Here is a 144,179-nt window from a genome sequence, read left to right as displayed (position 1 = left end):
ACTAAAATGAGAGAAATAACACTTAAGGTTTGTTAATATATTATAAGTTCTAATATATTAATAAGGTTATTTAATTAGTATTGATCAAGAATTAATTTGGGATTAATTAAGTGATCAAAAGGAGACTAATTAAATATATGGGTTGATTGTGTAAATCATTCATTCTTATATATGTGGGCTTGTGATCCAAGATTCCTTATGTTGGACTAAGTCCATGGGGTGACCCATGGATACTCCATGGAGGTTAAAATCCATGGAGCATAAGGAATGGGTAAAGTCATGAGTTACATGGTGCAACCCTAATAGCCACCATATAAAAGAAACCCATGGCTCAAGAAATCGTGACTATGTGTGTATGAGGGCTAGACGATTTCATGAAGTGTTCTAATTTCTCTCTAAGTTATTCCAAGTGCTTATGGTGTTGTGTGAACCATTTGAGGTGTCACACTTGGGGCACTAGGCACTCAAGCTTCATGAAGACAAGCACCATCAAGAGGTATGTATTCTATCTTGTTATATTGATACTATTGTATGCTAGATTAGGATAATACCTTGGATGTTCATATTTGCATGTATAATAGAGAAAACATAAATCCAAGGTATTTAGGGTTGCATGTACACTTAGGAGTGTTAGAATGCTTATAACCCAACAGTGGTATCAGAGCCTAGGCTTTTTTTCTTGTTATACTTGCAATAGAAGCTGAAAAATCGAAATTGATGCTGTCAGCCCAGCAGACTCGCCGAGTCCATGAAGGGACTCGACGAGTCCAAGGCAAAATGTATCCAACTCGCCGAGTTGTGTTCATGCACTCGACGAGTTGGACCCCAGACAGCATACTTTCGAGGTTTTTGGCTAGAAATGGAGTAGGAACATTACCCTAAGTTGTTTTTGAACTTATAAACTTGTTTTTTGATGTGGTAATGTTCATGCTAATCCATTTTCAAAGATAATTGTCAATAGATTCATGTTTTGTATTAGTTTAAAGGTTAGACTAATTACATGATAAAGTTTGATTTGAATTATCTTGTTCTTATGAGTTTCTTAGATTAATAGAAAAGTTAATTGAAATAGTTGTTTTCAATCCATTTTAATCTAAGAGTTGAGTACAAAATGTGTTTGTGTAACTTATCCTCAAGTTACATGAAGAGTCACATTAAAGACTCATAAAACTCATAAAGTTGGCAAAGGTTACAAAAATGAAGAGTCTAGTTCTTTTTAATTGGAGTTATGACTCCATAATTTGTCCTCAAGTTATGGAGGACCAAGAGTCTCTTCATTAAATAAATAAAAAAAAATAATGTAACCTTAATTAATTTCATAAGTTATAAAATAAAGAAAAAGTTAATTCTTTATTAGTTTAAAGTCTTCCATAATTTGTCCTCAAGTTATGGAACTTGAAGAGATTTTGGATTAAAACTACTTTAAACATATAAGTTATGGAATTAATTAGTTTTGAATAGTTTCAAAACTTGCCCTCAAGTTTTTGGAATTTGTAAAGTTTTCCCTTATGAATACTTTAATTCCAAGTTAGCCCTTAGAATTTTAAAAGTTAAAATTCAACCCTTATACTTTATAATATTATAAGTTAATAATATATATATATATATATATATATATATATATATATATATATATATATATATATATATATATGTATAAGAGTAAAGTCGGTCTTACCGCTAGTACGCCTCATTCACGAAGCCGGTCTATAAGGTGGGTATAAGGTTGTTGCCTATAAAATGGCAACTTAATGGGTGTCCACTCTCACCCACCGCTTGCTTGACTGGTGGAGGGTCGTTAGCCGAACGGGTTTGACATGACTATAATTCTCCCTTCATTAAAAGTATTAATGATAAATACTAAGTAACTAAACTCTTAATAATTCCCAATCTTAGTTACTTAGGAAAATGTGAATAAGGTGCTAATCCATGAAATTACACTTTGCACTTTGTTTAAGTCGCTTAGTGGAGCGTGTATGGTTAACCGGCACACTAACTCGTATTTAACAAGGTAGGCAAAGGGTAACTTAATGTTTATCATAGTATCGATGGAGCGTGTGTGGTTAACCAGCACATCGATTGAGGGATAAACACTTAAGGGTACCAAGTAATTTGCATGGTTACTTCACACCTTGTTTTGTGATCCTCGGCATCCCAGTCACAAAACTTGAAGGGCACACTCGAGATTAAAACATGCCATTGAACAGTTCAATGAATCTCAAAAGATCTAGGAGTTTCCAAAACCAATTAAAACCTAATAATACATTTCGTTTATCTTGGTGGAAATTGGTGAATCGTCATTCACCTACCTTCAAATTGTTTTATAGCTTGGATTACGGCATACCTCTTCTAAGTTATAAAATAGTTTGTTGGGTCCTAGCCTTAATATTTCATATTGGGTGTCATATTAAGGACTTTAAATCAACTATCTTGAATATCTCCCAAAAAGATGTCTGGTTTAGACATTTATGATCTTCCCAAATCTCTTGAAACAAGCTTTCCTAAATGAAGATGATGTCCCATGGATATCATACTTCTTTCTCCTCCTCCGATTATTCTCCCTAACCCACAAGTTCTTGAAAAGTTTAAGGTCACTCAAGCCCTAATGGCAAGGCAAGGTCTAGGTGTGATCACATCTTGGAGATGTAGTCACATATTGACAAGCCGGGAGAGAAGGGTGTCAAAGTCTTGAGAAAGTTGGTGGTTTAATCACTTTCTAAGTCACATAGTGAGTTCTTTTGGGACACCTATGAAATAGACTATGACAAGACCCTTAATGATCTTATCTATTGTTAAGATCAACTTCCTGAAACTTTATGGACATTGACAATGGTGACACTGGAAATACAGAAAAAGCATTCTCTTCCCAATGGAAAGGGATCGGCCATAGTCAACTCGGTCGAACAAATGGTAAAGAGAAAAGCTAAGTCTGTAATAGTCCTGTGTACCATTATCAAAGGTTCCATATGTTTATATTGCCAAAGAAAGGGTCATTAGTTGCGAAGCTGCCTAATTTACCTAAGGATGTTAAAGTCAATAAGATTGACTCTACTTCAGGTAAAAGTCCACTACTCTAACTCTGTTAAGTTTCTATTCTGAGATTCCTTATACATGATGTGACTGGGTCACATGGTGATGTTTTAAGAATCAAAGAAAAGTAAAGGAACTTAAAGAAAGAATATGCTGAATCTGATCGCATAGATGGATTTCTATCGCGTAGTTTGAAGATCGGATTCTTGAGCTACTTCTTAGGAGTTATGAGATATTGCTAAGGAATAGATAATAGCAAGTTTTCATATGAATTGTAAGGATAAGTTTTTCCGCATAGTTTTAAAATAAAAGAAAAAATTTGATTTTATTTATTTTAAAATATCCTTACAATGGCATTTGAGGAAAAATTGTTGTTTATATGATTCCATTAATAGCAAGAGTGGAAATATGAAATTGATTCCTTCATTTGTGGTAATGTTTAAATTTACCAAATAAGGAAAGACTCTCATCATCCAAAGTCTCAATTGGACCGGGACTTGGAATCATGCAAGTTGTATAGCATGATGAATGAGAACTTTCAAGTATTTGAAAAATTAAGACTGATTACTTGTTCACATGGATGTGTGAGTCAAGTAATGGACTAAGGGATCGAGTACATAGTCATGTGCACTGATTAAATCCACCACAAAAGATGTAAGGCTATTCGTCATAGTTTACTAAAGCTCAGTAAATATGATTATACTTACAAGCTTAAGTGTAACTCTGAGACATTGGAAAAGGCTCCAATGCATGGCAGAGCGGATAAGAAGAATCAAGTTAGGCAGAAGGATAAAAGTTTCTCAAATCTGAAAAGATGGGAGAGTACTTTAGTATCAGTTTTGTGATCATCTTAATGATTAAGAAACCATATCAAAATTAGTTCTCTAAGGAAGTCTTAGTGCATTCTCATGACTAAGAAGAAGGGATCTTGAATTGTTGAAATGGTTAAATCAAGAAGATGAGTCATACTTCGTTCCAATACAAGTCTTAGAGTCATACTCTAAGATTGTAATTTGAGTGACATGTCTTAAAGAAGGTTTAAAACACTTGACAAATGTAAGAGTAAAAGTTTTCTACTCTTGTACATTTGAAATTGGTAAGTTGTGATGTTTTGGATAAAACAAAGACCAACTTCGGCCAATTGTGTGAAGTGTTTGTCTTGATTAGAATCCACACTATCTCTTGGATGTTTGACAAGGGAGTCTTATAGGTCAAGAGGACAGTGGGAGTCTTAAAGGTCTTGAAATTCTCAAGAACTAATCAAGAATGAAACCTAAAGTTCTTCACTAGCACACGACTTAAGGTTTATAACCTATCGTGTTGACATATTCTGTGCCCATTCCAGTTAAAGTTGGCTTTGCATATGAGTTTTTAGAGTTCTCAATGTGTTGCACAACAACTTGGAAGCAATGGTAGGCCCTTGAGCTACCAGGTGGCAAGAAATTAAGATTGAGTTCAGTCCATATGAGTTTGGATTTGTCATTATCCTTGTCTTGTGACTATGGTTTTGACAATTCACATGGATAAGAACACATACACCATTAAATCTAAGTGTCATAAAGTTTCTCTCCGATTCATGAAAATGATGGTGAGGAAACACTTTCACTAAGTAGATTTTAGTTAGATAGCAATTGTGATATTTGCATTCTTAAAGTCGTTAGTGGAGCGTGTGTGGTTTACCGGCACACTAACCTGAACTTGTGAGAAGTGGCAAAAAGGTCTAACCATTATGATTACGGCATCCCTCTTCATAATTGTTTAGACACACAAGTGTGCTATCCAAGGGAAGGTGTATGTTTTTGATAAAGTTTTATCAAAACAATCTAGTATCAGAAATCTGAACTTTGGTAAGAAAGTCAATAAAGTATTGATTTCTAGAAGTCCAGTGATTTCTGAGTACATGTCAAAGCTAGTGGGAGCATAAGTGTTATGCTAATAATCATCATGTTAGTGGGAGCATGATAATTACGATAAGTATTGAAAGCTAGCAATGTTAATTATAGAAAACAAAATGTTTCAATTGGGAAAAGTTGTTTTGCTATAATTAAGGGAGAGGAAATTATACTTCATCTCAAATCTATAAGCTTAGATCGTGAGGTTTTAATCATTTAGTCAAGGATATATATGAATTTCATGTTGGAATAGCTCAACATAAGGAAATTCTGTATATGGGTCCATTATTTGCGTTCTTAAATTCGATTATGATTACGGCATCCCTTTTCATAATCTGAATTATGAGAACTTGGCAAATAGAAATGGAAATGTTATAGCAAAAGACTGGTTTAGTCTTTATGTGAGACATCATGAATCGTGTCCCATATGCTTCGGATATAGGATCGATTACATGTGCTATATTCATCCTTTCTAAAAATTTCCAAATGCCTGGGGCATTAAGAAGGGAAAAGGTTTAGAACTGGATATGACTAAAAGGATTAAACAATTGTCGAGGACAATCTAAGGTTTACCAAAGATTGGTTGCTCAAGGACAATTGGAAGTATACTGATAATTCTGGAAGGACCATATTGACATAATCTGTAAGGAGGCAACTCTTGTTCAGAAGTGATAGTCGAAATGGAATCTGGAAATGTTTCAAAGTTAGAATTTTCAATCTGTGTAAGATTAAGGAAACTTAATGCAAGAAGGATGGTTCCAAGGACTTGATCTCCTTTGGAATGCTCTGTAATGATTGTTGTTAAGTCTTTCTGACTTTGTGCATAATCATTACAAGAGGATCGATGCATATAAGTTTAGAATCTAACAGATTTCAGTAAATGACATGAATTTGGAATTCTTGCATTTGTAGTAAGGATTTGGGAGTGTGAAAAGAGAATCATTGAAGTTATGTTCAATTGATCTAGTTCACAAAATAAAGATCATAGACAAACATATTATGCATACTTGGTGTATGGCATGACTAGTGTTTAGAAAAACATAGTGTACATGCTTGGAGCATGGGACAACTATTGTTCTAAATTCAAGAATAATGCTGATAGCTGAAACAATATACAATAAATAATGTGTAATCATATGGTGATAAATAAAAAGTGTTTTATTTATATTCATAAGTTCTGAGACCATATTGGATTCAATTATTATTGTGTTTCACTTTGCATGTTTTGACTTCCTGAATAAACTAGGTTATTCTTCCGGAATGACTAAGTTATTCAAACCATCCACAGTCGGTCATATGTTGGAAGTAGATATGAATTAAGACTGTCATGGGTTGGCTTGTAGAGGTCTAAGATGTTGGACAAAGGGCTACAACACTCATGAGTGCTCATAAGTTCTGAGTATTGGATTCAACCCGCGCTCATTGGAATCACTTCATGGATTTTATCACGAGTGATCATGAGACGATAATATCTTATATTCTTCAAACCTAGAGATATGAGTTGTTACTATGAGTTGATAGTACATTGATTACACGAAACGCATTGGTAACTCGATGTTATAAAACGTGTCTTTGTGTATGATTCAACAACTAGTAGAACAAGCCATATGAGTCGAAGTTTATCCATTCCTTTTACCTTTGGGATAAAAGCGATATCTGTGGGCCCCTCGATGATTTGATGATGACAAATGGAAGTGCTCGGCCGGGCCAGGACTGATTTGATTTGTTCAATTAGTCAATCGTCATAAATCGGAAATCGGGAAACAACAAATGGACAAAGAGAATGATTATAATCCATGTCTCAGTCCATATGATATCTAGAATGGAGGAATATATGATCCCTTATCTAATGGACAAGTCATTGACAAAGATCAGAGTTCATCTACAAGGTCAGAGTTCGACAGAAGCTTTTGAGAGCTACGATTGCCAGTTGGTTCCTGAAGTCATACGCAAAAATAGTTTTAGACTTATCCAAGTGGGAGACTGTTGGATTAATGTCTAAGTCCATAACTATAATTGGTAAGACTTGACCCGACCCGGCATGGTCCATTTGGGTTGCATGGCATCATGCACTTGGATAGACTAAAATGAGAGAAATAACACTTAAGGTTTGTTAATATATTATAAGTTCTAATATATTAATAAGGTTATTTAATTAGTATTGATCAAGAATTAATTTGGGATTAATTAAGTGATCAAAAGGAGACTAATTAAATATATGGGTTGATTGTGTAAATCATTCATTCTTATATATGTGGGCTTGTGATCCAAGATTCCTTATGTTGGACTAAGTCCATGGGGTGACCCATGGATACTCCATGGAGGTTAAAATCCATGGAGCATAAGGAATGGGTAAAGTCATGAGTTACATGGTGCAACCCTAATAGCCACCATATAAAAGAAACCCATGGCTCAAGAAATCGTGACTATGTGTGTATGAGGGCTAGACGATTTCATGAAGTGTTCTAATTTCTCTCTAAGTTATTCCAAGTGCTTATGGTGTTGTGTGAACCATTTGAGGTGTCACACTTGGGGCACTAGGCACTCAAGCTTCATGAAGACAAGCACCATCAAGAGGTATGTATTCTATCTTGTTATATTGATACTATTGTATGCTAGATTAGGATAATACCTTGGATGTTCATATTTGCATGTATAATAGAGAAAACATAAATCCAAGGTATTTAGGGTTGCATGTACACTTAGGAGTGTTAGAATGCTCATAACCCAACAGAAAATGCATAAAGGATCTCGAAAATTTGAGAGGAAAGGAAGGAGTGTTCTTGTGAGTGTTTGAGAGTTTATTTGAGAGAAATTTGAAAGTGAAGTGTGTGTGTGTGTGTACTCTTCTCGGCCTACAGTAATAATGAGAGAGGGAGAGAAGTCTTGAGGTGATGGTTGCATGGAGATATGAGAAGTTAATAGATATATGTCATGTATATTGCATTGTTATCCTATATATAAAAATGAGGTGGCATTGTTAAGATTAATCATCCATTTTATTTCTTTCTTTTTTTTTTTGGCCGAGAATGGGCTAAAGAGAAAGGAGGCAGTTTAGCTTGGCCCATTTCTAGCCTTTGTTCGAAATTATGAGGCCCAACAATTATTTTTCAGCCCATTGGGCCTTTAGGGTAATTCACGGCCCAGATGACATATAAGAATGGGTTTTATGGTCCATTAGGGTTAGTTGGATCAATTATGGCCTAAAATCCAAAAACTATGCATTTTTAATCCCAATTTCGAAATAAATGTTATTTTCACCCCTAAATTTGCTTTATTTACATTTATGGCTCAAACTTTGATCAGATGACATTTTTAACCCCAAAACTTCTTATTTTTCGCAAATTTGGGCCCAAAACCGTGAGGCCCAAATATTAAGCCCATTAGGCTAAAATTTACACGTTTGGCCCTTTAAAAAGTATGGTTAGATAAAAACCCATTTTTATACAAGTATGACCTGTTTGATCCTTATAAAACTGTAAATGTCACTTTTTGCCTTTATCTTTTGTTTTCTTGACAAATATGACCCTTAACAAGATTTTTGCTTTGAATTTTTTATATCTTAAACATATAAACAATTTTAACTTGATAATATGATGTATAAGGTGACTTAATTCATGGGTTTTTACTGATTGTTACTTAAGATGTCGAGATGTGTTAAGATTTAACACATTTTTACAAAATAAACTAAGAAATCACACATATCAAGCATATAACACATAGATATACACATTTTTACTTGTATTCTCCCCCAAAAATCATGTAAAAACCGAAAACAAGGGGTATGAACTCACCTTGGGTGATGAATCGGTTTATATGAAGAAGTGGAAGAAACTTTTTTGATCCTATCAACCTTTCTTGAGTAGATCTTGAACTTAGGAGGGTTCTAAGAGTAGGATTTACAAACACTTGTTTAAAAGGAGTGTCTTGACATCAAATGAAGTTATAGCACTTGTATATGTAAGAACTTACAAGTAAATGATGATTTTTTGTGGCAAACCTTCTTGTTTAGAAGGAGTGTTCTTGTGAGTGTTTGAGAGTTTATTTGAGAGAAATTTGCAAGTGAAGTGTGTGTGTGTGTGTGTATGTGTGCTCTTCTCGGCCTAGAGTAATAATGAGAGAGGGAGAGAAGTCTTGAGGTGATGGTTTCATGGAGATATGAGAAGTTAATAGATATATGTTGTGTATAATGCATTGTTATCCTATATATAAAAATGAGGTGGCATTGTTAAGATTAATCATGCATTTTCTTTCTTTCTTTTTTTTTTGGCCAAGAATGGGCTAAAGAGAAAGGAGGCAGATTAGGTTGGCCTATTTTCTAGCCTTTGCTCGAAATTATGAGGCCCAACAATTATTTTTCGGCCCATTGGGCCTTTAGGGTAATTCACGGCCCAAATGACATATAAGAATGGGTTTTATGGTCCATTAGGGTTAGTTGGATCAATTATGGCCTAATAAGGCCCATTAGGGTTAGAATGAATCATTCTAGGCCCAAATGGCCCAAAATGTTCTAGGTTTATGTATTGGGTCCCTTTAGAATCCAAATAGGGTTTCTAAGCTCAATATAGTTGAGTTAATTTATTGGTCCATTAGGCCCAATAAAAAAATCCTAGTCCATAATGAACTTGAACCCGGATATCTAGGGTTTTCAACTCCCCAATTGACTATTTAGATGCTTTATGTAAAGTTTTGAACTTCGCATGTGAATCTTGATTAAGTTTGTGGTCATAGAGTGAAAATAGTGTATTTAGAGTTACAAGTATTATCATAGATGACATTTACACGATCACAGGATTTCCTGACAAACTGCTAGTTATGACACATCCTATCTTAATCATCCTACTATGTCATAAAATAGAATAACGATCTAAAGTGCCATTTATATGGATCTATTTCATCACATACATTGATGTTGAATGACATATTCAAACTTTTGATACCCGTTGGTCCAAAGCTTGTTTAATCATATACTGACTTTACTACTCATATATTTTATTACTTTCCATCGGGTAAGATAACAGCTTGATAGTTCCATGTAGATTTATACTTCTAAATATATTTCTAAAAGTTTTAGTTTCATGCCAGAATGATATGCTTCCAAATTTTGAGAAGTTAAGCCATGTATAATTATAAGAGCATACAAATGAAATTAATCAAGATATTTTTATGTTTGTAATCCAAACATGTATTTCAAATATTTCATCAGCTCTTACTTCTCATTTGGAAATCCACTAAACTGCGGTAATTTCTCAAGCTTAATGGTTCAACCGAGAGAACCATTATTGGGTTTTACAAATTAATCCAACATGATCTTGTAAGAAATTATTATATGATTCCAAATTTAGAATACTCATATTTCCATTCATAGTCCTTTAAACTTCATTTTAAGTATCTAAATATCCATCAAAATCTTTATCTTGTTTTGATGAATTCCAACCAATATTATTGGATTTAATGGAAATAGATTCTTGGAGTATAGAAGTATCATGTGATTCTAAATTTTCAAATAAGAAATCGGTGCACATTTCTATTGAAATCATAGACCATTATGTTCTAACTGATTCTCATATTCCTTGGATCTATTTGCTTTCATTTTCCTCTTGAAAGTCCATTTATAGCCAAGTGGTTTACATACTAGAGGTATATCCACTAGCTCTCATGTGTGATTTGGCAAGATAGAATCCATTTCACTTTTAATTGCCTCTTTTCATTAAGATCTGTCAGAGGAAGTGAATACATTTTTGAAAGTTTAAGGCTCTCTTTCAACCATATACATGCATAAATCATCTCCAAATGATTTCTCACTTGTGCCCTTTTACTCCATCAGGATCTATTTCTTCTTCATGAGAGGATTCTGTGTGTTCAATTGTTTTAGAGCACTTTTCTTTTATTTATCAAGTCATGGAAACACATTTTCAAAGTATGATGCATTTTTTGATTCCATTAGTGTACAAGAAAACAATAAACACTATTGGTTTGTGCATAACCAATAAAGACGCAACCAATAATCTAGTGTCAAATCCTTACAACCATTGGGTAAGGTATAACACCCTTTGCGATACACCCTCACATTGAGTGTGGCAACCCAAAACACAAGCAACAATGCAACATTCATCATTTCATTTAAGATATGATGTTTCCTTTCAGTGATGCAACTTGTTATGGTGAATAAGGTGCCTTAAGCTCATGTTTAATACCATGACTTGCAAAAAGTTCCTCAAATGGTAATGTATATTCACCTCCATATTCACTCTTTTTGTTGAGATGATTCTTAACCTCACTTTTGTACAATTTAAACTTTTACATCTTTACTTTTAAGTAAATTAACATAACAAAGTTTAATGCAATCGTCAATAAAAGTGATAAAGTACTTATATTAAAGTATATGGATTCAATTTCATATCACACACAACTATATGAACTAATCCAAGGGGTTCAGTTATCCTTTCAATGGACTTAAATGATTGTCATGTTAGCTTTTATTCAACACACGTGTTGCATCCATATTTTGACTTATATGAAAGTGAGGTATGTGTTTAAGTTTGACTAACCGTCTTAATGAGTCAAAATTAACATGACCAAGTATAAGATGCAACATATTAAAGGATTTAAGGAATTTAGCGGAAGAGTTATCCAATCCATTGAAATTAGGCTCATTAGCCATTACATGGAATTTAAACATTCCCTCTTTTGCATAACACTTGCCTAGAACCATACCATTTTAGGTTAGTACAAAATTATTGGACTCAAACACAAGAAAAATCCATGATTGTTCCACAACCATCCAAAGAAAAAGTTCTTCCTAATCTCTAGAACATACAACACATCATTAAGTGTTAACTCTTTTCTGTGTGATACCATTTCTGAAATGTTTTTAAACACCAAAATTAAGTGTTTAGAATCACAATTTCATGAATAAATTTCTACCTCAACTTGGACAACCTTACAATTCTTGAGACACTCCCTCTTTGAGCACACATGATGGGCATCACCTGTATCAATCCACCATTCATTAGAGTTAACATCCATATAATTCATCATGGAAATCATTCCGCTATGATGGTGACATTTCTCAAATCATGTAAACACCAAATTTGTGTTTAAACTTACAATTTGCAGAAAAAACATTTATGTCTCTTGCTTGGACATAATTCATAAAATTATAAAATAGCCAAAAACTATTATCAAAATCTATAAATTGTTTTATAAATATATTTCAACTATTCTAAAATTCTAAAATTTTTAAATCAGAGAATATATCTGAAATTTTGAATGTTTTTTCTTCATATCCAATATCTAATGCAAGTGTTGGAAGGATTCTTGTCCTCACATATATGACCGGTGGCACGAATGCCATACAATCATTCCTTAAGGTGTACAACCATCATAAATCATAGCCACTATAGTGGTGCCATTAAACTTTTTCTAGTGTTCGAGTTAATAATTTTCATCTGAAATATTTTATTCACCCTACCATAAGGTTTATAGTCTATTTAATCGAAATATAAAATCTCAATATATAAACTATCTATTTTTTTAATACACACTACCGAAAGAAAACTCTGAAACAAACAAATAAACTATTTTTATACAAACGAAAGAAAAAAAAAACACAAAAAAAAAAAAAAAAAAACAGATTTTTTCCAAATATATGTAAACCAAGTTTTCATTTCCTTCAACTTCACAAAGTTGGTTCAAATAATACAATTATTTTCTTTGCCTAACAATCGGAGAGAAAAACAAAGTCTCTATAAAACTCTCGATACAACTGCAGGGAAATTAATCCTTTTATTTCTTTTTGCTGATCTTTTATTAGCTTCCTGTTTCCCAACCAATTGAAGGGAAATTAATCCTTTTATTTCTTTTTGCTGATCTTTTATTAGCTTCCTGTTTCCCAACCAATTGAAGGGAAAGTAAGAGTGATAGGAAAATTAAAGCCATTAAATTTCCTTTTCCTTTCTAATTCTCAACGTAAGCAGGAACAAGAATTTAGTTAGAAACTTCAAAAACAAAACAGAAGGTTTATCTTTTAGAAAAATGGTAAAGCACCAAAACTATAGTTTTTTCTTTTACTTGATGGGAGGATTAGACCTGGACCCAAGAAAATATATTATTTTAATAGGGTTGCTTATTTGCTTTAACCGATCAGTAGCAAGCACACACACAAAAAAAAAAGTAAAAAAATAAAAACTGAAGTGTATACATATATTTTCTTTTTTTGCTAAAAACTAGAATAACATAAAACTATCCATTTTTTCCTTTTATTCGTTTCGTATAAACGAATTTGTTTTAAGATTGTTGGAAACTATAACAAGGATAAACGAAAACGAAACAAAAAATTAACAAAACCTAAGGCGTATGTTTAACACAGTTTCCTTAAAACAAATTTGACCCACTTTGGGTGTTTGTTTTCCAGGATACAACACTGAGAACGGTTCTTCAAGACCACTGAACTCAACAAGGTTATACATGCTATAAAACGCTGCGCTAGAAAGGTTGAAGGGTAGAGAGTTTTTTCTGTGTCATTTACCACGTACAAGATCACTATATTTATAGTGAAAATTGGTAACTCTCACCATAATTACAATTTATGGTGATTACAAAACAACACATTAATTGTTGAACTAAAATCAATATTAAACACAAAATTTGTAACAGAAATTTTGTTTAATTTTCTATTTTAATTCAATTTTAAACCAAAAATTAACAAAATAAGAATTTTATTTACTTTAATTGTTTAACCACTCGACCACTCTAAACACCATAGTTAGGTGTGTAATTTCTCATTCATTTTTTCCAACATATCATTCTAATATGCAACTAAAACTTTTAAACCTAGGTTTAGAAGTACAAATTTACATGAAACTGCCTAGAAATTATCTTACCCGATTGAAGGCAATGAAATGTGTAAAAATGTGAAGTCAGTATATGATCACTTAAAGTAAACTATGTAGCAATGGTATCGCAAGTTTGAATATGTCATTAAAAATCAATGAATGTGATGAAATAGACTTATAAATGACACTTTGAATTGATACTCCATTTTGTGACATTGAATGATCCTTGGGATATAATGCTTTAAATTTCACTTGTAGATCGTTAAACAAAAAATTACATGAAAAAATATAATATTAGCAAGGAGACTCAAGTAAAATATATTCAGAATTACATTTGGCCAATGTTATTGTGAATACACCAATATATATATATATATATATATATATATATATATATATATATATATATATATATATATATATATATGTGTGTGTGTGTGTGTGTGCTCATCATATTATGTTGACACTATATATATATATATATATATATATATATATATATATATATATATATAATAGTGGTGATTTTTGTATAGATGTAACCATATTGATACTAGTTAACATCTTTTGGTAAATATAGGAGAATAAATTTATAATTCTATACAAGTTTGGACAACAAGATAAGTAGGTCTTCAATTTCCTAAGATATGTCCTAATATCATCTAATATTGCCAATATTTGTAAATGGTGATTTAAATAATGGTGAGTCTAGATGTATTTGTCAAAGACACAATACCATTCAAAAATTACTCCCAAGATTATTTATATTTAATGAGTGCATGATTCAAAATAAGATTGTAGATGCGCTAATTAAATGCTTAAAGTGAGATGAATAGGATTAAAACCCAAGGATTAATAAGTTATTAAGAAGGAAAACCCAACCTAGTTGATTGAGATCCCAAGATCTAGGTTCAACATGACAACCTACTTGTATAGAACATTTGTGAATCATTGTGGGGGTCACCCAACCTATTCCTTAAATAGATAGTGATTCATGTTAAATTTACTAGCTAACATCCATGATAAATTGGGAATCGTTATGCATTAGCTTTTAATGATTACAATGTAGTCATTTATGTGAGAGATAAGTACGTTCGCTTTAAAGGAAATTGTGTGGGCACATTCCACAGAGGTCTTACAGAACCATGCCAATGTCTATTACCATAATATACACAACAATCAGAACCTAACTAGGTCATGGAGAACATGGGAGACACATATTGATTATATACACAAATGGCATAATAGTTAAAAGACATGTTATCTACTAGTATGCTAGTAAAATAAATATATATCTTAAGGGATGGTTATAAGGGTAACACCTACCTATCATAAGCATGGTTCAACTATTGGATTTTATTTGGGTGGATTGAAAATATGTGATGAATTTTCATTCATATGGGGGATTGTTGGAAAAATGGTTTTAAACGATTTATAAAATGGGGATTTCTCATTATTGAACTCGAAATTCAACTATAAAACATTATTGAAATGAATAAATGGTTATATGTTTATGTTCTCCTACGTGATACTTTCATTTTCGTACATCACACCAGCCAATCGGATTTAAGATGAATGCAAAGATAATCTTTATAGTAAGGGTGTTGGAAAAAGTAAAAAAGGAGTTTAATGGATTTTTAGTTCACCCCACATGGGTTGGGGAAGGTATATAAAGTTGTTTTAGAAGTAAGAATTTTTCTAAGCTTTGTAAGACTTAAACAACAAATGCTCTCTTTTGTACATGTACGAGGTGCAAATGCAAACCAAATTGGTTTGGGTTCACTAAACATTTGTGCGAGCTCACGTCTTGTAGGTATGAATGCACAATACCGATGACCGTAATTAACATTAACATTTAACTACATTTTAAACACCAATTTTGGTTTTATATTGTGTATTTAATCTTGGAAGAATTTTGCATACACTTTTCTTAAACATAAAAGTATCATATTTACCCAACCTAATTTATAAATACGATATTTACCCTTCATAACTTTCAAATTATCGTATTTGCCCAAATCTTCTTTAAACATTTTATAACCATTGTAAATCTTTATTATTATTATTATTATTATTATTATTATTATTATTATTATTATTATCAATTAACTATTATACCCCTCTCATAAATATAATTTTCAAATATGTTCAATCCCCTTCATAAAACACCCCAAAACCTTTACTCAACCAAAATGTTGTCGGCATTTACCTCCAATGTTTCATACTAGTATATAGTTTGAGACAAACCACATGGAAACAAGATGAACTATTAATTTCATAAAACATTTCATATGTGTAACAACCCGAAGTTTTCCATCGTCGAAAAACCCGTTCTACCCGTAAAAATTCGCCGTTAATCAATTCGTTTCGTTTCCATTTTGGGTTAAATTATTTAAATTTATATGTTTATTTTAATCCAATGAGTGTCCAAAACCCTTTGGAACTCATGAAATTAGCACAAAAATGTTTAATTCTAAAGTTTAGAAACGTCCCCGCCGGGTTACGGAAACTTAATCGGATGCGACCTAAAGCCCCGTTTAATGCCGGTATCGGGTAGAATTCCACAGTGTCCAAGTTTTAGAATCTATATAAAAATGTTTAAACATTAATTTGAAGCTTTTTCTTCCTCTCTCTACTCTCTGTCTAACCTCTCTCCTAAATCCAAGTTCAAGGGTCCAAAACTCAAATTTCAGGCCTCAAATCTCTAAGGTACCTTCCCTAGCTTGTTATGTAACCTCCCTAGCCTTCAAATTCGAGTTCAAAACATAGAATAGGACCACATTCATGAGTTTACGGCCCTGGAATAGTCCTAGTCCGTGAACTCATATGAAATGGGTTTTGGATCCCAAAAACCCTTCCAAAACACAATTGGACCTTAGATATGGCTAGATGACTTTATGGAATGGACCTAGAATGCCTTAAACTATAATTTAGAGACTTGTATATGAGTTTACGGCCAAGGATGGTGTCTAGGCCGTAAACTCATAATTATAGGGTTTTTAAGGCCTTAAACCCTTCCTAGACCCCAACAAGACATGGATATGACTTCTAGAATAATTGCTTTAGCCTTAGAACACTTTAAACATAAATTTTGAAGGGTTTGTCTGAGTTTACAGCCAAGGAATGTGCTTGGTCTGTAAACTCCTTAAACAAGGGTCTAAACTCACTTCTAAGGTGTTAGAAAGCCATCCAACACCACCAAAAGCCTTGGAATAAATCATAAAACCAACCAAAAATAGTTTAAGCACCTTAAACACAACAAAACCTCACATATGAGAGTTTACAGCCATAGAACATACTTCAAGGCCGTAAACTCCTAAAAGGATGTCAAATGATGCCTAAAATTCATTTCTAGGCTTGTAGGAATTTCTAGAATCACATGTGATTAATTTTGAGACTTTAAAAACAATTATTCAAGGAGATATGAGAGTTTACGGCCATAGGCCCCATGCCAAGGCCGTAAACTCCCTTAAAGGTTGTATTTGGTGATTTTAATTCAATCCAAGCCTTAAGTAAAATTATTCCAAGCATTTCCAAGTGTTAATATCCATTTGTGACACATTAAACACCATAAACCACCCCACCATGAGTTTACGGCCGTAAACTCATGGGGAATGGGTGTTATGACCAAAAACTCCATTAGGCAGTTTACACTTGGGGAGTAAACTCAAATTCCAAGTCCCTAGTGCCATTACACGTCCTTAAACGCCACCCGGGTCCTTCCAAACACTTGAAATGGGGTGTTTCTGCAACTAAAAGTGTTTGTCCCTAAAAATTAAGTAATCTAAGTCCTAATTAGACACAAATGTGTATCTTTTCATTTTACATAGGAATCTCGTACGTTTGCAAGCCCCGAACCAACGTTTAGCATCCGAAATCGTCACATTTCTCGTCCGGTGAGTTCATACCCCTACCCCTTTTCACTGTTTTCAGGGGGGGATACAAGCAAACTATAATTGTTTTCAAAACCTAACATTGATGTGTTTCAAATAGTATCTGGCAAAATTTATAAATACTTTTACCCCTTATGTATTATGCTGAGCATAAGGGATGATTTATCAACTACAACTAAATAGATTTTAGTTAAGAAAATAACCAAACTAATCAAATTATTATGGGAATAATTTGGGGTTCTTTAGTGTTTGTTTTATCATGTACTAATATGTATATAAAGTTATTAGATAAACTATGTCTGATTCAGTTTATCTCCGTATCATTTGAATGTATTGTCAGATAGTTTCATTGTATGTATCTATATTCGTTGTATTATGTTTCATAATCTTTTGTATCTTTGATATCGTATGAGAACCCTGTGAATAGTTTAGTACTAGTCTGTGAGTTAGTCACTACCCTTATTGGATGATTAGTAAATCCTCCCCGGAAGTGTAACCAGAGTCTCCTGGAGGGAGAGCGAGGAATTTGTGAATAGATCTATTCAGGACTGACAATCTCACACCTTAACTGCTAGCTACAGTTAGGCAGGCACGCCTGGGGTGACAAATTTCTGGATATCATCCGACGTATGACAAGCATCAAGGAGGACTCGTTGTCGTATCAGCATGGTTACCCGACTCACAATATGTATTAATATAAGTTTATTCACAGTATCGTTTTGGGTTCAGTTTGACTTTGTTTCGATTCCGTATCTACTTTTTTATAAGGTATCTATAACTTGTACGGGATGTTTGTCCCATGGTTTTTAACTATATCTTATACGGGATAGTAATCTCATGGTTTTGGATCTATATCTATTACGGGATAGTAATCCCATGGTTTACACTTATATCTTGTCCGGGATAGTGATCCCATGGTTTTCAATCTATATCTATTTCGGGATAGTAATCCCATGATTTCGATCTATATCAAGTACGAGATGATAATCCCATGGTTTAAATCTATATCTTGTCCAGGGTATTAATCCCATGGTTTCCAATCTATATTTTCATATATATCAAATTATCTTGTATCTGGTCCGGGATGGTAGTCCCATGGTCTTCAATCTGTATTTTTATATGTATCAACCTATCTTATATCTCGTTCGGGATAGTGATCCCATGATTTTCAATATATAGTTTTGTGTATTAAACTATACTTTGTGATATTCAACCGAACTTACATTTAGGAAAATATGGGATTTTCCTGGGATAACATAACAACTCGTAAACAAAATTTAGAGAAGAATGGGTAACTAAACTATTAGGAAAATACGGGATTTTCCTGGGGTAAAATACAACACGTAATCGAATTGGTAACAAATGATAACTAAACTAACTTTACATAAGAAAATATGGGATTTTCTTGGATAACAAACCTTTTCGGAAAACTAAAGGAAATTGGTACATTTTCAGAAAAACAAACATCTTATGAACTCACCAGCTTTATGTTGATTTTCAAACCGCTTGTATTCTCAGGTCAGCGATAGACAGGTACCCAACAATCCTTTTTGGAGAAGACGGAGCGTATTGAAGACCTTGTCTTTACTTTTGTTAATATGATGCATATGTATATCACTTGTATAACGTTACTTTTAAAACAAATGTAAATTTCTATATGTAATGTAATGGTTGTTTACTTTACTTTCTATGTGCATTGGATTTGATACTTAACGTGGAGTTCGCCCCGAAAATGTTTCCGCCTTCGGTTTTCGGGGTGTGACAATATGAAACGCGACCGCGAGTATGTGATTCTTGTTACATGGATGGGCACCTTATTTAAGTATCAAACAGAAAGCAACCATTCAGTTAACTAAGTAACTAATTTTTTTAATTTTCTCATCGCAATGTATCAATGATTAATAAGTTTAAATGTTATGTGAAAACATTGTGTATGGTATCAAGAGATTGAGGCACAAGTGCGAAAGGCGAAGGTATGTGTAACATACCAAAATCATCCATAAACTTTTTTGAAAACTAGAGTGTAGTTTACCAAAAGGTTTTATTAATAATCATTAACAAATCATAAAATTATATTTTTCATGTTACGTCAACATAATCACAGTACAGAGCGGAACCTAAGTCTTGTTTTGGAAACCATGTCACAAAATAGAGTAGATAAGCCAGATGTCATGCCCCTCTAAGAATGTCCGGATGTTCCGATCATGCCAGCTCCTTTCCCTTCGGACCTAAAAGACCAACAACTAAAAACGTAAAGTAATAATTTTAAGCCTAAGGCTTAGAAAACACTTAATCACTATATAAATTATATGCGTTCTGAAACTTACATAAAAACATATAAATAAGCACATAAGAATATAACAGAACACATAAGCATATACAATGAATTGTAAACCTACTAGCATGCTAACATAAATGACCACGATCACAAGATTCCCTGTGAGTGGTCTATTTCTACTTGACTTGTTATTGACCACTTCCCTCTGATCAGTCTATCATGGTCTTGACGAATTCCCTTAGAGAGGTATGTCATGGTTCTGATTCCACTAGATTCTCTCTAAGAGGTCTATTTGCGGTCTGGATAGCATATGACACATAATATATATAGTAATTAAGTTTGCGAGAACTCACCTGAGTGAATGATAAAGCAATCCACTCACATCCAGTTGAGCAGTACTGATACTGTCTCCAAATACTACACAATAATGACCCTAATTTATTATTTAAGGTATAAAATCTAATTAACTAGCTCTTCTAATAAAATTCTCTTTAAACCCCCTTCTTTATGGTAAAAGTCCATTTTGCCCAACTGGTCAAAGATACACTTTTACTAATAATTGAAAAACCTCAAACTTGGTCAAAAGTCAATGATAAACGACCACCCTGTCGTGGCAAGACCTTAACCGAACCGTGGTTCGGCTCAGACAACAATCACGATGAATCTGCTCACTGCATCGTGGTCAGTCCTTAGTTATGTCATGGTCTGCTTGATAGATTCCAAACCTTATTTAGTCCTTAATCTGTGAAGATAAATCCTAATACTTTCCAAAAAGCTTCATGTCACCGTAATGGTTAATAAAAATCATAACTTTATTGTCATACATGTCCTTCACCAAACTCGGTTAAAATAAAGGAAAATGTGGTGAAATCCCCATGCATGGCACCAAAACAACTTGTGAATCTAGATCTGAAACATATAATACTCTTGGGACTTAAAAGAGCAATAAACTTGCAAAATTAATGCAATAAATCACTCAAAACATCATAAACAAAGAGAAAGTAGCTCAAAACCTAGACCTACTAAGAATGAACTGTAAGGCAACAACCTTGATGTCTTACATAATCCCAAAAGATGACTAGCAAACCAGATTCTAACAAGCTTCTTGCGTCCTTGCTTCCAAATGAGCACTCAAAAACCTTCAACGAGCAAAACAAGCCCAAAAAGTACCAAAAATAGAGGAGAGAAGAGGCTCATACTTGTGAAAAGGAGGCTAGGGTTTGCTCCAAAAGAGCTTTTGATGTGATGGAGGCTAAAAATGACCTAAAACATAGAAAAATGCATTTAAATACAAAGCAACACGCTAATTTTATGGACTTGGGATACAGAACTCACCATGTCGTAATATTTATATGCACACAAAGGTATTAACAAGCCTCACAATTATATCTATTTACTTTTGACTTAAAACAGGCTAGACTTAATTCATTAATACATGAAAAGAGTTCGCAATATCACTTTTCCCGTTTTAGTCCTTTGGCTCCAAAACACAGTTCATGGGCTCAAATCACTTAGCCAACATTATCAACATCTAATAAGGTCCAAAATTTAACCCATGAAACCTGAGACCTTTACTTGATCAAATTACGGTCCGCTATCCAAAAATAAGAAACATCCCAAAATTAGATGTTACAGTATGCAATACTTACGTAATTGTTGATACACGCAATAGGTAAATAGTATAACCAGCATTCATAAGTGATAATATTTGGAGGAAACAGAGTTTCATTTTTAATTGGAATACAACAACACATAAGGATAATCGAGAAATAGATACACAAATTTGTGGGATGGAAGAAACTTTGGAGGTAAATTTCAGCAACATATGGTCGAGTCAGGGTTTTCGATGTTTATGAAGTGCATAAACATTTTTTTTAAAAAATAGATTTATAAAGGGGTATAGTAGTCAATTGATAAAAACATTAAAATTATTATTATGTTTAAGAAAAAAGATTAGGGTAAATACAATATTTTTAAACTTATTTAGGGTAAATGTGATATTTAGAAATTAGGTTTGATATATATATATATATATATATATATATATATATATATATATATATATATATATATATATATATAGGATATAAATGTATCATCGAGATGTTTTTTTGAGAATTTTTTCTTGTGAATCATCTTACAAATGAATCATCTAATGATTCATTTTGTTTGTTTGCGAAAAAAATATGTAGAAAAAAAACTTCTTACCTTCCTACCAAAAATTTCCTTCTTATTTGATCTTGACTATACATATATATACATATACATATATATATATATATATATATATATATATATATATATATATATATATATATATATTATGTTTAAGACGGGCATATGAAAGGCATCCTTTAATCTTTGGTCGGTTACACAGTACCACCACTAGAGTGTGTTGGTTTCTTTTGTTGTATAAATACAACTTCAAGACCACCATTTGGACACACTATAAAATCACAATACACTCCTGTAATATACTTCTCTGTTCCATTTTGCTACTTGATGGTAAAATCCAAGCCTTCTATAAGTTCGGTGGTCTAGTAGAACCACTTAAAATTGTTGTATGTATCTTGGCACCCCATAGTGGAAATTTTTTTAAGGTTACTATATTAAACACAACACTTTTTTTTTCTTGTTTGAAAAGGATACTTGAAAACCGCAAAATCATGCATGAAAACGATACTTGACCCTAAGTTCTTATAAAAAAGCCTTTATAGCATTAGTTATATTAAATGTGAGGCATTGAACACCTATGTAATGGAAACAAGGAGAACAACCTTGACGAAACTATTACATAAGCAAAACATCTAAGTGGGGGAACAAGTATTCAACGGTCATGGCAAAATTGATAAAATTTTCCGTTTATATTATGGATAGAGGGAGGGAGGGTGGGATGGAGATACTATCCTTTGCATATGGTAGTGTGTGTGTGTGTGTGTGTGTGTATATATATATATATATATATAAATGTCCTCATTTCTATTTCCTTGAATGGCGAGTTATTGATGCCTGGAATCAGGTTGTTTTTTTTACGTTTTCCGTGAACAAAGGTATTCTATACATATATAACAACAGAGGCAGTATAAACTATAGTCTCATTCTCATACACTACTAAGTTTACGATTTATTACTTTTTATGGTTTTTTGCACTGTATCACAACAAAGTTTGGTGAATTTGCACATTTAGTTACTCAAGTAATTTTTGTTCTCAATTGGTCTTTAACGTTAGGAAATACTATCAAATTAAGGGTTTGGGGGAAACTTATGTGGTTCACGGGTGACATGCTTACATGGTTGAATGTTTTGTGTAAAACCCATATGGGGTTTGTAGCATTGTGTAACAACAAAATTTAGCAAATTTACATATTTAGTCACTCAAGTAATCGGTTGTTCCTATATCAAGTTATAGAATGGTTTAATTGATAGATAAAATTCAACTTTAACGATCTGTTAGGCACAAAAAAACGTGAGCGACTACGTCTGTAAAATGACCAAAATTTGGAATGCTACAGTGCCAAAAACTGTACTTTTTATGCCTAGATTACTTGCTGGGAGTTGTTTCATTATTTGTGTATCTATATGGTATGCCCTTTGAATACAAAAAACATAAATTTATTACATACAGGAAGATGGATTGTGACAAAGCTCATGATTCGTTCTCATGTAGCCTTTTCATAATACATTTTATGATTTTATATATCAGTTTCTGAAGCTGACATATGAGGAGATTTTATCGGCGCAAGGACGCACTTCAAGGTATGAGAAATTTTTATAGCCAAAATAGTAGATTGTGCAATTTTCTGCATTTCATGTCTTATCTCATAACGCTAAACATAATACAATGAAGTCTAAATAATTCCTTGTTCAAGTTTCTTAAAATATGGGACAATTGTCTCAATACAAATGGTAAAACAAAATTCTACTCTTCAGTCACCTACTCATGATAACTAAGAATGTTGTATACAAGTCATAATGTGCCCAAACGAGAAGCTAGATCCGTGAACGTATAATCACTACATGGAATAGTCAGGCCTCCCATTGGATGGTTATACCCAAATTCTTCCTCATCCTTATCTAGCAGTTCATGAAAAGTAGGTTGCATTAAAAACCATAAAGGAACTACAAATCTCTTTTTCTCTTGCTCACCAACATAAACCGTTAAACAACCTTTTGGGATATCCATAGATTTTGTTGTGCTACTTCCATTTGAGAATGACCGTTTAAGAATTTTCTTTGCTTGAGAGACGTGGGGCATAAGGATGGCCATTTTATAAGTAGGGTGTTGTTTGTTAACGTCCAAAGGCTTACGGTGAATGAAAATTATCAAAGCACGACTTCTTGTGGAAAAGATGTGAATCTTTGGTTGTTTATTTATATTGAATGGTTTATATATCCATATGATGTATGGGAAATTAGATGACGAATGGTGAGATATGGTGGAAATGGGATCAATACCACATGCCTTTGTCTTTCCTGTTGTAAAAAAGAAGAAAAAACATAATTAATTTATGAATCTAAAGGCCAATATTGGATCACAAATATTTCAAGGATTGGTTGGTCCATTGAAATACAAAAACCATGTGATGATGCCTATACTAAGGTTTCCTATTCAATGTGATGAATTATATCCATATGCATAATACATCATAGGCCACATTTGTTGTAACAAAACATGTGATGATGCCTATACTAAGGTTTCCTATTCAATGTGATGAAATATATCCATATGCATATTACATGATAGGCCACATCTGTTGTAAGAAAACCCCCCAATGAGTTTTGATAGAACTATGGGTTTGTTAGGAAGCAGAGCCACACTCCCATTAATATCACATGGGTGCATGATGTTTGTAGTGTTCTTCATCATTTACCTTCTGTAGAGAATAATGGCCATACATGTTATCCTCTTTGTTTAATTCTTTTGGTATACAAGTACATTTTTAAGCCATTATACTATCTTTGAATATATGGTTGTGATATGTAAGATCATACTTTCCTCCATGTTCAAGAACAAAGCACATGATACTACCATTCTGTCATGATGTCACTATCTATAGTTTAATTGCCTTTTTATCATCTATTATACATTTGGAGCTTCAATCAACCATTATATAAAGCATTGGATAAGCAAAGCACCAGCACACTTTCCTCACACTTTCCTCTGTAATTCATCCACAACATGTTTTAACAAAGAAAATACTCTCACATTGTTTTACTTCCTTCAGCAACCTTCAGAAAAATGGGTATTCGTATCCCTCGGATCGTTCAAGCAAAACAAATTCTCTGAAGGCCTTTGTCAAGTGGCAGTCGCACATCAATAATGGATCTTCCAAAAGGCTATTTTGCAGTTTATGTTGGGCAGCACGAAAAGAAGCACTTTGTGGTTCCTGTATCGCTGTTAAGCCAAACTTCATTTCAAGACTTATTACATCAAGGAGAGGAAGAGTATGGATATAACCATCCAATGGGTGACCTAACAATCCCATGTAGTGAGCACATATTCTTTGATCTCTCTAGTGCGGGCGCATTATGAATTCAATTTATTGCATTGAATTTGTAAATAGTTTCTTTTGTAAAGTACTGATCACTAACCTTTTTGCAACATGTGACACCACATCAGTTGTCCGGGTTGTTTTGAAACTCAAATTCAGACTTCATTCGAATCCACTATGTATTGATTAATTACATAATCTAGAATTGACTGACAAACAAAATTCAATGTAAATAGTTTTCTCAAGAAAAGTTTGACTCAATTTGAAGATTGCTTGTAGACTGATATAAGCATCGTATACGTATTTCCTCCTTGGGTTCCTAAGCTAGAATAAGCTTATGCTTTGACCGATACGCACAATTCAAAGATCAAGCATTACTGTCATTATCTCTCTCCTGTTCCTAAAACTCCAAGAGCATAACCATGAATAAAACATAATATTTGTACCACTCTTGTTTCATGTTTGGTTGTAATATTATTATCAATGAATTACACAATTATGTTATGATAAGTAAAATGTACAAATTTCTTTATAGGACTCGATGTCTGTCCTTAACAAGATCATTGCGTACATATATGAAATATAAGAAATATATATACATGTTTAAACATTATTATAAGAATATATATATATATATATATATATATATATACCATCTTATAAAGAATACATAATAATGTCTTAAGTATAAATTTTAAAGCCTAAAGTACAAACAGTTAAGCATATTATCTTAAAAAACAAGGAAGACAAATCTGGACCTTTGAATCTAAAATGAAGGGTGTGGATTGTAATTTTGGCAATCCAAGTGAAATGGTTTCGACCAATGAGAATTGGTTTTCCCGGACACTCACACAGATCACCATCCTAGATACCTTTTCCTTCGTTCACCCTTTTCATTTCAAAATTTGAATACTCAATTTTTCTCTATAGAAACCTGGAAACCCTAGCTACCATCTCCACAACCAGAACTTCTCCTTTTTTCTTCACTTACCGGTGCCCCATTACCACAATCATCACATACACCTCCTTCACCATGACGACCACGCTCATCGATTTCTGGTAGCCACCCTCCAAACAAGATTTCACATAAGTTTTTGCTCACCTAGATATAAAAGGCTAAAATGATACCATTGCCTTCACTTCTAGCTTGAGACAGCCGTTCCGTCTCTTCCTGGAAACCCTATCCCCTCATTTTCTATCTTTCAAGATGCCTATCGGTCTCCTTCATTTCCCATGACATGCCACATAATGTCGCCATTTAGCACCTAACAACCCACAGCAGGATGGTGGTGTCACTTTGAAGCATTCGACTACTCTTAAAAGCGATCCTTCAAGCAGCCATGGTCCATCAACCTTCGTTGAAATCCAAGAAAACCTCATCCTCCATCGGCCACTGCCGAACTATGGTTACAACTCATCCACGATGCCTTTCTCAGATCTTATACTCGAGATTGGAGCCAGAAATCCCAAAGGTCAAAAAGTTTTCCATATCTTTCGTTTCTTTTTATAATTGAACCCTCAAATGTTTAAAAAAAAACTTATTTCGTTATGTTTGGAAGGTTTACCTATTCAAATAGAAGAAAGTTATGCTTCTGGTCAGATGGGAAAGAGGAAGAGTGTAAGAAACATGTTTTTATCTTTGATTTATTTTATTATATTTTTTTGAGCGACACATATTTCATGATTAGTGGAGCTTCATGTATATTTTATTTTTTGTGTGAAGGTTCAAAAACAAAGGAAAAAGGTTGGAAAATAGATGTATCTATCTTTCAAATTCCATTTTGGGTTTCTCCTACAAGAATAGGTTTGCTTCGATTTTGGTTCTTTCTGCTCTCTAACCATTAATATAATTTCAAAGACATCTTGTGACTTTGAATTGTTTTGGTGCTTCAAACTTTTATGATCAATTTATTTTTTACAATGACCTGTTTTTTCGTCTGTTAGATCTGGGATTGAAGTGATCATTCTGGCAGGCACCACTTGAAATGCCTTTTAGTGATTGTGTTTCATGGTAACTTTTTGAAGTTAATATATTTCATTGTGTAATCTAGATGAGCCTTGAAACTGATAATATAATTCTTTTACACAACAAACACTTAATTTCCTTTGTTTGAATCTATCGCTTTTAATTTTGGTTTTTTTGTTCTTATTTTTTAACATATTATCCTTTTAATATTTATATAGAAGAAATCGGCAAAGTAGGCGTAAGCTCAAAAGCAAAAAAGAGAGGGTTAAACAAAAGAAAAATGAAGCACTCTCTTAAACGAAGCAATGACAACATAGTGAGCTTGCTAAAGGTGATAAAGATACTGGTATGGTTTTGTTTTTATCCTATATTGAGAGAGAGAGAGAGAGAGAGAGAGAGAGAGAGAGAGAGAGAGAGAGAGAGAGAGAGAGAGAGAGAGAGAGAGAGAGAGAGAGAGATCATATTGTTGAATTTGCACGTTTCCATCAGAAAAGAGTTTGCAGCTTTTCCTTTGAGCTACAATAAGTTCCCTAATCAAATACTATTCACACATAATCAATAATTATTGTTTACTTTTATATTATATTTTAAAATAGACCGATAAAAGGGTTTGGTGTATGAAAGATTTTATTTTATAAAATCAATATATATCATCACAACGGTAAAGATTATTTAATTCCAAATTTGATTTATGAGTTGTTTTCATACAAAATCGATATCTACCATCATAAATGTATGATGGTAAGGATTATAAACGTCCAAAGAAATATTATATTTATTCAATTTTAGTCATTCAGTTTAATTTTGTTACTTTTAGTCCTTCAATTCAATTTAATTATATGTATTATATATTACATTTTAAGGAAAAAATGTTAAAAATTACCACCAAACTAAGGATTATAAACGTCCAAAGAAATATTATATTTATTCAATTTTAGTCATTCAGTTTAATTTTGTTACTTTTAGTCCTTCAATTCAATTTAATTATATGTATTATATATTACATTTTAAGGAAAAAATGTTAAAAATTACCACCAAACTATTTTATTTGCCACCTTTTTTACTTATTTTGTCCATTTTTAGATAATAATATTCCTAAAATTGTCTTAGTTTAGGTAAGGAAACTATTTATGGAAACAAAATTATTCTTTCTTAATGATAATTACAAACAATAATTTATTTTTAACCCCAAAACATTATCACACATCATTTTTAACTCAACAAAATCATATATTGTTTTCAACCCAAACGATTCACTAAAGTATAATTAATTATCGAAGCGAAGTTATATGACGATGAAAGTGAACACTATAGGGAAACAATTAATAACAAAAATTATTCGTTGTCCATCAAAAAGAAATAATCACCGATTAGAAACTACTACCATAAAAATACTTATCGTCTTCTAAATGTTACATAAATCAGTAATTTATCGGTTATAAATGGCTCTCCAAGTCCAACACAATACACCCAAAACCGAAAACCATAAATAATAAGCCTTAAGCACCCTACCTTAAACCCATAACACAAAACATGAAGTAATTCTATTCGTAAATAGAAATACAAAGTTTACATATTTGATAGATGTATTTGAAAGAGAAGTTATATTTGCTGATATGTTAGGTTATCTGAAATATAATCTATTTATGAACAAAAACTATTCTACATAAATACATGGTTAAAGTGTGACCGCTCAAAAACTTAGTAAGCCAACAAAATTATTTTACAATAAAAAATAAAGGACACTCGAAAGGAAACTATTCAGCTGACATAGCTACACACTTAGAAAGAAGCTATTCGCCGAAAACAACCATCCTACACATAACAATCTGCCAAAAAACGAACTATCCGATGCAAAAAGGAAATTAATCGCCGCTTAGAAACGATTTGTCGAATGAAATTATCTGATGTCGATGCATTGCGCGGGTACCCTACTAGTATATATATATATATATATATATATATATATATATATATATATATATATATATATATATATATATATATATATATATATATATATATTTCTCCTTTCAATGGGTACTATTTTTTCTAGAAGAAATTGCTTTCCAAAGGGAACAACTTTTTGTAGTTGCATGAATATATTGTTTAAGAACCCAATTTTTTTATTTATTTAGTCAAGGAACAAAACTATGTTCGACATATATATATATATATATATATATATATATATATATATATATATATATATATATATATATATATATATATATATATATATATATATATATATATATATATATATATATATATAGAGGTAAGTTCAATTGAGAAAATAAAAAATGTTGAGAATAGAAGAATCATTCCCAGTCAATCATTTACTTTTGTCGCAAAAGGCTCTAACGTACCGACTAAAATGGGAAAAGAATGCACATCTGTTTTCCAAAAAAATATGTTTCGTTAAACTATGTTAATTATTACCTTAATATATACAAAAACATAGTTTTTTTTTTTTGTTTTTTTTTTATTTTAAGTTACTATTTGTATCGAAAAATAATTTTAAATATATCAAAATTCATAATTTTTTATTCTCTATAATTAGAGATCCATATTGATATAGTTTTAAGATAAAATAATTTTTTTTATAGTTTCATCTTCAGATTTTTACTACAGTACATTCGTTTTTCACTTATGAATAAAAAATATGATTATGAATATAACATATAATAAACGTAGTATATATTCATATTTAAATATTTGATGATGAACTCACTTGTAAATATTACATAGTATATTCACTTGTGAATATTAGATGGTATATTCACTTATGAATATTAGATGATATTTTCATATGTGAATATAAGATCGTATATTCACTTGTGAATAATAGTTGATATATTCATATGTGAATATTGCACAATATATCCACATATGAATATTTATAAGGTGTTTTCACAAATATATATAATTTATATATGTTATTCACATATGAATAACATACAGACTTGCATATTTGTTTTATATTTTAATAATAATATACTGATTGAGGTGAGAAAACATATTCATATGTGAATATAACATGGTAATTTAGTTTGTGCATTTCATCAAATAGTTATAGTGTATACAAGTTAACTTTTTTAAAAATATTAAAAATATGATACTTTGACTATTTAAATCTTACAAAATAGCATATTGATAGAGAATTATATGAAAATTTTCAAACAAAAAATATGATACTTTGACTATTTAAATCTTACAAAATAGCATATTGATAGAGAATTATATGAAAATTTTCAAACAAAAAATATGATACTTTGACTATTTAAATCTTACAAAATAGCAGATTGATAGAGAATTATATGAAAATTTTCAAACAAAAAATGATTTGGTCTTTCTCTAACCTTTATTTCGATTTTTATTTGATGAACAATGTAGAATGAATGATATGAATTGAATTTTTTGTTGATTATCGATGATGTTGATCTAATGATGTTTGGAGTATAATTAATCGTTGATGTTAAAGATATGCTCGTATTCAAGTAGAATTGAAGGTTGGATTGAAAAAACAAAAAACGAATTTTTGTTGTCAACTGTTGAATGAATGGTGTTGATAAACGTGTTATTGACGAAGATCAATTATTGATTAACACAAGATGACGTTGACCGGTGATTTAGTTGAAGAAATCTGGATGATTGTTGAATGTTGAAGGAAAAATTTGGATGATGAATGATCTATTGGAATGAATTTCAACTGTTATCTAACTTTCTACACTTACGTATTTGTGATTGAAGGCTATTATATAACATTTTTCAAGTTTGTCATCGTGTCCTTTATGTTTAGAGGTTAATTAAATGATTGGCTGAGAATTATTACCTCGTTCTCAATATTTTTTCAATTGAACCATCCTATATAAATATACATATATATATATATATATATATATATATATATATATATATATATATATATATATATATATATATATATATATATATATATATATATATATCACAAGGCCATGTACCCAAGTATTGTTCAGCACTCCATTTGACTAACAAGTATGTGATCCGTAATAAAAAGTAGCACTAGTCATAGAGCTAAATTACTAGAATCTATAACTATGTGCAAAAGTTTGGATCTACAAGAAAAGTTTTAAGATAAGCATTCTCCAGAGCTAGTACTGGGAAAGGGGAGATACCGAAAATTCCACATTTATCATCAAAACAAATTTTACATATGTGGGTCCTTAATTATTTATGATTAAAACAAGCCAAAACTCTTCATCTGATTCATTAAATTTGTCCTATGTTGCTTTTTGCAAGAATAATCTTGCCCGATAAGAAACTCTTGTATATTTGTACTAAATCTGTTTGCATTCCTCCACTAATAATTGTTGCAGATATTATAGTTATCTTCCGATGAAATCAAGTTATAAACCTCCGAGCTCCATAGGCATCAGGTTGATTTTATGTTTTTCTTTAAACAAAAAAATGCATTATGAAAGATATATATATATATATAAACATTAGAGGGTACAAAACAGGAAAAAAAATAGAACATAAAATGAAACAGAACATGCAGTGTTTTACGTTGAAGTAAGCCTAGTGTTGTGTACTTCATATTTAAATAAATATTTCCTAAACTGAATACAAATATTTATCTCTTGTATAAACTACACTCTCATTCTCATGTATTACTATGTTTACTATTTATTACTTTTTATGATTAGTCTCATTCTCATGTACTACTATGTTTATTATTTATTAACTTTTATGGCCGGCATACTTTGTAGGTGATGTTTCTGTTAGAAATCAGATACGTATGGCTCAAAATACACCCAGATAGAAAAGAAAGAATGAAGATAGACACACTTAGTTTTGGTACTTTTTTCGTGTTGTGGTGAAGATCGAAACGGGTCAAGAAGCATCAAGATTACGGGGGGTAATGTTGGGTAATCTTGATGGATTAAGTTGTTCATGGGTACGGATTCGAATGGGTCGCTCTAGTTTCCTTATCCACAATGGTAGACTTGTATACACATCCTCCATTTACAAGCGAAAAGTCTTCCATTTACTATTTGATAATATAGGTCTCATCATGTGCAGTTTATACCTACGCTTGATGGAGGATGTGTATACAAGTCTACCATTGTGGATAAGGAAACTAGAGCGACCCATTCGAATCCGTACCCATGAACAACTTAACCCATCAAGATTACCCAACATTCCCCCCCCCCCCCCCCCCCCCCCCCCCCCGGTAATCTTGATACTTCTTGACCCATTTCGATCTTCACCACAACAAAGTCGGTTCTTGCTCTTGTTGCATGCTTCTTCTTTCTTTCTTGCTAACATACAACACACTTCTACTCCTGCTACTTTCTTCTGATCAAGAGAGTAACCAACCTGCTACTTGCTTAGTTGCTTCATTCTTTCTTTTGATCACCCTTACTGCTTGCTTTCTTTCTTGTCTGCTACGTGCTACAAGACTACATGCTTACTATCTTGCTTGCAACCGGCCTCTCCTGCTTGTTAATTACTTTCTTACCTGCTAACAAACAACAAAAATTGTTGCTGCATCTTTCTTCTGATTAACAAACATGATCGGACTTGTTGCTTGCTTTCATTCTTTCTTCTTTCTTCTTTATTTCTTTCTTTCTATCTTTCTTCTTTCTTTCTTTCTTTCTTTCTTTCTTTCTTTCTTTCTTCTCTTTTTCTTCTTTCTTTCTTTCTTTCTTTCTTTCTTTTTTTCTTTCATTCTAATTTGCTGTTGTGCAATCTTTCTTCATGCTTACTGCTTACTTTCTTGCTACAGATTTGATCCTCCTATCACCAAACTTCTTGCTTTCATTCTCTCTTTCTTGCTGAGAACCAGGTGTGAACCTGGGTGCTCTGATACCAATTGTCGGAACATTCTCTACACAAGATCAAACATGCACTAATACTCACAGTAAAATAAGGAACATGCAATCTGAAGATAGGACAATTTTCTGTGTATTACTCATTCATGAAAACCGAAAATACAAACCTACACGTCCTACACCCTAGAAGATAAACCCTACTCTATTTATAATAATAAACATGCTATGAAAAAGGAGAATTATCAGTTAAAATCACAAAGATAGGACTACTAAGTCCAAGTTTATTGAAGCTCCACCAAACCAGGTCTTTCATTAGACCAAGTCCTGATGGGTTAAATGTCATATCAGATTCCGATTTTGACCTCAACCAACTATCTGGTATGGGCAGTCAAAGTAAAGTCTATCATGGATGCACATGGAATATGGGAGACTGTTGAAGCAAAGACATCCGGTGGAGAATCGGATCCAAAGAAGAAGAAACAAGCTCTTGCTTTCTTGTTTCAAGCAATACCAGAAGAGATAGTGTTGCAAATGTCCGATTACACCGATCCAAAAAGGGTTTGGGAAGGATTAAAAACTCGGTATTTGGGTGTGGATCGGGTAAGAACGGCTCAATTAGCAACATTGAAGAGGGAACTAGAAAGCTTGCGTACGAAGGAGGGAGAAACCATTGATGATTTTGCAGCCAAGTTGAGTGGTTTAGCTTCGAAAGCACGGAGTCTCGGACATGAACTTGAAGAAGTTGACTTGGTGAAAAGGTTACTTGATTCTATGCCCAAGTCCTTTCAACAAATTGTGGCATCGATTGAACAATGCTTTGAGTTGGATACGATGTTTTTTGATGAAGCCATCGGTAGACTAAAGGCATATGAGGAGCGCATCAAAGGATCCGAGAAGGTGGAGGACGTTCATGGTGGGTTGTTGTTGTCAAGAGAAGAAAAGTCGGATGGTTGTATGCATTGTGGCAGTGGCGGTTCGCATCGGGACGGATTTGGACGTGGCCGGGGAAGAGGTCGTGGGTCCGGGAGGAGCCAAGATGGTAAGGAACGTGTTCGGGACAAGAGTCACGTAAAATGCTACAAATGTGGTGAATTCGATCATTACAACAACGAATGTCCAAAGTGGAAAAAAGAAGCAAACTTGATCATCGAGGAGGAGCCGACATTGCTGTGATCTAGTGGGATGAAAAAAACAAACTGATTAACGGGGTGATTGTTGGTTTGTTAATCAGTTTGGTAGTCACAATTTTACATGCATGGCTGAAACTTTGGTTATAATAAGTATTTATTATCTTATATTTTATTAGCTTAGTATATAGAATTGTTTTTCTTTGTTTGACCAATTCCATGGACTTTGGAGCACATGGGAAGAATGGTTCAGTAGGTGGTACGAGTCTTTAGGCTCTTTTCTTCATGGGGGGGGGGGGGGGGGGGGGGGGGGCGTTGATGGAGGGCAAAGTGGGCAGCTGCACAGGGCCCAATTTTTTTCATTATATATTTTTTTTTTTAAAAAAATTATCATAAAGATAAGGATCATTTTTTTGTTGTTCGTGCTTTGAGAATTGTTTAAGAATTTATTATCTTATATTTTATTAGCTTAGTATATAGAGTTGTTTAGCGGTTTTTGTTGTTCGTGCTTTGAGAATTTTCATTCACCGTAAGCCTTTTGAAGTTTTCTTGTTTTTGCTTGTGGATTTTAAGAGGGCTATATATAGCCTTCTATCATGAGTAAAAGTATTAGAGGTTTTTTGCTTTCAATTTTCCATTAAGTACATTAGTTCTTTTTATAATCAATATTTTCTTTTCTTCTATTCTATCGACATATCAGAGCAGCAAACAAACACAGGGTGTTATTTTGATTTATATATTCTACAGTTTCATTATATGTGTATCTATATGGTATGCCCTTTGAATACAAAAACATAAATTTATTGCATACAGGAAGATGGATTGCAAAAAAGCTCATGATCCGTTCTCATGTAGCCTTTTCTTAATTCATTATATCATTTTATATATCAGTTTCTGAAAAAGGTAACTGACGTATGAGGTGATTTTATCTGCGTATAGTAGGGACACACTTCAAGGCATGAGAAATATTTAGAGCCAAAATAGTAGATTGTGCAATTTTCTGCATTTCATCTCTTATCTCATAATGCTAAACAGAATACAATGAAGTCTAAATAGTTCCTTGTTCAAGTTTCTTACAAAAATGGGACAATAGTCTCTAATTACAAATGATAAAAAAAAATTCTACTGGTCAGTCACCTACTCATGATAACTAATTAGAATGTTGTATACAAGTCATAATGCGCCCAAACGAGAAGCCAAATCGGTGAACATATATTCACTACATGGAATAGTGAGGCCACCCATTGGATGACTATACCCAAATTCTTCCTCAGCCTGATCAAGCAGTTGTTGAAAAGTAGGTTTCATTAACAACCATACGGGAACTACAAATCTCTTCTTCTCTTGCTCACCAACATAAACCGCTAAACAGCCTTTCGGGATATCCATAGATTTTGTTGTCCTACTTCCATTTGAGAATGACCGTTTAAGAATTTGCTTTGCTTGAGTGATGCGGGGCATAAGAATGGCCATTTTATAAGGAGGGTATTGTCCGTTAACTTCAAAAGGCTTACGGTGAATGAAAATTCTTCAAGCACGACTTCTTGGGGAAAAGATGTGAATTTGTGGTTATGTTATTCATCTTATGGTTTATATATCCATATGGTATATGGAAAATTAGATGACAGATGGTAACATATGCTGGAAATGGGATCAATATCACATGCCTTTGTCTTTCCTGTTATAAAAAGGAAAAAAATACATAATTAATTTGTGAATCTAAAGGCCAATATAGCTTCACAAATATTTCAAGGATTGGTTGGTCCATCCAAATAAAAAAAACCATGTGATGATGCCTATACAAAGGTTTCCTAATCAATGCGATGAATTATATCCATATACATAATACATCATAGGCCACACCTGTTGTAAGAAAACCCCAGTGATTTAAGACAAAACTATGGGTTTGTTAGGAAGCAGAGCCACACTCCCATTAATATCACATGGGCCCATGATGTTTGTAGAGTTCTTCACTGCTTACCTTCTGTAGAGAATTCTGGCCATACATGTCTTCCTCCATGATAATCCTTTTAGGTATACAAGTACAAGTTTAATCCATTATTTTATCTCTGAATATATGGTTGTGATAAGTAAGATCATACTTTCTTGCAAGTTGAGAAACAGAGCACATGATATTGCCTTTCTGTTACAGCGTCCCTATCTTTAATTTAATTGCTTTCTTATCATCTTATACGTATTTTCTCCTAGGGTTCCTAAGATAGAACCATCTTATGTTTTAACTATAAGACAAGTCTTAAGAAGAATTCTCCAGAGCTAATAGTCTGAAAGGGGAGATGCCCATAATTTCTTATAGTAGATTTGAAGCATCAAACACCTAACTAAAGCACACTTGGAGTATCTTCTAGCCAAATTAAACTGTCATATAAGCAAAAATATCCATGTGGGGGGCAACAAGTAATCAATATTTGTTGCCACATTAGTCCAAACTTCCCATTTATCACTATGTATTAGGCTTTACGCGAGGGGATAGGAGGAGAGGTGTGGAGACATACACACCTAGTGGGATTCTACCATTTTCATATGAATTAAAGATTTATCAATAAAAAAGCGGACATCATCAAAATAAATTTTGTGTATGTGGCTGTTTAATTATATATGATTATAATAAGCCATAACCCTTCATTGATTAATTAAGGTAGTCCTACGTAGCCTATTGCCAGAATAATCTATAAGAAACTCTTGTATATTTGTATTAAATAAGTTTGCATTCCTCCAGTAATAGCTTTACTATCAGATTGTAGCAGGTCCTCTAGTTCTCTTCCAATGAATATCAAGCTACAAATGTGTGGGCGTCATAGGCGTCAGCGTACTCTTTTAGAGTTATTTCATTGTATGTGTAAACTAAAGTCCCATTCTAATCTTCTACTATATTTATTACATTTTATTTTTATGCTCAGCATACTTTTTATAGTTGTTTCATGATATGTGTATCTATATGGTATCCCCTTTGAATACAAAAATATAAATTTATTACATGCAGGAACATGGATGGCGACAAAGCCCATGATCCGTTCTAATAGACTTTTCTTAATTCATTTTATCATTTTGCATACCGGTTTCTGAAAAAACAAACTGATATGATGTGGTTTTAATTAACTTCTTAGGGACGCACATCAAGGTATGAGAAATTATTATAGCCAAAATAGTGGATGATGCAATTTTCTGCATTTCATATCTCATAACGCTAAACAAAATCCAATAAACTCTAAACAGTTATGGTTCAAGTGTCTTACAAAAATGGAACAATTGTCTAATTACAAATGATAAAAAAAAATTCTACTGGTCATTTAACTACTCATGATAACTAAGAATGTTGTATACAAGTGTCATAATGCGCCCAAACGAGAAGCTGAATCGTGAACGTTTATTCACTACATGGAATAGTCAGGCCACCCATTGGATGACTATACCCAGTTCATGAAAAGTAGTTTGCATTAACAACCATACGGGAACTACAAATCTCTTCTTCTCTTGCTCACCAATATAAACGGCTAAACAGCCTTTTGGGATATCCATAGATTTTGTTGTGCTACTTCCATTTGAGAATGACCGTTTAAGAATTTGCTTTGCTTGAGTGATGCGGGGCATAAGAATGGCCATTTTACAAGGAGGGTATTGTCTGTTAACTTCAAAAGGCTTACGGTGAATGAAAATTCTCAAAGCACGACTTCTTGGGAAAAAGCTGTGAATTTGTGGTTGTGTTATTCATCTTGAATGGTTAATATATCGATATAATATATGGAAAATTAGATTAAGGATGGTGACATAGGGTGTAAATGGGATCAATACCACATGCCTTTGTCTTTCCTCTTGTAAAAAGAAAGAAAATACATAATTAATTTTTGAATCTAAAGGCCAATATAGGATCAAAAAATATTTCAAGGATTGGTTGGTCCATTGAAATACAAAAACCAAGTGATGATGCCTATACAAAGGTTTCCTAATCAATACGATGTATTATATCCATAAACATAATACATCATAGGCCACACCTGTTGTAAGAAAACCTCAATGATTTTAATCAGAACTATAGGTTTGTTAGGAAGTAGAGCCACACTCCCATTAATATCACATGGGCCCATGATGTTTGTAGTGTTCTTTGTTAGAATTAACCTAGATTGTTAGTTAGTTATATTGTATCCTGTTAAATAAGGTAGTTATAAGTTAGTTTTACTATCAAGTTATGAACCGTTGTGATAGTTTAGGTGAACCATTGTGATGGTTCAAACATTATATATGCGTGCAAGTAAACTAATTGTGATGTTCTGTGAAATTAATAAAAAATTCTATTTGTTTCCTGCACAATATCTCCTTCTATCTTCTTGTTTCGATATGCTTTCTCCAACAAAGTGGTATCAGAGCCTTTTGGTTCAAGAATGACAGATGAAGAAAATGGAGAAAGCATCGAAGAATATGTAAATGAGATGCAATATGGTTGTGGTATAGGACCGGTGGTAGGAGTCTTGTTGTTTCTGCCCCTGGTAATGTGACCGATGGCACCATCTTCGCTCCCTGTGCCGGTGATATGTGTTTCATCCATAGAGTGGCTATCATTTATCCAAGCCTTGCTAGTGATCCACCGTTCTTGATAATAAATGGAGTCACGGATTGATCACATGTGCGTTTGAATTCGAAGTACTTTCGATTAATATGAAAAGATTCTAGGGTCGATGATGATGATGATGATGATGATTTATGGTTCTTTAAAGGAACCAAAGATTGATGGAACGATGTTTGTTCAATGTGTAGTGTATGATGCATGCCAAGTGAAAAGATCTTGGTATGAACCCAAGTTTGTTGTTTGATATACAAAAGTATTACGAAGAAAGATAATATCTTCATATGTCAAAGGATGAAAGCGTGCCTATGTGTTGTCAAATCTAGTTCAAAATATAGGTATTCAGAAAACGTGTACCATGGGGACGAAAATCAATGGGCATTTGTTACGCCCCAGGATCTAGATCTCGTGACAGACCTACAGTCGTGAGTATTACTATCACTTAATCTCCTCTTGAGAGGAGACTAGGTTAAACTATTCTAAGAGATTAAAAGCATTTGACTTCAAGCATAGTTTTATTTCATAAATAACTACCATTTATATAGGGATAAACAAAAGACTCTAATAAGGAAACAAAGATCACCCAAATCGACTCAAATACTAAATGATCCTAATTACCGATTTTAAAAATTGAAACAAGATAATTCCCTAAAATAAGATACTTTTTAGAAATTAAAAATACTTATTATCCATATGATTCATAACATTACTCCCCTCCTCCGCATTGATCTTGTCCTCAAGCTCAATAGTCACCCATTAGCGTCATCTTCCTCATTATCCATCATGATGCAAAAGAGCTTGGCACATTTATGCCCAACCGATAATATTTCATCACAGTTGAAGCACAAGCCTTTAGCCCGCCTCTCTGCCATTTCTGCAGAAGTTAGTTTTTTCCAGGCCGGATTTAGTGTTTCAGTTTTGTAGTTTCCAGCTCCTCCTTTTCCTTCTGACTCTCATTTTTGGCTTGCAGTCAAGGTTTGGTTTCCTGTACGCCCGACACCTATTTCTTGTCCTGCTTCTGCCACCCTTAGCTCAATTTGTCTGGCTAGATTCATGACATAGTATAGATTTATGGGTCTTGCAAATTCAACCTCATATCTTATCACGTTTATTAGCCCCACACAAAAGTGCCAAATGCTTTGCTCCGGTATGACCCCCATCGTCGTACCCAACAACAATTCGAAGCTTTGACAGTAGTCTTCTACTATCCCAACTTGTCGAAGCCGAGTTAATTCCCCTAAGGGATTCAAGCTTATAGGCAGGCCGAAACGAATTTTGCATTCTTCCGAAAAATTGACCCAATTCAAACAATTTTTCATCCTTCTCAGGTTTCGGTACCACCCGTTTGCCCAGCCATATAGGGCGAAAGTTGCTTGGCAGACCCAAGCCTCCGGCGGTTTTTGTTGTTCTTTGAAGAAGTCCTCACACTTCTGTGACCATTCGAGTGGGTCACCCTTGCCCTCATACACCGGAAACTCCATCTTGGCTAATCTAGGCACCCGATCGCCACAGTAACCTCCTTCATCAAATTCATCCCAACTTTTATGCGCCTATTCTTGTTCAATATGTCGATTGTGTCCCGATCCTTCAGCCTTGTGGAAATCCAGCAGTGTTTGAATGATTATGGTTCTGCATTGCGCCAAGAATCAAACCCCTTCCCTACTCCCTGTCGTGTTCCCAAGGGGTTTGATCCAAACGACCCCCTGCCTTGACCTAACACCGTGAAGGAACTCGTCATCTTGCCTCCTGGAGCGCTGCCGGTGATGATGCCCTTGCCCCTTCCTCGGCCTAGCTCGTTGTTATCTTCAAATTGCTGGTCCATCTCTTCTTCTTCCACACTTGCTTCAGACCCTTGTTTGTTGACCTTGTTTTAGGATTGTGATAAACTCTCTTCCAGCGCCGCATGCTTGGCCTGCAAGGCTTCGACTGCCCCCTTCAGTTCAAGGGTACTATGAGTTTGCTGGATAATGAATGCTTCTAGCTTCTTCATCAATTCTTCCTGTTGAGTAGACATCACGAGTGGCTCTGATACCAAATTTGTTACGCCCCTAGATCTAGCTCTCGTGACAGGACCTCTACTTGTACTTCTTACAGCCGTGAGTATTACTAACACCTAATCTCCTATTGAGAGGAGACTAGGTTAAACTATTCTAAGAGATTAAAAACAATTGACTTCAAGCATAATTTTATTTCATAAACAACTACCCTTGAAATAGGGATAAACAAAAGACTCCAATAAGGAAACAAAGATCACCCAAATCGACTCAAATAGTAAATGATCCTAATTAACAACGTTAAAAACTGAAACCAGATAATTCCCTAAAATAAGATACTTTCCAGAAATTAAAAATACTTATTATCCATATGATTCATAACAACATTCCTTGAAATCATTCAAAGTAGTCAGAAGTTACACATGTTCTTACTAAAAAAAAGATTATGTAAAATATTGTAAACAAGTACAAGTTGTGGTCTTGACGTGGAGTAAGGCAAAAAGGAGTATTATGTGTCAGATGGTTACAAAAAGGCATGGTGAATGTGATGATTTTCATGTAAAAAAAGGATGATGAATATATATGCCCATGGATGATACTCTTCATGGGAATGTCAAATTTAATGATGGTTGAAGTTTGGATGCTTCAAGATAATGAATGTTGCTGGAAGAAATCCAGGTTAAGGGGGTGTGTTAGAATTAACCTAGATTGTTAGTTAGTTATATTATATTCTATTAAATATGGCAGTTATAAGTTAGTTTTACTGTCAAGTTATGAACCGCTGTGATTGTTTAGGTGAACCATTGTGATGGTTCAAACATTATATATGTGTGTATGTAAATTAATCGTGATGTTCTGTGAAATTAATAAAAAATTCTATTTGTTTCCTATACAGTATCTCCTTCTATCTTCTTGTTTCGATATGCTTTCTCCAACAAGTATCACGGCTATAATAATGTTTCCCTGATTTTTTGAGATACATTAAAAAACTGACAAATTTAAAATATAATTGAACTTATTAGATAATAAATAATTCAAATTTTAATTTAGTATAAGATTTTTGTTTCAAATTTTGAATATTAATTTCGTTGTAACCAAAGTTTGTGGAATGGAACGAATAACAGCAGAAAATTGATTTTGGAAAGCTGTAAAATCGGTATTTATTAATTTAATATCTATTTAAATGGAAACCGAATTGGTAGGAATTGTCTCATATGATGTCAAGTGGCATATGTTGACTTGGAAGGCTAAGGAGATGACATGTGTACTTTTTGAACTATTATTTTATTAGTAAGGGTATATTAGTAAGGGTATATTTGTTAGCTGTCATGTATATCTGTATCTTATATACTTGTATAAATACCTTGATTGATGAAATTATATGCATTGTGGGAAATACGTTTTATACCAACTAACCACTAGGATCGATCTTGTATGAGTTGTGAATAGAGAAAATTGTCCCATTTGATTGGATTTAGGACAAGGATTATTAATTTAGAGTTCATTGTATTTTGTTTATTGTTAAGAGGTAGGACATAAATAAAAAACTACTTTCTGAGTCTACTTTTTCCTCAATGTGAGTTACTCACTTTCCATAAACTGATAAAATCACTCCCTACATAACTTTTCTTGGTTTTTGTCTTTTTCTGACACTAACCAATATATATAAATGTAGAACGAAATAATACGGCATGATTATTGATCGTCAATTCTGTGAACAAATCATTAATTCTCAAGTAGCAATTCTATCTGTTATATATGGTGATACTGTTTACAATGAATTTTGTTTGTCATCCGAGTCTAGATTATATCATTAACCAACACATAGTGGATTTGAATGAAATCCGAATTCGAGTTTCAAAACAACCTGGACAACTGGACAACTGATGAGTGTCACATGTTGCAAAAAGGTTAGTGATCATTACTTAAAAAAAGTACTATTTACAACTTCAACGCAATAAATTGAACTCATAATGCGCCCAGACTAGTTGCGAGATCATAGAATATGTGCTGGCTACATGGGATTGTGAGGCCACCCATTGGATGGTCATATCCATACTCTTCCTCTGCCTGATGTAATAAGTCTTGAAATGAAGGTTGGCTTAACAACGACACAGGAACCACAAAGCGCTTCTTTTCTTGCTCTTGCTCCCCAACATAAACTGCAAAATATCCTTTTGGTAGATCCATTGTTGATGTGCGAGTTCCATTTGACTAAGATCTTTGGAGAATGTGTTTTGCTTGAATGATCCGAGGCATACGAATACCCATTTTTCTGAAGGAAGTAAATCAATGTGAGAGTATTTCCTTTGTTAAAAGATCTTGCGGAGGAGTTACGGAGGAAAGTGCATGTGTGCTGGTTCTTTGCCGATCAGATTCATTTATATAATGGTTTATTGAAGCTCCAAGTATACAACAGATAATAAAAAGGTAATTAAATTACAGATGGAGACATCGTGACAGAAAGGCAGCATCATGTGTTGTGTTTCTCAACTTGCAAGAAAGTATGATCTAACATATCACAACCATATATTCAGAGATAGTATAATGTCTTTGACATTTACTTGTATACCCAAAAGAATTAAACATAGAGGATAACATGTATGGCCACTATTCTCTACAGAAGGTAAGTGGTGAAGAACTCTACAAACATCATGGGCCCATGTGATATTAATGGGAGTGCAGTAGCTTGTCTGACTTCAACAGAAAATACTCAAATAGTCGATTTCATACTATAATTGAGTTCTTTGATCGAATTTATCTTTCTGTTTTGTACTTCCAACCTCCTTGCGAGGCCTCTCTTGTTATATATGTATAGAATACCTTTGTTGTTAACAGAAAACCTGATTCCTAAGGAAGCTAGGCATCTATAACTCACTATTCAACGGAATAGCAATGAGGACATATATATATATATATATATATATATATATATATATATATATATATATATATATATATATATATATATATATATATATATATATATATATATATATATATATATAGGGAGAGGATCAAATGAGAACACCTAAAAGATTGAGAACGCAAGAACAATTCTGGACTAATCAAATTATAAGGGTATACTAGTAATTGTATATTTTAATTATATTAAAATAAAATAAATTTCAATCAAATTCCCTTAAATTTAGGATCAGTTACCAAAAAAGAAATAAATATTCAATTTTTTATTTTTCTTATTAATGGAATATAAAAAACATTTTTATCAAAATTTATTTTAATATTGAAAAAAAAAAATTTTAAAAATCAATTTTTTTTTTGTGTGTTCAAAAAAATGAATAGAAATCGAACACCAAATTAGTACATTTGTATTCATAAATGATTTTTTTTTTCAAAAAACCTGATACTACTCCAATCACAAATAAATACACATCAATTTACAAATAATCCAATTTCTTTTTTTAATCAGTTGAGAGTAAAAAAGATTGTAAAAATTATCATTTCTCCACAAAAAGAATACCTCTAATCATAAATAAATATACTGATTAACACATGCTTACACTGTTATTCACAAATGAATACACTCCTATTAACAAATAATTACATTGTTATTCAGAATTGAATAAATGAATACCTCTAATCATAAATAAATACATTCATTCAATGTTATTCACAAATGAATATACTGCTATTCACACATGAATGCACTGCTATTCATTCACTATTATTCACACATGAATGCACTGCTATTCACAGATAAATACAATTTTTCATTCTTCTATTTCCTCTCGCACTCCTTTATTTTTGTCCTGTCTTCAAGGTGCAACAAAAACACCCCCACTAGAGGTGTTTGCTAGTGGTTTCCGGCTAGCCAAGAGCAACAGCCCCTTCCATTTTCTCCCACTATTTTATGACACACCAAGCAACCCAAACACCCCCTGTTGTCGTTTTCTTTCTGCTTCCTCCCCCTCTCATCGACAGTAACTGGAACAAGAGAATGAAGTGGTGAAGAGGTTGCCAGAATACCCCCTGCCACTCCACTACTGCGATGAACCACCAAATCGGTAGAGGGGCTCCATATTGTTCTTTCTTCGCTCCTGAAACAATTTCATACTTCATCATTTCATGTTCTTGATAGAAAACCCAAAAATCAGAATTAAATACAATTAACAATTAATTAAATGAAGCAAATTTAGTAAATGAAGAGACTGAACAAAATACAAAATACATATGAATTTCTATAATTGTAATTATATTCATAAATGAACTCGTCTCAGGCACACGGAATTGAAACAGATAAAAACCGAAGCACCAATCTTTCTTTAAACAGAACCATTACCAGTCCCAAACTCGTTTATTTTTCAATCCAACACTTCGAACCGGACAAGCATCAGTTTCTCGAAGCAAATAACTTCCATTTTATTTCGTTTCAGATCTACCAACTGAATCAATTTAATACCATAACCATTCGAATCTCAACCACAACATAAACAAACATACATATGTAATACGAAAAGGTAGGGTTTCGGATATCTGGTGGAAAATCAAAATATACAGATCAAACGAGTCTCGTCAATCCAAACTTTGGCAAACTAATAAAATCAGAAAAACAAAATTTTGATCATCAGTGATGCACACAATCGAAGCAAAGAATCATGCAATCAAGTGGCATAACGATGAAAGCATGAGGCTTATCGTTGTATATATACAACGATTATGCTCGTATTCACTAATCAAACAAGAACAAAAAAATAGCCTATTGAGTTCTGCCAAATCAAACAAGAATAAAAAAAAGAAGCCCTTACCTATTTTTGAATCGTTGCTGCCCTTCTCAATCACCAAACAACCCAATATCGGGGCTTTTGTCACCGGAGGCGGAAACCAATTGCAGACCCCACATCCCGCTGCTTCCATTCTATTTTCTTCTTCTCTTTGATCCAGTAATCACCAAAGATGCCCCATCTTCAATCCACCGAGACCCACAACCCACCCCTCGCTGCCTCCTCGTTTCCTCCTCTTCAGCCTCGTCGACCACGGAGACGAAATAACATAAACTGATGTCTTCAACGAAATAACATAAAGAACTGATGCCTTGGCTGTTTACGCTAACCCTAGCGCCGATCTTCGTTGGATCTTCGCTGGACTATCTTCTTCTGAATCGGAAGCCGATGTCGGATCGTCGAGGATTGTTGTGGAACTAGAATCCAATGTCGCTGATTTGATACGTGGATTCAAACCTAAAGTTGGGGTAAGACGGCAGTGGATCGATCGATGGGAAGAGAGGGAAGAAAAGGGAACCGAATTCATTGAGAGAGTCGTTTATTTTGAAACCCTAAAGAGAGAACGAAGGAGATAAAAATACATGATTATGAACGGAAAGAGGAGAGAGGGTGAGAAATTGTAGGGAATATGTAAATTTGCAGTTCCTATTATGCCCTTCTGGCAATTTAAAAGTTACACTTTAATGCCCGTAGTTTTAGAATTTTTCATAAATCATCCGTTTAATAATAACCTTAGATCTAAATATTTAAATGGCCCAGATCTGTTCTCGCGTTCTCAACCTTTTAGGTGTTCTCATTTGATCCTACTCCTATATATATATATATATATATATATATATATATATATATATATATATATATATATATATATATATATATATATATATATACCTTAATGAGACAATTGGTGCACCAAATGAAGAAGAGAAGGGTTAAATGCATGCAAAGAGTCTGTGTATTTGAGTGTAATTGCAAATGAGCATATTGAATAAGGTAAAGGTTAACTTTCAATAGCGTTGTTGCATTTCAATTAATATTCAAAAGTATATATTGTGATTACGAATTTGAAGTGCAACGGGTAAAATTGAAGACACGAAGAAACATAAAATTGGTAGAGACATGAGAGGGCCAACCTGTTTACACATTCTGATGGCATATAAGGATCACTGGAATTGATATCATGAACTACGGGATTGACATCTCTTTTGACCTTGTTATGGAATGTTAACTCTAAACATGTTTTGTTTGTGATCTCAATACAACTGATGCATCTGCAAGGTTTATGCCTAATATTATAGCTTCTATTCTTATATTTGTTCCATAATGCTAGGCGGTTCATATATAAAGAGGATAACAATGTCAACCTATTTCTTGATGTTCCATCTCATCACCTTGTATTTCATATATAAAGAGGATAACAATGTCAACCTATTTCTTGATGTTCCATCTCATCACCTTGTATTTTGGTTTTTTTCCTTCCTCCACAATCTAATATAACTTTTTTTTTTAACCGGAAAATAGATAGAGAGTAACCCGACCCGATGGATCAAGAATGCCTAGCGGACCACCAAGAGGGGCACCAGAATCGAATCCACGCCAATCCAGGGAAAATCCCCCAAATGTGTTCGGCCAAGAATCGAACTCTTGACCTCACCCACTGAGGCCTATAACCCAGGATGCATCACAACCAGCTAAGCTGGTGATCACTTGCACAATCTAATTTAATTAGCTTGATTCCTTTTATATATTGGCAATAAGTAACTAAAGAGAGTTGATATTTAATGTTTGACGATATGCTTTAAACTCATGGAAGGATAGTGGCATTTTTTCTTACATTCATTCTTAACGGCTTCCATAAATACCTCTTCTCTTCTCCTTATAATTCCTTTTTCGGCAACCAAAGGATACATTATTATATTATTTATGATCCTTCTTGTTTTTAATGTGGTGTGAACAATGAAATTGTGACTTTCAACCTCGTGATTTGGGTATTTATTATATTAGTTCACAATTGAAATGCCTAATTTTCAGTTTTCATTATGGGAGCCTTTAGATTGTGGTCTGTGTAATCTATTGCTTTGGTGACCAATGCAAATAGAGAAATTAGATAGGAGATTACTCATAGAAAATTTTGTTACCCTTACACTTAATTTTATAATATATTTGTCCTTTAAGATGTATGTCCTGGTGGCTTGTACCTTTCAAATCTATTACAGATTAGATATTCAATACTACATTCCACTTCTTTATCTTAAGCAAACAAAGGTTAGTTACTCATTTTATTGTGTGAATATGACAATACTGTTAATTAAGGGCTTCTTGTTTGAGCTGAAGCCCTATGTAAATTAAATTCCATAAATATTGTGTTCTAATTTATGCTAAACACAAGAAATAACAATGTTGTTTCGTAGGCCCTGATTTATAAATGTCAGCCTTATTAAGAATAGTCGGATAAAACTTCAAATATTCTTTTTCTTTCCACCATATTTTTAGTGGTGGTGTTCGAAGCCTTCAACGCAATTGTGAGGCCAAGAAAAAAGAAACACAAAGGAAGGAAGAAAGAAAAAATGGGGATGCCTTATACCTTAACGGGAATCGGGGGTGGTGTTTGAGGCGTTATACCGTCGTTGTGGAGGTCCCATGTAGGCGCCTCAATGGTGTTCCCATCCCATACCGAGTAGTCTTATGTACTTGGTATTTACACTTGAGGTGAGCATAGGCGGATACCCTGAAAATTTGACTGGAATCGTTACCGGAACTGCTGGTTCTAGAATGTGGGAATTGATGTCGGTTACACAGGTTCTTAGTATACTTGAACTGCTCCCGGAACCATTGAACGTGTTATAGGTTCCTGGTTTCTAAACCTTTTAAAATAAATTTATTATATTTATATTGTTATAAGAACATTTGATAACTAGCGATTAAAGAGTGTTTATAATTCCAAAAAGTAAGCTTAGAAAATTGAGAATTTATTCTTTCAAATGGGTCAGGTCATATTATAAATGGTAAATTCATATTGGCTTCTAATTCTTCTATGTTTGAGTTACCTTTGCAACATTCATCAAAAATAAATATGGACATTAGTTCCTTGATCAACATTGATTGATCCACATCTGCATAGAATGTAGTTGCTACAGTTTTGTAGTATACCTTGGTTGAAACTTAAAACTATGTATCTTTATATTTATCAAATAGATCATACTCATAAAGTTCATATTTTGGTATTTCCTGAAAAAACGTGTGACTGAAAGGCTAATGTTATAATTGGTAAGAGTTTAGACATACAATGTCTTAATAATAAAATGTTTATGCTTACAACAATGATGTTAAAAGTTTTTAGCTAAAAATTTCTTCTATATTTACAAATACTATACATTTGACATAAAAGTTGAAAAAGAACTACAACTTGTGGTTCAGGCATAAATAACCAATAGAAAAAAAATACATGCTAAACTTACATTTCCATGCTAAAGTTTTTATAACGAGCCAAATTCCGTGTTATTATAGTCATTGTAGTACAATCTTATGATATTGTAGCTTTCAGTGTACAATGCCTTAATGAGAAAAAAGTGAATGGATCATGTATTTTTTCAACAATATAACAAAAAAATTGTAAACTGCAAGGAATTAAATGTGTTAGATGTATATTTCTGTATGTATATGTTTTATATTTAGTTTGTATGTGCTTGGGCGATCGAACATTCTATTTAGCCCATTACTCTTATTTGTAGCCCTTTTTGTATCATTTGTGGTATTAATATACGTGAGAGGCTAAAGGCCTATTCATGGGAAAATATTCATTGTAACATGGTATCAGGCTATTCTTCCCTCTAACCCTAGCTGATCCCTTCCTGTGGTCGTATTCTTCTCATCTTTCTCGTATTCTTCTCACCTTTCACCTCTGTTTTTCATCTTCTTTCTTCTCCTTCGTCACAATGATTGGAGAATCTTCTAATCCCAAACCTAGTCCCAACGATAAAATCAATGGGATAACCAATATCAAGTCTTATGACCCCCTTCTCCTTGATCTCGACCGCTTGAATTATGATTCCTGGAAAGAACTTTTTAAAACTCATTGCATTGGGTACAAAGTATACGGTCATCTTGATGGGTCTGCTAAAATTGGAGATGATCCAGAATAGGAAACAGTGGAAAATATTGTAAAACAGTGGCTATATGGAACATTTACTCAATTTGTTCTCCAATCTATTCTCAAACCCAACGCCACTGCAGCAGATGTTTGGAAGACTATTGAAGACATGTTTCATGAGGATAAAGAAATGAAAGCCATGGAATTAGATGATGAACTACATTTTATCACCATTGGCGATTCTACAGTTATGGAATATTGCACACGTATCAAGTCTATCTCTGATATTTTTGCTAATATTAGATCCCCGGTACCTGAAAGAAACCTCGTCATTTATACCATCGATGGTTTATGTCCGAAATTTGCCCATGTCGTCACCACCATTTGAGCCTCACATGCTAACCCTTGAAGAACGGTTCTTGAGATGCGCTCCATGTTAACCCTTGAAGAACGGTCCAAGGCAAAAAAATCACTCCCGTCACGTTCAAGCCTCACATCAAGACACTACATCCTCACCAACCATTCTCGCCACCGAGCACCAAAATCGACCCCCTCATTCTCGATTTAACACCTCCGGCGGTAGAGATGGTGGTCGGAATCAGCGTGGCGGCAGCAGGGGAGGTCGGAACGGCGGGAGAGGTGGCGGCAGACAAGGATGCTCCGGAGGTGGAGGATTCGCTCGCGGTCAAAATTGGGAGGGATATTACCCCTGGATGATGTCGTCGATTCAAGTTCAACAACAATATCATGGGCTACTGCATTCTCCACCGATCCAACAATTCCCATGGCCGAATAGTGCTTACTCAAATTCTCAACAACAGCTCAATTCGAATTTCACCCAACAGCAAGCTTTTTCACCATGTCTCAGCAGCCCAACAGCTGGCAATGGTTTCAATACCCAAATAATATGGATCAACCGACCTCTTTACCGCAAGCATTTAACACCATGACCCTTCAAGATCCAAATAATGCAGATTGGTACATGGACACCGGGGCAACCGCTCATCTTCATGCCGATCCAGGTAGTCTCAAGTCCTTTAAAAATAAGTGCACTAATTCAAATATATCAGTTTTAGTCGGAAACAGGTCTTGTATTCCAGTCACCAAAATTGCTCACTCTACACTTGCTTCAAACCCTTTTCTCACCCTTATTTTGAAAAAAATGTTCTTATCACTCCCCAAATTATTAAAAATCTAGTTTATGTTCGTCAATTTACTCGTGATAATAAATGTTCTACAGAATTTGATGAGTTTGGTTTTTCTGTGAAGGATTTTCTCACCAAACGCACCCTCCTTCAATGTGATAGCATCAGAGATCTCTACCCAGTCACCAAACCGAGTACTCAAGTCTTTCTCTGTCTTAGCTCATCATTGTGGCATCAAAGACTCGGTCATCCTAGTCAACCTATTCTGAAACAATTAATTTGTAGCAATTCCATTTCATGTAATAAAAATGATTCATCATTTCTTTTTCATGCGTGTCAACTTGGCAAGCATACTCGTTTATCTTTCTCGTTATCTAAAACTCATGCTTTATTTCCTTTTCAAGTTATTCATTCGGATGTATGGACTTCACCATTGCAAAGTCATAGTGGAATAAAATATTATGTCATTTTTCTTGACCAATTTTCTCATTTTGTATGGGTGTACCCTCTTAGATTGAAATCAGATGTGTTCTCCAAATTTCTTCATTTTCGTGCTTATGTCAAAAATCAATTTAACATCAATATCCAAACATTTCAATGTGACAATGGAAAAGAATATGATAACTCTCTCTTTCATCAACTTTGTGACACCAATGGCATACACATTCGTTTCTCCTGTCCATACACTTCCCAACAAAATGGGAAATCTGAGTGTATGCTTCGTACTTTAAATAATATGATACGTACGCTTCTTTTCCAAGCTCATCTACCCCCCACATATTGGGTGGAAGCTCTCCATGTCCGCTCATCTTTTGAATATCCTTCCATCCACATCTCTCCACAATGACACTCCATTTCACAAATTCTTCAACAAACATCCGTCTTATTCTCATCTTCGCGTGTTCGGGTGCCTGTGCTATCCTCACCTTAATACAATCAATAAACGTGAGCATCGATCGGTCACATGTATCTTTCTTCGATATCCCTCTAATCACAAAGGTTTCCGTTGTCTCAATCTTCATTCTAAACAAATAATCATCTCAAGACCTGTCACCTTTAATGAAACCATTTCTCCTTTCGGCTCAATGACGCCGGACCATCCCCCCCACTTATGATTTTCTTAATATATCTGACTCCCTTAATTGCTTTAATGATCCCAACATCACTTCCAATTCTCCTTCATCTTCCCCTTTTCCGTCTCCCATCAACGACACCTCCACTGACAACGCAGTTGTTTCTGTCGACCACAACATTCCTATCGACGTTGTTGTAACTCCTGCTGCCCCTTTGTTTACTTCAAATAATAACCGGTCCACCGTGTCGGGTCCTTCTAGCACTCATTCTATGACCACTCGTGCTAGACTTCGTATTCATAAACCCATTGACCGTCTCAAGCTTCATACCGACATAGTTTCTACTCCCTCCCCACTTCCTAGAAACTATTCTGACTCTTTCCAAGACCCGAACTGGCGTAATGCCATGCAAGACGAATATGATGCACTTATTTCTAATGGAACTTGGGTACTTGTACCTCGGCCTCGAAATGCTTATGTCGTTAATTGTATTTGGTTGTTTAAAAAGAAACTTAAGCAGATGGCTCTCTTTCTCGATATAAAACACGATTGGTTGCTAATGAACGTAGCCAACGTCCCGGCATTGATTGTGATAAAACTTTTAGTCCGGTTGTTAAACCTGCTACTATTCGGACAGTTCTTAGTATTGTCATCTCTCATTGTTGGCCCATTCATCAGTTGGACCTAAAGAACGTTTTTCTTCATGGCCATCTACAGGAAACAATTTATATGCATCAGCCACCGGGTTTTCGTAATCCCTCCGCTCCAGATCATGTATGCCCATTACAACGGTCTCTTTATGGTCTCAAGCAGGCTCCTCGTGCATGGTACCACAGATTTGCTCAGTATATCACTCAGTTCGGCTTTACTAACAACAAATATGATACCTCTTTATTCATCTACAACAAAGGGGGTCACATAGCCTATCTTTTACTTTATGTTGATGACATTGTGTTGACTGCTTCATCTACAGGTCTCTTACAGCAAATTATCACCACCTTACGTGCCGAATTCTCCATGACTTATTTGGGTGCTCTCAATTATTTTCTTGGTATATCAGTCGTTCGAGACCGTCATGGCATGTTTCTCTCTCAACAGAAATATGCCATAGAGATTCTGGACCGTGCTAAAATGTCTAATTGCAAACCTGCTCGAACTCCAGTTGAAACGTCTGCCAAATTTGATGGTTCGGGACCTCCAACCTTATATCGTAGTCTTGCAGGTGCACTTCAATACTTGAGTTTCACTCGGCAAGATATATCTTATGCAGTTCAACAGGTGTGTCTATATTTATGTGATCCTCGAGAACCTCACTTTACTGCTCTCTAGCGGATCCTTCGATATGTTCGTGGCACTCTTGATCATGGCTTATAGCTCTATGCTTCTCCAACTCGTGGTCACATTACCTACTCCGATGCTGATTGGGCAGGTTGCCCTACCTCTCATCGATCCACATCTGGCTCTTGTATCTTCCTTGGTCAGAATCTTCTCTCTTGGTCTGCCAAACGACAAGGTAATATTTCCAGGTCTAGTGCTGAAGCAGAGTATCGTGGTGCTGTGAATGCCATTGCTAAGATTAGTTGGCTTCGTAACTTACTGCGGGATCTCTTTTACCCTCCTCTCTCTGCTACTCTTGTTTACTGTGACAACGTTAGTGTCGTTTATTTATCTACCAATCCTATACAACACCAACGCACCAAACACATCGAGATCGACATCTATTTTTTGCATGATAAAGTGGCCTTGGGTCAGATTCGTGTTCTTCATGTTCCCTCTTCATCCCAATACGCTAATATCTTTACCAAGTGGCTACCGTCTACTCTGTTTCTTGGTTTTCGGTCCAGTCTGAATGTTCGTTCGCGATCTCTCGTTCGGATTACGGGGGGCTGTTAAATGTATATTTCTGTATGTATACGTTTTATATTTAGTTTGTATGTGCTTGGGCTGTTGAACATTGTATTTAGCCCAATACTCTTATTTGTAGCCCTTTTTGTCTCATTTGTGGTATTAATATACGTGAGAGGCAAAAGGCCTATTCATGGGAAAATGTTGTAACAAAATGTTTTAACTTTTATATTAATATTATCATTGTACATAACTTTTTACATGTAATAACAATGAAGTTATAGTTTTTTCCCCAAAATAACAATGTACTTACAATCCTTTACCAATTATAATAATACACTTGTAATTATAAAAATATACTTACATTTTCATTTACAAATCAAGAATTTTACATTTAAAATCCACTTAGCATCATATAAATTAGATAATGGTGAAATAAATACCCTAATTACCTTCTGTGGCCCATGTTTAGCACGGGCATCAAATGTTTCTAATATATATATATATATATATATATATATTCAAAATATGAAGTACTAATTACCTGATTTTCTTTCGTGTCTTTCTTACAGTGTTCTTGGTGATTGAAGATCTAAAAGCAAACTAATTTCTTCTCAATAGAATGAAGTGTTCTGTCGTGTTGATGAGATGCAGTAGAATAGGAGTATCACGGCTATATTAATGTATCCCTAATTGTTTGAGATACATTAAAAACTGACAAATTTAAAATATAATTGAACTTATTAGATAATAAATAATTCAAATTTTAATTTAGTATAAGATTTTTGGTTTCAAATTTTGAATATGAATTTAGTTGTAACCAAAATTTGTGGAATCGAACGAATACCAGCAAAAAATTGATTTTGGAAAGTTGTGATATCGGTGTTTATTAGTTTAATATATATTTAGGGGGTGCTTGGATAGGGAAAAAATAGGTTGTTTATTGCTTATTGCTTAATCCCACCGTAATAAGCAAATTTAAGTGTTTGGATAAATTTCGTTAAAAATCAGCTTATTGGGATAAGAATAAGCCAAATAAACTGATTTTAATAAGCAAGAGGGAATGCTTATTGCAGCTTGTTTATTGATTATTAGTCATTTTACTAATATAAGTTGTTTTGTTTGTCAAACACTTAAATGCTTATTGTTTATTGCTTATTCTCACCGCAATAAGCTAATCCAAACACATTTTAAAAAATGGTTATTCCTACCACAATAAGCAAATAAGCAATAAGCTAATAAGCTAAAAACTTTTTATCCAAGCACCCCTTAAATGGAAACCGAATTGGTAGGAATTGTCTCATATGATGCCAAGTGACATATGCCAACTTGGAAGGCTAAGGAGATGACATGTGTACTTTTTCAACTATTGTTTTATTAGTAAGGGTAGATTTGTTAGGTGTCATGTATATGTATCTTATATACTTGTATAAATACCTTGATTGATGAAATTATATGCATTGTGGGATATACATTTTATACCAACTAACCACTAGGATGGATCTTGTATCAGTTATGAATAGAGAAAAGTGTCCAATTTGAATTGATTTAGGACAAGGATTATTAATTTAGAGTTCATTGTATTTTGTCTATTGTTAAGAGGTAGGACATAAATAAAAAACTACTTTCTGAGTCTACTATTTCCTCAATGTGAATTTCTCACGGTCCGTAAACTGATAAAATCACTCCCTACATAACTTCTCTGGGTTTTTGTCTTTTTCTGACACTAACCAATATATGTATATAAATATAGAACGAAATAATATGGCATGATTATTGATCGTCAATTCTGTGGTCAAAACATTCTCAAGCAGCAATTCTATCTTTTATATATGGTGATACTGTTTACATTGAATTTTGTTTTTCATTCAAGTCTAGATTAAATCATTAGTCAATACATAGTGGATTTGAATTAAATCCGAATTCGATTTTCAAAAGAACCTTGACAACTGGACAACAGATGAGTGTCACATGTTGCAAAAAGGTTAGTGATCATTACTTAAAAAATACTATTTACAACTTCAACGCAAGAAATTAAATTCATAATGCGCCCAGACTAGTTGCGAGATCAAAGAATATGTGCTCGCTACATGGGATTGTAAGGCCACCCATCGGATGGTCATATCCATACTCTTCCTCTGCCTGATGTAATAAGTCTTGAAATGAAGGTTTGCTTAACAACGACACAGGAACCACAAAGCGCTTCTTTTCTTGCTCTCGCTCCCCAACATACACTGCAAAATAGCCTTTTGGTAGATCCATTTTTGATGTGCGAGTTCCATTTGACAAAGACCTTTGAAGAATTTGTTTTGCTTGAATGATCTGAGGCATACGAATACCCATTTTTCTGAAGGTTGCTGAAGGAAGTAAAACAATGTGAGAGTACTTTTTTTGTTAAAAGATGTTGCAGAGTAGTTACAGAGGAAAGTGCATGTGCTGGTTCTTTGCCTATCAGATTCATTTATATAATGGTTTATTGAAGCTCCAAGTATACAACAGATGATAAAAAGGTAATTAAATTACAGATGGAGACATCGTGACAGAAAGGCAGCATCATGTGCTGTGTTTCTCAACTTGCAAGAAAGTATGATCTAACATATATATCACAACCATATATTCAGAGATAGTATAATGTCTTTGACATTTACTTGTATACCCAAAAGGATTAAACATAGAGGATAACATGTATGGCCACTATTCTCTACAGAAGGTAAGTGGTGAAGAACTCTACAAACATCATGGGCCCATGTAAGTGATATTAATGGGAGTGTGGCTCTATTTCCTAACAAACCCATGTAAAATCACCGGGGTTTTCTTACAACAGGTGTGGCCTATGATGTATTAATATGTATATGGATATAATTCATCGCATTGATTAGGAAACCTTTGCATATAGGCATCATCACATGCTTTTTTTTATTTGGATGGACCAACCAATCTTTGAAATATTTGTGATGCTATATTGGCTTTTAGATTCACAAATTGATTATGTATTTCTTTTTCCTTTTATAACAGCAAAGACAAAGGCATGTGCTATTGATCCCATTTCCACCATATGTCACCATCTGTCATCTAGTTTTCCATATACATATACCATATGGATATATAAACCATTCAAGATGAATAACACAACCACAGATTCACAGCTTTTCCCCAAGAAGTCATGCTTTTAGAATTTTCATTCACCATAAGCCTTTTGAAGTTAACAGACAATACCCTCCTTATAAAATGGCCATTCTTATGCCCCGCATCACTCAAGCAAAGCAAATTCTTAAACGGTCATTCTCAAATGGAAGTAGGACAACAAAATCTATGGATATCCCGAAAGGCTGTTTAGCGGTTTATGTTGGTGAGCAAGAGAAGAAGAGATTTGTAGTTCCGGTATGGTTGTTAATGAAACCTATTTTTCAACAACTGCTTGATCAAGCTGAGGAAGAATTTGGGTATAGTCATCCAATGGGTGGCCTCACTATTCCATGTAGTGAATGTACGTTCACCGATTTAGCTTCTCGTTTGGGCGCATTATGACTTACTTGTATACAACATTCTTAGTTATCACGAGTAGTTGACTGACCAGTAGAATTTTTTTTATCATTTGTAATTAGAGACAATTGTTCCATTTTTGTAAGAAACTTGAACCAGAACTATTTAGAGTTTATTGGATTTTGTTTAGCGTTATGAGATAAGAAATGCAGAAAATTGCATCATCCACTATTTTGGCTATAATAATTTATCATACCTTGATGTGCGTCCCTATGAAGATAAAATGATATCAGTTTGTTTTTTCAGAAAAGTTTATATGAGAATGGATCATGAGCTTTGTTGCGATCCATCTTCCTGCATGTAATAAATTTATATTTTTTTATTCGGAGGGCATACCACGTAGATACACATATCATGAAACAACTCTAAAAAATTATGCTGAGCATAAAAAGTAATACATATAGTAGTAGATGAGAATGAGAATTTAGTTTACTCATATCATGAAATAACTTCAAAAAAGTATGATGACGCCTATGGAGCTCACACATTTGTAACTTGATATTCATTGGAAGAGAACTAGGTGGACCTGCTACAATCTGATAGCTATTGGAGGAATGCAAACTTATTTAATACAAATATACAAGAGTTTCTTATAGATTATTCTGCAGTAGCTTGTCTGACTTCAACAGAAAATACTCAAATAGTCGATTTCATACTATAATAGAGTTCTTTGATCGACTTTATCTTTCTGTTTTGTACTTCCAACCTCCTTGCGAGGCCTCTCTTGTTATCTCTTCTCTTCTCTCTTCCTAATAAAAGACTCTCTAAGGCGCCACGTGTCCCCCTTATAGATCTTCTTCAATCCACGTGTCATTTTTTCAAGTATGCTCTAATTTCTTTTCCCGCCCCATGCCTATATCTTTGATTCGCTCTGTCATTTATGATTTATCCCCCAATTTTGGCATTTCCATGTATAATGCCAATTAATCAGGAAGAAATTAATTTGAAATCCCTTAAAATCAGTCCTATTTACGTTATTGTTAGTTCACACATCCATAAATCTCGCCGATGTGTTGATTCTACTCCTCATATCTAGTTTTCTCTCTTAAACCATAGCTCCGCAAACCCTTTGATTCATGCTTCTCCTGCTCAGAGCATAACAATGGCGCACTGCTTCCATAAAAGGACAATCGTTGACTTTGTTCTCATCTTCTGTAAGTATTTTTTTTTTCTTCAATTCCTCTCTGTCTTTCTCTTTTTCTCCTTCTTGGTTTGATACTTTTGATAGAAACCTGATGTTACTCTTGAAGTTGTTCTATGCCTATTTCAAGAAAACGATTAGTCATATCTTATTTTTTTTAGTTCTACGGTTTTGTTGTCACCTGTAAATTTAAGTCAAAACATGTTGAAAGTTCCTTACAAATAATCATTAAAATGAAAAAAAAAAAAAAAAAAAATCCCTAAGTTCTTTTGCTTGCTTCCTTTCATGATTTTGTTGAGAGATCGAGATGGGGAGACACATAGCCAACTAAGAGTTGGATTTCAAGGGTTAGTTTTTATTTTGTTTTAGAACTTGATAATTTGACTTCAAAGTGAGGATGTAAGAATGACGAAAAGATTGGCTAATATTGTAGTTTCAAGCCTGTGCATCACCTCCATTTACAACCATTTGCTATATTGCAAGGTCAAGGAGAGATTCATACGGTGCTACTTTTGCAGCCAAGATGATTCTTCAGTTTTTATTTATTTCAATTTGAGTATGTGTTTCTGCAGCCATTTAAAAAGTTATTTACTCTATTCTTTCTGTTAGAAGTTATAGTAACAACTTAATCTAAATATTGGTAACTATTTAACAGGATTTGCATCTTAGTTGTGCTGGAAATGGAGAATAAAAGATTTATAATTATTGACATGTTTTTTGCAGGAGTGTCCAGGTCAGAATATCACTTAAATATTCTCTTTTTTATCTTAATCTTTTAAAGATAGTTCATAATTTAGGTTGATTTTTACATATTATTAATATATGGTTTGATGTGTCAAATATTTTTAATATATTTCACCTGTAACATTTTCCACAAGTTAGTTTATTATTTGATTGATCAGATGACGAAGAGGTTGAAGTTGGATTAATTGCTCTGTAAAGGATTGTTCATAAATAATGTAACATGCCTTGTATAGACAAGCATAAAGTTTTGGGTAAATTTGCAAAACGACTGTAGATTACAAACATAATAACTCGAGTTAGAAAAGAAAATGATTACAAACATAAAGTTGGATTAATCAGGTGCCAAGAAAATTAACCAAAGGTTGTTGAAAAACTTAACCCAAAACTTTTTGTTCTTATTTGCTACATATTAGATGATTTCTATGTGAAACAACAATCTTAATTTGTTTTTCTGATCTTCTTAATTGGATATAATTAATTATTTGTGTGTTCATTGCAAGTAGTTTGATTCAAATATCTCTTAAGAAAGTTTTTATTTGATTTTCTTGAGATAAAATTTATGACTTTAATATAAATTTGTAACATTGGGCCACAATGTTAGTACCAATTACTACTAAAATTTCTCAGTATAACATTTATAGATTGTGTAAGGGCTGATTTTAGAAATAGCATCATACTTTCTAAATTATGTAGTATCATACTTTATAAGATCTTATATTTGATTTTTTTTTGTTATTACAAAAATTACCAGAACAAAAAATGACCACAGTGACCAAAAAATTTAAAAAGTCAAATGTGGTTGAGCAAAAAATTTTATGAAAATTGAGATAAGCTTTAATTTTTATTATATTTCTTAGATTTTGTTATATGTTTTTAGCCAAAAGGGGAAAAAAATATGCTTAGCACAATTCTTGGTATGCCATTCAATTTCATTTTGGTTTGTAGAGATGAAGTGAAAGGAATAACCCATTCTAGCTTTATGATATATTAAATGATGTAAACATCTGAATTGCTATATGAATTAATTATTGTTATATATATATATATATATATATATATATATATATATATATATATATATATATATATATATGTAACATCCCAAAAGTACAGTCTGAAAATTTTCATTTTAAATCAATAATAAAACCATGTTCATCAACGTCATATAAGAATCATAAACAATGTATATCAAAATGTCATAACAACTGTCAAATATATCAGAGTATAAACATCCCAGGTTGAACAAATGGTGTGTGCACTGCAATCTTCCTAAGCTCCTCTTTTGAAAACTGAGTACCTGAAACCAAAATTGAAACTGTAAGCACGAAGCTGAGTGAGCTCCCCAAACTACCACATACCATACAATAACATCTAAGCACATATTGAGCCTTGCCCACTGCATCAGAATGAAGTTCGGAAACTGCATCGGACTGAATTCCGAAACTGAGTGGGACCTTGTCCCCTGCATCAAACCGAAGTCCGGAACTAACTGCATCGGATCGAAGTCCGGAACTAACTGCATCGAACCGAAGTCCGGAACTGACTGGGACCTATTCCCCTGCATCGGACCGAAGTCTGAAAACTGACTGAACATAGGATATCGTAAACATATCAACTAGCATGAATACATATAGTGCATACTGTATCGGAATAGAGTCTGGAACACATAACACAAAACATGCTTGAATCACAAAGACATCAAGCACTATAACTACTGCATCGGACCAAGGTCCGGAACTAACTGAACATAGCATAACATAATCATAGCATATAATATAAACACATATACTGCATATTGCATCGGACCATAGTCTGGAACACATAACTCATCTGTATCACAAAGACACCAAGCATAATGAACTACTGCATCGGACTGTAGTCCGAAACTACTGCTAACTAAATGAGTCGGCATTGTGGCCGTAGACCTGTTCCTACTCGAAGGAAATTTACCTCACACTATTGAAGTCCCGCAGGCTCAATCCCACACTGCTGAAGTCCCGCAAACTCGACCCCAGCTGCTAGATGATAGATTCCCGATCTGTCAACATCAAAATATCACCCAATTAATAATTGGGTTCCACTACATAACTATAATTACATACTTTGGATAATTACTACATTACCGTAAGCTTGGCTTACCCAATCCCAAGGTCCAAACCATAGGCCCAAAGTCAACTAGGGATCAAAGCCCAACATATGGCCCAATTTTCCAAATTGGGCCCAAACCTCTACATAGACTTCCTTTAAGGCCCAATTGTTCAGTCCAGTCCAACAGGTCTCATTTTAAGGGCTCATTATCATACAACCATCTAGGCCCAAACTATGGCACATCTATGGCCCAATTTTCCAAATTGGGCCCAATTCTTCATATGGGTCTTACCCTAAAGCCCAACTAAATATTCTAGTCCATAATCATTCTTGGATGGCCCATTATTGGCCCAATTACCAATACCCAATTGAAGAGCCCAACTTAAGGCCCATGTGACATTAGGGTTTCACATAAAATAAAAAGTAGGGCTAAGTGTTTCTTACTTAACCCATTAAGAGCTTAACCCACTAAGGACTTAATCCATTAAGTCCATTATTGCTTAGATTAATTTCTACCAATGATTATTATTTAATATTTTACTTATTAAATAATTCTTGTGTGTGTGTGTCCAATAATTTCTCAAATATTAGGATTTTCTCAATTAGTCCATTAAGGACTTAGTCCATTAAGTCCTTTACTCTATTAGATAAATGGCATGGAATAGTTTGGACTTAATTCACAATCCAATCCCAATGGCCCAAAAGTGGGTCCAATAAGTCCAAGGCCCAAATACTCACCATTAAGGTTTTCATCAAAACATGGCCCAATAGGCCCAAAATCAATCATTAAGCCCATTAGGGTTTTGGCTAGGTCCATTAGGGTTTTGCTTGTAGGGCACCACCCGCTACCACTTCGGGTAGTGGTGGTCAATGGCGGCTCACGGCGGCGCCCAGCACCTTACGGTGGTGGTTACTATTATTTTAATTTATTATTCATTGATAATTACAATTACAAAGCTTTAATCCAACATTACACACACACACACTAACTAACACACACACACACAACCACCCTAGTAGTGGCCGGCGGTGGCTCGTGGCGGCAAAATGAATCCTTAGGGTTAGGGTTTTGCATGCCATGGGTTAAATATGGAGGCTGCACATAAGGGTGACGGGTTCACCCGCGTTTTAATTAAACTTTGGACCATTTTACCAATATCGGTCCCTCCCCACTATATTTCTTTTCAATTTAAACCAAAATCTTACCTTTTAGCCCCTAACTCCATAATTTCCTTACATTTTAGGTCCAAAACTTACCATATAGCCCTCCACTATCAAAATTCTTCACCAATTAATCTAGGACTTACATTTATTATATTATTTAAATAAACGGAGCGTTACAATATATATATATATATATATATATATATATATATATATATATATATGTGTGTGTGTGTGTGTGTGTGTGAATCTCCCCATTCGAAATGCAAGCATGCTTATGCATTCTCATGAATATGCATGACAGAAAACTGGAATAGTGAGGTTGATCTTATTTTTAAAAAACTTGATGTTTATTAATAACAAAGAACTTGCAATTTTAAATACTATATAGCATGAACTTGCATGTCTGATGCATTTTTTGCAAAAAAAAAAAAAAAAAAAAAAAAAAAAAAAAAAAAAACCCTTCTAAGAAGCTTGTTGAAACAATTCCAAGTTGCACAATTATGCCCATATACAAAAAATGACCAAAAATGACCACCTTGACACTGAACTAATAACATATTACTTTTTTAGTAACTAATTTGCCACTAGCACAAAAAATGATCACATGTACCAACACTTTAAATTTGTTTATAAATCACCAACTGTAGATCTTCTCTTCTTCTCTAATAATGGAAATACATAGGATTTTTTAGAAAGTGTATCAAAAACTTGAAATACATTGGTTTATTGTTGGTCATTCCCACTTATTCTCAGATGTAAATAAATCCATTTGACGATAATCAAATATATATAGGGGCAATTTTGTCAAAAGCAGTGAAGACAATTCATATCAGTAGTTTCAAATTTTGCCACATCTATTGGTTTAAATTGTTCATACTAAAAGAAACAAAGGTATAAATATAAAATGAGAAATTAAATATCCTCCTACTTTTTGTTCCTACATATCCTCCTACCCTATGAAATAGTGACATGTGTAACATTTAATGCTAATTTAATGATATTTTAATATACTAATATGACACACATCATCATTTAATTGGGTAGGAGGATTTTTAGGAACAAAAGTAGGAAGATATTTAATTTCTCATATAAAATAAGGAGCCATCTATTAATACGTACTTGGATGATTAAAATTACAAATCTATCGCCCAACACTTGAACAAAATGTTGTCTACAAGTAATATATATATATATATATATATATATATATATATATATATATATATATAATTGTATCTCTCCTTAATAGTTTTTAATGGAAAAATAATTGCTTAATATAATGCTATAATAAAAAACATTTTTTTGTATTTACCATGTTTAGGAATCAAATGAAGATATGTTATAACATCCTAATTGCAAGAAGTAGCATTCTAGTTTTGATTTGAAAACTACAATGTAGTAATCGTACAAAATGTAAGTAAAATGTATAACAGAACAAAAAATAGCAAGGGACTTTCATTTAATTGTTGAGCATAACATCGTACTTTATAACAAAACAAAAAATTACAAGATACTTTCATTTAGCTATTTACTATATCAAAATATTTTCATTATGCATTTAGTTTTCCTGTTAACACCTCTATAAATTAGTTTTATTTTCTTGCAACATTATACAAATCACTAACCGTGGTGTCTACGGGTTATAACCTAGTATGTGTACAGAATAAATCTGATTCCTAAGGAGGCTATATATATATATATATATATATATATATATATATATATATATATATATATATATATATATATATATATATATATATATATATATATATAGTCAACTTCGTGTGCCTCTAGTTTGTCTTTAAGCGTGAACGACAACTTTTCCTTCTTGCCTAAGCACATGATCTAAACTCTGATTGGGCGTACTGCAAAGGATAATGAAGTCCTTTGTTTCTTCTGGCAGAGACAGGTTAGGTTTGATGTATAAGTCTTACTTCAATGCTTGGAATGATGTATCTCACTTTTTACTCCAACATAAAGGGTAGACCTTTCTGTGTCGGAGTAGTTCAGGGTTGGGTGATTCTGGAAGAAATTTTTGAATGGGTCTGCCATACTAGCTGGCGAAACCCAAGAATTGACAGGTTTTCTATGGGTGTCTTTGGTGCCGACCAATTCTCTATTGCTTCGACCTTAGGAGGATTCACGCGTACGCTTTCATTGCTCACTACATGATCAAGGGAAAATGGTTTGACCGAAGGATATCAATAAGAACTCTTAGTGATCAGGATTAAGTTGATACGAGACTCGACTTGACGTTCAGAAGGAATTCTCAGGAGCTCTTCGGGAATATATCAGGAATACTACAGTTTTCGGGGACGCTCTAGAGGTCTTTAACTTATTGTTTCTCGCTGATTGCATGGACTAGGAATACCTAACACTCCTTTTTGCAGAAGTTTTCGAGATTTGATACATGGAATGATGCGAAGATTTGAGCTAAGCTTGGCACCATATATCATGAGGGTTCGGTCAGAAGGAAAAATTGAGACAAATAACTTTTTCATACCAAAGTGTATCAATATGATCAGGACTCAACTAATACATGCCAAAGATAACATCAAAGCTCTTTATTGAAACTGAAATCAAGTCAATGAGGAAAGAATGATTACTCAAGGTAAGGATACAGCTTGGGGATAAGCCGTTAGTGCACTCATTCTCACCGGTAACCATGCTGACTGTAAATGTTTTGGTTATTAGACAAGGGCTATGTTTACGAAGATATTTGAATCAATGACTAATAAAACTTTCTTGACACTAGATTCGAAAAGAATACAGGCATAAGAATTATCAAGAAGAAATATACCCGCGACGGTGGTAGGATCAACGGTTGCCTCCTCTTGCCTTATAGCTAATACCATCTCGGCGTTGTTGACGTTGTTGGTGGTTGCTGCCTTTGGGCAGTCTCGCTTGAAATGCCCGATTTCTCCACAACCATAGCAGGCTCGAACGGTACTCGATCCGGAAGCTTGATTGATTAATTGGGCTAGTTTTCTGCAGCTTCGGGTAAGGTGGCCCTTCTTGCCACAATTGTTACAGAGTTTTTCTCGACATGGGCCAAGAATACGATGGTGATAATTGCACCTGTTGCACCAAGGGTGACATCCAGCATACCCAGTGATAGGTGCTTGAGCTGTAGGCGCAACAACTAGAGTAGCAGTAGCTTGAACTGTAGACACAGCAACAGGAGTAGCGGCAGCTTGAACTGCCATAGTTTCATGCCTCTTGGAAGGTCCTTGTGAATTCTAACCCTTTCGCTTTTTCCAGATAACCTTCTTCCTCTTATCACACTCATCCTGATGCTCCTGAACATTTTCATGGTTTTGGGGGGTAGGTGTTACTTTCTGGTCCACTAGACCTGCTAGGGTTCAAAAATGTCACTGCGGCCGTCACTACAGTAGTAACAGCTGTTTGAAACAAGACGAAGTCGAAAGGAGGAGAGTATGGCGGTGGAGAGTTGTTGTTCCTTGAGTCGAGTCCTTTCTTTGGAGACATTTCGATCTAAAATGATTAGGAAAAAGAGGATGGTAAGTCCACTGCATTAGATCAAGAGATATGAAACAAGGGATATCTCTTTATGACAGACATATAATTCTATTGAGCGATAAAGCAAGAATGAATTATCAAGGCGGAAAAGGAATGATCGAGGGGCAACGCTTGAATGAGAATTTTCTACAACAAAGTTGGATCTAGAAATACTCCCATAGTATTTCATGATTCATTGCGACGACGGCTCGTTGTTTGGGATATTCGGGTAAGTTTTAGGCATGTTGAACACCACAGTCACTCGCGGGCACATGTTGGTTGTGTCTCGAATGAATATAGTTGATCAGGCTATATTGACCCTAGACACGACTACATAACTGCCCAGGTTTAACCGCAGCATACAACACCCATTTACTTATGTTTTTTTCTACTTGTAGTTACAGATCTCGGCGGTTAGGTATACTTGTATGTTTTTGAAAATACTTATATTTTGAAGTATACTTTTAGTTCAGATCACTTAGGCCCCTTAATGTTTATAGTCTTATACCATGTAAGGTTTGGTATACTCAGTTCACTATAAACAACGGATCTAATACCAATCTGTCACACCCCGAAACCGAAGGTGAAAACGTCTCGGGGCGGAGGTGACTTTATGTGAATATCATAACCAATGTACATAGTAAGCGAAGTAACACACAAAACATTACATTACATAGATTTCATTACATCAGTTAAAAAGTAAAGTAGCACAAGTTTCATAGATACATATGTATATATAAAACTTGTACTACTTTACTTTTTAACTGATGTAATGAAATCTATGTAATGTAATGTTTTGTGTGTTACTTCGCTTACTATGTACATTGGTTATGATATTAACATGAACTCACCTCCGCCCCGAGACGTTTCCGCCTTCGGTTTCGGGGTGTGACAATATTTGATGTAGTGTCCATCTATAAACCGCTTTTAATATAAATGGGCATTGATGATTTGCATTTAGTAACTCTTTGATTGTGTGTTGCTCTGTAAGAACAATATTGGAAGCAATATGAGACATATATGGTTGTCAATAATGATTATGCAATAAAATAGATATTCATCTAAGTTCCATTAATGATAAAACCAAAAAGAAAATAAATTAGGAGTATATTTGGTATATATATCTATTTGCCTAAGTTCAACCTTGCAATAGTTTCATGGCTTTCATCCATTGGTCATGAGTTGCTAAATTAATCTTGCTTGGATTCCAAGTGTTCATGTTTTCAATTGTCTTTTTCTTAAATTTATGTTGGGTTGGTGTTGTATTATGGTATCATTTACATCCTTTTGACATATTTATAGAATCATATAATTTTTTATATCATAGTTTTTAGTCCGTAGCTATTTTTACATGATATTTGGTCATCTGGTGGTTAGTGTCAAAGCATCCTACCTAGATATTTTATAACATTATATGCTTATTATAGCATGATTTTTGTTCCTTGATTAATTTTACATTATTTTTAGTCCATGTGGTTTTATATTATCATACTTTCACTATAAAAAAAATTCTTTTGAAATTCTCTTTTTTCCATGTGGTATGTGGTTTATTGTTCACTTTTGGTCTGTTTGATAAGAGTTTAAGTAGGCCCATATTTGTTGACATCAATTTTCATTGTGATATTCAGATTCAACAACCTAACCTTATAAAGAAGTTTATCTAATTTAGAATATTTTTGCAGGTTTTCATTTATAAAATCTCTATTTGTCATGTGAGTTAGAGAATCATGAAGATCGACTTTCAATAAAGGAAAATAGAAATCTCATTTTCTAAAGCTTAAATCATGTGGATTAATATATGGGAAGTAAGTTAAATTAACACAACACTTAACATCCTAAGCTAAAAAGAGGAACCCACTCTTAGGATTTTTTCACCACCTATAATTGTGTAGAATATTCGAAGCTATAACTCTACCATATCACAACCATTTTCTTCATGTTGCACAGTAGACTCTCTCTCTCTCTCTCTCACATTTCCCATAGTTTCTTAAAGTTATTTCAGATTTTCATTCCTTCACACCGGGCTACTCTCACATTTCCCATAGTTTCTTAAAGTTATTTCAGATTTTCATTCCTTCACACCGGGCTAACAGTCTTTCTTGTGAAAATGGTTTATTTGAATGTGAAAATTTATATTGAGTTCTCATTCCCTGCTAACACTCTTTCTTGTCAAAATGTAGCTTGAAAATCTTCTTCTAGATTCGGAAGGAAAGTCAAAGGTTACTTAGTTGAGTATAACGGGTGAAAATGTTTAATTTTGCCTGGTATAATGTGTCGAGTCTTTAACGATCAATCATTAGAAGCTCACAAGTAGTTTGTTTTTTATTAGCTTTTACTGTAGTTACATCACATTAACTGTTTAATTTTATATTTTTCTTCAAATTCATGATAAACCAATTGTCCTTTTGATTTTTTGGATTGATTTTAAAACTCAATTATAATAGATTTTTTATTTTTAGTATATACTATAAAACATAGTTACCGGATGGATGAATGTTGACATATTTTATGGGGAAATTTAATTTTCATTGAATACGAAGCACCAATTTTTGAATAATAATTTCTTAAGTATTAATTATTGAACTGTCTATATTACGTGTTAAATAAAAAGTATCAATTCCAAAGCATCATTAAACATCGTTAAACATGTATATATCAAAATTTGTTTGTGGTAATCAATGTTTATGTTTTCTTAATAATTTTCAGTTATATAATTTTAGATTTTTATATTATTTGCTAAACGATTATTTATCGGGTTCCGGACCCATTAGAGTAAGAATTTATATTTAATTATATTTTGTTTTTATTAAAATAAATTAAGTGTATTTAAATGATAATTGATTCTACACTTATATTTATTTAACACTTCATGCTTTTATTTTCTACATAATCATTTGTTGATCAAAATTTAGTTATCGATTGTTCGTGTTATAGTTAGATAAAACATAAGTTTTTGGTTCAATTTTGTTATTTAGAAAGAATTAAAATAATTAGTGCATTTTTTTTATAATTGAATCTTATACAAAATATAAACCTATGATTTATATCTAATAGGTTTCACAATAGACACTAAATCAACTATATATAATTACGTACAATCATGTTTTGTAATATGACAAGTTTCGGAAATGAAACAGTTGAATTAAATTTTGATCAATTTGATGTGCATTCATTTTACGATTAATAATTAGATCTAATACAAAATATAAACTTATGGTTTACATCAAAATGATTCCAAAAATAGACAATAATCCAAGTAATTACTTACGATATAATTTGTGTTTTTGTAATATAAGTATCCGAAATGAAACAGTTGAGCTGAAAGTGATCGTCGGAAGGAAACTAGGCTCCACTAACTGAAATGAAATTGCCACCCAAAAACAACGAAATTGTTTTTTTAAAATATAGCCGATTATAGAATTCTAATTTTAGTTTTTTTTTAATTAATCAATTTTAACTTTGCACTTTCAGTTTCTTTTTAACTAACCAATTATAACATCACATTTTGGAGAGCTTATCAAGAAGCCACAATTTTCTTTGGAATGTTGGTGGTCGGTAGGTTCCCATCCCTCCACAAACCCTAAAAACCATAGATCTAAAGTTTAACACAATAGATAGCATATAAAAACACAAATCCAACATACAAAAAACGATGAAAACATTTAATAATACAATGTTTGTCATAAAGAAATTGAATTGCTAAATTAGAACTAATTATTGTCCGCCGAAGAAAAACTAACTGATTTCGTTTCTACTAGCATGACTCTTATGTATAATTGTTCAGATGTAGAAAACTATTTGCATAAAAGCTAATTGTCTTTAGAAACTAATTTCTAAAATAAATCATTCACACTCGGGTTAAATGGGTCGGATTAGTCGGGTTTTTCTAAAAACTTTTTTAACCCTAAATCCAACCCAATTAACGTACGGGTTAGTCGGGTTAGGGTTAATCGGGTTTCGGGTTAGTAGGGTTAAAATGTGAAATTAACTAATGTTGTGCAAATTTAATCATTAACTTGCATCTACATGGACTTAAGATGTAAAATGTTAAAAAAAAATAGAATTAGTGTCACATTCTCATACACACCACGGTACAATACACATAGCAATTAAACACAGAATAAAAGCAAATTAAGGCAGTATAATAACTTGTATTTCATGCAATGAATGTATACATTGCAATAATGGTTGATAAACATAGCCACAGTTATCTTTAATTAAAAATAACAAATGTTCAAAATTTTGCAATTACATGGAGACAAAACCTGACAGTACGTATTTCCGTTTTGTTTATTACTAAAAAATATTGTGATCTACCTTAATACACTACAAGAAATATATCCTTTAGCGGCGACACTTTTAGCGGCGACTATTGGCTTTACCGGCGACTATAGCTATAGTCGCCGGTAAAGCCAATAGTCGCCGCTAAAAGTGTCGCCGCTAAAGGGTTGTCACCCGAATCCGCATTTTCCCCCTACATTGCATCTCAACCGTTCGATGAGATATCCAATCCAACGGGTGGGGTGCCTTATCTGGTCTAACCTAATACCGGCGACACGCATGTCGCCGCTAACTGTGTGCTAAAAATGACGCGGTACCCTTCCCTCCAGTTTGTCGCTGCTATTAACAATTGTCGCCGGTATTGACCTCGCGTCGCCGCTAAAGGTGTCGCCGCTATTGATGATCCCAAGTAAAAAAAAAAAACGCACGCAGATTACAGTACCTTCTTCATTTCCCTTTCTGTTTGCTTTGAGTTCCTTCACCATTTTTCCAATTTCTTCTTCAATCTGCTTCTTTCTAGCAAATTTCTCCCCTCATTGTTCCAAGCAAGTGTCCCTAGGTGTGGTTAAAGCTTTGGGATCAATTTCTACCTCCATTTCTTGAAGAAAGGTAAGTTTTATTTTGATGATTTCAGTTTTGTGTTGTATGAATGATAATAAATTGCTCATGTTCTTTATTTTTGGTGGTGTTGTTTTGGATTAGAAGCATTGTTCCAAGCAAGTGGTTAAAGCTTTGTGATCAATTTGTAGGTGCCTCCATTTGTTGAAGAAAGGTAAGTTTTCTTTTATGATTTCTTTTTTATTTTGTATGAATTTTGATTTGTAGCTTTATGTAGTGATTGAATGATAATAAATTGTTCATATTTTTGTTTTTGGTGGTATTGTTTTGGATTAGAAGCAAGTTATTCAATTTTTTGTTTGTGGTTATTTAATTGCAATTAGTTGTATAGCTTCAAGTTGTATTTATATGTGAAATTATGTGATAATTGTCATATGTGAAAATTGGATTGTATATTTTGTATTTGTTTGAATATATGTGAATTTGGTATATATATATTCCAATGTATGTGTGTTTGATGTATATGTGGTATATTAGTAGAAGTTATATGTATTTGTTATAAGTAGAATGTTATTGTGTGTATGTGAATGTATGTATGTTTGTTGTAAATGTGATATATGATTGTGAAACTTTTGTATTTGGTATAAATAGGATGTTATTATGTATATATGTGAAATTATGTGTATTTGGTTTAAATAGGATGTTATTTTGTGTGTATTTGTATTTGATGTATATGTGGTATATGTATGTAAAAGTATGTGAATTTCACCTTCTTATGTATTATGTAAAACTATGTGGTTTTGGTATAAGTAGGATGCTATAATTGAAATAAAAAAAAAATACATTATTTTTATAAATTGAAAAAAAAAACACAAAAAAAAACTATAAAATTGTTTAAAAACTTATATACAAAAACTAGAAAGCTTCTAGTTTTTACCCAAGCTAACTCCAAATTAATTAACCAATAAGTTATATAGTTAACTTATAATTGGAAAAAAAAACACAAAAAAAATTATAAAAATCTTTAAAAACTTATATACATTTTAATCGCGACGGTAAAAAATACAACACAACAACATAATACGTATGTAAAAGTATGTGGTTTTCTTATAAGTAGGATGCTATAATTGAAAAAAAAAATACATTATTTTTATAAATTGAAAAAAAAAACACAAAAAAAAACTATAAAATTGTTTAAAAACTTATATACAAAAACTAGAAAGCTTCTAGTTTTTACCCAAGCTAACTCCAAATTAATTAACCAATAAGTTATATAGTTAACTTATAATTGGAAAAAAAAACACAAAAAAAATTATAAAAATCTTTAAAAACTTATATACATTTTAATATTGACGGTAAAAAATACAACACAACAACATAATACGTATGTAAAAGTATGTGGTTTTCTTATAAGTAGGATGCTATAATTGAAAAAAAAAAATACATTATTTTTATAAATTGAAAAAAAAAAAAAAAACACAAAAAAAAACTATAAAATTGTTTAAAAACTTATATACAAAAACTAGAAAGCTTCTAGTTTTTACCCAAGCTAACTCCAAATTAATTAACCAATAAGTTATATAGTTAACTTATAATTGGAAAAAAAAACAAAAAAAAAATTATAAAAATCTTTAAAAACTTATATACATTTTAATCTCGACGGTAAAAAATACAACACAACAACATAATACGTATGTAAAAGTATGTGGTTTTCTTATAAGTAGGATGCTATAATTGAAAAAAAAAATACATTATTTTTATAAATTGAAAAAAAAAAAAAACACAAAAAAAAAAAACTATAAAATTGTTTAAAAACTTATATACAAAAACTAGAAAGCTTCTAGTTTTTACCCAAGCTAACTTACAAGTAATTTTAATTAAAATTAATTAAAAAAATGCATAAATAAAAATTTTTAATTTATTTTTTTCATTTCTTTATTACTTAATTTTTGTATTATTTTAGATGTAAAAAAATGTGGATTGAAAAAAAACAACGCTAATTCTATATACTAAACTCTAAACCCAAAATTATGTTTCAGCAACATCATGTCTATTGATAAAAGCTGGACTACTAATCCATATCGAAACCATCCCGAGTTCCAAGCAGGACTCAAAGCTTTTATTGAGAAGTCGAAGTTGCACGTTGATAGTAATGGTAAAATCAGATGTGCGTGTGAAAAATGTGATAATCGTTACTTCAAGTACCCGACTGTAGTTGAACGCCATATATTTATAAATGGTTTCAGTAAGGCGTACAAAATTTGGATCTATCATGGTGAATCTTTTATTCCTCCCGTCGTCTTGCCAAGTAACGAAATGGCCGATTTAATCGACAATGTGATGTGGGAGTCGAGAGAAAATGATACCAACCTCGATGAAGGAACCTCGAATACAAGGGGTAGCGGTGTGGATGATGATTTTGCACAGTTGTTGGAGGAAATGGAAACTCAATTGTATACTGGTTGCATCTTTTCTTCCCTTGAGTTTCTAGCAAAGTTAATGCATATCAAGGTGAACAACAAATGGACTGATAGTTCATTTGATCAACTCCTTGAGCTCTTGCAATTAGCATTTCCCAAAGGCAACAAGGTTCCCCTTTCACATTATCTAGCCAAGAAGAAACTAAAGTCTATTGGCCTGGGGTATGAGTCGATACATGTGTGTAAAAACGATTGTTGTCTCTTTTGGAAAGAACATGATTCATTGCAAGTTTGTCCCGTTTGTAAAGAGAGCCGATGGATCGATAAAAACACCAAGGGTAAGAAAGTACCTCATAAGGTGTTACGGTACTTTCCTGTGACCCCTAGACTACAACGTTTATATTGTTCGAGGCACACTGCCAAAAATATGATTTGGCATAGTACCAGACGTTCAGAAGATGGTGTGATGATTCATCCTGTTGATGGGGAACATTGGCAAGATTTTGATAAAAAATACCCCGACTTCTCGAGTGAACCCCGTAACGTACGCCTAGGTCTTTCAGCTGACGGTTTCAATCCATTTGGAAACATGTGTAATCCACATAGCACATGGCCGGTCATACTCACCACATACAATCTGCCACCCTGGCTTTGTATGAAAGAGTCATCATTCATGTTGACTTTGTTGATTCCAGGACCGAAAGCTCCAGGTAAGGATATGGATGTTTTCCTTAGACCGTTGGTGGAAGAGCTTAAACATTTGTGGAACTCAGGCGTACGTATTAAAGATGCGGCGACAAACACATTCTTCACGATGAGATCTATGTTGTTGTGGACAATAAACGATTGGCCAGCTCGTAGTAGTTTATCGGGTTGGAGTGGGCAAGGGTATAGAGCATGTGCTACTTGCAATGAAGACACTCCTTCGTACCGTGCAACAAACAAAGTCATATACATCGGTCATCGTCGTTTCCTAGATGCTAATGATCCGTTAAGAAAGAGGTTGGACTTTAATGGGATGGAAGAGACAAGACCCGCTCCGAGACACTTTAATAATGATGACATACAAGAGCAACTAGGTCGTCTACTAACTCGTAAACCGGGTAAACATCCTGAGCATGGAGGCGGGGAGCCAAAGCGGCAAGATTATGAGTTGAACTGGTCGAAGCGAAGCATTTTCTTCGAACTAGAGTATTGGTCTTCTCTACAGTTGAAACACAACATAGATGTCATGCATGTCCAAAAAAATGTGGATGAGAGTTTGTTAGGTACTCTCCTAATGAACGATAAAAGCAAAGACACATCAAATGCACGAGAGGACTTGAGAATTCTAAACATTCGGAGAAATGAATGGTTGCAAAAAAATGGTGACAAGTTTCATAGACCCCAGGCAAGATACTCTTTCACGAAATCTAGTCGACAACTCTTTTGTCAATTTATAAAAGAGGTTAAGCTGCCGGATGGGTTTGGTTCTAACATTAGTAAGAAAGTGAACGATACCAATACTAACATTATTGGGTTGAAATCACATGACCACCACATTCTTATTCAACGTTTGATACCGATTGGAGTAAGAGGGTTGTTAGACAAAGATACTTATACACCTATTGTAGACCTTTGTACGTTTTTCAAGCAACTTTGTTCCAGAACATTGAAGGTGGAGGATATGAGGAAAGCAAAAGTAGACATTATTGCAATCTTGTGCAAGTTAGAATTGATTTATCCTCCGGCGTTTTTTGACATTATGGTTCATTTACTTTTGCATTTACCTGATGAAGCAATTGCTGGAGGCCCGGTTTGTATGAGATGGATGTTTCCATTCGAGAGATATATGAAAAAACTAAAAAACTATGTCAGAAACAAGGCGAAGCCAGAAGGTTCTATAGCTGAGGGTTATGTTGCTGAAGAAGCTTTATCATTTTGTTCAATGTACCTTCGAGATGTAAAGAATCGTCCGGAAAGAAATGTAGATGTTGTCATTGAAAAAACAAAGTTTTGGATGTTTGAGTCTAAATGTCGACCGACCAGCACAACTCAAATCAAAACTCTTAATTTAACGGAAATGCATAACATGGAATGGTTTGTATTGAATAGCTGTGAAGAAGTCAGACAGTAATCAAGTAATTAATCTTATCTCTAACTTTCATTCTTAATTTTTTATTTTATCTTTTTAAAATCTATATCTTTTGGTCATCAACATAGGAAATTCAAATCTGAGCATCCCCAAAGTGATGAAAAGAGAGAATTTCGTAATTGGTTTCGTGAAAAGGTAATATAAATTAATAAACAAATTTTTTTCATTGATCTAACGAATACATAATACATATTAATTTATAATTGTTAGGTTCATCAAATGAAAATAGAAAAATCTCCAGAATTCCACGAAGAGTTGTCGGTTCTTGCAATGGGCCCGCAAATGAATGCCTATTCTTACACCGCATGCATAGTCAATGGTGTTAGGTTTATGGTACTTAGTCGTGACACACAACGTACAACACAAAACTCTAGGGTTTTAGCGGTGGGTGAGAAAGGCGAGAAGTATTATGGCCAGTTAGAAGAGATTATAGAGTTGAGGTATACACATGATTATTCAACTGTACTATTTCGTTGCAAGTGGTTTGATACTCGAATAGGAGTTATTTCTAGTGATAGTTTCACCAGTATCGACACACGACGCGAAGCATACAAAGATGATCAACTCATATATGCGTCACAAGCCAAACAAGTGTTCTACATCAGAGAGCCAAACAATAACCATCGGTGTGTTGTCGAGCATGTTAATCATCGAAGTATTTGGGATCTACCATCGAACGATGACCTTGTTCAAAATGTTGACAATGTCTCACACGAAAATGTAGACGATGTCGATGTACTTCAAAATATCTCTTCATCCGATGCTCCACTTTTTATCGATTTCAGCATGTACTTTCAAAACATTCCTAGAGTCATTGTTGATGTAGAAAGTGCATCTGAAGTTCCTCCGCCAACTGGTAGAGTCAATGATGTTTCTGATTGCGATACTGATTACGATGACACCGATTACAACAAAGGACACTGTATTACAACATTTAGCGGTAATTATTTATTTAAATATATTTTATAGGTTTAACTATAATTGTTTCTTACTTGGTTAACTTTTTTTTTATTGTAGACAAAGTTTGATCTCAATCAAATGTACCAGGATGCACAAGCTACTTTATTGACAGAGAGTTTTCAAGCAGCCTTGTTAAGAGGTTTTCGAGAGCGTAAAGCCGACGCAAAAGAATATTTCAACATGGTCGGAGGGTATGAAGATATCCCGAGAGCATTGGCAAATCCTCCGGATGGTATGCTTGTTGATAACTGGGAGAAGACAGTTGAGTATTTTCAAACTGACGAACACAAAATTGCTTCAGAAAGGAACAAAAAAATCCGTGAAAAGCAAACAATTGTGAATCGTGGGGGTTCGAGCTCGTATAGCAGTACTTGCTATAAGAAGGTACCGTACGATACATGTAATTATTTATTTAAAATATAATCTAATTTTTAAACTTAAACAGAACCTTAAGAGAGTGGAAACATTTCGCAAAGCTCATACCGATAAGAATGGTGTATTTGTTACTGCTGAATCGGAACAACAATATGTAAGTATTTAATTATAATTTTATCATATATTTAAATGTTTATTTATACTTAATTGTTACTCACTTTTGGGAGTTACAGAATCGGTTAGTTGAAGAGCTGCTAGAACAAACTCAAGGTGAAAGTGAGTTTACGCCAACTCAAGAAAGAGCTACGTTCGAGAAAGTATTAGGAGAGCGACGTGGCCACATTAGAGGCATTGGCCGCAAACCTTCTGGTCTCCCGACGATTCCACAACCTTCGCAACCATCACAACCATCACAGGTAAAATAGCAATCTACTTTAGCATCGTAAAATGCATGTTGATTTGGTAGTTTTGGTTTTGTGGTGGTTATTTGCTAAAAAGTTTGGTAATTTAGTTTTTGTCCCAAGTGCAAAATATAGCAATGTACTTTGGTTTTCTATCTTACTTTAAAAATAACAATGTATTTTGATAGTTTATGTTATTAATTATGTAGTTGGAAAATATAGCAATGTACTTTGTTTATGTTTGACGATCTAACTTATAATTTTATATATATTGTTATTAATTATGTAGTTGGAAAATCTTCGTGCAATGCTCGCCGACCCGGCATGTAGGGATGAGCTTTATTCGCTTTTTCAATCCCAAAACAATCAAGGAAACGATGGGAACAGCGATGAGGGTATGTAAAGAATGGGTTTTATTTGCATATGTTGTCTCGTTTTGCTACTTAGTAGAATGTAAAAATTTTGTTGTTTTGCTACTCGGATAATATGACTTTTGATATTTAATTGTATATTGGATGTTTGTTTGTAATAGGATGTTTGTTTGACACTATTATGTTTGATATTTAATAGAATGTTTGTTTTGTAATTAGCGTCGACACTATTGGTTTTGATATTTAATCGAATATTGTTATTACCGGCGACACTTTTACCTGCGATATTATCACCGGCAACACTTTTACCTGCGATATTATCACCGGCAACGAAAATCGTTATTTAAAAAAAAAATTGAAAAACAAATTACCGGCAACACTTTTACCGGCGACAATTATCATTACCGGCGACACTTTTGCCGGCGACACTACTAGCGGCGACATATGTCATTCCCGGCGACAAGATTATTAGCGGCAACAATTGTCAGTAGCGGCGACATACTAATAGCGGCGACTATTATCTTTAGCGGCGACAAATTGATCAATAGCGACGAGTCAGTACCGGCGACTCATTACCGGCGACGAGTCGCCGCTATTATCATTACCGGCGACATTTGGGACTTTTACCAGCGACTTTTATCGCCGGTAATGGCCTTAATCCTTGTGGTGATAATTTAGTAATTTTAGTTTTATCATCACACAATGTTAGTGTGTACGTGAAGGCTTTTTTGCTTGTGACGCTGAAAAAAAAAAGGTAAAGGATTTTGTGAATTCTTTTTTGCAAAGATGAGAATGCATGACTTCTTTATGATATGTTTGAAGGAAACGTGAATAAGGGTACAATTTGAAAGGGTTATCAATACAAATTGGTAAGGGGATATATGGCTTTAACGGGTTATTCGGGATAACCCGGACCCAAATAAGAGCTAAAATCAGCCCGAAACCCGACCTTATATATTGCCTTTGGTTCCTTTAATAACAAATCAAATATTTGCTTAATGTGGCATTTAATAAACTTCTATATCAAAGACTTAAATAACATTTCTTTAATCCAGTCATTTTATCCAAACATCGAAGTTACCACTCTTAATTGGAAATTAAAATGAATTTTATCATGTTTATAAATCATTGGCTAATTTTATAAACTACAATGGACTCAAACGCCAATTAAAATATCAAAATTCATTTCATTATAAAATTAACATATTGATATCTAATTCCATTATTTGACCATGTGAGAGATCATGGACAATTATATAATTAGGAGCTAAATAAAACAATAAAATCGTCCTTCATTGTACGGATTGTTTAAATTTTTCATATTTGATTTAATTCACTATTGGCTTTCAAAGGTATCTAATAATTTTACTCAAAATTCTTAAACCTTACTCTTTAAACATTGTTGTCTGTATTTTAAACAAATATATTATCACTTCTTGGTTGCATTAATAGATAACATAGAGAAAGAGGGTCGAATCCATAGGGATACTATCTAAAAGTCAATGACTCTTTGCGCAAGGCACATACTAGTCAAAAAAACATGAAATATAAAGGGGTTTTGTTTGGAATATTAATAACTAAAAATAGCATTGAAATAACTAAAGTAAATTTATTAATAAAAAGTGTTTCAGTTCTGCTACGACTTTCCTAATTTTTCAATCAATCCATGTAGCCTTCCAAAAATTACCGAGTAAAAATTCCATTTTAAAAAAGTTAAAATCATTCATTCATTGTTTCAACAGACGATCACAGTCAAAGTATTCTGAAAACATTAGAGTGAAATCATAAACAATTAATGCAGAACAAATCTGTAGGAGATGTAGTATGATCAAGTCCGGCGCTTCCTTTTGAAACCAGAAGTGGACCCAGCCCTAGGGTATATTTCAACCTAATAGAAATCAATAGGCCCAACCTTGGGGTATATTTCAACCTAAGCATATAATAGTGAGCCCAGCCCTGGGTGTATTTCAACTCATACATACATGCAAGAGTCACAAAGACAACTACCATCCTACATAACACAATCTAGTGGGTCAACATCGATGCCTTTGACCCATAAGTACAACGAGAAAACTCACCTGACTTATGAAGTCAGCTAGACCACCTCTCAAAGCCACGCAATCGATGTTACAACACACCTATCAAATCATACCAGGTACAACCTTAGTCTAAACACTAAAAACAACAATCTGGCCAAAAGTCAACCCAAGTCAAAAAGTCAAAGTCATCGGTCCCAAATCAAATAGCCAAAAACACTCCAACGAGTGGCCATGTCATATCCTTCCATTGGACACATCATGGCAGCAAGATGACAAAACAGTCGGGGCTCACTCCAGTTGCCACGTCATGTCAACAAGGTGTAACATCATAGGAATTGGATCTTCAGTAGCTTAATGCATTCAGATCTTTCCAACCACAACAAGGGCTCCAAATCTCAGATCTACTTCATCCCTAGGTCTTGATGGATAAAGTTTCCAACTTTATCCAGTAAGAAAAGATCTCTAAATCTAGGTTCATAAGGACATAAAAGGCATGACTTATCCAATAAGCTCTTAATCATCAAAGACACTCAACTAGGTTCCATAAATCTTTCTTACCTCAAATGTATCATAAAAGTTAGTGCTTTATGGGCATGCATGTCCAATGCATGTCTCCTCTATTTTTAGTTCCAAACAAAAAGAAAATGAGCTTAAACTTTTTCATAGGACCAAATACTCCAAGAAACTCCAGATCTACAACATATGACCTCAAAGGGACCTCAATGATCCATAAAGTTGTCAACTTTATGGAGTCCCTCCATCCAAACTTCCATAATCTTAAAGAAATGGGACAAGAAACATACATCTAGAAGCTTAGAACAAAAAGCTTAGGTCTTGAACACTTACAAGAGTCTAGAGAATGTATAAGAGGCTTATGATGATGTTTCCTTAGTGGATCCACACACTAGACACATTCTTCTTCTTCACGCTTCCACAAACACCAAAATGAGCCAAGGATCACCAAGAGGGTTTAGGGTTAGGGTTTTCTGAGGTTTGAGGGTGATAGAGGATGATAATGAACCCTAAAATCAAGCTAATGAGGTTTAAATAAGAAAGCAACCCAAAAAGATCATGGGATTGGGCCAGAACAAATGTCATGTCATGGCCATACTATCGACACGTTGTGGCACTCATTAAAGATGGGCGGTTCCAAATCAAATTGCCATGTCGTGCCCAACCATATTTCCAAACTAAATATAATTTTTCTTACAAAAAGTCCATACCTCATAAATTTGAATGTTACAATCCAAATTTGGTTATTTAAGATGCATTATATCTAAGCTGGTAATCAAAACAACTAACAAGCTCTAGTAAGTTCTCTTTTACCTAGTTCATTAACCAAAACAAGTTATTCAGTTAATCCTAACTTTTTACTAACCTAATTAAACAAACTCTTAATCAAGTCAGAAAAGAAGCATTATGATTGGTGTGAATTATAAACAATATCCAACACTTCTCACAAGCTCGAAGCGTAAAAATATGACATTTCAGTTTATAATATAGTCAAATCCCAACACGGAACTGATCTGCTACTTGTTACTTATTACCAGCCTATTAAAACAATCACAGGTTTTAACAACTGACTAATTCGAATGAATTAATCCAAATCAGGTGATCAGTCTAAAAAGAACTACAAATCAAACATTCATAAGCATAAAACTGAATCTATTACATAGAATCACATAATAAAAACCAAATATGATGATTATTTGCATAAAATTACTGATCTTTTGCATAACTAAAACCAAGCGTTATAGTCACACATGGCTAAAATTAGATCTAGAAAAATAAAAAGTTAAGTAAATGATGAAATTAAACTAATTGCACTAACTGATCGGATTGTAATCTTCAGATATTCATATCTTGCCGGAAAAATTGTTTGAAAAAGCTCCAAAACTCATCTGCTGCAGTTTAGCGTTTAACTAAGGCGACAAGGGAATATTTATAGGGTAGATTTACACGATCATGCTTTTGAAGAAAAGCGATTGTGTTTTTAAGTAAACGTGCGTCTAAAGCCAGTTAAATGAAGTATGATGTTATTTTTGTCCTATTTACCAAAAACATGATCTTGTGAAGATCGTGTAAGTGCTTCAAAGTCTCAAAAACTAATTTTTGGCTTAGAAAAGTTGTGAAGAAAAAAACCCAATCAGAAACATAATCATGGAAGGAAAAAACACGATCATGTTTTTCGAAAATACGTATTTCGGACACGAACTCTTCATATTCTGCAAATTTAGCCCAAATTCTAACTTCCTCAAGTGTTTTGGCTCCATTCAGCTCAAAAAAAAGCATCCATGTTGCTTCCAAAGTATTACTCCACACAAAATACCTTAAACGACATAAAAACATGAGTTCAACATTATGTAAACTAATGTAGACAGAAATGCGTAAAATATGATGCAAAAAACTAATATAAAAGATGCATAAAATTTTATCTAACACTTACAAACATACGAATGGTATTGGAAGTGTTGGGCTATTAAATGTGTTGTGTCAAAATGTTTTGTACTTATTTAGTCTTATTTATATTGGATTGGGTCTGTTCATCCGGGTTTTATGAGTTGCTAGGGTTAGATTATTTAATGTGCATGCATGTACCTGTAACATCCCGAGATTTTGTAGGTATTTTCGAACCCTCCTCTATCTTTACCTTGTCATTTTATAGTTCTTGGGGTTGAAAGTGTAGAGTCAAGATAAGTTTAAGGGCCAAAGTTGCAACCTTAGGCCAAGAAGGAGTACGTTGTGTGTATATAAGAGTACGCTAAGCGTACTAAGGTCCGCCTTAGTACGTTGGGCGTGAACTTGTTTACACTAAGGCTACTAATGTTAGCATGAAACCCTAATATTTAGGGTTTGGGGGCTATATAAGCAACATTATTAGCACCTAACCTTCCCTTACCCCAGCCTCCACTACTTAGAGTGGTTTTCCCCAAACCCTAGCCATTTCCTTGAGTTTTTGAGCTTATTAAGTGTTTGTTGAGTGTTTTAAGAAGAAGGTGTTGCATCAAGGAGTTGGAGAAGAAGATCAAGCTTGTAGATCTGAAGTTGGGTTGTGCCCTAGAAGCTCCAGAAAGTAAAAAAGCTTCAAAATTTATGTATATATGTATAGATCTTTCCATTTTTCTTTAAATAACCATTTCTTGTCCCAAAAAGTCCCAAGATGGTGCATGGTGTGTTTTGGACGAAAAGAACTGTCCTTCTATACTCTTGAAGGGGTTTTGAGTGATAAAAATGAGGTCCCGATAGCTGAATGTGTCCCATGCATGGATTAAGAAGATCCTAATATATTAAGACCACATATTAAGAGTTTTCTGGAAGTCCAAAGTGATAAAGTTTGTGACTTTATGGATCCTAGGCACGTTAGGTCACTGGTTCTGAAGTTTGGGCTTAAGTGCTTAAGCCATTAAGCACTTAATAAGATTTTGGCAAAACACTATGTACGCCCAACATATTGGGTCAACCACCCCGATGGTGGTCAAGCATCTGAACGAGTACGCCTCGCGTACGTCCTCTATTGGACCTTTGACAATTGCGCTTCGGGTTTGAGGTGTTTATGGACTAATTGGATTTAGACCTTTGCTGGACTTTATGAATAAGATGTTTTGGGTCAAATTTTGATAATGGATCTTGGGACTAGGCCCAATTAGGGATTTGGGCCCAATTTGGTAAATTGGGCCAATAATGGGCTTTACATGAGGACTTTCAAGATTTTAGATTTGGAATTGGGCCTTAGCCCAATAGAGAGAAAGGACATGATGGATTGTGTGGACTGTAGTCAAGATTGTTATTTTGTGTATTGACTTAGTATCTAGTGTGTTATAGTTTGGGATTTCTGGTGAGATAGCAATCAGATATTTTCAGTACTTTCACACTACTTTCGAGGTGAGTTATTCTCACTATACTAAAGGGTCTAAGGCACCAAGGCCGTCCCTTTTAGATTGTTATCTTGATATGTTATGCTAGTATGATTTGTTAGATCGGTATCCTTGTAGATAGGATGGTGGAAGTTTCATGAATAAGTGAGTTGTACAAGGCTGGTAGGTCAATGTGAGACAGTTAGTTTTCCTTTAGGAGTGAGGATTGAGCGACCACCATGTGAACGTGTATTGTTAGGGTGTTGTGGTGATACTTGAGACAAATATGGGTAGGTGTGGAAGGTAATATGGGCTCGTACTACTAAAAGCACATGACCCATACGCGTAGCAAGGAAGTCACAACCCCTAGGGGTTTAGTAGGGAGTTGGTTCCCTGTTATTTATGTGGATTATATGATATCTTTCTGTTATATTTTTCCGTATGGTGATTACGAGGCGTTTTGTGTCTGGGTCCGGATCGGGATCAGGACACTGCAATCAGGAGGCCCTGGTAGCATCTGAGGTTATCGGCCAGGAGGGGCCAGTGCTGATAGAGCACCGTGTCAGAGAGATCATCCGCGAGGAGGTGGTCGAGATTGTCCGAAGTCAGATTCCAGAGTTTTTTGGGTCTATCAAGACCGCTATGATGGGGTACTTCGATGACAGATACACAACCCTTGCAGAGATGGCTGTCGCTGCAGCTGCATCGGCTGTAACAGCAACAGGAGGAGTAACAGGAGCCAGTCGAGGCTTCCAGTACAGGGACTTCAATAACATGAAGCCCCCTACTTTTAATGGGACTCAGGACCCCATCAAGGCTATGAGGAGGGTTTCTGATGTGGAGGGGTGTTTCTTTACTTGCTTGTGTCCTACTGACAGAAGGTTAGGTGTGCCCTGAACCTACTATTGTCCTGGGCCAAGGACTCGTGGAGATTGACGACCGTGTCATACACTGATGGTCAGTGAGCTTTTGTTACTTGGGAGTTGTTCAGGGATATGTTTCACGCTCATTACATTCCACGAGTTGAGCGGAAAAGATTAGATCAAGATGATTTGAGTTTGAGATAGGACAGGGGAGTCGGTGACGGATATCACCAGCATTTTCACAGAGAGGGAAATGTTCTACCCAGATTTTGCTTCCGAGTAGGCTCAGATGACACGTTATATAAGCATGCTCAAGACTGGCGTCTGATAGTTTGTGTCTATCCAGCGATGTGATACTCTCCTGGATTTGCAGGAGGGCGTGAGGTAGCGTGAGTTGGAGACTAAGCTGCAGTTGAGGGAGCATCGGTAGGCCCCGACACAGTCACACTCGGCGCTAAAGCAGTCTAAGATCGCTGATACAAGGATTGGGGGATAGCCAAGCCGCACTTGTGGGAATTGCAGAAAGGCTCTTTCAGGGATGTACCGATCACGGAGTGGGTGCCATCTATGTGGCAAGCAGGTCTGTCTGGCCAGGGATTGAAAGAAGCAGACTCCGGCTCCCACAGTCAGATTTTGTTATCATTGTGAGCAGGTGGGCCATATGAAGGCGCAATGTCCTCTACTAGTCGCCAAGCCGGCACAGGCTCCAACGCCGGCTGCATTAAGGATTACGGATGGGTGGCCAGTTAAAGCGGAACCTTCGAAGGTTCAGGGGCGTGCCTTCCAGCTTACAGCTGAGGATGCGAGGGCAGCGCCGCACGTGGTTGCTGGTATGTTTGTATCCTCTATTTCTTTTATTATACATGTTTTATGATTATCTGTTGTACCTATGATTAGGTACGTTTTTAGTGAAATCCTTTCCTACATTGGTTTTATTTGACTCATGGGTGATTCGGTCGTTTGTATCTCATACATTCAGTAGGGATTTTAGCGTACCAATACACGAGCTAGAGTGTCTGTTGTGAGTCTTCATCGCCAACGAACACGGGGCTTCTGCTTTTCGGTCTACCGAGGATGTGAGTTGGAGATCTTCAGGGTATCCTTTTCAATAGACTTGATTCTGATGGGGGAGGTGTGCATGATTGTGAGGATGGACTGGCTTAGTAGTTTCGGTGCCATGATTGATTGCGAGGGTCAGCAGGCGATAGTTCGAACCCCAAGTGGGGGAGAATTGATTGTGTATGGCGAGGGAACCAGAGTGGGATCAGGGTTTTATTCCACTGTCAAGGATCGGCAGTATATTTAGCACATGTGTGCGAGTTATCTAGCGTATGTGGTGGATACGCGGGCCAGGGATTAGATTTCAGATTCAGAGGTTCCAGTAGTCAGGTAGTTTGCTGATGTGTTTCCGGTGGAGTTTCCAGGGATACCTCCAGAGAGGCAAGTTGAGTTTCGGATCGACTTGGTGTCGGGTGCGACCCCTATCACCAAGGTGTCGTACCAATTGGAGCCACCAGAGATGCAAGAGCTGTCATCACAGCCACAGGAACTGCTGGGCAAGCAGTTCATTCATCCAAGCAGTTCCCCGTGTGGAGAGCCAATACTCTTCATCAGGAAGAAGGACGGTTTGCATCGGATATTCATTGATTATAGGGAGTTAAACAGGTTGATGGTGAAGAACCGTTATCCACTCCTGAGGATAGATGATCTATTTTATTAGTTTTAGGGTGCATCTTAGTTTTCCAAGATAGATTTGAGGTATGGGTATCATCAGGTCAGGATCAGAGAGGAGGATGTGGATAAGACCATGTTTTGGACCCGTTATGGATATTACGAGTTTGTGGTCATACTGTTTGGGCTCACCAATGTGCCAATAGTATTTATGGACCTGATGAATCGGGTCTGCATACTGATGCTTGATCGCTCAGTCATCGTGTTTATAGATGATATCTTGGTGTATTGCAAGACCCGAGAGCAGCACGAGGAGCACCTCATGGAGTTATTGGGATTTCTAAGATGACAACGGCTATATGCCAAGTTCTTGAAGTGTGAGTTTTGGTTACGAGAGGTCCAGTTCCTCGGACATCTCATTAACGAGGAGGGGATTTTGGTCGACCCGGCCAAAATCGAGGCAGTCATGCAGTGTGAGGTGTCGAGATCTCTCTCAGATATCAGGAATTTTTTGGGATTGGCAGGGTACTACCGAAGATTCATACAGGATTTCTCCAAGATTGCAGCACCCATCACTCGTCTGACGAGGAAGTGGGTGGATTTCCGGTGGGGCCCTAAGCAACAGAGGGCGTTTGAGTTCCTCCGACAGTGTTTGTACGAGGCTCCAGTTTTGACTCTCCCAGAGGGAGTTGAGGATTTTGTGGTGTTATGTGATCCATCCATCACAGGTTTGGGGGCGGTCCTCATGCAGAGAGGATGGGTCATAGCCTACACATCGCAGTAGCTGAATCCGAATGAGACGAGATACCTTACACATGATCTGGAGTTAGGAGTGGCGGTATTTTCTCTCAAGATCTTGAGACATTACCTCTATAGGGTCCGTTGTACCATATACATGGATCACAAGAGCCTGAGACATATCATGGATCACTCGAACCTAAACATGAGACAGGGCAGGTGGCTGGATGTAGTCAAGGACGACGACTGCGAGATCCTTTACCATCCTGATAAAGCGAATGTGGTAGCGGACGCTCTGACCCCCAAGTCAGCAGGGTCTGCTACCCTAGTGATATATATGAGGATAGAGGTCGATTCTCTGCTGGTGAGTTTGATCAGAGATGCTCAGGTTGAGGGCATGCGACCAAAGAATTGGAAAATAGAGAGGATCCGGGGAAAGAATTATCGTTTTGTGCAGGATAGTCAGGGATTATTGACCAGATGTCGTTGGGTATGGGTTCCGGAGTCTAGCGGGGTCAGACAGACAGTTATGTAGGAGTCTCACAAGTATTACTTTTCTATTCACCCGGGGGCCACCAAGATGTATCGAGACTTGAGTTTGAGTTACTGGTGACCGTGCATGAAGCGAGAAATCATTTGGTACGTCGAGAGATGCTTGACCTGTAGTATGGTCAACGTCGAGTATCAGAGGTCGCATGACCTGATGCAGCCCCTGGAGATTCCCATCTGGAAATGAGAGCAGATCACGATGGACTTCATTACCAAGCTGCCGAGGACAGCAAAGGGGTTTGATGCTATATGGGTCATCGTGGGTTGATTGACCAAGAGTGCCCATTTCTTGGCCATACGAGGGAGTTCATCGGTCGAGAAGTTAGCTGACGTGTATGTCCACGAGATTGTTTCTCTCCAAGGAGTTCGGGACTCCATTGTTTCCAACCGAGATGTTAGATTTACCTCCCGTTTCTGGCAGAAGTTCCACGAGGAACTGGGCACGCGATTTCATTTTAGCATAACATTTCATCCGCAGACCGACGGTCAGAGCGAGTGGACCATTCAGACCCTCAAGGATATGTTGAGGGGGTGTGTCATTGACTTCGGTGGGAGCTAGGATTCTCACCTACCCCTTGCAGAGTTTGCCAACAATAACATGTATCATTCCATCATTGGCGCCCCACCTTTCGAGCTGTTGTATGGACCAAGATGTCGCACACCATTTTGTTGGGGGTAAGGTTGGACACATATATTGGACGGATGGAGGTAGTCTTGCAGACTACCGAGAAGATTTAGCAGATTAGACAGTGATTGTAGACCGCTCAGAGTCGGCAGAAGAGTTACACCAACAGACGCTGATCTAAGTTAGAGTTCTAGGTTGGTGACATGGTACTCTTGAAGGTCTCGCCCTGGAAGGGTGTGATCACTTCAGGAAGAGGGGGAAATTGGTTCCCCGATATATTAGGCCATTTAGGATTGTTTCCAGGGTTGGTAAGGTGGCATACAGGTTAGAGCTACCGGAAGAACTCAGTTAGATCCACATCACCTTTCATGTGTCACAATTGCGAAAGTGCATTGTGGATCAGGAGCAGTAGTGTCATTGGATGATATTCAGGTCGATGAGCGCCTGAATTACGTGGAGAGGCCCGCGGCCATATTGGAGAGGAAGATGAATGTTCTACGGAACAAGTAGATACCTTTGGTAAAGGTATAGTGGGAGCATCGGAGGGGATCCGAGTGGACGTGGGAGACTGAGTCCAAGATGCTGGAACATTATCCGGATCTATTTACTGCATAAGACATCGAGGATGAAGTCTAGGTTAAGTGGGGGATAATTGTAACATCCCAAGATTTTGCAGGTATTTTCGAACCCTCCTCTATGTTTACCTTGTCATTTATAGTTCTTGGGGTTGAAAGCGTAGAGTCATGATAATTTTAAGGTCCAAAGTTGCAACCTTGGCTCAAGAAGGAGTACGTTGCGCGTACATAAGAGTACGCTAAGCGTACTAAGGTATTCCTTAGTACGTTGGGCGTAAACTTGTGTACGTTGGGCATTACTAATGTCAGGATAAAACCCTAATATTTAGTGTTTGGGGGCTATATAACTAACATTATGAGCACCTAAACTTCCCTTAACCCATCCTCCAGTACTTAGAGTCATTTTCCCTAAGCCCTAGCCATTTCCTTGAGTGTTTGAGCTTATTGAGTGTTTTAAGAAAAAGGGGTTGCATCAAGGAGTTGGAGAAGAAGATCAAGCTTGTAGATCTGAAGTTGGGTTGTGCCATAGAAGCTCTAGAAGGTAAAAAAGCTTCAAACTTTATGTATATATGTATAGATCTTGCCATTTTGCTTTAAAGAACCATTCCTTGTCCCAAAAAAATTCCCAAGATGGTGCATGGTGTGTTTTGGATGAAAAGAACTGTCCTTCTAGACTCTTGAAGGGGTTTTTAGTGATCAAAATGAGGTCCCAATAGCTGAATGTGTCCCATGCATGGAGTAAGAAGGTCTTAATGGATTAATACCAAGTATTCAGAGTTTTCTGGAAGTCCAGAGTGATAAAGTTCGTGACTTTATGGATCCTAGGCACGTTAGGTGACTGGATCTGATGTTTGGGCTTAAGTGCTAAAGCCATTAAGAACTTAATAAGATTTTGGCAAAACACTGTGTACGCCCAGTGTAAATCCAGTATGCCCAGCATACTGGGTTAACCACCCTCGATGGTGGTCAAACATATAGATGAGTACGCCCCATGTGCCAGAGGAGTACGCCCCGCGTACGTCCTCTGTTGGACCTTTGACTATTGGGCTTCGGGTTTGGGCTGTTTATGGACTAATTAGATTTGGACCTTTGCTGTACTTTATGAGTAAGATGTTTTAGGCCAAATTTTGATAATGGATCTTGGGATTGGCCCCAAATAGGGAGTTGGGCCCAATTTGGTAAATTCGGCCAATAATGGGCTTTACATAAGGACTTTCAAGATTTTGGATTTGGCATTGGGTCTTAGCCCAATAGACAGAAAGGACATGATGGATTGTGTGGACTGTAGTCAAGATTATTATTTTGTGTATTGACTTAGTATCTATTATGTTATAGTTCGGGATTTTTGGTGAGATAGAAATCAGAGATTTTCAGTACTTCGACACTACTTGTGAGGTGAGTTATTCTCACTATACTCAAGGGTCTAAGGCACCAAGGTTGACCCTTTTGGATTGTTATCATGATATGTTATGCTAGTATGATCTTTTAGATCAGTATCCTGGTAGATAGTATGGTATATGCTATTATGATCTGTTAGATCAGTATCTTGGTAGATAGGATGGTATTATGCTGCTATGATCACTAAGATCTGTTTATTTTTCTATATAATTTTATGTGATTATTTGTTATATGTGCACATGTTTGATTGGTGGTTGAGGTTTGTCTACTTTGTGAAAAAGCCAATAGACCTGGGCATTCCAATCTGTTGGTTGTGGTTCATGAGTATTCCATCCCGCAGATGATTGGACTCATAGTATGTGGGCGTTCCAACCTATTGGTTGTGGGCATGAGGTATTCCATTCTGAGGATGATTGGACCCGTAGTATGTCGGCATGTCAACCAGATTGTTGAGGGCCTGGGTATTCCAACCCGATGGTTGACTGCACCCATAGTATGTTGTTTATGATTATATGTGTGTTGTTGTGTGTATGGGTATTTTGGGGGAACTCACTAAGCTCTCAGGCTTATAGTTTCATCTTATTGTTTCAGGTACATCAAGGGACCGCAATAAGGCAAAGGCATGATTGTACTGCTCCTCAAATTTTATGACTTTGTTTCCGGGAGACTCTGATATAGACTATTTTGAAAACAAATTTGTAATGACTGTTGGTTTTTAAATGTTTTAAAATTTTAAATTTGGCATGACTTTTATGGGTGTTACAGTATCATTTTAGGGTTATCATTTGTATTTTCCCTACGTCGCTTTTTTACAGAAAAGTTCACGTTGACCTTTTCTAAAGCTATTAATCTAAGCATTCGGAACTATGTGATCTTCATTGTTTGTGTTCTTTTGTTCACATCGTTTATAGAATCTTTCGATCAATGTTTTTATTGTTTCAACAATTGGTATCAGACCAGGAGATTGTGTAACTCATATGCTAATCTTCTGTCAAGGTTTTAAACTAGGGTCTATCGTTTTGCTTGGATCTGTTGTTGGTGTCTCGACTGCCTCAATCTGTTGTAAGCTCCAGATCTTGATCTCTTGTTTTACCGTAGATCTCGATTCCTGTTATTCACATCTGATTCCATATTGGATTCAGTGAAATCTTGAAAAGATGAATCAAGAAGATTCTCATATTGTTTCATTCAATCTTTCTAGCAGTATCAGATCTAATACAAGGATCCGAATCCTTCTTTCGTAGGATTATGAAGTCTGGGCACTGCACTTTGAAGATTATGTTCTCGGCCTTGAAGAACATGGCACCTTAATATAGGAAACAATGATGCAACAGACAATCACTCACACAACCACCAGGAAGGTTATAAAGACTTAAGTTGATTACAATCCTCTTCTTGTTGAACACACTGATGTTCCTCAAGATGAGAAAGACAAGCTGATGAACAACATCAAAGTGATGAGAATAATAAGGCTTGCTCTTCCCCAAGACACTTTTGTATAGTGTGTGCATGTGACACGTCAAAGTATATATGGGACAGGTTAAAGGATCTTTATTCAAACGATGCTGATTTTGAACACTCCATGCAAACGTTTCTTCTTTCTGAGTTTGGAGCACTTGTTCAGAATTCTGATGAAAAAAATCGATTAGACCTTCAACCGTTTTAGTCATGTATTGAGCAGGATGCTTAAACATAATCTCAAGCGTGAAAAGATAGAGAAAAAGGTTACGGTTTTGAATGGATTAAGGCTTGAATGGAAAGTGGTTGTGTAAAATATGAAAGCTCATGATCAGTTCAAGAGTTACACTCTGGCAAAGCTTGTGGGAATTCTTAGATCCCATGAAGATGAGGTACAAAGGATATGCAGCTTGTCTCAAATCTCAGATCATTGGCCTTGCTTGCGAAAGGAAAAAAGATAGTTGAAGAAGATTCAGAATCTGACTTTTCGGATAGTGAACTTACCAAAGAGGAATATGCTCTAATGGTATCTAATCCCAAAAATTTCATTAAAAATAATTTTGGTCGATTTAAGAACAATAACATGCAGGGAAACTTCAGCTTTGAAAAGTAAAGGGAAGAGAGCTTCAAGAACTCTCAAAAGGATGAAGAAAAACAAGAAAAGAAGTTGTTGGGAGAATCTGTCTATGATTGTAACTACTGTCATGGCAAGAACCATTTTGCTAAGGATTGTATGTTGAGAAGGCTAAATGAAAAGAATGAGACTAAGAAGGATGAAACCTACTATCCTCAAAAGATAGATGATCTGATGAAGAAGAGTGTTGTGAATGTTAAGCATGCATTGATTGTACAGGAAGGTAATGACGAAGATGGATGTGTCGAAATATGGCCCACTTATTCAGAAGATGAGGAGGTTCGGAAATCTATACATGGTTGGTGTTTTGCTGCAAATTCTAAAGTACAGGAGTACAAAAGTAGATGTCTGATGGTTCAGAAAGCAGTTTCAAAACAAAGGAGCTATGCGACTGATGTTGGCCAAGCTTCTGAGAATTGTTTTGCTGCAAAGCCTGTTTCTGAACAGGTGAAAGAATGCAAGAAAGTCATTAGTAAGGTACACTCTATACTCCAATCTCTTAATATTCATGTAACACGTTATGAATCTAAGTTAAATAATTTGAATTACACTTTCACTAATTTTATCGATAGGTTAAAGAGAACACGTCAAAGAAATTCTAACCTAAGTGATCAAATCACTAGGGTAACAAATAAAATTGAAGAGAGAAGGATGTGGATAGAGAAGTTGGAATTAGATCTTAATAAGTCAAAGGATGATGTCATTTATCTTAAGAGAGACAATTTAGAACTTTTAAAACAAAGGAATATTTTATGTTTGATTGTGAATCTATTAATTGTTTCCTCTAATGATGTTTCCGATTCTTACAAAGTTAGGCTTGACAAAGTAGAAGCATACATTTAGTCCAAAGAACATAATAATATGTTAAAAAAATGTTGGATGATAAAGATAAAGAACAAATTAAATCTAATACTGTGCAAAAGTTTGACTCGTTTTGCACAAAATTAAGTTCAAAAATACTTTTGATACTAAAAGCATTTCTGAATTTGATGAAAGCAACATGAGTGAAACTTTTGTAGATGATGAGATTGATTTTTCAACATTTCTACAAAATGAGACTGAATCAAAGAAAAAGTTGATTTCTAAAACTTCAATTGAATATGTTTGTGTTGTTGAAAATAAGGTTCAGAAGTTTTAATAGCAAAAGTCATGGTTTTTTTAAAACTAAAAACTGTTCCGAATCAAGTTTTCGTAAAAATTTGACTGAACAAAAATGACACTTTAGAATTAACATCCATAGTAGATAATGATAATGGAGAAGGGTGCGACAAATTCTTTTGGCCAGGTCCTATTGACAATGTAGAGGAAACCAACGGTCTTTCTGAAATGACCTCATAGAAAACGAAAGTGAGATATGTTGCAGAACCATTGAATTGTGTTAACCCTTGTTATGATACAGCTGGTCCGAGTGGCACTAAAAATGTCCCGAGTGAAACATTTTCTGAACGGACACATAAGCCAATCTGAAAAAGAGAAACCTAGGTCTAATGTTCATTTTTTGCTGAAGAAATTGTTGCTAAGAAAAGGCAGATGAATGCAAGATATACGAAAACTTATAAGAAAGAAAGCATTTTTAGAACAACAAGAATTCCAAGCGAAACACTATTAATTCAGGAAGATATTCATTTCAAAATACAAATTATTCTTCTATTCCGAAACCACAATCAGAATCTCCTATTTCAAAATCAAAGGTTTCAAAACCCCAAGTTTCAAAACCTATTGAAAAATCTAAACCCAGTTATCCTCCCAAAACACATATTTCAAAATCTATTAACTTTGAATCAAAAGATGTCAAGGGCAAAGGTAAAGTTGTTTCCAAACCTAAAATAAGTCTCGAGGAATACGAAGTAAATTTAAAAAGAGAGGCAAAGGAGTTTGCGAAAAAAGGTGGCTAAGCAGTACAGAAAATCTAAACAAAAAAGGATCCTTTTGTTGAAATTAATCTTTTTGAAAATAAAATCAAAATTTTCGAAATCTTTTATTGGTTTGATAAGAATAATATTTTTCCTGTTCATAGAAATTCTCATATGGACCCAAGAAGGTTTGGGTTCCTAAATCTCTCTGAATTTTGTAGATAATGCGTGACAAACAGTACGACTTTGAACGGTACATTGATAGTGGTTGTTTGAGTCATATGACTACAAGGAGAGAATACCTGAGGGAATTCCAATCATTGAAGGATGGTGGAAAAGTAAAGTTTGGAAACAATGCCATAGGAGAAATTAAAGGCTACGACATGATTACGAATGGCGAATTCTTCATACGAACGGTAGCTTATGTAGAAGGCATGCAACATAACCTAATAAGAGTTTCGCAATCAGTTATAGGTACCAGGATGTTGGGTAAAAATATTGGTTTATACTTTGCTTTTCTAGGAAAATATATTTTTATGTAGTTTTTGTGGCTGTGTACGGCCGCACACCCATGTACGGTCGTACATGTGTGTATGGTTGGTGGCCCATGTCTCATATACATAGGGTGAGGAGTGCATGTGAGGAAAAAAAAGGAGTGTACGGCTAGACAAGGTGAGCATCTTGTAAAGAGAGAAACTAGAGAGAAGATTAGTGTGTGTGTGAATCTTGTATTTGGATCTACATTCTAATCATCAAATAATACAAGATTCATCATCTTCTTCTTCTCCTTCTCTTCTTATTGTGATCTAGCATCATCCGTTTGATTGGGATTTCGCACCATCAAACGAATCTGATTGATACACAAGCAGATTGGGGACTTACAAGTGGTATCAGAGCTTGGTTTGTATCAGTCAATTTTGTCAGATCTGGAGCTTATTTGATATTATTTTTGAAGGATTTTTGCGTTTTTGGATAGATCTTGGCAAAATAAGGGGGCTTTGTTCTTTGCATTTTTCTTGAAAACGAGTTTTTGATAGAGTTTTGGAGCAAAAATGTTGAAAACATCGTTTTTCACGAGCTGTTGATGGTGTGTGGTCAGAACGTGTACGGCCGCACACCCACCCATGTACGGCCAGAGTGTACGGCCCAGCTTCGTTCAGCACCATTCAGCGTTCATCCTCTTACTCGTTCAGAGTACATTTAAAAAGAAAGAAAGTTGGGGCTGCCAAGGATTGAACCCAAGTCCCTTGTTTATTTAACAAGGCGTCTTCCCAGCTCATCTAGATTGGAAGATGTTTTATATCTCCCTCCTTTGACATATATAGCCTCAGAGCAGCAGATTGGAAGATGTTTTATATTTCCCTCTGTGACAACCCGACACTTTTACATTGTGAAATCGATCGATATATCAATAATTCACGTGAATTTAGCATCTTCTATCAAAATGTTGGGTCCGTGCGAGTGTTTTAGGCTTACTATATCATAGATGTGGGCCATAGGAAGGGTTAGGAAGGGTGTTGCATCGAAAAATATAGCCAAACACACCAAGAGAGGTGTGTGCGGCCAGCCAACCGCACACCCAACTGCAAACCCCCTCCAGCCTCACACCCGACCCTATATATAGTAGAGGACCCTTTCCATTCACTTTTGGCTGCACTCTCTTCCTCTCTCTACTTTCTCTCTCCAAAAACATCATCCAAGAACACTTAGAAGGCCTCCAAAACGTGAAGAACATCATCTTTCAACTTGTTATAAACGGTAAAACACTTGAATCCAAGCCCAAAACTCATAGTGTTCTTCGTGTTCTTCACTCCTTGAAGGAGTGCGGCCGCACACCTTCATCAAGCGGCCACACACATTCAAAACACCCTCCAAAGTGATAGTATGGCTACACAATCGACAAATAGGACTCAAACAAGGAGTGTACGGCCGCACACCCCTGTGTATGGCCGCACACACACCCTGTACGGCCGCACACTTTAGTGTGCAGCCTTACACATAAGTCTGACCGCATTCCTCAGCCGCACACTCACTTTTATGGTTATACACCCACCCTACTACTCATATTTGGCCTTAAACTTGCATAGATCATTGAGCATAGAATACGGGACACTTAGTCCTTGTGATTCCAAGCCTTAGGGTGATTTTCCCATCATTTTTAGTCATGAAACACCCTAGCTCTAAGGTATATATATATATATATATATATATATATATATATATATATATATATATATATATATATATATGTCACCATATGATTAATAGGGGCTACTTGCGTTCAGAACAGCCGTTGACACTCGACACCCATATCGATAGCACACTTGAACCCTACGTCAAACAGTGAGTTCGTACCCCCTTAATTAACCTTTCAAATGTTTTTAATTGTTTTTATGGGGGGGGGGGGGGATACAAGTTGAATCTGATACATTACAGAATCAATCACACATGATTTAAGACTTACTATCAAAAGGATTTTTACATTTTTAAAGTATTCTATCAGTAAAATTACTTCCAATGTTTATCAACCTCATTTTCTCGAATCAATTTTTTCAAAACCTGATATTTAATGTTTTCAATCCTTAAATTATTTCCAAATCATATCTACACTAATATATTTATATAAATAAGCATTGAAGGACTTAGAACTGATAATTGACCTTATTTCCTGTTCTTGTTTGATTGTGGACTTACGGCATTAGGTTATCTGTCCGACTGTCGTTTAATACTTAGTTATATATCTTGTATATTTGTGTTAGGTATAAAAGTTTTCATTCTTGTTCGATACTCCTACATATCGAAGGCACTCAATTAAGTACTCTAATGAACTATAATAGGTATAGTTAAAGATTACCATTCATTACCGATGTTACCACAACAATCATTAGGGTTAGGACTGATGGGTTTTGAGCATTCTAACACTTCCTAAGTGTACATGCAACCCTAATAACCTTGGATCTATGTTTGTCTAATTTGTCATGCAAAGTTGAATTCCAAGGTTATATTCCTATCTAGCATACATGGGGAACAATTTTAACATAAAGTATAGATAGAATAACTTACCTTGTTGTTGCTTGTGTTCCTTGAAACCTTGTGAGCCTAGCACCTCAAGTGGTGATGCCTCAAATGCTTCACACAACACCAAATGCTCTTGGAAGAACTTATGAGAGAATACACACTCTTCAAAAATCGGCCAAGCCCCCTTATTACTTAGTGTAACCGATTTGGGAGGAGATCATATTCCTTATATAGTGTTGACACATCTAGGGTTAAACCCTAATGTGTCATGACTCTTCATTTCCATGACCCATGGGTTTGTAACTCCCATGGAGCATCCATGGAGCATCCTATGGGTGGAACCCAACTTGATGATCCATGGAGCCTTTTAGCCCACTATACAAGATATGGATGATTTACTTAGTCAACCCATATATTTAATTAGTTATCTTTTGATCACTTAATTAATTCTAAATTAATTCTTGATCAAACTAATCAAATAATATTATTAATATATTAGAACTTATAATATATTAATAATCTCCAAGCGTTATTTCTCTCATTTAGTTTATCCAATTGCATGGTGCCATGCAACCCAAATGGACCATGCCGGGTCGGGTCAAGTACATACCAGAAATAGTTATGGACTTAGACACCTTATCCAACAGTCTCCCACTTGGATAAGTCTAGTAACTATTACTGCAAGTATGACTTCAGGAACCGATCGGCAATCGTAGCTCTTTACAAGGTTTCTCGAAACTTGAGAAGATGATGGTACGCCATTTAAGATAAGTGATCATATAATCCTCTGTTCTAGATATCAGTCGGACAAATACATGGAACAATGTCTTACTTATTGTCCAACATTTGTTTCCCGATTTCCGATTTGTTTGACAAAGAACTTTATTGAACACATCAATCTAGTTCTGACCGGGCCCGGTACATAGGTCAAAACAAAATCATCGAGGGGCCCAGATATCAGCTTCTAATCCAAGAAGGAACAGATAAACTTCGACTCATATGTTTGTTCTACTACTTATTGAATTACACATAAGAGCACGATTTTATAACATCGAGTTACCAATGCATTTTTCGTACAATCAATGCATAACCAACTCGTAAGTAACAAATCATATCTCTAGGTTTAAAGACTTATATGATATTACCGTCTCACGATCACTCGAGATAGAATTCCATGAAGTGATTCTAGTGAGCGTGGGTTGAGTCCAATGCTCAGAACTTATGAGCACTCATGATTGTTGTAGCCTTGTCCGAGACCTCTACAATCAAACATGACAGTCTTGATTCATACCTACTTCCGACATATGACCGACTGTGGAGGTTTGAATAATATGTTATACCAAACAAAATTATTCTGGAAGTCAAAACATGCAAAAGAAATATAGTAAACGATCGACAAGAGATAGCAACACTTTACTCATAAATAAAACACTTTTATTCATCATCAAATGTCAATTACACTTTACAAATTTCGAGATTATCTAACTACTAAATCTAATATCATCCTTCAGCCCTATGCTCCGAGCATGCTGGAGATGCTTAACCCGAGTCAGTCCCTTCGTGAGGGGATCTGCTGGGTTCTCATCCGATGATACCCTCTTTGCCACGAGGAGTCCTTCTTCGATCCGATGTCTGATGAAATGGTATTTTCTGTCGATGTGTCTGGATCTCCCGTGATCCCTTGGTTCCTTGGCTAAGGCAACAGCACTTTCACTATCACAGAAAATTTCCATCGGCTCTTTAATAGCTGGTACAACTCCAAGGTCTCCAATGAAGTTCCTCAGCCATAACGCCTCCTTTGCCGCTTCGCTAGCTGCAATATACTCTGATTCACAAGTAGAATCTGCCACTGTCTCTTGCTTGGAACTCTTCCAAGAAATTGCTCCTCCATTTAGGGTAAAGACCCAGCCCGACTGAGAACGGAAGTTATCCCTATCAGTTTGGAAGCTTGCATCACTATACCCTACAACTCTCAAGTCATCACTCCCACCGAGGGTAAGGACCCAGTCCTTAGTCCTTCGCAGGTACTTGAGAATATTCTTTACCGTAGTCCAGTGTGCCTTGCCAGGATTCCCCTGAAACCTGCTAACCATGCTCAAGGCAAAGGCTACATCAGGTCGAGTACACGTCATAGCATACATGATCGAACCTACAGCCGAAGCATAAGGTATTTGACTCATTTCTGCTATCTCAGCCTCAGTGCTAGGGCTTTGTGTCTTACTCAGCTTGGCGCTACTCTGGATGGGCAACTCTCCTTTCTTGGAGTTTTGCATTCTGAATCTCTTCAGAATCTTCTCCAAGTAGGTACTTTGACTAAGTCCAATTAGTCTTTTACTCCGATCTCTCAAAATCCTTATCCCCAGAATATAGGCAGCTTCACCAAGGTCCTTCATAGCGAAACACTTTCCAAGCCAGGACTTTACTTCCTGCAAGGTTGGAATGTCGTTTCCTATCAGTAGTATGTCATCCACATACAATACCAAAAAGCTAACTATACTCCCACTAGCCTTGACATATACACAAGATTCATCTTCACTCCTAGAAAAGCCAAATTCCTTGACCTTTTTCATCAAAGCAAAGATTCCATCTGCGAGGTGCTTGCTTTAATCCATAAATGGATTTCTCAAGCTTACACACTCTATTAGGGTACTCGTTACTGACAAAACCCTCTGGATGACTCATGTAAACATCTTCAGCCAACTTTCCATTAAGGAAAGCGGTTTTGACATCCATTTGCCAAATTTCATAGTCATGAAATGCGGCTATGGCTAACAGAACCCGAATAGACTTAATCTTGGCTACCGGAGAAAAGGTCTCATCATAGTCCACTCCAGGAATTTGAGAGAAGCCCTTTGCAACCAGTCTAGCCTTATAAGTGTGTACTTTACCATCCATGTCAGTCTTCTTCTTGAAGACCCATTTGCACCCTACAGTCTTTCGACCTGGTACATTCTCAACCAAGTTCCAAACTTGATTGTCATACATGGATTGTATCTCGCTATCCATAGCCTCTTTCCATTTAGCAGACTCGGGGCCTGCCATGGCTTCCTCGTAGCTGTTAGGGTCATCTTGACTTACTAGTATCTCATCACTAATAAGTGTCTCACCTTCTGCAGTAATATGGAATCCATAGTAATGCTCAGGTGCACTCCTAACTCTCGTGGAACGCCTCAGAGGTACAGATTCGTCAATTGGCTCAACAGGAGTTTCCTCCTCAAGTTGAGGGCTAGAGTTTGAAGTTCCTTCACCACTTGACACTTGAATTTCTTCAAGATCAACTTGCCTCCCACTGTCTCCTTGGCTTATAAACTCTCTTTCTCGAAAGACTCCTCTTCTTGCTACAAAGACCACGTTGTCACTAGGTCTGTAGAAGAGGTAACCAAAGGATTGATGTGGGTAGCCGATGAAAATACACCTCTCGCTTCGGGGTTCGAGCTTATCATGAGTCTCGCGTCTCACGAAAGCCTCGCAGCCCCAAATCTTGATGTGGTCTAGTTTAGGTACTTTACCAGTCCACATCTCGTGAGGAGTTTTGGCAACTTTCTTTGTAGGGACTAGATTAAGGATATGGGCGGCAGTCTCTAAGGCATACCCCCATAATGAGATTGGTAGCGAAGCTCGACTCATCATGGAACGAACCATGTCCAACAAGGTTCGATTACGCCTCTCAGCCACACCATTCAACTGCGGTGTCCTGGGAGGTGTCAATTGTGAGACAATCCCACATTCCTTTAGATAGTCGAGGAACTCTGAACTAAGATACTCACCACCTCGATCGGATCGAAGCATCTTAATGTTCCTGCCCAATTGATTCTCGACTTCCTGTTTAAATTCCTTAAACTTCTCGAAAGTCTCTGACTTATGCTTGATTAAGTAGACATATCCATATCTACTGTAATCATTGGTAAAAGTCAAATAATAACGATTAGCATCCCTTGTGGCATGTTTGAATGGTCCACACACATCCGTGTGTATAAGGTCCAACAAACCTTCACCCCTTTCACACGAGCCTGTGAAGGGTGACTTTGTCATTTTTCCAAGTAAGCATGATTCGCAACTATCATTTGACTTTAGGTCAAACGACTCCAAGACTCCATCCTTTTGGAGTTGGCCTATGCGTTTCTTGCTTATATGTCCAAGACGACAATGCCATAACGATGCTTTATCCAAGTTATTATTATTAGTAGAATCAATACACAAAACATTATTTCCTAAGTTATCTACAATAGATACAGCTTCATACACACCATCACAAGGTAATGCTTTAAAATAAAGTACATTATTAAAGAAAGCATTAATCGAACCAACTTCATTATCAAACGAAAAGGTGAAACCTTGTTTGTACAATGCATGAAAGGAAATAATATTTCTTGCCATTTCTGGCGAATAACAACACTTATTCAAATCTAAATTTAACCCACTACTTAGCGATAAAGTATAAACTCCAATCTTGGTGACAGGTGTAACTTTCCTATTCCCCATGATTAAGTTTATTCTTCCTTGCTCCACATTCTCACTTCTTCCTAGTCCCTGCAAGTCACAGCAAATATGAATTCCGCAACCTGTATCAAGGACCCAAGATTTCGAATGGGGTGATTTATTAGAAATGATAGTGTAAATACCTGCATCGTTGGGTTTGACTTTCCCATCCTTTACATCTTGCTGGTACTTTGGGCAGTTCCGCTTCCAATGAGCTTTTTCGTGGCAATAGAAGCATTCAGCCTCTTTTGGGTCAGAAGAAGGAGTAATGAAACCTTTCTTGGTTCCACTTGAAGAAGAGCCATCAAGGGTCCGAGCCTTGGTACCCTTTGAAGATCTCTTTCTCTTCCTCCCTCGACTTTGCCCGATTGCCAAGATCGGAGTTGTTTCTGGAGTAGGAGTGATAGCAACCGACTTCCCCTTAAGACCTGTTTCTGCGGTCTTGAGAAGTCCCTGAAGTTTGCTGAGGGTGACCTCTTCCTTGTTCATGTGATATGTCATGCGGAATTGATCATAGCACGATGGTAAGGAGTGCAAAATGATATCTATTGCAAGCTCCTCAGGGAAGTTCACATTGAGCTTCAACAACCGATCCACATACCTTTGCATTTTCTGCATGTGGCTCGTGACGGACTCTCAGTCCTTCATCATGGTTGTTATCATGGAGCAGATGACTTCGTACCTCTCTTGTCGTGCACTTTGATGGTATCTTTCCATCAAATCTTGGTGCATTTCATAAGGGTAGAAGTCTTCGTAAGACTTTTGGAGTTCAGCTGTCATGGTGGCTAACATGATGCAAGCCACCTTGGTTGCATCTCTTTCATGAGTATGAAAGTCAGCGATCTCCTGGGGAGTTGCAGTGGACTCGTCAATTTCCTTAAGCTCCTTGTCAAGGACATATTCTTTGTCCTCGTAGCGAGTAATCATCCTGATGTTTCTGATCCACTTATTGAAGTTGGATCCATCGAAGGTGACTTTCCCACATAGACTCATAAGAGTAAAGGAGCCATTAGGATTCGAGCCAGAAGCATTAGTTGAAGACATCTGAAAAAGAAGAACAAGTTTAGTTTAGATTTAAGAGAGTCCTTAATAAAACACCCAAATGTAATATTAAGGCTAGGATCCAATCACAATATAATATAACTTAGAAGAGGTATGCCGTAATCTAAGCTATACCATATTTGAAAGGTAGGTGAATGACGATTCACCAATTTCCACCACGAAAACCGAAATATTAAATATTTAGTTTTTATTGGTTTTAGAAATTCCTAGATTCTTTGAGATCCAATGAACTTTTCAAAGGCATGTTTCAATCTCGGGAGTGCCCTCCAGGTTTTGTGACTGGGATGCCGAGGATCACAAAACGAGGTGTGAAGTAACCATGCAAATCACTTGGTATCCTTAAAGTTTATCACTCAATCGATGTGCCGGTAAACCACACACGCTCCACCGATACTATAATAAACCTTAAGTCACCCTTTACCTACCTTGTTAAGTCCAAGTTAGTGTGCCGGTTAACCACACACGCTTCACCAACGACTCAGACAAAGTGTAAAGTGTAATTTCATGGATTAGCACCTTATTCACATTTTTCCTAAAGTAACTAAGATTGGGAATTTAATAAACATTTAGTTACTTTATATATTCATCATACTTTGAATGAGAATTTATAAGTCCTTGTCTTACCCGTTCGGCTAACGACCCTCCACCAGTCAAGCAAGCGGTGGGTGAGAATATACACCCATTAAGTCACCATTTTATAGGCAACAACCTTATACCCACCTTATAGACCGGCTTTGTGAATGAGGCGTACTAGCGGTAAGACGACTTGTTCTTATACATATATATATAATTATTAAATCATCATAATATAAGTATAAGGGTTGAATTTTAACTTTTAAAATTCTAGGGGTTGGAACTAAAGTTTTAACTTAACTTTACTTGTTCCAAAACTTGAGGGCAAGTTTTATAACTTTCAAAACTTTTCATTTCTTGTAACTTATGAGTTTAATAGAGTCATAAAATGAAGACTCTTCATTTTTATAACTCTTGTGTTTTCTTAATGGTTTTAACTCAAGTGTGACTCTTGGTTTTCCATAACTTAAGGATAAGTTATGGACTCCATTAAAACACATTATGATCAAGAATTAAACTACCAGATAGGTTACAAATAATTCCTATGATCATCTAAAACATCATAAGAACAAGAACATGAATATGAACATAATCAAAAATTACATAAAACTTTGTAATTTTGATAACTAGTTGTTGTAAATGAATTAGCAAAACATTACACCACCAAAAACAAGTTTATATTTACTAAAACAGTTTAGGGTAATGTTTCTAATTCATTTTCCAGCAACTGAATCGAAATTCTGCACTTATTCGACCCTACTCGCCGAGTGCATGAACATGACTCGCCGAGTTGGTTGAAGATACACATGGACTCGACGAGTCCCCCCAATAGACTCGACGAGTCCGATCGCAGACAGCAAATTTTCGATTCTGTTTTCAACTTTTAAGCACAAATAAGAACAAACAAGCCTAGGCTCTGATACCACTGATGGGTTTTGAGCATTCTAACACTTCCTAAGTGTACATGCAACCCTAATAACCTTGGATCTATGTTTGTCTAATTTGTCATGCAAAGTTGAATTCCAAGGTTATATTCCTATCTAGCATACATGGGGAACAATTTTAACATAAAGTATAGATAGAATAACTTACCTTGTTGTTGCTTGTGTTCCTTGAAACCTTGTGAGCCTAGCACCTCAAGTGGTGATGCCTCAAATGCTTCACACAACACCAAATGCTCTTGGAAGAACTTATGAGAGAATACACACTCTTCAAAAATCGGCCAAGCCCCCTTATTACTTAGTGTAACCGATTTGGGAGGAGATCATATTCCTTATATAGTGTTGACACATCTAGGGTTAAACCCTAATGTGTCATGACTCTTCATTTCCATGACCCATGGGTTTGTAACTCCCATGGAGCATCCATGGAGCATCCTATGGGTGGAACCCAACTTGATGATCCATGGAGCCTTTTAGCCCACTATACAAGATATGGATGATTTACTTAGTCAACCCATATATTTAATTAGTTATCTTTTGATCACTTAATTAATTCTAAATTAATTCTTGATCAAACTAATCAAATAATATTATTAATATATTAGAACTTATAATATATTAATAATCTCCAAGCGTTATTTCTCTCATTTAGTTTATCCAATTGCATGGTGCCATGCAACCCAAATGGACCATGCCGGGTCGGGTCAAGTACATACCAGAAATAGTTATGGACTTAGACACCTTATCCAACAAGGACAACTACAAGACTATATGTACCATACACTATGTGAAAAGATGCTATATACTATACTAAACTAGGGTAACACTATCTAGTACACGAAGAAAAACTGTAAACTACATCAAGAGAACATTACATAGTTCACTAAGAGAATACTATATACTATACGAGAGAAAATACTACAATGGAATGTGATGCACTATTTCTCTATACGACATTTTGCTATGCAACTGTCAGGTAACCATCACTTCCTGGAGGGAGAGCAACCATTACGTGTATAGATCTATACGAGACGGATTTTCCCCCCATCCCTACTGCTAACCACAGTCCGAGCCTTTGGCCCATGGATGACAAAACACTAGTACACAATCGGTGACCTGGAGGGTCAGTCGCTGTATTACTATCACTCAGTATGATTTCATACGAGGTCACATTCAAACTATAATAAAAAAACACATCCCGAGGTGCATACAAAATTAATACTATCCGGAGTTTACATTCACTATTACATTTAACCGGCAAGGAAACTGCTGGGGTGAAACTCCATTCCTTCTCTAAAATGAACGAGTTAAAAACTGTATTTTCATTACTGATATTTTCACGAGAAGACTATCATATTTTCAAAGAAACGAACTTACTAATAACCCAGTCTTGGTAAAATACTACTTTTGTTGGAAAATATGGGATTTTCTATGTATCAAACTACTTTCAAATTTTGATAACAGTCATTTTACTACAATCTTGTAAACACCTTTATACAAGCAACGACACTAAACACTTATGAACTCACCAGCTTTATGCTGATACTCGTTTTCAAAATAACTTGTATTCTCAGGTAAAAAATAAACAGGTACTGATGCAGCTTTTGGGAAGATGGAGCACATACATAAGACTCATCTTTTATTTTGATGTTACTTCTGGTGTCTATTGTACAGAACACACATGTATTACAATTGTTATATTAATGAAATGGATGTTGTTGCTTGTTTTTACTATTATGCATTGTTATGATATTGTACATGACGTCCTCCACCCCAGAACGTATTTCGTCGATCTCGGTTTTGGGGTGTGACAGATTGGTATCAGAGCATTGTTTATAGTGAATCAAGTATATCAACCCATAAAATATATACGAACTATAAACACTTCGGGACTAAAACACTCTGACCAAGAATATATACTTTTAAATATGAAAATATTTAATTAAGTATGTATATATACATCCACGAATACAAAGGGTCAGTATCATACTAGAACAAAATAAAAGTATTAAGATTTTTGAGCAGCACAGTTAGGCTTAGAGACATATAGTCACATCTGGGTGAATGTATCTTGATCAACTATATTTTTCTAGGTGTGACTAACATGTGCCTAAGAGTAGTTGTGGTGCTGCAACAAGTCTAAAACTTACCAACACTACCACAAGAACTCTAACACGAGAATACTATAGGAGTATTCTGCATCTCTATAATGTACATATGTGATAACTAAAAGCGTCATTATTAGGAGAGCAATAGTTTCCATGTGGATACGCTACGATTACATGTGACTAGGACGTCATAGACTTAGAATCTGTGATCTTAGCTTTACTTCATGTTCTTTGTTTGGTTGTGGATTTAGAGTTAGGGTCGCTTCTTCGAAGGTCTATCTTGTTTTGGTCGCATGTAATTAGTATGCACTATCCATGTATTGGTCTGACTAATAACGATTCCCTTATAAGTATCTTAGATTAGTACATTTATTCACTATTCTTTCCCCTTTTCTCACATAGATATCATGTCCGGATTTCATCATGGTGACCCATACTTCCCAAATCACGGAAATGCGGGATGGCTTGAAGAAGAGCCCGATGAGGAACATCAAATCCCTCTGGATGACCACCAAGCAGAAGGCTTCTCGGATGGGTCAAACTCCGAACCCGATGTCAACAACCTACCCCCTGTGGCTCAAGTCCTAAACCCTAACCCCCGCCAGGCCTTCCATGGACCGATGCTTGCATTGGTGGAATGCATAGAAACATGGGGTGAGGAGCAAAATCAACCCATGCCCTTCAATGGAGATGGAAGATTTTACAACACAAGTGAAGGAGGAGTGGCGGACAGAGTCTTGCTTATTCTGGTCCGAAGAGTTGCCCGCAACGAAATTTAAGTCATGACTGCTCTCCAGTGTATCGTGGAGGTTGATACGAATGGAGGATTGCACTCCCTTTGCACCAGCCGCCTAGAGCATGCTAATGAGAGGTCTGCAGCAGGCTGCAAGGCCTTGCTATAGGCATTGGCTGAGACACGGGCTGAAGTCATAGAACTCCGAGTTTCCCAGAGGGTCTACGAGCGACACCTCCTCGACATGGAACGCCAACTAGCCGATCTTCAAGTTCGCCTGAGAAACATCTGCCGCCATCGATTTTCTTTTGACTTAGGGATAGCCTTTTAGCATATGCGTTTGAATGAAACACTTGTCTCTATAATATTCTCATCTTTCAGTATGCTATATAGTCATCTAGACTGTCAATCATTTTCCCTTATGGTTTGATGTAAGGTATACCGTTAGGCCATTTTTCCAGAACTTATTTACACCAGTAATACCATTAATATTGACAGTTATCTAACCTATTGGGAAAAGTCTATACTCTTATGTCTCCCTACTCGGTATATGACTTTGTCTGAAAATTTGTATATGGTGGTCTAATTCATAAAACAATCTCATCATACTCACAATTGTTTCTCACTATTGTCGTCATCCTTATAAATTTTCAGCAAAAGATGCATCCCCGTAAGCGCCCAAACAAAGGCAGACCTGCAGCTCAAACTCCTCCTCCACCACGCCCTCCACAGTTCGATCCGGTGATGTTTCAAACGACTGTAATCGCAGCAGTGACTACAGCTCTGGCTCAAATAAATTATGGTGATGCAAGTGGTGCTGGAATGGGCGGAAATTCTAGACATGGTGAAGATCATCAACGGACACAGGGATGCACCTATAAGGATTTCATGAACTACAAACCAACGTTCTTCAATGGGACTGGAGGAATCCTTGCATTATCTCAGTGGTTCGAAAGAAGGGAGGTCGTCTTCGAGATTTGCTCGTGCCCCGAGGAAAGCAAGATTAAATTTGTTGCTTGCACCTTCACCGAAAGGGCCTTGACATGGTGGAATAGCCATGTTAAGTCACTTTCCCTGGTAACAGCCAACACCATGGGTTGGGACACACTAAAGGACCTACTGATGAGAGATTACTGTCCTAGAGGCAAAGTTCAGAAACTCGAAGAGGAACTCTGGAACCTCAAAATGAAGGGGACCGACATAGTGGCTTATACTGCCAGTTCTACGACCTGGTAGCTATGTGACCTAACATGATCCCTTCTGAAAGCAAGAAAATTGAGCGATACATCTAGGGTTTAGTGCCCCCGTATCGAGGGAATGTTTTAGCATCACGCCCTATGACCTTTGACAGCGCCAAGGAATTGGCTCAAAGTTTGATTAATCATGAAGTTCCCTCCACCCCATCAACAACCACAACGGTTTCCACTGCACCAACCACATCATCCGACAACAAGAGGAAATGGTGGGATCGGAAGAGCGGCAAGTCAACTCAATCATCCTCCAAAAACCAACAGACGGTGGTTGTCCATGCTGCCACTACTCCTGATTCCCCTACACCAGCAAAAACCTATGCTGGAAACCTAACCAAGTGCACTAAGTGCTCTTTCCATCATCACAGCACCTGTCGTGAAATGCACTGCACTAGCTGCTACCGGAAGGGCCATACCATCCGGTTTTGCAGGTCTCAACCCAAACCCATCAGCCAAGTTCCCAGTACCGAACTGAGTCAATCCTATTATGGTTGTGGAGAGGTCGGACACTTCAAAAGAAACTGCCCGAAAGCTGGGAATGTGGGAGGAACAGGAAGACTACTTGCTATTGGTCACAATGAAGCGGTGGCAAACCCCACAGTAGTCACGGGTACGATCCATCTTGATAACTCTTATGCTTGTATCCTCTTCGATAGTGGAGCAGAAAGAAGTTTCATAAACCAAAACTTTAAGCACTTACTTAAACAATCCTCACAACCGTTAAAAGAAACCTTTGTCGTAGAGATGGATAACGGAAAGACAGAAAGTTCTAACGAGATCTACATAGATTGTACCCTCACGCTAGATGGTCGTTATTTTCCTATCGACCTCATATCAGTATCGATCAAGAGTTTCGACGTCATCGTGGGCATAGACTGGTTGAGTCCCCATCGCTCTGATATCTTGTTCTTCGACAAAGCCATTCGTCTAAATCTACCGAATAATGAAACTCTATTAATATACAGAGATAAACCCAGTAAGGGTCTTCGTATCATTTCCAATATTCAAGCCCAAAAATACTTGCGTAAAGAATATCGTGTGTTTCTTGCACACGTTGTCGACATAAGCCGGAAAACGAAAGATCTAAAAGTCTTCCCTGTAGTATGCGATTTTCCTGACGTCTTCCCCGAGGAGTTATCAGGCTTACCTCCGCAACGTCAAGTCAAGTTCAGGATCGACTTAATTCCAGGAGCTACCCCTGTAGCCAAATCGCCCTATCGTCCAGCGCCTGCTGAGATGCAAAAACTGTCCGATCAACTTAATGAGCTACTCAGCAAGGGCTTTATAAGACTGAGTTTCTCACCCTCGAGAGTGCCGGTCTTGTTCGTAAAGAAGAAAGATGGATCGTTCCGTATGTGCATCGATTACAGAGAACTCAACAAACTGACGGTTAAAAATCATTACCCTCTTCCTCGTATAGACGATCTCTTTGACCAACTGCAAGGGGCGAGTTACTTCTCCAAGATTGATCTAAGGTCCGGATACCATCTGTTGTGAGTGCTCAAGGAGGATGTTCCGAAAACCGCCTTCCGAACTCGTTATGGGCACTACGAGTTCGTAGTGATGCCATTCGGACTGACCAACGTGCCCTCAGTGTTCATGGACTTAATGAATACGGTGTGCCATCCTTACTTGGATCAGTTCTTCATCATCTTCATTGATGACATACTCGTTTACTCTCGAAGTGAGGAGGAGCATAGCGAGCACCTACGACGAGTCCTGGAAACCCTACAATCAGAGAAGCTATACGTGAAATTCTCTAAGTGATAATTTTAGATTCGAAAGGTCAAATTCTTAGGACACGTGGTTAGTGAAGAAGGAATCCACGTGGACCCATCCAAGATTAAAGCTATTGAGAATTGGTCAGCACCGAAGATGCCTACAGAAATTTGTCAATTCCTAGGTCTTGCTGGCTACTATTGCAGGTTCATTCAAAATTTCTCCCGGATCGTGAAACCTCTTACAACATTAACCCAGAAGGGTGTGACCTTTTACTGGGGAGAGAAACAGGAAAAGGGATTACAAACCCTAAAACGAGCCCTATGCACCGCACCGATACTATCCCTTCATGCCGGAACAGATGATTTTGTGGTTTATTGCGATGCATCCAGTCAGGGTCTCGGTTGTGTTCTGATGCAACGAGGTAAGGTCATCGCCTACGCTTCAAGACAGTTGAAGACACACGAAGTCAACTACACCACACACGATCTCGAATTAGGAGTGGTTGTGTTCGCTCTAAAGATCTGGAGACACTATCTGTGCGGTACGAAGAGCACGATATACACCGATCACAAAAGCCTCCAACACATACTTAACCAGAAAGAACTCAATATGAGACAATGACGGTGGTTCGAACTACTTAATGATTACGAATGCGAAATTCGATATCACCCAGGTAAAGCCAATGTAGTAGCATACGCCCTCAGTCGGAAAGAATATTATGGTCGAAAAGTTAAATCACTAACAATGACTATCCATTCTCACTTATCTGCGCAAATCCGTGAAGCCTAAATGGAAGCCCTAAAAGCATAAAATGTCATAAACGAAACTTTGAGGGGAATGGATAAGAATCTTGAGATCCGAGGAGACGGAGTTTATTGTTTCATGGGCTGGATCTGGACCCTAAAGTTCGGTGGTTACAGAGATATTGTCATGAACGAAGCTCACAAGACCAGGTACTCCGTTCACCCAGGTTCGGACAATATGTACCTTGATCTCTAGAAGTTATATTGGTGGCCAAACATGAAAGCCGAGATCGCTACCTTCGTGGGCAAGTGCCTGACTTGTGCCAAGGTGAAGGTTGAATATCAGAAACCCTCGGGTCTGCTCCAATAACCCGGGATACCTGAGTGGAAATGGTAGATGATTTCTATGGATTTCATTACCAAATTACCCAAATCTCCGAGTGGGTACGATACCATTTGGTTAATTGTCGATCGATTGACGAAATCCGCCCATTTCCTGCCAATCAAAGAAACTTTCAAGATAGAAAGGCTCACACGAATCTACATCCAAGAGATTATTCGACTACACAGCGTTCCTATATCTATTATCTACGATAGAGATAGTAGGTTCAGTTCAAGATTCTGGCAATCGCTGCAAAGCGCCATAGGAACGAGGTTGGACATGAGTACAACCTACCATCCTCAGACCGATGGACAAAGTGAAAGGACTGTCCAAACTCTGGAAGACATGTTGCGAGCCTGTGTGATTGACTTTGGTAAGGCGTGGGATATCCACTTACCCGTGGTCGAGTTTTCCTACAACAACAGTTACCACACGGCCATCAAGGCAGCTCCATTTGAAGCCCTCTACGGTCGAAAGTACAGATCTCCTCTGTGCTGGGCTGAGGTGGGTGACACCCAGTTAGCTAATGGATGGATACCTGACATCACTCTCACAGGTCTGGAGATCATTCGAGAAATGAACGAGAAGATCGTTCAAATTTGTGAAAGATTAAAAGCCGCTAGAGACCGATAGAAAAGCTACGCAGACAAACGAAGAAAACCCTTGGAGTTCTAGGTGGGAAACCGAGTCCTTCTGAAAGTCTCACCCTGGAAAGGCACTATATGCTTTGGAAAGAGTGGAAATCTAAATCCAAGATACATAGGGCCTTTCGGAATTCTTGCTAGAATCGGCCCCGTGGCTTACAAACTGAATCTACCTCGCGAGCTTAGTAACATACATCCTACATTCCACGTCTGAAACTTGAAAACGTGTCTATCCGACGAGACTCTTGTACTCCCACTCGACGAGATCGAGATCAACGAGAGCCTCAATTTCGTGGAAGAACCTGCGGAGATTATGGATCGAGAGGTCAAACGAACAAAACAAAGTCGCATCCCTATAGTGAAGGTTCGTTGGAATGCCAAACGAGGACCGAAGTTCACTTGGGAGCGCGAAGATCGAATGAAAAGTAAATACCCCCATCTTATTACTTAGTTATCTGTAATAACTTAACTGCTTAAACTCTAAATTTTGGGTCGAAATTTCCCTAACGGGGGGAGAATGTGACAACCCGACACTTTTACATTGTGAAATCGATCCATATATCAATAATTCACGTGAATTTAGCATCTTTTAGCAAAATGTTGGGTCTGCGCGAGTGTTTTAGGCTTAGTATATCATAGATGTGGGCCATAGGAAGGGTGTTGCATTGAAAAATCCAGCCAAACACACCAAGAGAGGTGTGTGCAGCCACACACTAGTGTATGCGGCCACCCAGCCGCACACCCGACCGCAAACCCTCCTCCAGCCTCACACCCGACGCTATATATAGTAGAGGACCCTTTCCATTCACTTTTGGCTGCACTGTCTTCCTCTCTCTACTTTATCTCTCTAAAAACATCACACAAGAACACTTAGAAGGCCTCCAAAACGTGAAGAACTTCATCTTTCAACTTGTTATAGAGGTAAAACACTTGAATCCAAGCCCAAAACTCATAGTGTTCTTTGTGTTCTTCACTCCTTGAAGGAGTGCGGCCGCACACCTTCATCAGGTGTCCACACACATTTAAAACACCCTCCAAAGTGAGAGTATGGCCACACAATCGCCAAATAGGACTCAAACAAAGAGTGTACAGCTGCACACCCCTGTGTACGGCCACACACACACCCTGTACGGCCACACACTCTAGTGTGCAGCCTCACACATAATTCTGACAGCATTCCTCAGCCACAGACTCACTTTTATGGTTATACACCCACCCTACTACTCATATTTGGCCTTAAACTTGCATAGATCATTGAGTATAGAACACGGGACACGTAGTCCTTGTGATTCCAAGCCTTAGGGTGATTTTCCCATCATTTTTAGTCATGAAACACCCTAGCTCTAGCGTATATATATATATATATATGTGTGTGTGTGTGTGTGTCACCATATGATTAATAGGGGCTACATGCATTCAGAACATCCGTTGACACTCGACACCCATATCGATAGCACAATTGATCCCTACGTCAAACGGTGAGTTTATACCCCCTTAATTAACCTTTCAAATGTTTTTAATTTTTTTATGGGGGGAAGATACATGTTGAATCCAATACATTGCAGAATCAATCACACGTGATTTAAGACTTACTATCAAAAGGATTTTTACATTTTTAAAGTATTCTATCAGTAAAATTACTTCCAATGTTTATCAACCTCAGTTTCTCGAATCAGTTGTTTCAAAAACTTATTTTTAATGTTTTCAATCCTTAAATTATTTCCAAATCATATCTACACTAATATATTTATATAAATAAGTATTGAAGGACTTAGAACTGATAATTGACCTTATTTCTTGTTCTTGTTTGATTGTGGACTTAAGGCATTAGGTTATCTATCCGACTGGCGTTTAATACTTAGTTATATATCTTGTATATTTGTGTTAGATGTAAAAGTTTTCATTCTTGTTCAATACTCCTACATATCGAAGGCACTCAATTAATACTCTAATTAACTATAATAGGTATAGTTAAAGATTACCATTCATTACCGATGTTACCACAACACTCATTAGGGTCAGGACAACTACAAGACTATATGTACCATACACTATGTGAAAAGACGCTATATACTATACTAAACTAGGGTAACACTATCCACTACACGAAGAAACACTGTAAACTACATCAAGAGAACATTACATAGTTCACTAAGAGAATACTATGTACTATACGAGAGAAAATACTACAATGGAATGTGATGCGCTATTTCTCTATATGACATTTTACTATGCAGCTGTCGGGTAACCATCGCTTCCTGGAGGGAGAGCAACCACTACGTGTATAGATCTATATGGGATGGATTTTTCCCCCATCCCGACTGCTAACCACAGTCTGAGCCTTTAGCCCAGGGATGATAAAACACTAGTACACAATTGGTGACCTGGAGGGTCAGTCGTTGTATTACTATCACTCGGTATGATTTTATACGAGCTCACATTCAAACTTTAATAAAAAAAAACACATCGCAAGGTGCATACAAAATTAATACTATCCGGAGTTTACATTCACTATTACATTTAACCGACAGTGAAACTGCTGGGGTGAAACTCCATTCCTTCTCTAAAATGAACGAGTTAAAAACTGTATTTTCATTACTGATATTTTCACGAGAAGACAATCATATTTTCAAAAAAACGAACTCACTAATAACCTGGTCTTGGTAAAATACTACTTTTGTTGGAAAATATGGGATTTTCTATGTATCAAACTACTTTCAAAATTTGATAACAGTCATTTTACTACATGATTGTAAACACCTTGATACAAGCAACGACACTAAACACTTATGAACTCACCGACTTTATGCTGATACTCGTTTTCAAAATAACTTGTATTCTCAGGTCAAAAATAAACAGGTACTGATGCAGCTTTTGGGAAGATGGAGCACATACATAAGACTCATCTTTTATTTTGATTTTACTTCTGTTGTCTATTGTACAGAACACACATGTATTACAATTGTTATATTAATGAAATGGATGTTGTTGCTTGTTTTTACTATTATGCATTGTTATGATACTGTACATGACGTCCTCCACCCCAGAACGTATTATGTCGATCTTGGTTATGGGGTGTGACACCCTCCTTTGACATATATAGTAAGGCTAGCAAATATGTACCATAGCGAACCAACCAACATGTTACCAACCGAACCAATTAAATCAGTAGCCAAGTTGTTTGGTAGCCAATATGTTTGGCTGCTAATACCATGCCAATTAAGTAGTCTTGGTACGGTAACGGTATGAAATTTTGAATACCACAGTTGTACCTTACCAACCAATATATATATATATATATATATATATATATATATATATATATATATATATATCAATTCATAAATACAAAGAAATATGAGTTCTCATATTTTCATGTTTTAATTAGATTAACAACTAACAAATGTTAGAATTACTAAACTAACACATTGACCGAAAAATTTCTTGATACTTATTGTTTCATGTGCACTACATACACTAAAACTTGAAAAGGAATACTAACTTCTCATTCATTTTACTTGTAATGTTACCATTTGTTTCCTTTAGCAACTTGCTAGGGGTGGACATTTTTTAATCCTTTTAGTGGTTTTCAAAAAAATACTACCAGAAGCAATGGCTAAATGTTCACAAACTCAACTTATATTCATGTATAGTATATATATTAGTTAAAATTTTTGGTATATACCAAATACCAATATATACCAACCAAATTTGTTGGTAGTCAAATTAATTGGTACCTAGTACATTTGGTATGGTACTGGTAGCTAAAATCTTATACCAACTATAGTTGGTACGGTACACGGTTTGGAGAAAAAAAACTCGGTACCATACCAATTCCACCCCTAATATATAGCCTAATAGCAACAGAAAATAATCAAAAAATGTACGCGGGTTAGAAGGATTCAAACCTGGGTGCTCTAACTCCTCAACAAGGCATCTTACCATCTCATTTAGCAAGCATCTTGTTCCAATCCTTCCTAATTTAATGCGTGCATGGCAACGACTCGGCAATTCGTGTGATTCGTGTCCTAAAAGCCCAGATCTGTGAATGGCATGGACTGGAATCGAACAAATTGGTGTAATTAATGGGTGCATGGCAACGACTCGGCGAGTCGTTCATGTGACTCGGCGAGTCTGCTCACGAGTCTTCGAGTTGTCCCATTTTTGCTGTATCGAGTTTGAGCAGTGAGTCACAAGGTGTGACTCGGTGAGTTGGAAGCTGAACTCACCCATGGTAGGACTTGGCGAGTCATGGCCTGGCTCGGCGAGTCCAAGGCAATCTGCATAGATCAAGAACAGACTTGGCGAGTTGTTCATACAACTCAGCGAGTCTTAGCATGAGTGTTCATCGGATAAAGATGAACTCGACGAGTTGTTCATACAACTCGGCGAGTAGGATGAAGGACTTGAACATCAGTTTGGATGGAGAACTCGTCGATTCAACGCCTAACTCGACGAGTAGGAACAGAACCCTGGATCGTCGTTTGGACATGGACTCGACGAGTTGGATAGCCAACTCGGCGAGTCGGGTCAACTGGAAGTTGACTCTGACTTTGACTTAGGGCATGGTCGGGGGGGGGGGGGGGGGAGGGTCATTTCACCCAAAAAGGCAGTAAATAGTGATTGATTGAGTATGTGTGGGAATTACAGCCGGAGGATTCCCGGAGTAGCAGCAGACAGTCGGTTCCCACACACACCAGCAACCATTTCGAGGTGAGTTTCCTTTCAGTTGTAACGGGTCTCAGGCACCAGGCCGGCCCGTATAGACGAGACGTTAGTATTAGAGTGTGGGCCGAGCCCGTATCTCTTAATTGAGTGATTACGATATATGCTAGTATGATAGAGCTGTCTATACTTGTTGTCTGTGTGATACTTGTATGATATGAGTTGGCGGTTGAGTGTGGGCTAGGCCCGTATCTCTCCAAGAGTGGAGTGTGGGATAGGCCCGTATCTCCTAGATAGTGAAGTGTGGGCAGGACCCGTATCTCCACGAGTGTGGGCGTGGCCCATATCTCCCAGATAGCGAAGTGTGGGCAGGCCCCATATCTTCACGAGTGTGGGCAGGGCCCGTATCTCATAGTTGAATGTTGTTTGTTATATGCTTGCATGCTATGGGGTATTTTGGGGGAACTCACTAAGCTTTGTGCTTACGGTTTGCAGTTTGATTTCAGGTACCTCTTCAGCTAGGGGAAAGGAGCCGGCGCGGTAACAGCATATCACACATACGCCTTTTGTTTCCGCATTATAGATTTTCTGGGATGTACTCTGAATTCTGATTATGATGTCACCGGTTTTTCAGACATGGATTTTTATCATGAATGTTTGTAATGATATTTTAAGTTTTCATCTAAATTAAAAATGAAATTTTTAACCGGTAAATTTTGGGGCGTTACAGATTCATCTAGGACTTCTCCAAGATAGTTGTTCCTTTGACCGACTAACTAAGAAGATGGTTACTTTTCGTTTGGTTCCTAAGCAGCAGACAACTTTTGAGACTCTTAGACAACGGTTATGTAAGGCATTGATTCTGACCCTGATTAAGGGTGTTGAGGATTTCGTGGTTTATTGCGATGCCTCGATCACAGGATTGGGGGCAGTGCTGATGCAGAGCAATCGCATGATCACTTACGGTTCGAGGAAGCTAAAGCCACATGAAGCGAATTATCTGATGCATGATTTAGATTTGGGGGCAGTGGTTTTCGCCCTTAAGATTTAATGGCATTACCTCTATGGAGTTCGTTGTACTATTTACATAGATCATAAGAGCTTGAGATATTTGATGGACCATCTGAATCTGAATATAAGGCAACATTGATGGTTGGATGTGGTGAAGAATTATGATTGTGAGATCCTTTATCACCCGAGGAAGGCCAATATGGTGGTTGATGCTCTCAGCTGCAAGGCGGTCACGGCTTTGATGAGAGGCATATATTTGAGGATGATTGTGTTTATTCCATTGTTGGAGCGGATTCATGAGGCACAAGTCGAGGTTATAAAGGAAGAGCACCGCAAGAGCAAGCGTATTGTGGGTAAGGTGGCTTCCTTCAATTATGATAAACGTGGATTATTGACTCTGCATCGACGAGTTTGGGTTCCGTATTAGGGTGGTGTGCGCCAGATTATGATGGAGTAGGCTCACAAGTCAAGGTTCTCCATTCATCCCGGGGCGAAGAAGATGTATAGAGACCTTCATCCTGATTATTGGTGGCCCTGCATGAAACGGGATATAGCTTGGTATATGGAGAGGTGCTTAGCCTACAGGAAGGTCAAGGCCAAACATCAGCAACCTCACAGCAAGATGCAACTGTTGGAGATTCTCATATGTAAATGGGAGGATATCACTATGGATTTTACCACGAAGCTTCTTAGGACTGCGTGCGGAGTGGATTCGATATGGGTCATCATGGATCGTTTGACCAAGAGCGTGTATTTCATTCTGGTTCAGGAGAGTATTTCTGCAGAGAAGCTGGCCGAGGTTTATATCAGGGAGGTTATGGCACGTCATGGGATGTCGGTATCAGTTGTTTCTGACAGATATGTCTGGTTCCCTTCAAGGGTTAGAGGTTCCATGACGAGTTGAGTACTCATCTCCATTTCAACATAGCTTTTTATTCGTATACTAATGGTCAGTGTAAAAGGACTATTCAGACCCTCGAGGATATGTTGTGGGTGTGTCGGCTCATAATGAGTTGAGTTGGGAGGTAATTGATGGTGGCCTGGTATCGGGTGATCAAGGCAAATCATCACGTTTAATACATGCGAAGCTATAAGACCACCAATCAACACCACTCTCATCCGATATTAGCTCTAACTTGAAAATGTATATAAATAACTATCTTCCTAATACACTTTTACATCAATTGTTAACAACATTATACAAACGAGTGAAACTAGAAAATGTATATAAATAATGATACCCAATACACATTAACAAACACATAACAATGAGTCTTCTATAACCAAGTAAGCATGGACCAAGTCAGTGACCCGAGAGACCAGATTCAGTTTTTTAGTACCAAACAAAATGCTTAATAGAAAAGTCTCTAGAATCTATATATGAAAAAAATCATGTATGACGATATTAGCAAACACAAAACGTCAAAAGGATAATACTAATATAAAAAGTACTTTACCTTAAAAGCATAGGTGGATACGTTAATTTTTGAGTTTATATATATATATATATATATATATATATATATATATATATATATAAGGTTAGGTTATTTTGTTTCTATTAACTATTGTATTCCACCTACCAAAACATGTTTGTTCGATGGGTTCTTGAATTTATCAAGAATATCCATAACTATAGCATGTTTGAAATACATTATAAGATAAACATTGAAAATGTGATCATGCTAAAAAATGCATAAAGAAAATTGTTTCAAAATTACACTAAATATCATTTCGGAATTTTTTTGACCTTATGATCCAGGCTGTTTTACATATGTTGTACTTGTTCTTCGTATTCTGGTGTAGAATAAAGAGACTATTCTGAAGTGTCCAATATACTGCTACTTATATATAATGTTTTGTGCCATTTCTAACACTAATTAAGTAGCTACCTAAGGTGCTAGATTTGAATTAATGTTATATTTCGAATCTGTTATTCATATTTCATTTATTACAAGTAAATAAACAAAATACATATACCCTCAAACTCATCAGAATTGAATGCCATTTATTCTTTGCGAAATTTCTCTAAAATATTAAGATATTTAGATCCTAGAACCAGATATAGAAGGGGTTAGACCAAACAGCTCCTCTTAAGAATTTAGGTTGCGTTTACTTAGGAAAAACTATTTTCATTTTCTATTTTTCGTTTTCCCTTTTCAGTTTTTGTTTTCCGTTTTCGGTTTTCATTGGAAAATTTAGAAAACGTGTTTAGTTAAAACTTATTCATTTTTCATTTTCAGTTTTAGAAAATTAGAAAACGTGTTTAGATATGTATTTTCTATCGGTTTTCATTTTTAGAAAACGGTAGCGATGGTAGGATGGCATGAGAACAATGGTGGTGGTGGGGGCAGCGATGGGGGGTAGTGGTGATGTCGATGATGGCGACGGTGGTGGTGGTGGCAGCGGGGTGGCGATGGTGGTGATGATGACAAACGGTGGTGGTGACGACGACAATTGTGGTAGTGATGGTGATGGCGGCGGTGGTACTGGTGACGAGCTAGTGGTGGTGGTGATGATATGTCGGTGCTTGTGGTAGTGATGTTGGGTGGGTGAGTGTTTGTGGGGGGAGGGGGGTTGGTGTGTGTGTGTTTATGGGGATGGGGGTGGGCTTGGGAGTGGGTGTGGGTAGGTAGAGGTAGGGTGGGTTGATGGTGTTAATGCTATGGTAGATAGAGGAGGATGGAGTGGGAGTGGGAGTGAGTGTGTGTTTATATTTTAGAAAAAAATTGAAATTAGAAAAATGTTGAAAACAATGATTATCGGTTTTCAAAAATTTTCATCTTCTTTTGTAATTTTAGATAATTTTTTCATTTTTAATAAAAATTTTAGAAAAATAAACGAACTAAACGTTTTTTTAAAATTCTCATTTTATTGGAAATTTTTTCCGAAAGACGATAAATTTTCCGAAACTAAATGTATCCTCAATATTAAACAAAGAGGTTATTTCCTTCCTATTATATTGCAATAAACAAACATTTAGTTAGTTTATTCAAATTCGCAATCCGGTAATTTTAAATATAAATTGTGCTGAAAGGTCAAAAACGCCCTCGTTCGAGACCTTCCATTCTGCAATTCCCAATTTCCCATACGCAAGTTAGCGTTCTACCAACGGAAAAGCCCTAATTCTTTTTCTTGATTTAGGGCAATTTATACGAGTTCTTCTTTGAAGGACATGCCACAGCATTCATCTAAATTACACTCACCGAATCAGCAGCCGGACGTCACCCCCTCTACCCCCAAATCACAGGCCACCAAAATGGTTCGATCTTCCGATGATAACGAGAAGAAGGTACAATCTTTACTTTTGAATACATACTGCGAGAGCTCCGTATTGTTCACCATAGTAACATCATTCAATCAATCCAGCAATAAACTTTAAACGAAAAGGGTCTTTCTTTCCTTGGTTTTCTAGCATTTGGGCAGAGTTTAATCGCTGATTTATAATCTCTATGAAAGCTTTGATGAATAGAGTCTAGACGTTGAAGAATTAACGTCTCTGATTCATAAGTCATGTACGCATGTGTCTTTGTGCAGAATTTGGTCAAGAAGCTTAAAGATATCGAATTTAGCGTTCCAATTGTTTATGGTAACATAGCATTCTGGCTCGGAAAGAAAGCAAGCGAGTGAGTTTTCAAACTTTTTTCTAGCGATTCTTGATAGGCGTTGAAATAAATGCCAAAACTTGTAGTTTCATGATACAATCTTTTGCTTTTAGGTATCAATCTCACAGATGGACAGTTTACGTGAGAGGAGCAACTAACGAGGATTTGAGTGTAGTAGTTAAACGTGTTGTGTTCCAATTACATTCCAGTTTCAATAATCCAATGAGAGTAGTCGAATCTCCACCATTTGAGCTATCAGAATCTGGATGGGGTGAATTTGAAATTGCTATCACTCTTCATTTTCACAATGATGTTTGTGAGAAACCCCTACACTTGTTAGTTTCTTTCGTATTGTGATTTCCCACATTTGAAAACTGTATCATTTCCATAAATTAATTACAATTCACAACTTTGATGGATTTAAAACATTCACATTTCACAGATATCATCATTTGAAGTTATATCCTGAAGATGAATCGGGTTCCATGTCTGTTAAAAAACCAGTGGTGGTTGAGTCATATGATGAAGTTGTCTTCAGTGAGCCATCTGAGGGGTTATTTGCACGTGTTCAGAATCATCCAGCTGTCATTGTTCCTAGACTGCCACCTGGCATAATCTTACCCCCTGGTGAGTGAGTTGTCATTTTGATGTGACATGTAAATAGTAACATACTTTCATTTGATCATTTCATTTATTTCTATTCTAAAATTCTACTTTCAGTTTTATTCTTAGAACATTTTTCCAAATTAACCAATTTTACCCTTTTAAATGCCCTTGTTTTTTTTTCTTGAAGTATCAGTTGAAGATGCAGATAAAAGGAAGAAATTTGATCCAAAAGATAATCCTCTTACACAGTGGTTTACAAATTTTTCAGAAGCAGATGAGCTTTTAAAACTTGCAGCAGCTCGACAACAGGTAAGCATGAACTTTTTTTTTTGTCTCTTAATAACATCTGAATCATTCAGCTCTAACAAGTCATTAAGTGCTGAATTGATAATGATATCTGAATGAATAAAATGTTGTTGATATAAATAATGTTTACTTTCTGGAATCTGGACTGAATGCATTGGCTGAATATGATTAAAAGACTATGTTACCCTTTTGTTTTAAAAAAGACAAATAATAAAATTATCATTTATTAGGTAGTTTTTATAAACTAAAAATGTACTTATCACATTAAATAGTTTTAGAATTTTTAAATAAATAAAAGTTACACTATAAACTACTTAAAAATAAATTATTTTGTAACTTACGATTTTGGGTTGTATATTGAAATAAATCGTATCCATTTTTAATCAAACGAAACATTTATATCAACCGACTTTAATATAAAATTGGAATAAATAGTTTTAATTTCTTTTAGAAAGCTTCAATTTTTAGAATTAGACAAAACATTAACAAAGTAGCATTTATTCAAATCAAAATGAAAAAGAATTTCGTTAAATAAATTATAGAACAAGGTTAAAAGAAAAATAACGATAACAAAGGGTAGATTAACAATATAACATAATTGTAAAAAGAACTTAACTACTTATAAGGAGAAATAATATATAAAAACACCACTTAGATACTCTTTGTTTTTCCGAAGCGAAAATGCCTGAAGTCTGCGAACCACCTCTGCAACCCTCTGTAGTAGAAGAGGTAGACCATACGGCTGTAACATTTAATAAAAAGTATGGTTCTTTTTAACGTCTGTAGACTGCTGCAGTAAGTTAAAGTAAGGTGTGAAGAGGTTTGAAGCAGTTGGTTGTTTTTAAGTCAGAAGTCTTCTGAAAAACAAACAGTTGCGAAGGGTTAAGTGCTGCGTGGCGCGGCAATAAGTGGTCTGAAGTGGTTTTTTAGAAAAAACAAACAACACCTTAATGTTAAGGACACCTCTTTATCAACTTAATTTATCCAGCTATGTTGTTAATATTAAGTAAAAAAATGAATGAAGACTTAATGGAGAAAGTCTTCTTATGTTTACTTTATGTATTAAGTCGTTCTTTCTGCATTAAGTCTAAAAGAAACACCTAAACACATATATGTAGAGTAACTAACTATTTTGGAATATGTATATAAATATACAATATCATTATATAGTATAGAATAGTTTTTTTTTTTTTTTTTTTTTTTTTTTTTCTCATTGTTTGAGGAAATAATATATATAAAAAAAGAATGAGATAAGGAATATAAATGTTCACTTTATAAACAAACTACTTTCCTCTATTTCATGTAGAACAAAATCCAAGTAGATCCAAAAAATATCTAAAAATTGGAAGATTTTGGATAATGGAAGTGGATATCGTTTGATTAAATGGGGTGCATATGATTTGTTTGGCATAATCAACCTTGTCTTTTGCAAATTATTGATGACTAAAAATCATTGAACATTCTTGCTTATGTTTAATTTTTTCCCGATTTGGAATTAAGTGTAGAATTTGGTGTTTTTTTTATGGATTTCATGTGATATTTGATCCATATGCACATTCTTCCAAACCCAACTAGTGAAAAAGCACATGACCTTTGACAACTCCATAACCAAAACCTGATAAGGATGTGAAAGAAATCCTCCCTTAGTAAATGACCATTTTACCCTTTTGTGATGGCTTTGTAGGTGCAAGCTCAAATTGCTAGGGTGAGGCGACAGTTAAGCTTACTCGATGGCCAACATCAACAACACTCCAAACCACCCAATGACCTATAACACCCCCCCCCCCCCCCCCCCCCCCCCCCCTCCCCCTTAATATTGTTTGTATTTGTATTGAACAAAATATTTAATTTAAAAAAAGATGGGTTTTATCATTGTTTTGTTTCGAAATTTCATGCTCAATTTGTTTAATTTTGGCATAATGTGACATAAGTTGCAATTTTTACTTGTTCTTGATCTCTCTTTTGTCCAAAAGACGAGAATGCCCTCCTCATCTTCAATATCAGAAATATCCCTAGAAAGTTTGTTTGAAAAATTGTAATTCTATTGAACAACGGATTTAATTTAAAAAATATATTTTTGTTTCGAAATTCCATGCTCACTTGTGTGATTTGTGGCATATAACGTGACAAAGTTGCAATTTTTTGTACCATTCAAAAGGACGAAAACACCCTTCTCATTTTCATAGAAATTTCTAGAAAGTTTGTTAGAAAAAAGGTAAAAGGGCACATCATTGTTTTGTTTCGAAATTTCATGCTCAATTTGTTTAATTTTTGGCATAATGTGACATAAGTTGCAATTTTTACTGGTTCTTGATCTCTTTTTTGTTCAAAAGACGAGAATACCCTCCTCATCTTCAATATCAGAAATATCCCTAGAAAGTTTGTCTGAAAAATTGTAATTCTATTGAACAACGGATTCAATTTAAAAATTATATTTTTGTTTCGAAATTCCATGCTCACTTGTGCGATTTGTGGATATATCGTGACAAAGTTGCAATTTTTTGTACTATTCAAAAAGATGAAAATACCTCTCATTTTCATTCACATTTTCATAGAAATTCCTAGAAAATTTGTTAGAAAAAAGGCATGCGGATAAAAAGGTAAAAGGGCACATCATTTTCACAGCATATCTTCGTGTACGTTTGTTTATTTTTTATAGATAAAAAAAAAAAAAAAGCTTCTTGCTTTAATTTTTTTTTATTAATTTTTTTATTGGTTATAGTGCCTGAATTTTATCCAATGATACTGTTCTTTTTTGTTAATGCTTTCTAAAAGGGAATCATTCAGACATTCTCATGTGCTATAACTTTTTGATACTTCTATTCCTTGAGATTTCGCAAATGTTGATTCAGATTCCGATTTTTTATACAACGCTTTAGCTTATCGCCTTCAGATATTTCATTTGATTTGTACGATGTACCATGTTTGTATCACCGTATTACAAAATTGCCCTTATTTATATTTCCATTTCCCTAAGCATACCAGTCATTTTTCAGACATTTCAAAACACCATTTATAGTTAAGTAAATTACTTAAATCGTCCATGTGGTTTGGTCAAAATTGTACGTTTGGTTCCTAACTATTTTTTTGCATTCGGATCATCCCTGTGGTTTGATTTTGTTGCGTTTTTCGTCCCTATGGTTTGATTTTGTTGTATTTTTCGTCCCTTTCATACATAAAGTTAGGGACAAAACATGCATTTTTTTTTACCAAATCATAGGGATGAAAAACGCAACAAAATCAAACCACAGGGACGATCCGAGTGCAAAAAAAAAGTTAGGGACCAAACGTGCAATTTTGAACAAACCACAAAGACGATTTCAATAATTTACTGTTTATAGTTTTACAAGATTAAATCATTTTCTCAAATATTTTTTAGTTACCATTTATCCAAAAGTTACAATACATGTTTATTTCTGTCCTATTGACATCATACGACTATTATATTGATAGCAACTTACATAAATCAAGGAATTTTCCACGTAAAAAGCTCGACTTTTTGACTAGATTTATAGTTTTCGTTGACATCCACGTCAATTTAGCATTTTATTACAGTTTCAAAATCTGTTTTTCAGGTAATGAAATACGAGATATTTTCATGTGCCCATGTGAATCTTGATCATCTGCCATGTTTCCTTGCTTATAAACCGTGCACTCTTGATTTGTACAATGGTTTTTCCTTTATTTATAGTTCAAAAGTACAAGTTTTTAATGCAGATAATGAGTCGTACAATGCAAGGACAATGGCTATGCCAACCATTGTACAGATGGTGGTTGTAGGTCCCACAAACATTAATATACTTGGTTGATTTTCTCTGAGTTGTATATGTGAAACTGACTTCCTTCCTGTAAGTAGTTGGGATTGATCTCACATGTCCTCTCACTCTCTCTCTTTATGTATTTATATGTATGAATTTCCATATATTTACGTATTTAGATAATTAGGGACAAGAGTAACATGGGTTCATGTGCATTAAGAAGAACGATGTCACCATCAAAGGAAGATGGGTGTCCTACGGCTGCCCATGACAAGGCTTAGCTATACGGATGACCGCATTTTGCTGCCAGCCATGGACCACTATGTTTTTACTTTTTACCCTCTTTTCGGTGGTCTGATATATCAGTAAGAATCCATAAATAACAGTAAGAATACAGTCGAACGTAATAGCAAGAATGTGAGAATCTATAAATAACGTAAGAATGTAGTCTGATGTAATAGCAAGAATGTGAGAATCCATAAATAACGTAAGAATACAATCTGACGTAATAGCAAGAATGTGAGAATCCATAAATAACGTAAGAATATAGTCTGACGTAACATTAAGAATCCATAAATAACGTAAGGATACAGTCTGATGTAACAGTAAGAATATTAGAATCCATAAATAACGTAAGACTATAGTTTAACGTAACAGTAAAAATGTGAGAATCCATAAATAATGTAAGAATACAGTCTGACGTAACATTAAGAATTCATAAATAATGTAAGAATACAATCTAAAAGTAACACTAGAATGTGAGAATCCATAAATAATATAAGAATACAGTCTAACGTAGCAATAAGAATGTGAGAATCCATAATAACGTAAGGATACAGTCTGATGTAACATTAAGAAAATGAGAATCCATAAATAACGTAAGAATACAGTCTAACGTAGCAGTAAGAATGTGGGAATCCATAAATAACGTAAGAATATAATCTGACGTAACATTAAGAAGCCATAAATAATGTAAGGATACAGTCTGAAGTAACACTAGAAAATGTGAAATCCATAAATAACATAAGAATACAGTTTGGCGTAATAGTAAGAACGCGAGAATCTATAAAGACATAAAAATACAATCTGACATAACAGTAAGTACATGAAAATCCATAAATCACATCTCAGGTTCAAGTTCACGTCTGAATATCATCTCCCTTGCTCGATGATATCCTGATTTACCTTTGTCATGTTGATAAGTGTTGGACTGGTTGGTAGGGATGTTGAGGGTTGCATCCACAAGTCTGTACATGTTTTAACAGTAAAAATTTGAGAATTAGAATCAACAAGTTTGTGTATGGTTGTCTTAACAGTAAAAATTAGTTAAAATTATATTGACGATGGGACTGATCGGTACATGTGACTTGTTACATACCGAGGTTACATATGGCGGAGAAGATGGAAAAGAGATGTCTACATATTGTACATTGTGCATAAATGATTGTACATTTTTCTAGTAATGGTACATGTTGATTGGATTTATTTGACCTTATAATAACTAGACTTAATTATTGTTGTTTTGGTCCTGATGTCTTATCATGAGGTAGAAATCATTTACCTTCCATTAAAAAGTACAAGCAAATTGAAGCTTTAATGACTTGTACATCCTGAATTAATAGTTGTACCTTGCTTTTCATTCTTTGCCAATTGTAGGATTTTGATCTTGACCCAAGATAGAAAGATTTGAGCTAAAATTACGTTTAAGTAATTGGTAGTTAGGTCACTAAAGTAGCTTCAAATGACTTGTACCTTTTAGATTTGCTTTAGCGTTGGACTAAATCATCCTACGATTGCAATAGCTAAATAACCAAAAGAAATGAAGCATTAGTGACTTGTACATGATGAAGAAAAAGGTGTACCTTGCTTTGAATTCAATGGACACTAGATCCCACCTTGTAGGATCTTGTTGTTAACTATAGATTACTTTGTCTACAACGGAATGATGCCATAATAAGCTGTGTTTTTTCTTTTTCTTTTTTGCATTTAAAGACGTATCTTATGTGGATTCAATTAGTGAGTTAATGGATACATTGTTTGAATGTCATAGAGTTGATGGATATGTTTATGGTGACAAATTCGTACTCAAAAGGACATTATTCTAATAGACTTTGGTTTTAAGTAAAAACAAAAGGAAGAGACCAATATGCCCCTATCGTGTCGGAAATGACAATATTTATAGAAAGAGACGTAAAAGAGTAGCCATTCTAAGTTTTCCAATTAACACAAGAGGAAAAAGCTTTCGATTGTGAGGTTTCCCTATAAGTCGAGTGTATTTCTTTCACGTCTTTTGTCTTTGTTTGTCTATGATTGGAAAAAAGTAAATATAGACTATTGGGGAATTGAGGGGTCATTGTAAAAAGTAAAAACATCTTTTTTCCTACTTTGGCCCGCATCAGTTTAGTTTATGTATTTGTCGTTGGAATTTCAGCAATTGTCAAAAACCTTTTATTTGATAGTCGTTTGCATGATCGAGGGATCATTATAAACCCTCATATGTTAGTAAAAATTGTTTTAGCATGCATAAATATCATTAATCGGGTGTTTCGATGTGTATTTTGTTGGTGATTTTATATCCCCAAATATATTTTAATGTAATGGATTTAACAAGTGTTTCAAGAATAATGTAATCGGGTGTATCGAACCCTAAGTGTCAAGTCGGGGTCATTCTTGAAAAATGTAAATTCAGGGACTAATCTGGTTTTTTTTTTTTTTTTTTTTTTTGAAAGATGCAAACTGTTCTCATTTATCCGTTGAGTGGATAAATCCAGGAAAATAACGACTCCTTTGGAACACAGAAAACCGGGAAATGCTTCCTTTTTCATATTCTTCTAAAATTGATTCTGATTTTGTGCCTAAAATCAGAATTGCTACATCAGGAATTATCCTAAGTTTGGATTTCGTGATACCCAATGTATATAGGGTCGAAATATCAAACAAGGAAAATGATTAAACGATTCCTATTTTGTTATCCAGATTTCCATAACCCTATTTCGATATTTCCAACACATTTTTGAAAAAAAAAATGATATGAATTATTTAAAATTATATTATTTGTTGTAATAAAGGGTTTGGTATGGAATGCATAGCTTGCTGAAAGTGATCCTAGTGCGCATTTGACCGTGTCTGTAACATCAAAACTCAAATTTATGTGCAAGGATCAATGTAGAAGATAGTTCTCGAATGTGATGCTTTTGAGGTTTTAATAATTCACCGATCATTGTTTGAGTCCACAACATTCCTAACATCCCTTCGACACCATTTTTACAAAACAACTATTACAAATATTTTAAGAATTTATTAAATTATATAACTCTTTTAAATTAGGATTATTGTTATTGTAGCCAAACAATGTTTAATATATTGGTTTAAAAGATCTTTCATGATTTATTATTATTATTATTATTATTATTATTATTATTATTATTTTGCCTTTTAGAGGTATGAATTTTTGTTTTACCGTTTTAAAATATCATTATCAAAAATGTTAAGGGATCACATGATGAACCCTTTCCTAATCATCAGTTGTAAAATGCCACGTAATGCCACATATATTAAAAATAGTCCAAGTCGGTTGCCACATAGGTATAATTAATTGACCTAAATAATTGGTTATCTTGAAACATGGTGGATGAGATTCGACCCAGATAAGAAGACCTATTAAATATACGGATAACCAACAGACAAATTGGCTTGACAAATTGAAAAACACCATCTACATCATCATTCACCATATCTCCATTTGGGAGTTCATTTCTTCTTGCAATCCATCAAGCAAACCCCTTAAATATGTTGTAACTTTAACTAACAGTTCATCATCCCATGTCACACACGAATTCAAATCAAAATGATTCTTGAAATTCTTGATTTCTGCATCTCTTTCTTCCCTATCAATCCATTTCTCATCAATCACATCATCTCAAGCTACATTGCAATCGATCCCTCTTTTTTTCAATTAATGCAAAGGTCAAAACAACAGAAGAAGAAGCATCATTTTTACAAAAGTTTCCCAAAATTGGAAATCCTAATAGCTTTTTATTATCTTTCTCCATGGCTACATCACCATTTATATAGATACATAGTTCAAATTTAAGCCATGGAAACACAGTCTGATCACATTTTCTTGAATTGTCTTCATTATCAGACAAAATTTGAATAGTATTCAAGTCCATACCCTTGGTAGTAGTATCTGTTAAATCTATAAAGTTTCAACCTTTAAATTTATTTATAATCTTTTTGCAGTTTTGATAATCAAATACTTCTTTTGATCCAGACAAAGGCACGTGAAGAAACCAGTTCCCGTAACACCCGTTTCTTGTAGTAGATGATAGAAACGAAGGGTATTTTTGTAATTTGTGAGTCAAGCTATCCGAGGTACTGACAAATGAGTATGTGTTTGGGTTCTTCGTCTTCAAATCTGGTAACATCTACAGTTGCAAAGTAGATACGAGAGCAACTTCGATGCTCCATATCTTACATGATATCTCGAAAGTGATCTGATCATGGGAGCTTTTGAAGACATATTCTTTGTCGGAACTGGTCTTACTGAGAACATTCTGGTACTTCTTCTTCAATATCGGGTGCCTCTCAAACAATTGATTATTGTTAAAGTCCTACTAAAATGTACTCTTGATCTGGTCATAAAAAGTAGTGGTATCATGGTGATGGTGATGAAACAAGTTGTTTTGGGGTGTTGGTGGACATAAATGATGGTCATTAATCACTACACATGTGGCGTCAAGTCGAATCAGTAGCGAGTCTGTGTTGACTCACCAGCTTAGTTGGCAGATGCCAAGGCAAGGATACCTCCTAAAATGGGTAAAGGTACCTTTTAAAATGGTAAAACACAAGTCTGTACCCCTAAAAGGCAAAAAAAGTCACGAGTGACCTTGTAAACCAATATACTAAACATTGTTGGGCTATAGTGATAATAGCTCTTTAAAGTATTATGAAATCTTATAAATCTTATAATTTATTATGAAATCTTCTAAGGCTCGCCAAATTATTACATTATATATGCCTTATAAAGTTCTAAGGCATAACATAACATGGTGATCCTCATCATAAAGCTTCCTTACTTGTGTCAAATTCTCTTCATATCTACAATATACTTAACATTCTTCAAATTCCAATTCAGCCCTAAAGTTGTATTGAAGAGAACATGCATACCGCCAATGATATGCTAGCTTTTTTTATATGCCAACCAAACCTTCCCACCCTAATATCTAAAATTATACATTACTCTTCTGTATAACTGGCATGAAACGATAAACTATAATCCATTATCTAGTATTATATTGAGTTCTCAACACAACACATCAGAGCATCATCATCGAAATTTGTTGCAATATTCACCTCCTTCTTGCCTTTGCATGTTAAGGATTTTGGGCATTGATTTCTACGGTAACCATTTTCCTTGCATTCCCAACAAGTAATATCATATATGTTCTTCGACTTGAGGGCTTGTAGCCCAGCGGTATCCGGTGTTGCCCTCCCTACTTGAGGTTGAGGGTTCAAGTCCCGTCCTGGACATAGATGGATTTAAGGTGTAGTTTAGGAGTAGGTTAGATTTACCGTTTCAAAAAAAAAATGTTCTTTGACTGTCATATCTTCCTTTATTTTGGTTTTTCTTCCCCTATGCAATACTTAATAGGCTAATGGATACTTCCCATCCGTGCCTTCTACGAATATTTTTGCCAAGCATTAAATCGTGAATGAATTTGAATGTTAGCTTAACATTTTAGCCAAACTACTAGCTATAGTTATAGTAACGAAACAACTATCAGCAAAAAATGATAATAATAGCAAACCATGAAGTTATCCTCAAATCCAATATCAACCGAAATCAACCTTGAGATGATTCAGTTGAACACACCAACATGATTAGTCACTAAGCTACCTTCCTTTATCTTTAGATTCACCCACTGACAGATTAACAACACCTTATTCACTATTGAGGATTTTCATAAATACACGATAACATTCTAATCAGCTTTTATGTATTCTTCTCATTGAAAATATGGTAAGCTACATTATTTTCCAATAATAATCTTACCAAACTAAGCTCCTGCCAATCTAATAGATTCTAATCCTGTAACTCTCTTGCTTTGTAACGCCCATGTTTCTGGGCTAAATATTAATGATGATATAAAAGTCTAGGTCAACCATTGTAACTCTTTTTGAAGTAATAAAAATGAATTATTTGAGTATTACGTGAATTTATGTGCTTTATACTTAATTATGATGATTTAATGAATTAAAGATAAAAATAAGCGTCAAAAATAAAATGTTAGATCAACCCTATATCTATGAAGAAAGTTTTAGTGGTCGTAAGAAGGATTCCGGAGATATAAAGAATGTCGAAATCCGAGTTATAACGAAGAAGTTATGACTGTGGAAGTTTCGCGACAAAACCGACACGATATCGGGAATCGTAAAAAAGTGAGTTTATGATAGAGTACTTTTTAGCCTTAGGATTATAAATTAAAATTTTAGAGTACGTCTCCACCTTCTCTTGGATATAAAGAACGTCAAAAACAAAGCTCGTATGCAAAGTTATGTCCTTCAGAAGATGTAGCTGTCTGAGAGCATGACACATGTCAGATACCCTAATCTGACTGGATTCATGAGTCGATCCTGATTTCTCACGACGTGAGGTGTCAAAACGCCACTTTTCAAGGCTATAATGTAGAAGGCAAGTCTACGTTTAAGGCTCATGACGTGAGCATGATTTCTCACGACCTGAGAAGTTGTCCGGACACGTTCCAAAGCTATAAACACAAATGGAAAGTCTACGGGCTGAGCAGGCATGGCTTACGATGTGAGCATGTATGGATCACGACCTGAGAGACCAAAAATCAGGCTATAAATAGCAAGTTCAACCTTAGCCATTCCTACACCTAAAATCTTCTTTCTCTCTCTCTCTCGTTTGCTGAAGGCATTCTGCGTCCCGAGCCCGACGATCACGAACCGCTGATTGTTATTAGTTAGATTCTATCTAGTCATGCTACTAAAGTGAGTGCATAGCTATTTTCATCTTACACATAGATATGAAGTATTTTATATAGATTACGTGCTATGTGTGCATATTATATGTTTACTTGATAACTATGTTAGATGAGCGTTTTATACATGTTTTAAATGAGATAAAATGTATATGTATTTTTATCTACAAATATCTTGGGTAAAACATGGGCAGATGAAATAGTTGATGTGTGATGAAATAAAATGATGAGAGGCCTCGACGTTGACGATGTTCCAGTCATCTAGCGGAGTATAGATGACGACCATAGACATTTCTAGATAGTCTAGTGGAACACTAGCAAGCTCACAACCTGTAGGTGTTTGTGAACGATGTGTTCACCGATGTACTCCATCCCCCTCATGGTTGCCTTACAAACATATATATGGCTGAGGAATCCTCTTAGCAGTAGTGTCCATCCTGATGATGATCCTTAGGCTAGGTCACTTTTATTAGATGCTTCAAGGACGTAAAGTGAGGATAACGGGAACGGGTAATCAGGGTTTATTTGGTTTGATGAAATTAATAATCTTATTTATTGTGGGTTAAAAACCCTATGTGATCACCAGGCTCCCAAGCCTGGCCTACTCAACTTTCTATATTATAGGTAGTGGAACAAGAGCATAAACATGACAATGGGGTGGGTTCGGGGCGGGGCTCGGTTTCCCAAACCCGACCCGATAACTTTCGGGTATCTTATCGGGGTGCTCCATTAGTTTTCGGTTTTTCCCGTCGGGTTTTGGGTATCTTATCGGGTTTACAACAATTGATAACGAAATCTTTTTTCCTTTTTTGGGTACCCCATTGTCTTACAAAAAAATACATGTGCTAACATCCCTTTTAAGTTAAATATATGATGAATTAATAAAACAAACTGGATGTTATATTAAAATTTATTTGATTTAAGTTTAGTGTAATGCGTCAAAATATAAAAAAATGATCATTCATACCAGATTTTTAATAACTAAAAAGATTGTCCATAGTAAGTATTGTATCTTTGAATGTATGCAATTAACATCGAAAGGATTCGAACATATATATATATATATATATATATATATATATATATATATATATATATATATATATATATATATATATATATATATATATATATATATATATAATCGGGGCGGGGTGGGTCGGGGCGAGGATAACCCACTCCCTGCCCCGAACCCGATAACGACCCACTACCCGACCCGAAATGATCAGGTTTCGGGTTTCCCCATCGGGTTCTGGGTTTTTTGCCATCCCTAAGCATAGTTGGATGACTTGATGAGAGATTTTTGGATTATAGGCCAGTAGATGTAAATAAATATTGTAAGGCCTATATTATACTGTTTATGTTTTTGATCTGTATCGAACATGACATCTTGAGGTTTTAATATAATGAAATACATTTCTTTAAGAAATGCTTTGATAAATTTTATCATATTTTGTTTTGGGAAAAAAATTCCGCAACACTTTTATTTGAAAGATTACTCTGATTTTCTTATAAAAGCATAAACAAAATCGGTTTTTTCTTGACCCTGAAAATGGAGATGTCACAGTTGGTATCAGGACATTAGTTTAATTGAACTAGGAGTTCGTAGGGTTTCTCAACTTAAACTTAGAATGCTAAGCGATGATTGTGAGATGAGTGTCTACTATACTTTAGACACGAGCACTAGTTTATTTTAGGAAAGATGCCTAAAATGTTTTTATGTGCTAAATTCTTTATGTCATAGCTATAAAGATGCCTTATATACTATTGTTTGTTTGGATCTATGGCCTGTTGCCGAGCGGATCTGGAAACCTTATGTGTTCAGGATTCTAAGCGTATGACTATGATATTAGAACTAACATGTAACGTTTTGGAGTGATAAGGAGAATTTAAACGTCTATCATGAATAAAGATCTAAATTCGTCTAATTTGGTGTATAGATCAAAATGGAAAGAAATCGAAGTGGAGCTAGAAACACAAATGAAAATAGGAATCAGCGACCTCAACCCCATGTGATTAAGCAGATGCCGATAGTAGAAACTGCACCAGAGCCAGTCACAATGGATGGAGTACGAGCCATGATTCAGGAAATGATGGCTGAACAAAGGGAAGAAATGAGAAAACTATTACTGAACAATAGGAGTGAACCTTTAATGTCTATTGAGCAACTTTAACTAAATGACAGACAGTCAAAGGAAGGAAATTACGGCTGCACTGTCTGTCAAGCGGAACCCACAATGAAAGAAAGGGATGACCCGGAGAGGGAAATCGACAAAGATGGGCGTATGTATAAGAATTTCTTGAGCGCCAAACCATCAAGTCTTTCCGGAAGCCTAAAACCTGTAGAGATTATGGACCGGATCTCCGAAATGGAGATGGTATTTGAAAGCTGCAACTGTAGCGACAAGCAAAAAACTGTTTTTGCGGTCAGACAAGTGAAGAACGGAGTTTTAAGCTGGTGGAAGCTATTGGCAGACACGATGCCACGAGGAGAAGCTATGAAAATATCATGGGAAGCATTCATAGAGCAGCTGAAAATGCAATACTGCTATGAAATAGATCTAATAGATCTAAACAATGAATTCCAGAACTTATAGAAAGGGAAAATGATCATTGATGATTATGCTACTGTGTTTACCGAAATGATGAAGTTATTTCCTTACCTAGTGTCAACTGAACTCGCCAAGATTGAAAATTTTGCTAACGTATTGCCATCAGACTTTGGCCCAATAGTCAAAATGGCATGCACGTTGAAGGCAGCAAGAATGTTGAGACCCAATTAAAGGAAAATGGTTTGGAGAGGGCAGAGGTTGGTGAGAAAAAGAAGTTCGATGGATCTTCGAGATCCAACAAGAAAAGTAAATTCCCGAAGTCTCGTTCGAGAGGAGTAGGAGGCGAAGCAAAATGTATTGACAAGTGTAAGAAGAAACATATTGGGAAATTTGGTGACGAGGTCACTTGTTTTAAATGTGGAAAGCCTGGGCACTATGCCAATAAATGCACCTTCAATAAGAAAGTTTGTTATGGGTGCAACGAAGAGGGGCACATTTTGAGGAACTGCCCAAAGAAGAAAGAGGCAGTAAGGCCCAATCTCCTACCAATGGCAAAGGCGAGAGCTTTCCAAATGACACTGGAAGACATAAAGGATGCAGGGGGTGTCGCTTTGGGTACCTTTTTTGTAAATGGATTGCCTGCCAATATATTGTTTGATTCCGAAGCAAATTACTCCTTTATATCACACAAATTTGGTGGAAGACTAGCATTTCCTATAGAAAAACTTGATGATGCCCTAGTTGTAGAAGTTACTAGTGGCAAGTTCATACCTTTTAGCGATTGCGTTAAGAATATCGTCATCGACTTGAGCGGAAATGAATTCCACGAGGAGCTGTTACCCATTGAGTTGAATGGTCTCGACATCGTACTGGGAATGGATTGTCTTAGCACCAATGATGTTGAGATACTGTGCAAGAAAAAGATAGTGAGGGTAAACCTACCTGGAAATGAGTCATTTATGGTGTATGGGGACAATCGCATAGTGAATTCTGGAATCATTTACCTAATGAAGGCTAGAAAATGTTTGTCTAAAGGATGCACATCTTGGTTGGCGTTCATGATCGATGCTAAGAAAGAGAAGAAGGAAATGCGAAGTATACCGGTGGTGTTTGACTATCCGGAAGTCTTTCAAGAAGATCTTCCTGGATTACCCCCTGATAGACAAGTAGAGTTTCAAATAGACTTGTTACTAGGAACAACACTAATAGCAAAAGCACCATACCTATTAGCACCAACGGAGATGAAAGAGCTTATGTCACAACTTCAGGAGTTGTCGGACAATGGTTTCATTAGACCAAGGCCCTATTTGTTTACCTCTTAATTGTAAAATTAAGAGGCAATGTCTTAAAAATTTAGATTCAGATCGTTTGTTTGCGTCTTATTTTTTACCTCTTAAAATTAAAAACACCTCTTAATTTTTCAGATATGGAACAAATTCTGAATTAAAAAAAACATGCGTTTTTTGTTTTTTCCTAACACACAATCGAACAACCTGCCTCCTCTTCTCTTCTTCCCGCGACTTCTTCCCCCTTCGTGTCTGCTTTCGTTCCCATCTGCATACTCCGATGACGCTGCTAAACGAATTCGCCCAACCAAGCAACATCGACGCTGCTGCACCTTCTTACGACTGCTCTGAACTCGAAAATCAACAATAAAAAACAGGTTCGTTCTTCCTTCTGAAAATGGATTGCTCTTCTTTTGTTTCTTCCTTCTTTCCCCCCAAAGTCGAAAATCAAAAATCGAAATCAGTGGTTATGTTATGCTAATCAGATTTGTTCAATCATAATCTATACTCGATGTTATGCTTGATTTTGATGTTATATGCTCGATTTCTATGGTATACGATCGAATTTGAATGTGTTCAATGGATATGATGAAATGTTGTTGTTGAAAATTTGATGTTATGCTTGATATATTATACTCAAGTTTTTATGTTCAATGTTTTTCTATTTGCTTATTATGCTGAAATGTGGTTGCATAAATCATATTTGTGTTTGATCGTCTTGCTGTTATTATGGAATATTCATTAGTTTTGATGAATTTTTGCATTTGTTTTGTTGAAGTAGTTGTTGAAAGATGTGACAACCCGAAATTTCCATTCGGTCAAACCCTAAAAGTCAACCCCTTCGTATCGTAAGTCAATGTCATTATTTCTTATTTTTAAGAAATATAAAGTTTGTTTGATTATTTTAATATTATTTTTAAACGAACGGGTGTAAGAAAGTGTCGTCTCGGGTTTTGATTTTTGAAAACCGCAAACACTTCGCGTATTAGAAACACCCGACCAAACTTTTATGTTTAGGTCGAAAAATCATCCAAAAAGCCGTAAACTCATGCTTATACATGAGTTTACTCCCCATTTGTGTTTACTCCCCATTTATCAAAAGAGTAAACTCCAAAAATATTCTCTCAAGTATCATCCAAGATTTAATTCCAAATCATCAATCTTGTAAGTGTTTAAACCCTTTCAAGTTAGTAAGACACTTAATCTAGTGTTTGTGCATCTATTCATCCATTCATTTCCGGTTTTTGTTTAGATTTTCCAAAACACCAAGAACACCAAGAACACACACTAAGTGTTCTTGGCGTTTTAGCTCAATTCAAGCTTCCCAATGTAAGTACTTCTATCCTAGAGTCATTTTAAGCTAGCTATGCATGTTTATACCAAGGAAATATGTCAAGAACACAAGGATATGAGTGTTCACGGTCCAAGAATGTTCTTGGGCTGTAAACACCCTAAAATGCACCAAAGTGTGCATAAGTCCCAAATCTAATCCCTAGTTGATGTATAGAACATCCTTGACATGTTTAAACCCTTACTTCTTGTGTTTAAGCCTTGAAAAAGCACCAAAACCCCCAATTTTATGTGTTTGTGGTTTAGGGATGTTCCAAAACCGTAAACACCCCAAAAAGTGGGTAAAGGTCCATTTAAAGTCCCATACTTGGTTCTTATGGCTAAATCTAACCTAGACTAGTGCCATCATTGAACTAAGGACTTGAAAACCCCAAATACCATAAAATTAGGAGTTTAAGGTAGTAAACTCATGAGTTTAAGGTAGTAAACTGATGAGAAATGGTCCTTAGACCGTAAACTCCATTTAGGAGTGTTTTGATGCCACACAACACTTCCTAAGGCTAATTCGTGAAGTAGGAATGCTTGGAATAGCCTAGAAGACTTCAAATCACCAAATGGTCAAAAGATTTGGAGTTTACGGCCGTAAACTCAAGAGTTTACGACCGTAAACTCAAGGGGTGTTGATCCTTAGGGAGTAAACTCATTTTAAGAGTTACCCTTGAACCCCAAACACACTAGCCTTTTCCTGCAACACTTAGATGCAACCCTTGAAACTTTTAACACTTGTATAAAGTGTTTAACATGTCTTAGAGTGTTTTAACTTTGTTTATTAGTTGTTTAAAGACTAATTGAGTATATACATATATCCTTATATGTTATTAGGATCTTTGTGCGTGTCTAAGTCTTCACTTGACACCAAGCACTTATCTGACACTTCCTTCCGATCCACTTACCACAGGTGAGTTCATACCCCTTAACTAATGTTTTAAATGTTTTTAAATGTTTTATTGTATCAATCACATGTGATTAATAAGTAGAATTATGCTAGTTATTATATCAATCACATGTGATTAATATGGAGCATTCAAATGATTCACTTCACTTTAACCATTCTTACCAAACAGGCTCCTCAAATGATTTTCTTAAATGTTTTATATGTTTAAAAATCCTTATTAAACGGTTCATTACACACTGTATGATCCTATTACAAACCATTTTACTCCGATCTGTTTTACTCCAAGCTGTTATCAAAACGTTTTACTTCAAACTGCTTTTACTTCAAACTGTCTTACTTCAAACTGTTTTTACTTCAAACTGTTTTATTGATTGACATCAAGTAAATATTTTCTTAAGATAATAATTATGTTCAAAGGTTTTACAAAACTTACTTTATGCTTTTATATTATAAATTGCATGCCTATATATGTATATTTATATGAGTAATGTTTAAAATACTTAGGAAGGCTATCCACCCTATTTCCTTTTCGCGCTTGAGATGTGGTCTGGTGGGATATCGGGTACCCGTCCGAAGGTCGTTTAAATATTAGTTATATATCATGTGTACATATATAGTCATAAAGGCCCTTCCAGTTCATCCAATGCCCTTGGGTAGCAAGGGTAGACATCCATGTTCATACGTACCAGTTATATTACTAGTAAGCTACCATATGGGTAGTTTAGGAAGATACTAGAACTATTACTAGAACACAATACTATACAATGAGTCAGTTCATTAATGAGTCATACTTTCTAGAACATTACAGTACATTACTATACTTGCTAGATAGAGAGCACGTACACTACAACTAGAACATTACAGTACATTACTATACTTACTAGATAGAGAGCACGTACACTACAACTAGAACATTACAGTATATTACTATACTTGCTAGATAGAGAGCACGTACACTACAGCTAGAACATTACAGTACCTTACCATACTATTACATAGATATGGTCACATGATCACATGTACATGAGTACACTTACAGGAATTACTAGTAATAAATGTTTTACTTTATTTTCCTTGTTAAAAAGGAGTGTTTTTCTGTCTATGCCCGAAGTGGCATTTTCTATGAAATTATCTTGTACCGTAAGTACTTTAGTTACGTCTTTATGCTGTCAAGAACTATCTTCTCTGGATATGATGTAAGACCTTTACAAGGTCATTTTCCCGAATCTCTACATTGTGAATATCAAAGATATTGACAGTCGGCTAACTTTTGTGTCATTCCTTCACTCAGGTACTCATATCATACTTTCATTGGAGCCTATCTGAAACATGCTTTAGTCAAGTCATTGGACTATAGTGATTTATCTCCGGAGACATTTCCAAGTCTCTTTCAGTGGTTGGATCTTGTTATTCACCAACCATCGATACCTCGGCTTGAACGACAAACGTCTTGAGACCAGTGTCCAAACTTCCTTTCACTCATCACTAAGACTGCATCATAGAGATGTAGGTCAAACCTTCGCGAACATACTTCTATTCCGTACTAGGACTGCATCATAGGGATGTAGGTCAAACTTTAGAGAACAAATTCGTACTCTTTACACGAACAATCTAAGTACATCAAGGGTCAACTAGAATCGCTCACAAAATCCTTATCTTTCGTGTTACAGAATCATGTCATCATCCGGAAACAATCAGTCGAGCAGCGAAAACCCTGCCTTTCCTATGGACGTCGCTACCCTTCAAACCACAATTACAATTGCCGTGATGGCTGTCGTGACAGCTGTCCTTACACACCGTAGCGCTATCAGCGCAAGCAATGCTGATGATAGGATTAAAGATTCTGATCGTAGTATTAATCCAGGAAGTCATCAAACAGTCACTGTTAATCTAGAAGCTAGGATAATTACCTTGATGATTTGAAGCTTGTTTTGGATGATTTTGGCTCAATTTCGGATTTTAGAGTGAGAGTAGAGAGAGAAAGTAGAGAGAGAGTGGAAAGGCTTCAAATGAGGCTCTCTCAACTTTATATATGTTGAAAGTTTGGGACACGGTGGAATTCTACCCGATACTGTCATCAAGTGAGGCTTTTGGTCGTACCCGATTTAATTATTTTATAACTTGACGGAAATAAAACTAAAATATTTCTAAATAAAATTTGGAACGTTTCCACGAGTTTCTAATGCATTTGGACAGTTATTAAATCATTTTAACAAACTCAAATAAATGACTTTTTTTTGAAACGTACGGAAACAATTCAAGACGAAGAATTTTTTAACGATGGAACGGGTTACGACAACAGAACGAACTTCGGGTTGTCACATTATCCCCCCGTTAGAGGGAATTTCATCCCAAAATTCAAAGATTAAGATACAGTTCATGAATCGAAAAGAGATATGGATGAATCTACTGCTTCGGGTCTTCATGCTCCCAAGTGAAATCGGGTCTCCGCTTGACATTCTAGCGAACCCTCACTATCGGGATACGACTTTGGTCACATCGAAGGGATTACTAGGGTTTCGTCGGATAGACACTTCTTAAGGACAAAGACGTAGAATACCGGATGGATGCTACTATGTCCTGAGGGTAGTCGGAGTTTGTAGGCTACGTGATCAATCCTAATGGGGATTTCGAAAAGTTCTATGTATCACGGGAGAAGTATTTTGCGCTTCCCAAATCATATCATGCTCTTCTGGGATAAGGCCTTCAACGGGACACAAGCTCCAACACGAAGGTACATCTTCATGTAGCGGAGTAGCTAAGGGTCTAATGGTTCTAGAAGAAATTTCTGGGTGGGTTTGCGATAATAGTCAACGGGACCCAACAATTGATGGGTTCCTATGTGTGTCTCCGATGTCGACTAATTCTTTATCACCTTAATTTTTGGAAAGGTCCACGGGTATGACTGGTTTGCTTATCTATATGACCAGGGAAAATGGTTTGGCCGAAGGGTACCACTACTAAATCATAGTGATCATATCAAGCCTTGATCGCTGTCTCGGATACATCATCCTCACGGAGGTCTGGCTACGAGGTAGTTCCAGGGATTAGGTCGATGTGAGACTTGACTAAACGTTCGAAAGGAATTCTCGGGAAAGACATTAAGGAAAAATTTGAAGACTTCCCGTTTCCCGATGACCACACGTACGAGGAAGGCATAGGAAACTTTTTAAGCCTTGATGCACGGAATGATGCGAAGGTTGGATTCAAGTTTGATGCTGAAGAGTCATGATCGGGTCAGAGGGAAGATTTAGACGGATGATCCAAGAATAACAGCATGAATGAGACTTAGTCATTCCATGCCAAAGATTCGCATTAAATCCTTTCATGAAAAGTTTTCCATTTAATCGAATGGAACATAATAATCGTCCGGATTGAGGATACGATCTATGGGTATGACATTAGCGTTCTCTTCTCACATGCTAACCAACTCGACGGTACCAGTTTTCGATTATTAGCGAATGACTAAGTTTAGAAAGGTGTTTGAATGGATAGTTAGCAAATTTCTTTCTGCATTAGAATCGAAAAGGATCACAGGCATAAAATTCACTGAGGGGAAATATACCTGTGGCAACGGTAGGGTCGACGACTGTCCTTTCTTGTCCTATAGTTAAGACTCTCCCAGTGTTGCCAGATGTTACTGCCTTAGGGCAGTTTTGTTTGTAATTTCCAACTTCTCTGCAACTGTAACAGGTCCGATGATACCAACTCCAGAAGCTTGACTAGTTGGTTGGGTTGGTGATCTGCAGCTTCGCGCGAGGTGATCTTCCTGACCACAAATTTTACAAAACTTTGAACGACAAGGACCAGGGATACGATGGTGGTAACTGCATTGGTTACACCATGGAAGGATACTGGCATATCCGGTAATAGGCGCTTGGGCTGAGGAATCCACAACAGAAACAACAACAGGGGTAGTGGTAGCGTGGACTGCCACTATCTGCTGTTTCTTCGAGGGCTCCGTGGAAGACTGACTCTTCTTCTTCTTTTTCCAAAACTTTCTTTTCTCGCCACTCTTCTATGTTGGCTCAAGAGTGGTGGCTGCTTCTTCTTGTTCATCATTGTGGTCGATCAGGGTTTGTGCTAGGCATTTGGCACTGTCATAGGTATCCGGCATCGTAGCTAAAACGTTTCCTTTGGTTGGCTGGGTTATCCCCCAGGTAAACCTCTTAATCTTTTTACTCTCCGGGGTAACCAATCCCAGACAAAGAAGCGCTAAGTCGTCAAGCCTTGAGGTGTAAGCGGCGATATCGGAACCTTTCATCTTCAGGTTCCAGAGTTCATGCTCCAGCTTCTGAATTTCACCCCGAGGGCAATACTCTGCGTGCATAAGTTCCTTCACAACTTCCCAACCCATAACATTGGCTACATGTAGAGTTAGGGATTTGACTCGGCCGTTCCATCAAGTTAGAGCTCTATTGGTGAGAGTACAGGCGGCAAATTTCACCTTCTTGGATTCTGAACAAGCACAAATCTCGAAGATAGATTCGATCTTCTCTAACCACCGAGTTAGAGTAATGATACCTCCTATTCCATCGAAGAATGTGGGTTTTTCATTCATAAAGTCTTTATAGGAACACTCCTTTCGGTGTCCCTGGCTACCTTCCTGGTTTTGGGTTTGGGGACCACTTCCTGAACTACCGGGGTTCGTTTGTGACATGGCTGCTGTCAATGCGGCAGTAAAAATTATCTGAAGTGTTACCAGATCGATTTGAGGAGAAGGTGGTGGTGGAGGGTTGTTGGTCTTTGAGCTAGGTCTCTTTCTTGGAGGCATCTTGATCTAATAAGATCAAGAAAGAGAGGATGATAAGTCCTCCGAATTGAATCCAGAGATATGACAGATATATATTCCGAATAAGCGATAAAGCAGGAAAGAGTTATCAAAACATATAAATTATTGCTAAAGGAATGATCAAGGAACATCACTTGAATGAGAATTTCTACAAAGGCTTTGCTCGAGAAATACTCCCATAGTATTTCATGATTCACTACGACCATGGTTCGATGTTTGAGGTATTAAGGTAAGTTTTAGGCATGCCGCACACAACAGTCACTCCCAAGCACATGTTGGTTGTGTCTCGAATGAATATAGTTGGCCAGGCTATATTGATCCTAGACACGACTTCATATGAACAAAAACAAAGACGAGTCTTCTAATGCTCCGTCTTCTCCAAAAGGTGGCGGTGTACCTGTCTAATGCTGACCTGAGAATACAAGCATTTTGAAAATGAACATAAAGCTGGTGAGTTCATAAGCGGTTTAGTTTTGAAAAGAATGAGTTCCCTTTTTGGTTTCTGAAAAAGTTGTTATCCAAGAAAATCCCATATTTTCTTATGTAAAAACAGTTTAATTATCATTTCGTTACTTAATTCGTTTACGAGTTGTTGCGTTATTCCACGAAAATCCCATATTTTCCTAAGTGTTTAGTTGTCCATTTGATACTTAATTAGTAGTTTAGATTTCTATGTACTAGTAACTACCTTACTTATGGTATTAGTTAAGTATTCTGATATCTTATTTAACCTACATTCGATTGTTGATTATTTGCTATACTTAGTGGTATTTTCGAATATTTGGATTCACTCAGAAACGTACATTAACAGTATTTTCGATTTTCTGGTGATTTCCAAAAGAGTACCTTAGACGTATTTTCGAATCTCTGTCGACATCCTAAGGCGTATGTATTTGAAACTCAGTCGACGTCCAGAGGCGTACTTTCGAA

General features: G+C 35.8%; 7 protein-coding genes, 2 long non-coding RNA genes and 1 pseudogene across 13 annotated transcripts; 6 read left to right on the top strand and 4 right to left on the bottom strand.

Moving 5' to 3' along the window:
• The first annotated feature begins 26,327 nt into the window (after positions 1–26,327).
• On the top strand, positions 26,328–32,263 carry LOC145012371 (uncharacterized). Of its 3 annotated transcripts, XR_013664466.1 has the most exons (6): positions 26,328–27,040; positions 27,146–27,226; positions 27,367–27,433; positions 27,607–27,734; positions 31,750–31,809; positions 32,143–32,263. It is a non-coding gene; the product is annotated as an uncharacterized LOC145012371 (long non-coding RNA). The 3 variants fall into 3 exon arrangements; XR_013664467.1 differs by lacking the exons at positions 31,750–31,809; positions 32,143–32,263 and having other exon boundaries at positions 26,328–26,894; positions 26,982–27,040; positions 27,607–27,989; XR_013664465.1 differs by lacking the exons at positions 31,750–31,809; positions 32,143–32,263 and having other exon boundaries at positions 27,607–27,989.
• Positions 32,264–35,507: 3,244 nt separating this feature from the next.
• On the bottom strand, positions 35,508–35,807 carry LOC145010349 (auxin-responsive protein SAUR19-like). The gene has a single exon (XM_078968906.1). The coding sequence runs from the start codon at positions 35,805–35,807 to the stop codon at positions 35,508–35,510; it is 300 nt and encodes a 99-aa protein (XP_078825032.1).
• A 6,825-nt stretch (positions 35,808–42,632) lies between these two features.
• On the bottom strand, positions 42,633–43,456 carry LOC145010738 (auxin-induced protein 15A-like; annotated as a pseudogene).
• Positions 43,457–49,584: 6,128 nt separating this feature from the next.
• LOC145010348 (uncharacterized) lies at positions 49,585–50,127 on the top strand. Its single transcript, XM_078968905.1, has 2 exons — positions 49,585–49,740; positions 49,819–50,127. Exons 1-2 carry the CDS (start codon positions 49,585–49,587, stop codon positions 50,125–50,127), a joined length of 465 nt encoding a protein of 154 aa, XP_078825031.1.
• A 5,581-nt stretch (positions 50,128–55,708) lies between these two features.
• Positions 55,709–56,355, bottom strand: LOC145010981 (auxin-induced protein X15-like). The gene has a single exon (XM_078969581.1). The coding sequence runs from the start codon at positions 56,143–56,145 to the stop codon at positions 55,843–55,845; it is 303 nt and encodes a 100-aa protein (XP_078825707.1). The 5' UTR covers positions 56,146–56,355; the 3' UTR covers positions 55,709–55,842.
• A 675-nt stretch (positions 56,356–57,030) lies between these two features.
• LOC145010347 (auxin-responsive protein SAUR19-like) lies at positions 57,031–57,330 on the top strand. The gene has a single exon (XM_078968904.1). It carries the CDS (start codon positions 57,031–57,033, stop codon positions 57,328–57,330), a length of 300 nt encoding a protein of 99 aa, XP_078825030.1.
• A 15,562-nt stretch (positions 57,331–72,892) lies between these two features.
• Positions 72,893–76,428, top strand: LOC145010346 (uncharacterized). Its single transcript, XM_078968903.1, has 4 exons — positions 72,893–75,378; positions 75,469–75,515; positions 75,630–76,322; positions 76,418–76,428. Exons 1-4 carry the CDS (start codon positions 72,893–72,895, stop codon positions 76,426–76,428), a joined length of 3,237 nt encoding a protein of 1,078 aa, XP_078825029.1.
• LOC145010345 (uncharacterized) lies at positions 76,428–77,539 on the top strand. The gene is made up of 4 exons (XM_078968902.1): positions 76,428–76,744; positions 76,806–76,889; positions 76,969–77,151; positions 77,426–77,539. Exons 1-4 carry the CDS (start codon positions 76,439–76,441, stop codon positions 77,537–77,539), a joined length of 687 nt encoding a protein of 228 aa, XP_078825028.1. The 5' UTR covers positions 76,428–76,438.
• Positions 77,540–120,137: 42,598 nt separating this feature from the next.
• On the top strand, positions 120,138–123,406 carry LOC145013156 (transcription initiation factor TFIID subunit 14b-like). Of its 2 annotated transcripts, none has more exons than XM_078971962.1 (6): positions 120,138–120,387; positions 120,633–120,721; positions 120,814–121,035; positions 121,143–121,327; positions 121,500–121,615; positions 123,297–123,406. In XM_078971962.1, the coding sequence occupies exons 1-6, from the start codon at positions 120,271–120,273 to the stop codon at positions 123,384–123,386; spliced, it is 819 nt and encodes a 272-aa protein (XP_078828088.1). In that variant the 5' UTR covers positions 120,138–120,270; the 3' UTR covers positions 123,387–123,406. The 2 variants fall into 2 exon arrangements, with proteins under 2 accessions (XP_078828088.1, XP_078828087.1); XM_078971961.1 differs by having other exon boundaries at positions 120,139–120,387; positions 121,494–121,615.
• Positions 123,407–126,336: 2,930 nt separating this feature from the next.
• On the bottom strand, positions 126,337–127,346 carry LOC145013040 (uncharacterized). 2 transcript variants are annotated; one of them, XR_013664813.1, is made up of 3 exons: positions 127,266–127,346; positions 126,999–127,172; positions 126,337–126,617 (listed from the first exon to the last, which is right to left on the bottom strand). It is a non-coding gene; the product is annotated as an uncharacterized LOC145013040 (long non-coding RNA). The 2 variants fall into 2 exon arrangements; XR_013664812.1 differs by having other exon boundaries at positions 126,999–127,061; positions 127,233–127,330.
• Between the last annotated feature and the right edge of the window lie 16,833 nt (positions 127,347–144,179).

The sequence above is a fragment of the Lactuca saligna genome, chromosome 8 (genome assembly GCF_052625555.1).
Source record: "Lactuca saligna cultivar CGN05327 chromosome 8, ASM5262555v1, whole genome shotgun sequence".
Classification (NCBI taxonomy): Eukaryota; Viridiplantae; Streptophyta; class Magnoliopsida; order Asterales; family Asteraceae; genus Lactuca; species Lactuca saligna.
Note: the sequence above shows the minus strand (reverse complement) of the source record. Positions and strands in the feature narration are given on the sequence as shown.

Bases quoted from the DNA above. Each gene is read 5' to 3' on its own strand.
- LOC145010347 (XM_078968904.1), top strand. From the start codon at position 57,031: ATGGCCATTCTTATGCCCCGCATCACTCAAGCAAAGCAAATTCTTAAA.
- LOC145010981 (XM_078969581.1), bottom strand. From the start codon at position 56,145: ATGGGTATTCGTATGCCTCAGATCATTCAAGCAAAACAAATTCTTCAA.
- LOC145010345 (XM_078968902.1), top strand. From the start codon at position 76,439: ATGTACCAGGATGCACAAGCTACTTTATTGACAGAGAGTTTTCAAGCA. The intron at 76,745-76,805 runs GTACCGTACGAT...AAACTTAAACAG, and splicing joins GCAGTACTTGCTATAAGAAG to AACCTTAAGAGAGTGGAAAC. The intron at 77,152-77,425 runs GTAAAATAGCAA...TTAATTATGTAG, and splicing joins AACCATCACAACCATCACAG to TTGGAAAATCTTCGTGCAAT.
- LOC145010346 (XM_078968903.1), top strand. From the start codon at position 72,893: ATGTCTATTGATAAAAGCTGGACTACTAATCCATATCGAAACCATCCC. The intron at 75,379-75,468 runs GTAATCAAGTAA...TCATCAACATAG, and splicing joins AGCTGTGAAGAAGTCAGACA to GAAATTCAAATCTGAGCATC. The intron at 75,516-75,629 runs GTAATTGGTTTC...AAATGAAAATAG, and splicing joins TGATGAAAAGAGAGAATTTC to AAAAATCTCCAGAATTCCAC.
- LOC145010348 (XM_078968905.1), top strand. From the start codon at position 49,585: ATGATTGGAGAATCTTCTAATCCCAAACCTAGTCCCAACGATAAAATC. The intron at 49,741-49,818 runs GTATACGGTCAT...ATTGTAAAACAG, and splicing joins CTCATTGCATTGGGTACAAA to TGGCTATATGGAACATTTAC.
- LOC145010349 (XM_078968906.1), bottom strand. From the start codon at position 35,807: ATGGCCATTCTTATGCCCCGCATCACTCAAGCAAAGCAAATTCTTAAA.
- LOC145013156 (XM_078971961.1), top strand. From the start codon at position 120,271: ATGCCACAGCATTCATCTAAATTACACTCACCGAATCAGCAGCCGGAC. The intron at 121,036-121,142 runs GTTAGTTTCTTT...CACATTTCACAG, and splicing joins TGTGAGAAACCCCTACACTT to ATATCATCATTTGAAGTTAT. The intron at 121,616-123,296 runs GTAAGCATGAAC...ATGGCTTTGTAG, and splicing joins TTGCAGCAGCTCGACAACAG to GTGCAAGCTCAAATTGCTAG.